The following is a 144179-nucleotide window of genomic DNA, read 5'->3' as shown; positions in this document are numbered from 1 at the left end:
CATTCTGTGATTCTGTGAGTTCTGCCTGGGCTGGAGACCCATGGCTTGAAGCTGTTTAATATTGTGACATAGCTGTAGCCTACGAGCCTCTGTTGAAAGTCAGGAGTCAACAACTCCATTAGAGCTGACATACAGATTCTTGGCTCATTGACAGGAGCTTTGAAATGGATTATCTTGGAGTAGCAGCAGCAAGCTAGTCTCAAGTTTTTTCTCTCCTGATGACAGCTATTTTTATTAAAAGCATACTAGAATTGTTTGTCTTGATAGGCATAGGTTCAAACTTGCTACTTTTGGTAGGATCATGGGTGATACTGACATATGGAGTGCCAGAGTATGTAGATAGCCCTACTAAGATCTTCCTCAAGTTCCTCAGGCACAGGAACAGGCTCCCCAGGGAACTGGTCATGGCACTGAGCCTGCTGGAGCTCAAGAAGCATTTGGACAATGCTCTCAGACATATGGTTTGATTTTTGTGTGGTCTTATGCAGAGTAAGGAGTTGGACTCGATGATCCTTGTGGATCCCTTCCAACTTGGGATATTCCGATTATGTGACTCTGTTATATGATTCTGAGATTTCTACACTGGTGTAGTTATTTTTGTAGTGGGAGCATCCCAACTATGACAGAGAGATCTCTAAACTTTCAAGTCATTCTGAGATTTTTTTTTCTGTCTAAAAAAAATTATGCTTCCTGTCTACCTTATTTTAGATCTGGAGAAAAATTATGAAAGCTTCTATTTATTAAACCTGGCCATGGTTCTATGACCTTTACTATTAAAAAACAAAAACATAATTGAAATACAATAGACACGGTGAATAGGAAATGACTTATTGTTTACCTACCCTTCCTAGCCTTTCCTGGTTGGCTACAATTCCACTAAATTTTAGTCCTTTTCCCTTAGAGACGTTATAACTTACCTCACATGAACAAACTTGTCTCATTTTGCCATTCAGAGAAACTGCAACTTCAGTAGGAATGGAATATAACAGTAACTTTTGTGTACAGAAAGTATATGGTTAAAAATACCAGCAGAAGTACAGAACTTCTGATTTCTGTCCCATGTATAAATCTTCACATGAATCTATTTTATCATTGCCTTCTAGTGAACACAGAAACATACCAGGCCATCTTGTAGAATGGTTTGTGGGATAGTTTAATAGGTTGTTGGGCTTGTGTTACTTCTTTAGAAAAATACCTCTACCAGATTTGAAAGGAAAGCTCTTGTGATACATCTACAAGAGCCAGCTGTGGGACTCTGTCCATATTTAAGATACCTTTACTTATACATCCAGATATGTATTACTCTTCTAAATTCCCATGACAGTTCCTGGAGACCTTGGCGTAGAGCTGATGGAGTTTATACAGAGAAAGAGTTGATAGTTGCTTGGTGTTTACTTCAGGGTGAGTTACTCTCCAGTGGTAAGAAGAGCTCATATCAGTAGAATACTAACAGTTATATACATGTACATATAAATTTAGATGTCTTAACCACTATGATGAATCCTACCCTGCACATCTACCTCCAGTACATGAGAGTGTGGAGTGTGACCTCTGAATTCAGAGGATATGGTAATGTTTGCAGTCTAGGTTCTGAACTGAAGCCTTCACTCCACCTGAGTATTTCCAGAAGTAAAGCACTAGACTGGGCACGGATCCCCAGCTCCAAAAGTAGCAGCAGTGAAGCCCAGTCTAATCCAGTTCAAGTACGATACATGTAGTGACTCAGGGAAACTCATGGCATTCTCTTGTTGAGGTGCTGTCATTGGGAATGTTTTTAAGGCAGTCTTGGCACCCTGGCTTGTCTGAGCAGAGCAGAGGTCAGTGGTGCACCAGAAAGAGAAAGACAGCTCACTGGGGGACAGAGAGAGGAAAAACTAGGAGACAGACAACACTTTCCCTAAATCCTCACAAATTCAGGCCCATCCTACTGAGCCGCTGATTTGTTTTCTAACCAGTCATGCACTCACAGGGTATTTTATTCTGTCATTCTCTCTGCAGTTTGGCATGTTTCTTTCCACTTAGGTATGAGCTGAACTCATGGCAATTCTATAGAGAAATGTAGGTGAAGGTTGGGGTATACCCTGACAGTTCTGATCCCTCTGTCTCTAGAAGAGTGGGAGCCACAGTGTGTTCCAAGAGGAGCTCCTTGCATCAGCACTGAGGGTGCACCATGAGGCACAGCAGTCTCACAGTGCGGGCAGTTTCCTTAAACTCACAGGCTGATGTCCGTTTGAATTCTGGAAATAATCTACTTCCATGAAACAATCATTGCCCTGCTGATGTGTATCACTCTCTTAGAACAGAGTAGTTTAAAATGTATGGTTGTACCTAATGATCTTGAAGGTCTTTTTGAACCTAGATGGTTCTGATTCTATGAAAATATCACCTGCCCTTCATGGATATATAGGTGATCAAATGCAAATGGATGAGTTTCCCTGGACACTGTAGTCAATGTCTTTAGCCCATCTTATGTTATCATTTCTCTTGGAGAAATTGCAGGTGATTATGTTTGTGACATCCATTACCTTACCAGCTATTGCCCTCCAAGGGTTAATATGGGCTTTAAGAGAAGCAGGACTTCTGATTTGAATCACTCTAATATGGGATGTTTGCATTAATCTGTCTGATTTCTTTTAAAGTATACCATAAATGCACTTTTCAAAACTTCACTTTTAGAATACATCTCTTGCATGAAGCAGTTTGTAGCAACTTTGGCTGTTGAAAACATTAGCCCTTGTTTCCAGCTCCATCACTGCTAACCTCCGTTCAGTAGAAGAATTAGTATTTCTATTTAGTTGTGTTGACCATAGACCTTAAAGCCCAGGATCCCTGGGTGTAGACTACTTGTGGGCACTACCCAGAGAAATGATTACATCTAGCATTCACAGACTGAGGATATTAATTTGGTATAAACTGGACAACATTTTTTTTGTTGTTGTTGTTAATATTTTGGGTAGTATTGCATAGTCAGAGTAGCACAAAAGTTCTTAGTCTTCTACCATTTCATCTTTTAAAGGTGTTTAAATACTTGAGAAACAGAGAGGCACTTACTGGAATTACAAGTTCCCAAGCATCTGACGTTCACTGAAATCATGTGGATATTCTGAAAGTTAGATGCTGTTCTGCTTCTGCTGGCAGCTGAGTACAAGGTACAGGTACTCATAGATGAAGTTTTCAGTGAACATTAGGTGCTTGAAGACTTATGTAAAACCTACTAGAAATTTATCTTCATTGGATACATAACAATACCTCCATAAATTAGATTCTAAATTACTACTGCCTTTGAAAGTATCAATTTTCAACTCAACAGAACAAGTTTAGCTCTATACAAACTACTCAGAAGTTACCCTATTTTAGAATTAAAAAGAGAATTTGCCTCAAGCTATCCAAAGATTGTGATCCTTGCCTTATTCCTCTTTATTTCATAGTTAAACAAATGAAAAATGAAACAATTAACATTGTGAATTCTTGGTATATATTTCCCTTGTGTTCAGTCTTAATTAGAAACAAAAATCTTGGATAAGTCCAATTTACTTTTCATATGAATTGAAGTAATTTCCTCCTGAAGTCCTGGTATAATCTTTTCATATTCCAGTAAGTTTAAATGGAATCCGTCATTATTTGAGAAATTCAGTCTCTGGACAGAACTTTTGGTCACACAATATACGTAGAACTAGTGTTTCCCTGATAGTACAAAATTGTTTGAACTCGGACAATCCAGCTTAAGTCCTACCCCTCTGATGCCTGTTCTATCAAGTACTCTATTTTATTTTCAAATAAATGACAGCTTTGGGAAATTTACAGGTAGAGCTCATACACAAAAGCAGAATTCTTACAAATCATGAAATATGTAGTGGTCCGCAGTTTCTCTCTCTAAATAACTGCTAAGAATGTATTTTTATTCCCTTCCCTTTAGAATATACAGAGAATATTTTGGAAGTTCAGTACTACATTTCTGCTACTAACATATCCTCTCCCTTCTCTGTTATTCCCCTTTGTCTGTGTATGAATCTTGTTTACGGAGTCATGTGGGTGTTGTTTTGTAGTCATGGATTCATACACTTTGATCTTACTTTTCTATGATTAATTTAGCATCTTAGTGCATTGAAGTATTACCTATAGTAAAAAGAATAATAATTGTTCCTTTGGATTAATGTTGGAAAGTCCATAAGAATGTAGACTGAAACTAAGATATCAATAAACCTTTTCTGGTACTTCTTCATCATACCTTAAGCAATTTAAGATTTATTTGTACAACTGTTCTCAAAGTTTAGGAATTACAGATTAGGGGGAAAGTAATCTTGACTTTTCATTTAAATTTTTAAATTTTCTTTAAATTAACAAATAAGACTTGGACAATTAGAATTTTAATGTTATTTAGATATACTATATTAATTAATACCTGATTAAGATGGCATGCTGTTAACTTAGAATTTACATGGAGCAGAAAAACAATACACTAATTATTCTGATTCAAGAACAAAAAGTGCGTATATAATCATAGGAAAAATCAGGTTGGAAGGAACCTTAGGAGACTGTCTCAAACAGGGTCAAACCACATTGTTCAAGACTTTATCCAGTCTAGGTTGAAAATCTCTTCTAATGAAACTGCACAAATCTCTCTGGGAAACCTCTTCCACTGCCTGTCTATCCTCATGGTGAAAAGGTTTGTCTTTATATCCAGTTGAAGTCTTTCTTATTTCAACATTTGATAGTAAACTGATTTTAGCCTTTGATAGATGGTAGCATTATACATAAACTATCACACTGGTATTTATTCATACTAAGTGACTTAAGGTACTACCTCAGCATAAGTAATTAAGCTGTGACAGATGTCATCAAGTTTTATTATGAAATGTGGGTTTCCAGCTCTAAATTGAATAACTTAGCAGAAACAGCAGCATCCAAAAATCTGTAAGTAGCTATAAGCATAGCCTACAGTACTGCTGAGCACATCTGCCATAACAAACCTGCCAAAAAATCAGGAAATCAATGGATCTGTCAAGAATAGAGAACTGCTTTTTGAACCCTTTATTTATAACAAAATTAGACATTTGACTTGATCCTGGTGGAATCTTCTGTCAGTTGAAAAAGACATGTAGCAGACCTTTAATAAGCCTCTGTTTAATAAGAAAAGTGTATCAGTTCAGTGATGTGCTAACAGAACTGGTCAAAGAAAAATGTTAGAACTTAAAGAAGTTTGTGTTTCTTAAGAGGTATCATAAAAAAAAAAAAAAAAGGGGTTTCCATCTGATATATTGACTTGTTATGCTATTCAATCAAACATTTATTTCCTACTTAACAATATGGATAGATACCGTCAAATACAGAGTATTTTGCAGAACTATTGAACATTCCTTCTTTAAATCATTATGCAGCTAGACTGAAAGAAAAAAATGGAAACTTGAACAGTTATAAGCTTTCCTGTATTCTGAAGTGCAGATTTCTGGTATTCATACAAGTGAAGAAAAAACTTTTCTATTTGTTCTCAGTACAAATATTACTTGCAGCTGATCCCTATTTATTTTTGTCAATTAATTTAGCCTGAGAGAAACTTTGGGAACATCTGTGAAAATATGAACTTTTTTATTCTATATATATATTAAATTTAAAGCATTCTCCAACTGTCCATAAAGAAAGGTGAAATCTGTTTGTGTCCTAATAATTCTTTCTTTTTTCTTTTCTTTTCTTTTCTTTTCTTTTCTTTTCTTTTCTTTTCTTTTCTTTTCTTTTCTTTCCTTTTCTTTGCTTTTCTTTCCTTTTCTTTCCTTTTCCTTTTCCTTTTCCTTTTCCTTTTACTTTTCATTTTGATTTTCCTTTCCTTTCCTTTCCTTTCCTTTCCTTTCCTTTTCTTTCCTTTTCTTTCCTTTTCTTTCCTTTTCTTTCCTTTTCTTTCCTTTTCTTTCCTTTTCTTTCCTTTTCTTTTCTTTTCTTTCCTTTCCTTTTCTTTTTTCTTTTCTTTTCTTTTCTTTTCTTTTCTTTTCTTTTCTTTTCTTTTCTTTTCTTTTCTTTTCTTTTCTTTTCTTTTCTTTTCCTTTCTTTTCCTTTCTTTTCTTTTCTTTTCTTTTCTTTTCTTTTCTTTTCTTTTCTTTTCTTTTCTTTTCTTTTCTTTTCTTTTCTTTTCTTTTCCTTTCTTTTCTTTTCTTTTCTTTTCTTTTCCTTTCTTTTCTCTATTCTCTTCTCTTCTCTTCTCTTCTCTTCTCTTCTCTTCTCTTCTCTTCTCTTCTCTTCCCTTCTCTTCTCTTCTCTTCTCTTCTCTTTTCCCTTCTCTTCTCTTCTCTTCTCTTCTCTTCTCTTCTCTTCTCTTCTCTTCTCTTCTCTTCTCTTCTCTTCTCTTCTCTTCTCTTCTCTTCTCTTCTCTTCTCTTCTCTTCTCTTCTCTTCCCTTTTCTTTTCTTTTCTTTTCTTTTCTTTTCTTTTCTTTTCTTTTCTTTTCTTTTCTTTTTCTTTTTCTTTTTTCTTTTTTCTTTTTTCTTTTTTCTTTTTTCTTTTTTCTTTTTTCTTTTTTCTTTTCTTTTTTCTTTTTTCTTTTTTCTTTTTTCTTTTTTCTTTTTTCTTTTTTCTTCCCTTCCCTTCCCTTCCCTTCCCTTCCCTTCCCTTCCCTTCCCTTCCCTTCCCTTCCCTTCCCTTCCCTCAGGAAGTGCTCCAGGCACAGAGCAGAAGTTCCCCTGCAGCCTGTGGAGAGGCCCCTGGTGGAGCAGGCTGTCCCCCTGCAGCCCACGGGTCCCACATGGAGCAGGTCTCCATGCTGCAGCTCGTGGAGGAGCCCCCGGTGGAGCAGGTGGATGTGGCCTGGAGGAGGCTCTGTCCCATGGAGAGCCCCCCGCAGGAGCAGGCCCCGGGCCGGAGCTGCAGCCCATGGAGAGGAGCCCACACAGGAGCTTGGGGCCTGGGGGGGGCTGCCGCCTGTGGGGGACCCGTGCTGGAGCACTGTGCTCCTGGGGGATGGACCCCATGGTGTGTACCCATGTTGGAGCAGTTCTTGAAGAGCTGCTGCCTGTGGGAAGCCCATGCAGGATCAGTTCAGGAAGGATGACATCCCGTGGGAGGGACCCCACGTGGAGCAGGGGTAGAGAGTGACCGTGGAGGAGCAGCAGAGACAAAGTGTTAGGGACTGACCGCAACCCCCATTCCCCTGTGCCATTCAGGGGAAGGAGGTGGAAGAGGGTGGATGGGAGGAAGGTATTTTTAGTTTTTCTTTGTTTGTCACTTCTCTATCTTGTTAGAAATAGGTAATAAATTCCACTAATCTAAATGTTGAGTCTGTTTTGCCCATGATGATAATTGGTAAGTGATCTCCGTGTCCTTATCTCAACACTTGAGCCTTTTTCATTGTATTTTCTCTCCATTTTGCTCTTAGGAAGAGGAGTGAGAGAGCAGTTCTGGTGGAGCTCAGCTGCCCAGCTGGGTAAAAACACCACATCAACAAGAAAAGATGCAAGTATTTTATCCACAGTCCTTTTAAGAATAATGGAAGAGATTAATCCGCTGTTCTCCTCTAGTCCTCTAACTGTATGATGATTTATGGAAACATTTTGTATCTGATGAAATTTTGATGACTCTTAGCCTTTAAATAAAGAAATAAAAAGTGAGCAGATGAAAAAGTAACTGAAATGAAGAATTTACCTATTTTGTTGAAGAAGGAACTGGTATTTAGTTTGAGGTGAAATTATAATGCATTTTTCATTCTGTGCACTTACTTAGGTGCTATAAAATGGTTGCAGGTATACGTGTCGGTTCTCATATGTGTAAATAAGCTTTTACAACCTTTTAAATAAATCAGAGATTTGCTCCAAAACAAAGTAAATTTGAACCATGTAAGACTTGGTTTTAAATTCAGACAAGCAACCCTCAAATAAATATTTCTCAGAGCTAGACAGGCATCCTCCTACCAATAAAAGTCAGCAACACATCGATTCCTTTAATTACAAGGGTGTTTTCCTTAGCTCTTATAGTTAAGATAGTCCTTTATAAGTAAATTATGAATGCTCTTCAAATTATGCAGGGGTAAACAAGAATCTAGAAGGCTGAAAAGGTAGAATGTGATACCCTCAATGTCTTATCACAAAAAAAGATATTAGAGAAAGTGAACTGAAGAGAGGACACTTTTCCTTTCTGCCCAAAACACCTTTATTTTTCCTTCTGGGAATCATAGACACAGAACCTTACATTTGTCAAGTTACATACTAGCCAAAACTATTTCCTAAAACATACCTTCTTCTCCTCCCCACCCCCAAGGCAGGATCCCAGGCCAAAACATCTTTTGTCATTTAGCACCTTGGTTAGATAGGATGAATGAACTTCTTCCTAGCCCTAGATTTTGTTGTGTGATCCTCTTTACCCACACCTCAGTTATTGCAGTTCTTTAGGGCTAGTACATATCATGTGCTTTAAAGTCCTTTAAATGACTGTTAAGAGGAAATGTGACTAAGCTGTATTGCTATGTAAATTTGGGGTTTAAAAGCTGTCATAAATTAACTGGCTTTGCATTCATGTACTCTTAGTTAAGAAAGAAAACTGTAGTGATTCCAAAATCATACCACAAGCCTCATGTAAAAATTCATTCTCGAAGTCAGTCCAGGCCAGGTTTACCCTCCCTAGATATCTGAATAGCTCAGTAAAAAACCTTTAGAGGAAGTCTCTTATTTGAACCAAATCCATGATAGACCAACCGTTTGGAAAGGATTAGTATTTGTCATCCAATTTGAGTTGTGTAAGCAACTGATTCTTCCTCCGGTCAAATGCAGCTAGATCAATTAAAGGAGATACACTTTTCACTTAGCCTTTCAGTTTGCCATATTAAGCATACCTTATTTCCCTGATAGAAGCTCTCAAATTAATCTGCAGAGTTCTACTTAGTTTCTCATAAATATATGAATTTAGTATTCATCATATACCCAGGGATGTTCAGAAATGATTCCAGAAACATTGTCACAGAAGACCTCTGGCATTCTCATTCTCTTTGTGAAATAAGGGCTATTAAATTCTTAATTTCAGGGTTGCATAATTACAGCTTGTGCTTTGAGCTGTGAATTGTCATAGACCATGAAAGTCAAACAGTGGACCAAACCCACAAATTTCAGCCTATGTGCCAGCATACTCAGCAAATTGCACATCACAGAGATATCCAGCTAGTGCAGAGCAGTCTCATTCAGGCAGTGCTAGAGAGTTGCACACATCTCCAGGAATTTCATGCAAGGAAATTATCTTGTCTGAGAAATGAAACATGGTGTCCAAGACAGATGACCACATTAGTATGACTATGCATTTCCTCTTTGTGACAATGTGTTTTTAGTTAGCTTAAATTTCTTCATATAGTTCTGTCTTGCAGTACTTAAGCATATCTTCTAATAAACAACTTTACAAATAATGTTTTTGCTTTGTGGAATTATTTTCAGGTGCTAACATGTCATCCTTTATATATCCTACATCTTAGGACTAGCATCTGCAAAACCCTGAAGGCAAATGAGATTGTGAATGTAAATATTAACACTTGCAATGATTCAGATAGATTTCTTAGAGGTTTCTTGCAAGTGGAAGCCTGTGTAGAGCTACTTTGTGCAGTGAGACACAGCTGCTGGATTGGCTAAAAATATCTGTATATTATAAAACAGACATCTGTGGGGTTTGCATAAGTATACAGGGAGCATACTGTAAGGTTTTTTTTTTGTTTTGTTTCGTTTTTTTCCCCCTGAGGAGACAAAATCTGCAAGAACTTTCGTGATATTGTTGTGATTTTCAGTTACCCTTTTGAGAATATAGCTGTAGATTTTTCAGAAAATGCCACCAAAATTAGTCCTCTAGGCACTAGTGACAGGGAGACTTCAGTGGTTAGTGTCTTCCTTAAGTATCTGTATGCAAACTTTAGTATATACTGCAGCATCTACAATCCCCAAGTCTCTATATAACGTGCTCGGAGAACTTCAGTTGCAGCAAGGAGCGCCAGCAATTGGCTTAGATAATAAATGTAATATAGTGGGATTCTTAAATCTGGATTTCACCTCTAACATCAAGGGCCTGATCCCATGAACCTCTTGCTTCACAATTATAACCATGCCTCAGGAGTAAGCTCCCAGATCAAATGAAACAAACAGAAATATATTTTGTTTCAATGATAATTAGACAATTCTTACATACTTGCTATTCCTGTGCAGGAAATCACTGTGATTTGAAGCACCCGAAGAACTGCATTTAGTGGCGTTTATTACAATTTCATAGACACTGGAGCTGCCTCCACACTATAGAGGCAGCTCTGGTCTTCCTATTAGCTATGTTCAGCTTTGAAAATTTGCATTGCACTGTGTGATCACCATTCAAGGTTAATTGCTTTTCCCATAGAAGGCGAAATGACTAGCCTGGTAGATGGGAGGAGAGCAGTGGGTATAGTCTGACTGGACTTCAGTAAGGCCTTTAACATAGTCTCCAATAGAATCCTCACAGAGAAGTTGTTGAAATATGGGCTGGATGAGCAGACGGATTGAAAACTGGATGGACAGGCCCAGAGAGTGGCAATCAGTAGCACAAAGTCTAGCCAGAGGCCAGTAATGAGCAGAGTACCACAGGGGTCAGTACTGGGTCCAGTCCTGGTTAACATCTTTGTTAATGATCTGGTCGATGGGGCAGGGTGTACCCTCACCAAGTTTGCAGATGGCTCAAAACTGTGAGGAGCAGCTGATAGACCAGAGGGTCCTTTTGCCATCCAGAGGGACCTGGACAGGCTGGACAAATGGGCTGAGAGGAACCTCATGAAGTTCAAGAAGTGCAAAACCTGAGGAGGAACAATCCCAGGTACCAGTAAAAGTGTCAGATGAATAGTAAAAGAATATATAGATACTGTAATCTAATTATATAAAAATCTGTGCACGTGGCTTTGTATCTGCATTTGTATAATAACTTCTAACTTGTTCACATTTATGAAATTACAATATGTTATTGGTAGACAGCTGTGTGATTCTGTTGAGGCTTGGTCGTGTACAGAAGGAGAGTTTACTCCATATGTTTTGTTTGGGTATTACTTAGTAATTAAAGATATTATTTTAAATCTTTATTCTGCCTAATTCCGTATTCCAGGAAAGTGAACTTTGGTACAACGGATTGAACTTCTCCCATTGAGGCTTGTTCTGTTTTGTATAAGAAACTGGATAATAGTAAGAAGAGAGAGAAATGAGCCCTTACTGCTCTGCTTATAGTATCTGCCAGGAATGTGATAGCATCAAGAGCAACAGTGAAATAACTTGTAAATCAGGGAGAGTGAGAATTTAAAAGTAGGTCTCATCTCTTCATTGTTGAAGCTCGTTTCACTGAGCTATTGGATGAAACAGAGTAGATTTTCCTCTCTTTCCCACATGGTAAAGAGTAAGATGGTTGAATCCAAACAGTATTATTGTCATGAAGTTCAGAGCGGAAGTGGGCATGGCTTTCCAGGCTGGTTTTAGGGTCACCAGCAACCTTTGAGAGAGAGAGACGACTTTGTTTTTGCTCAGTTTGCTCACTTACGTGAATTCCTTTTGTTGGCCAGCAATTTCCTCTGCATGGAGGAAATCAGAATTACTAAAAGTAAACACTTTTTAAGGATCTAGCCTGTGATGAAATACCTAGGAAAATAAACAGGGAATTTTTCTTTTTTATTTTTCTTTTTTACTTCCCAAGGAATAGGTGAAAAAGTAAGCCATAATATTATAAGATACTGTGTTTTCCCTGATTTCTATACAGGAAAAAAAATCTAATAAATAGTGTGACTTCAGCTAGTAGCAACAGGAGGCCTGAGTTCCATTTTTGACACTAACTCAAATAATGTTATGATTACACAGAAGTGTACTTTCTAGGACACATATATTTCAGATCATATCAGGCAGCTCTGCTTATTCACTTCATGTGTACCAGGGAAGAAGTGCACTCTAGGTTTCTTTTCTGGGAAAATGGGGGGAATAGTGAATATTCAGATTCTTCCCCATAAGAAGGGGGAAGGATGTAGCTGGGACATGCAACCATGAGCTTGGAGCTGTGAACCTATACAACATCCAACATTGATGGCACAACCCATCTAAAGTCTTTTAGAAGTCTGTATTTACCTGTTTGCACAACACCTGCATATCTGTGGCATATTAAAGAGTCCACTGGTTACTTTGTATTGAAATACACTGCATACGAAAAATCAGAAATAGATATTAAAGAAACGATTTCACTGAGGTCCAGATACAAATCCTGTTGAAATAAATGAAACTTCAATGTTTGCTGTATATATTACTTTAGTGTATTCATACGTCTCTTACTTGAGCAAAACCTAATGCAGAAATATCTCATCTTTAGTTTATTTTGGATATCAAGGATCAGTTGGCAACATGGACGGTATATTCAGGAAACAGGAAAACAAGTACAGCTGTCAGCACGAAAATGCTACAAAGTAAAACAGCAAGAATTTCTCCTACTTTAATATAGTCTATACTGAAAAAGTTAAAACAGCTTATCAGTTTTTATTTCTGCCATATCCTTTTATCATCACCTCTGAATACTACTCCAATTTTAAATCTCTACAGGGCTTACTTACTCTGAAGATACACTTTTGTCACTGGGAGTGCTCTTTGCACACTTCCTACTAACAAAGAAATGCTTTGATCCACACTGATGACAACAGTCTTTATTCTTCTCTTTCTTAAATCCAGTAAATTCCAAGTCTGCAAGCAGTCATAAATTATATGTACATTTTAGTGTTTATATAGGGAAGCTGTTGTGTTTAGAGAATGAGAATAACCAGAGTGGTCAAAGAAAACTCGGAATAACAAATGACACACTTCCAGTAAAGGTCTAAATCTTTTTGACAAAAAAATAATGGTCTGCCCAAAGCAGGGCTGTATTTTTCAAAAAGTAAGGTATAATATTGTTGCTGGGTTTTGTTTCTTTGTTTGTTTTTAAACATCAGACATATATCAGCTGCAAATTATCCTACTGAGCTAATTCTCACAGTAAATTCTCCCTCTGAAAGTTCACATTTTCCTTTGTACAAAGTACTCAAAATTTATAACTTCAGAAAGAATTCTGAAATATTTTACTATGGAAATAAATAACATGGCAATGCAGGCTTCTACTAAGTGGACTTATTAAGTAAAGTAGATCTGTATTTATGCACAACAGTAACATTTAGAAATATGAAACTTCACTGTAAAAGTCAGAATACATTAAAAGGGATCTTACGGTTTATAAAGCCTGGATGGTATTCTTAAGAGCTAAATATGAACTAAGATTTACTGAACCCCTGCTCTACTGAAAGAAAGATAACTTATTCTCACACTATTTATATAACAGCTTTCAGGAGCACAGAAGATCTAAAAGTAAATCTTTTGGGACATAAAAGCTGTTATCAAATATCCTCTCTCTGGAAGCATAAGATACAGGATGTTGATGTGAAAAGGAGAAAAGTTTTACTTGTATTGCAAATTCTTTTTCTTCTTTTCTTTTCCTCTTTTCTTTTCCTCTTTTCCTCTTTTCCTCTTTTCCTCTTTTCCTCTTTTCCTCTTTTCCTCTTTTCCTCTCTTCCTTTTCCTTTTCCTTTTCCTTTTCCTTTTCCTTTTCCTTTTCCTTTTCCTTTTCCTTTCCCTTTCCCTTTCCCTTTCCCTTTCCCTTTCCCTTTCCCTTTCCCTTTCCCTTTCCCTTTCCCTTTCCCTTTCCCTTTTTCTCCCCTCCCCCCCTCCATTATTTTTTTTTTGTGTGTGTGGTCTTAATGTTCATATTTCCTCTCCTTTTCTTTCTCTCTCCTGAAAACCTTTCCAGGCTGGCCCTTTGCTATTGCTCAAGTTACCAGAAATGTCTGCCATCTTTGTTACTGTTAAGGATGAGCCTTAGCCATCCTGTCACACTGGTATGGCCTCAGTTTCAATGAATTTACAGATTTCTATTAAACCTTACCTTTCAGGTTTTTGTCCTGCCTGCCACAAAAGCAAGAGAAGCTCTTGGCAGAATTTACTTCTCCCTGGCAAATTCTTTATTTATTTATTTAATTACTTCTCACCAAATGCTTTCCTGATACTTTCACTTTTATAGGTGAGTAGGTGGAGACCTTCTTGAGATTTTGAAGGCAAAATAGCTAGTCTACATGTGAGTTTGGAAGCCTTTTCTTTTCTCCTTTTGGCTGTCCTGTTAACTTTTCATTGAGTTTCTGTCTTTATAATGTGCAGAATTTGAGGAAATGACTCTTGGCGAGGCAGTTCCACTCTTTTCCTGAAGAAAGCCAAACCCCCAATTCAGTCAGAAAATGGTACCAAGTAGTCCAAAACAGGAGAATTTTTTCTATAAAGGCGTCAGCACTCCATGCTGCAGATAAATCTGATCAAAATGGTGTAAAAACTCTCCTGTGTATTTGTCCTGGTTTCAGTTAGGACAGAGTTAATTTTCCTCCTAGTAGCTGGCAGGGTGCTATGTTTTGGATTAGGATGAGAAAGGCGCTGATAACATGCTGATGTTTTAATTGTTGTAGAGCAGTGCTTACACCAAGCCAAGGACTTTTCAGCCTCTCTCTGTCCTGCTAGCGAGCAGGCTAGGGATGCAGCAGAAGCTGGGAGGGGACAGACCCAGGACAGCTGACCCAAACTGGCCAAAGGGGTATTCCATACCATCTGATGTCATGCTGAACAATATATAGGGGTGGCTAGCCGGGGTGGAGGGGTGGCCGGCTGCTCGGGGATAGGCTGGGCATCGGTCAACGGGTGGTGAGCAATTGCATTGTGCATCACTTATTTCGTACACATTATTACTATTAATACTATTATTATTATTATTGTTGTTGTTATTCTTTTCCCTGTCTTAATAAACTGTCTTTATCTCAACTCACAGGCTTCACTTTCCCGTTTCTCTCCCCCATCCCGGAGAGGGAGGGGGGAGGGTGAGCGAACGGCTGTGTGGTGTTTGACTGCCAGCCGGGTTAAACCACAACAGTATTTCAACTTAAGAAAGTTCAGAGAGCGGTAAAATCCTTCAAATACTTGCATTTATGAATTTATCAAAGTCTTTACGATGGTAAAATAGATAAATCTGCATAACCATTTCTCAGTTTATTATTTTTTTAGATAAATCTGCATAACTATTTATCAGTTTTAAATATATATATATATATATATATAACCACAAATAAGTGTGAACAGAAGATACCTGTGAACCTGATCATGGGTAAATAACAGTTGGAAGATGTGTAAAACTGAACAGTGCTGAGCCTTAGGAGAAGGCAAGCAAAGGAAGAATTATTATTTTATTATTATTTTTTTTTTTAAATTACCTCTCCCCGAATATGTTTTTGGGGGTATTTCTAGAATGTGTATTTTGCTTTTCTTAGCAATTAGGAAAAATCAGCTGCTTACAACATCTTAAGGGGTCTGACATTGATTTCTGGTGCTACCATTAGTTTGATTGCACTTCTGGCAACCTGACACAGTCAAGTGCAAACAGATGTTCCATGGCAGTGGGATCCAGTTCAAAACTGCTTGGACACCTCAGCATCAGTCTCTGCCAACCTAATTCACTCTGATGACAAAACTTCAGTATTTTATGAAAGTCACATGGCACTAGTATATCAAAACTGTCTTTTTGAAGGAATAAATTGATTGACATCATAAGCAAACAAAGTAAGAAAAAAAATTTATGAGTATCTGATCCATAAAATTTCAGTGCCTGGAAAGGCAAATGCCATGGGTCAGATACACAGACACAACTAAATACTCTGTTAAGTGTTAAGTGTACTTTTCCTTGCTTAACTTCTGAGTCCTCACTCAAGACAAAATCCATCTGGAGCAAAACATAACCATAAATGTAACCACAAGACCATAAATTACCCTGTGAATAAGTTGCTGTCACTTCTTTCTGTTACTTTCATTTTCTAATAATTATCAAATCAAAACAATTCAAAGGAATTCTAAGGAAATGGACATTTTGATTGCATGAAATTGTTTTCAATTTTGAAATATTTTAACTAAAAGTAACTAAGATATTTGACGTTGATAGGTGTGGTTGTATGCAGCTCTACTGCTGGGTATAAATCATGACACTCGCTGTCTTAGAAAATAGCACACATAAATAACAGAAATAATAGGCCAGAAGGAAATCTCTCTCGGACCAATTTCTATTCATCACTAACCTCTCCAGCCATATTTGCTGTTTTGTCTGTTGGATATTGTAATACATCAGTCTTAGGTGGTCTTCTCTCAGCCACACACCATCGCTCTGCTCAGATCCTCAAATCCTTTCAAATTCTGACATTTCTCCAGACTTCTGCAAGTAGACTTGGAAAGTTCTCTGATGATTTTCATAGTGTATGGCTGATAAACTCGGAAAGATCAATACTGACATTTTAAATACTCTATAAATCCTAGAATCATAGAATGGCTCAGGTTGGAAGGGACCTTCAAGATCATCTAGTTCCAAGCCCCCCACCATGGGCAGTTATGCCACCCACTAGATCTGGTTTTCCAGAGCCCATCCAACCTGGTCTTGAACACATTCAGGAATGGGGCATGCACAGCTTCTCTGGGCAACCTATGCCAGTGCCTCACCACCCTCTGAGTGAACAATTTCCCCCTAACCTCTAATCTAAATCTCCCCTCTTTTAGTTTAAAATCATCCCCCCTTGTCCTGTCATTATCTGACTGAGCAAAAAGTTTCTCTCCATCTTTTTTATAAGCCTGCTTTAGGTATTGAAAAGCTGCAATAAGGTCACCCCAGAGCCTTCTCCTTCAGGCTGAACATCCCCATCTCTCTCAGCCTCTCCTCATAGGAGAAGGGCTCCAGCCCTCTGACCACTTTCGTGGTCCTCCTCTGGACTCGCTCCACATCCTTCTTGTGCTGGGGGCCCCAGACCTGGACACAGTACTTCAAGTGGCAGTACTACAAGGGCAGAGCAGAAGGGGACAATCACCTCCCTCGGCCTGCTGGCCATTCCTCTGTTAATGCAGTCCAGGATGCAGTAGGTCTTCCAGGCTTCAAGCACACACTGCCGGCTCACGTCAAGCTTTTCATCCACCAGAACCCCAAGCCCTTCTCTGCAGGGCTGACCTCACTGACTTCTTCTCCCAGTCTGTACTCATGTCTGGGATTGCCCCAGCCCAGGTGTAGCACCTTGCACTTAGACTTGTTGAACCTCATTAGATTCATGTGGGCCCACTTCTCAAGCTTGTCCAGGTTCCTTTAGATGGCATCCCTTCCTTCTGTTGTATCAATTGTACCGCTCAGCTTACTGCCATCTGCAAACTTGCTGTGGGTGTACTTGACACCACTGTCTATGTCATTGATAAACATATTAAGCAGTACCAGTCCCAGGACAGACCCCTGAGGGACACCGCTTGTCACTGGCCTCCACCTGGACATAGAGCCATTGACCACCACTCTCTGGGTGTGACCTTCAAGCCAATTCCTTATCCACTGAATGGTCCGCCCTTCAAATCCAACTCTCTCCAATTTGGAGATCAGGATGTTGTGTGGGACCATGTCAAAGGCCTTACAGAAGTCCAAGTAGAGGACATCAGTCATTTGTCAACTGATGCAGTCACTTGCACTAAATACAGAAAAAAAATAATTGGCAACTTCTGAAGGTAGTGCTTGTAAACACAGGAGCACAGATGTTTGACAGTGACAAATCAGTGGTGATATGGGCATCAATGCAAAGGAGAATTTTAAAGAGGAATTTAAAGGGGACTGAGAAAGCAGTTTTGCACATGTGATACCAGGCTGGCCTTACTGTGCTGAATGAAGATAAAAATTGATCTTTTAATATTAAAGGAGACAAAATGAACGAAAGTGTATAGGTAGTCATGGTCTTGAAGTAAGCTGTTGTATTTTTATTTAAATAGCCACCTTTCATGAGAAAAAGGACAAGGTATAAGGATACAAACAAAGATGCGACAAGAACAGAGGAACAGACTAGGGGAAATATCTTTGAGTTAGCATATTTTTTCTTTCGTTTTGAGCAACACAAGACTGTGTCATGGTCAAAAACAGGTAATTGAGATGGCTAAAAATGGCATTCTTCACTCAAGTATATTTTCTGGGTGTATGCCCTTTTTCCTTAGGGTCATTAGCTAGGTTCCCACCATTATCTCCAGTATACATCTCCAGAAATACTCTGTTTGATACTCCTCAAAATAGGGCCTATGTAGAATAGGGTTAGCTCGATCACTTCTAGACCTCCTCTTAAGTAAACCTCCTCTTAAAATCACAGGATTAATCTTACAAAGACTTACAAAGAGTGTTAAAGGAGATTGTCAGAATCTGTAAAATATTTTAAATAAAATATTACTCTTTAAGTAGCATAAATTGGTATTTATCTTTCTCTGTTTTTGTAGATATAAAAATATAGGAAAGATAAATGCTTTCTTACCTCAGTTTTCTCAACAATACTGAGCATGCTTCAATGTTAATTCCTACTAAATATGTGATTTCTGAAGTAGAAACTTTCACTTGTATCTACATGCTTACAACTCAGTGGGTTTAACAAAGGATCTTTGTAGCAGTTTTCTTAGCTTTCCCATCCCCTTTGACATATGCAATATATATTTTTATATGAAATATTTTGTTATGTCATCAGATATTACAAAGGTATCTTCTCAAATTAGTCACTAATTTCACCTTTTGCATAACTCAGTTAGCTAGTCTTCCTGCCTTCCTAACAAAGCTTCATTCTGTTGCTGAGAGAAGTCAGTGTTTTGGGAGTTTTATTTTGTTCTATGTGGAAGACTTCCTAAGAAAACAAGATGTTATGTGTGGCATCTTCTGCAAATATTTTTCTTAACCATAATTTTTTAATATGAATGTGATAAACATTACACCTTTCAGACATAGCAAAAGTTGAATAATCTACCTACAAGGAGTAACAAAATTCACAACAGTTTGTATCTCACTGGTTAATTTCACAGCCAGCAGCAAGATCTTACAGGTTAAGTAGGATTTTACATTTACTCTAGAGATGTACTGTGTGGGAACTGAAGTAATCCATCGAGTTTACTCAAACAGTAGGCAGATATTTCAAATGCTTGAGATTGGGAAAGAGAAACTTCAGTTTCCGTTTGATTAGTGCTTCTGCAAAGCTACCTTTCCGTAGCCACTGAAGAAGAAAGAATGGTTACTTTTCCATACCTAACTGAATGGATCGAAGTGCATCCTTTAATTTACTTCCAGCTCTACTTTGGAAAGAGTCTAAGAGAAAGCACAGCATCACCACATAGTTTTTACTTTAGTATGGGAGTGTCTAATGGCATAAATACAGTCTTGATGAACATTGCTGATAAAAAAAAAAAAAAAAACTTATTGTGTGCAGCAGCTCATATGAAGAGTGGTTTGTGTTGACGTATACTAACTCCTGATGATACCAGTATTGACGATTACTTCAAGTAACAAACCTCATGGTAAATCAAATTGGTTCTTGATGCTGGAAAATCCGCTCTTTAATCTGATCAACAGTTGTCTAGATTTTGCCAGGTCTTGGTTCAAATTCTGCTAAATACCTTTAGCCTCTCCTGGCTTCAATGGAGTTGCACATTGTAACCTAGCTTTAATATGCTTTCCAATCATTGTCTTTTTATTTATTTATTTATTTATTTAGTGAAAGGGAAGGGTTTCTGGCACAACTTATATGGATCTAAGAGTATGCATATGACGACTTCATGATCAAAGGCATTTTATTAACAGATGTCACCTTGGGGATAATGTGAGAGATATCCATCAAAGTCAGGCCCACATGAAAAAAATTCTATCAATCAGATGATTTACATGATATATTAGGACCTGCTGCAGAGAAAGATAACTAGATGCTAGAAAACACAGTTGTTAATTTTGTATTTCCACTATTTACTTGTTGATCTTTTATTCTATACTGTGCTCTTTTTCTATTATTTTTACCTTGTTGGAAATAAGTATGGAGATAAAAGTGATATGCAAAGACACATATAATATCAACTTGAATACAGTGAGCTTTTTAAAAGTGCTTAGATGCTATAATGTCTGGTTCTTAAGCAATTATTATGATGTGAGTGTGTTAAGCAGATTCTTTTGATGGATTTATTAAAAAAAATAATTCTTTATTACATGATCCCCATATCATCACAGTTTCAAAGCTGATATATTTAACGCTACAAAGTACTATTAAGACTGAATGTGAAGAATTATTGGTAAACATTAAATTGTGTTACAGGTAATGAATTGGCTGAAATGTAAATGCAAATTTAAGTTAAAGATTCTTTTCTTGCATAGTCTTACGAAATTGAAAACCAATAAATAAATAAATAAAATCCCAGAAGACAGTAGAATTTCACTTTGATCACTGTTTGCTGCTACAGTGGCCAAAATTAAGTGCTTCTTCCCTGAAACTTAATTTTTTCCTAATGATTCTTTACAGCAAAAATTAATATCTATATTTCTTTAAAAATCACTTAATCAACAGTCAGTCAATATTTGCGTGTTTTATATCGACTTCGTCCTTTCAACTTTTGGCTAAATTAAACAGAATGAAAACATGATTTTCTAGACTTCAGGATAAAAATACACAATTTAATCAAATTCTAAGGGTTTGAGACCCTAGATATTGGTATAATGAGTCATATTTAATTTTTCTAAATAAATAATAGCTTTAGTGTCTTCATTAATGTACTGTTTTTGGATGGGATAAAATTAATTTTCTTCCTAGTAGTTGGTATAGTACTGTATTTTGGATTTAGAGTAAGAATCATGCTGAAAACACACCAATGTTTTAGTTGTTGCAAGCAGTGCTTACGCTAAGCCAAGAACTTTTCAGCTTCTCATACCACCTTGCCAGCAAGGAGGCTGGGGGTGCACAAGGAGCTGGGAGTGGACAGAACCAGGACAGCTGACCCATGCTGGCCAAAGGGGTATTCCATACCATATGTTGTCATGCTGAACAATAAAAATGGGGTGTTGCTGCTCAGATAGGGGCTGGGGATCATTTGGTGAGTTGTGAGAAATTGCATTGTGCATCACTTGTTTTATATGTATATATATATTATTATTATCATTTTTATTATTTTCCTTTCCTTTCCTTTTTTTTTTTTTTTTTTTTTTTTTTTAATTATTCTCTTCCCCATCTCACTGGGATGAGCAGAGTGAGGAAACAGCTTTGTGGTGCTTAGCTGCCTTCCAGGTTAAACCACAACAGTCCTTTTGGAGCCCAACATGGGGCTTGAAGGATTGAGATAATGACAGATCTGACCCGAATGTGTTAAAACAGGATTTGTAATAAGCAGTATACTAGTTTAATAGTTGCTGGTTGCAATGTTGATTTTTTTTTTTCATGCACAATGTTGTTTTACTTGTTTTCAAGATTGTTTTTCTTAATTACTTTGTTGTTGTTGTTGTTATCACCTCTGGTGGCTAGCCTAAGTCTGTTTATGGTTTTGCCAATTTGTATACAGCGTGTACTCATATTACACCAACCATGAACATAATCCAGTATTTGTACTTAGTATGGCCATCATTTTTGCACTTCAGGTACCTCGGTATGAAAACTATTAACAAGTACACACCTCCATGTGAGTTAAAATAATTTTTGAAAATTTTTAGTATTCTTGGGATGTTCAAACTGACATGATCCTATTGTTATGTCTCTTGCATGTGTTTCCAGTTTTGTCTATGTTTAGACAAATATTTAAAAATACCACCCAGGGATTTGCCCTGAGGCAGAGTGGCTATGAAAGTAGGAAGAAGAATGAATGGCTAAGAAGTGTGGGAGGATATGGGCAGGTATTTACTGTGGTTGTCACCTCTGATGGTTTTGGAATTTGCCCCTGCACAGATGCAGAATCCTAAAAAGCTGATAGAATGTTTTAAAAAGGTGTGTCCTGATCCTGGAAATGCCTTAGTTTTACTGATCACTGCACTGTGCCGGTCTGTGCCTATCAAAGGCTATCCAATACTATTCAGCACCTTCAAGAGGAAGAAAATGCCACTGGATCTGATCCAACCTTCATTTCAGGCCCTGCTGCTACTCCAACTCCTGCAACAGGCCTTGCAGCTGGGCCAGAGAACCAACACATGCTGGTATCAGTTGCCTCTATATGCAAGATGAAACAGTGGATGCAAAAGTCAGCTTGTTTAGTAAGGAAAGAAACTTACTGAGAAGGGAAAGAAGGAAGAAGAGGATGAGGCATGCTACTCTAAATCAGGGCTATCATAGGAACAGGAGGAGGAAGTTCCACACAGTTCCTTCTGGGTCTTCTCTTTCCTTTTGCTTCAGTCTTAACTTTGGACCTACTTCCTGCTTCACACAGGCCCCTTGCTCCCATTCTGCTCTATGTCCTTGGCTGCTTGCCCCACACCGCTGTCCAAGGGTTTCTATGCACATGAATATGATCAGCTGCTCTTAGGGAAAGAACAAACTCTCCTTCTCTCTCCCTTTCTGGAAGAAGTGGCACAAAAAGTGTAGCCAGGTCAGGGGGCCTCTCTCTCTCTGTTGCCCAGACAGTCTTGTAAAAAAACTCATAATTTACATTTATATGCTATGAGGTTGAAGCAGTTGTCACACATATTATCATGGAAGGGAAAGCACAGAAAGTGTATGCTAACTGATATTACTAAAGATGAATATACAAAGATATCTCAAACAAAAAGGAGTGAGTCAGAAAGTTCAAGGCTGAAAATTAAATAAAAATAACTAGAGGCATAAAGGATAAAATTGACTCAGAGAAGAAGGATGGTTCCTGAGGCAGGACAGAAAGCTATTATCCTGATTTTACAATGTTCTTAATGTCCTTTTTGCCCCCCCCCCCCCCCCCCCCCCCCCATAAATAAATAAATAAATAAAATCAGTTGTAGTCAGCCAATTAGTATAGGTGCACCAGAGAAAAAAATAATAATAAAAATAAATAAATAAAAGTGCTTACACTGCTTCAATAAAGAAAGAATGGATTATAGAATAGCTGGATAAATTGAAAATTATTTGAAGGCCAAACAGAGTCATCCAAGTGTATCTAATAAAACCAAGGAACTAGTGGTCTCCAGTTTACTCCATTTAATTTCAGTTCCAAAGAAAACAAAGAAACCTGTTGAAATTAAGAAAAAAGCACCTAATAATTTCTAAACAAAATAGAAGATAACAAAGATATTAGTAACAGTCAAGATGTATTTCTCTAAATATGATATTTAAGAAAAAAAATAGTCCTCCACTTTAACTAGGTAGAAAACATTATTGGCAAGTTAAAATTGGTAGATCTTATCTGTCTTGTTCAGCACTGCTTAGAAGGTACTGTCATGAGGAAGCCAAGGAAATCATGACTGGTTGAAGCAGTTGCACACTGACTGGATGCATACGTCCAGAGGAACAGTCATTCTTGTTTCACTGTCAGACTAGGAGCTGAATAAAGTAGGTTTCTATGTGAATCTCTCTTGTACGTATGAATGTTTGATGCTTCTGATAGTGACTTGAATGAATGCATATGATCCTTTAAGACAATTTTAGAATTTTTTTAAAGTTTGAAAAATAAAAGAAATGGTCTGAGAAAAACACTGCAATTCAATAGGATGAATGCAAAAATCTGTCTTCATACAGAAGTTTTGGGCTGTACAAATATAGCTTGAGGGAGAATGCATGAATACCACTGAGCAGAATACACAGTTATAGAAATAATGAGATGCACTGGTTTGGTGCACTGTTTTATATATATGTATATATATAAAAGCTACTTAGTAATAAATAAATAGAAGTATCTTCCACGAACTGCACAAGGTAGGTCTGTTCTATCTGGTGCTGTATGATTGGAGGTCTAGAAAAATGGTGTACACAGAATTCTTGAAAGAAATTTGTGTATTTAATTCAGGGGAGAGAAGGCTAAAGGAAGACATAATGTTCTTCAAATATGTAGAAGGAAGCAGTAAAAAAATATAAAATAAAATTAATGTAAACTACAGTAAGACTAAACATTAAGAAAAACTAATAATAATTAAAAAAATAGAAGTGAAAAAAAGTTTATATGAGCTTGTTAATTTTGCATAGCTGGAAGATATTAAACAAAGATTTGACAAATGTTTGGCATAGCTGATTTTGTCTTTGGCTGAGGAAGAAGACTTACATAAAGGTGAGGAATAAGCGGACAGAACTGCACTGTAAATATTTTATAATTCCCTTTTCCCACCCACTCTATTGAAAAAAAGTTGGGTTGGAAAAAAATGTTTGTAAATATCGTGCCTTCTCACTAATTGAATCTGCGTTGTGCAATAATATTGCAGCTGTTTTTTTTTTTTTTTTTTTTTTCTCTCCTGAGAGCTTATTTTGAAATACTCAGCACACACTTATTTTGAAGATTGAAAGAGGAAATGGTTCTCTAAGTATAAAGTATAATGTACTATCTGGAAGGGTTTATATACACAATAGGCTGTAATGTCTAATGACAAATTTGTGATACTTGATCTCAGAGCTCTGATTTAGTTACTTAAAAGATGTTCCTAGGTAAACAAGGACAACCTTCACATGAGACTTTCTCAACTCACTTGGCTCCAGCTAGCAAATAGTAATGCTGAACAAGCACACAATTTTATAATATTTTTAACTTCAAGGTAGTTTGTCAAATATCTGACTTTTGATTTTATAATACCGGTTGCTTTTAACACAATTTAGGAACAGTTAATTGTTAACTCGATAAGCACTTAGATTTCCAAATAGGTCAGCTGGGACTGCTCAACCAAAAAATTGCAAATGCAGTTCATATTTTTGACTTGATTCAAAACCCCACATGCTGTAAAACATCTAAAACTGAACAAAACCAAACAAAAATCTAGTAATGAAAAAGATATAATTTTATAGGTGGAAAATGATGAACATGTGTGAACAAGACTGGGTTTTAGAAAACCAGTTTTCTAGCATAAAAAGGGGAATTAAGGATGTATTTTTAGTGGCCATAAGTTCAAACCTGGTTCTCCTGTCTTAAAGAACCTTCCATTAATGAGTTTTTGCCATTCTAATAAATCTCTCTGTAATAAAAAAAAAAAAAAAAAAAATGTTGTCTGTTAAACAGGGGACCCATATTCCAGCAAGATTTCCATTTTATAATTTCACATTGAAACCCTTCACAGCCTATTAATTTGTTATTAATATTTATGTTTGTAAAAAAAAAATACTGGAGAAATATTTAATTAAGCCAATATGGCATAAGCTTCATTGTTTTATTGCTAATTATAAGTCTCTAGTGAATATCTTTTAATTACATCTTTTTCCTAAAAAAAGAATCAGTTTCATTCTAAAAATTCCCTCAGGTATTAATGATTGAACTTTAACTTCTTTAGTGTGTAATAAGAACTGAAAAAATGATATTTAACATAAACGTTGTAGAACAACTTGTAATATCACGGAAGCAATAAAAGAACACTGCTTACAAAGCAATCTATGTACCACTCTTCTACTTAAAAACCCACATGGGAATAATTAAATAATAATGTGTTTACTAGGTATTCATTATACTTGGAGTCCCAGTAGAGACAATTACTTTTCTGTTTCCAGCAGAAAGCAAAATTATTTGTTGTGGAGATGAGTCTTATGCCTTAGTTATATTCCCAAATCCAATACAATTTTGGAATAATTCAATTTGCAGCAAAAATTAGGAATAGTGGCTTTGCCATGACACTACAGTCACAGGTTGGGAAGCACAGCCTTCTAGACCTCCTTCGACTTGTGAGTAATCATGAACACTAACATAAACAGCTCCATAACATATCATTCCTTATTTTTCTGTTCTTTTACATCTTTCTTTCTCACTTTCTTTCTTCTTTTTTTTTTTTTTTAATCATTTTTTAAAGTAATATTTTTGATCAATCCCTATATTCTGTTTCTTGGAAATAGAAATAGGTAGGAATCTTATTTGACAGTATCTGTGATAACCAGGATACCTTGCAATCAGGATTCATTGGACACCACAGGCAAGAGACAAATTCTTCTGACCAATGGTTCATGCCCTTACTACCTGGAGCTTTATGCACTCTCTTTTACTGTTATGTGATTTTACGCTATGTGGCATGTGCACTCATAGTCACAGAACACAAGAGGAGCAGAGCAACAGAAACAACTGTCCACTTACTACATAAAGAGTGACAGTATGCTTTGGTTTCTCATCATCGTTAGGAAGTAATCTTGGCTGTGATTTTCTCAAATATATATGGGGAAGATGTTCAGCTTTGCAGGGTAATATTCATTTAACTAGATAACAAATAAGAAATATATATATATATATATTAGGTAAAGTGGAGCAGTTTAAATGGAGGAGAATGAGAAACCTAAGTCCTGAACATGTAATAAACACAGTGTAATAAACACCCAAGACGGCAGACACGATCTAAGCAAATGAGTTCTCTCAGAGATGGGTGTTCTGAAAGTTCAGAGGAACTAAATGTAAATTTTCATAATTCAATTAATGGAGCTGTGAGGAAGAGGAGTAGGAAGCAGCCCTTTGCAAGGCAGAGGAAAGCAAGGAAGCAGAGGGAGCCGCTCTGGCATGATAGCAGATGGAGCGCAGAATAACACGTGTTTTCTCATGTGATGCTTGGCTAAAAAATGCTTGAGAGTTGCTTGTCTGGGGTCTTCCTGGAAAATAGTGAATGACGTAACAGAAAGCAGCAGACTTCTAATCTCTTGCATCCTGAAAAACAGTGAAGTTACTCTGTGTACTTTCTTCCCTTTCATCTAATAGGGTGCAGTGTCCCTGCCTACAGGACACACAAGGCAGAAGACAAATATCTGGTCTCTGAATTCTGACTGGGCTCATATGTGGGGCAGATGTCCAACAGAAGGTGAAATGCATCATATCCAGAAGGTGCACTTAAGGTTTCTTACTAAGTTTTCTCCATATTTTTGTTTAGAATTGGGCACCAACTGGAAAGAAATTAGGAGGTTTTTGAATGAGGTGTTTACTTCCAACTTTCATCATTTACAGCTTTCAGGAATATAATCCTGGGGCTGCACTGTGAATATATTTTCCTTTGCTTCAGTTCATGAGAACCAACAGTTCTCTATGCCTGTAATATATTTTCAAGAGTAGCACCAAATGTGAACTTCTCTGAAACACTCTGCTCCTGAGGGTTTTTGATAAATGTCATTTAATTAACTATTTGTAAGACAAAAGTACAATAAAAGTGAAAAACATATCCAGCTTGCTATATATATATTTTGTTGTTGTTGGTGGTAGAAATTTCAGAAACTTGAAAGTCTTTAAAGAAACATTATTGTTATACCATAAAGGGACATACCACTTGCTTTAACACAGTTGTTCTGAGATATGCTGATTGTACTGATTACCAGCCACAGCATTTTGCATAGCTTTGGTAAGATGAACACCATTACTCCATACTGAAACTTTTTTTTCCTCCTCAAGAAGGGAAAACCTCCGCAAGAAGGGAAACCACTGAATAGCTAAACCATTCATATGAACTGTGTCATGGCCAAGTTTAATTCTCAGTCTAATTTAGAGGCAGAATTAACTCAGTCTAATTTAGAGGTAGAGCTTGAAGCTGGGTCTCCTTCAGACTGACAGACTGGCCTTGCCACTAGTTAATGAAGTTTTTTTATTTTGTGTATATGAAAGTTAGTCATGAAAGTGGAGCAGATCCAATTATCACTTTTAATTTGTAGAAAAAGCAGAGAGAGCACATGACCTAATGCAGGAGCTGATAGAATCCATACAGTTTCATGGTTATATGCTGAGCTGCTATAGTCCTTATAGGGCTGTTACAAGCCTGATACATTATAGCTGGACTAGTCATCAGCTCTCTCCCAGAACTGAGTAATATTGTAAAAATTTTGGCTCCAGTCAATCAGCATCTTTCAACAAAAATTATTTCACTGTAAAATCAATTTCCATTATGACAGGTATGGGCTGCTAAGTTGTGATACTTGTTTGGTTGACTATGTGTCAGTAAAAATAAGTCAGTATATTTGGTAGAGTTTCAAATTCTGTCCCTGATTATCTGTAGGATAATAAGCTACAGAATGTTTATGCAAGTTTGGGCAAAGTTTCATAAAGGTACAAGAAAAGGTAGGGAGGGTGGAGGGAAGACGGAAAGTTGGAAAGAGAGAAGGATGGAAGATAGGAAAGAGGGAAAGAAGGAAAGAGGGAAGGAAGAAAGGAAGGAAGGAAGGAAGGAAGGAAGGAAGGAAGGAAGGAAGGAAGGAAGGAAGGAAGGAAGGGAGGGAGGAAGGGAGGAAGGGAGGAAGGAAGACTTTATATCACTGGCATCAATTCTATAAGAATAGATTAGTAGGCTGAACTTTCATTTCCTAAGAGAGCTGACTAGAGTCACATCTACTTTCACTATGGATGGAATTTTTCAAGGAAGAATGTGATCAGATCCAAAGACTATTTATTTATTTATTTATTTATTTATTGTGGAATCTGCCAGTAGTAAATAGGGAGGTCCTTAGAAAGAATAGGAAGTTAATAGAATGAAGTTCTTTGAGATGACAGTTCAGAAGCTCTAAGATGTTGTTCTGAATTGCCTTCTGGAGTAGTTCATCTTATTCCATTAACTAGAGAAAGAATGTAGTGAGACTTGTATGAGACTAACCTCTGTGTACAGTCCTTCAGTGCTGCTGTTCAGTGCAGTAATACATACATTTGTATACTGTCTCTCTGACTTCTGGAACCCATCATACATTAAAAATGTTCCAAGGTTTTATAGGAAAAAGATGGTATTTACTTTATATTCACTTTCAAGGCCAAAAAGAACAGGAAAAAAAAAAAAAAAAAAAAAGCATTCTTCAGAAATACTTACAATGTCCTTCAAACAATATTGCCCTTCCAAAATATAATCAGAATTGCTTACAGATTGCCAAGATTGCAATTGCAGTCTCGGCTTGCTATGGCATCCCATGTAGGAAACATGCACAGTTTTCCAGCCTTTCTGTTGGAGCTCTGTAAGGATGACTGACCAGAAGCTAGTGGTCTAATGGAGAATCTGGCAGGTAAATGTCTCCCTCTGACATTCTTTTTCATTGGCTCATGGCTGCTGAAAGTGAGGAGATGGGTTTTTCAATTTAATGTTTTCACCTAGATAGCCAGCAAAAGCAAGCATAGATTTATCAAAATACTGCTAATGGAAATATAGCCTCCTTGATAGCATAGTGTAACATAAGATCTATGCTTTACCATGTGATGAGAATGAGAAAGGTTATCATTGCTGCACTACTATAACTCAGGAATAATACTCTTTTGGAAGCCTGGCATGTCTATGTACCAGTCTCTGAGAAAACAAAATTATATTCCTACAGAATACAACCCAGTAGCCAAACCTCATCCAGCTCTTTAAAGCTGAAGCCTAGCAGCATATCCCTTCTGTAGGTATAAGGTCTAGATAGTCTCAGCCAGAAGTAAGATGCTGTGACTTGGGACTGGTTTGTTGGACAGCTGACACAGCCTCCACTCATCTGTGCTAGCTCCTAGTGCTGGGTTGAGCCTAAAATACAGGCATTCCCCATTTCAATTCCCAGCTTCTGTGTTCCTTGTGAGCTTCTGGGAACTATTCCTCTCAGGAAATATCAGGAAGGCCTCAGGCATACTGAAGGCTTTCAAAATATTATGGAAGTCCTGAGTGCAGGACTTTCAAAGAAATAATAGGGATAATGGCTTTTCTAGTTGTGGACTCAAGACTGTTTTGTTTAAGATAGTCTCATATTTGTAGCATTGTTTATTGGTCCACACTCCCACGTGGTGTAAATCAACTATACCCTTTTGAAATCAGTGGAGCTGTGCCAAATTATATCAACAAAGATTCAGGTCCTTCACTTCATAAATACATTCATTAAACTCATTTATTAAAAACAAGACACCTTAGGATTCTGAGAATTCCCTGCCAGATCTGGCAGAAATATAACTTAACCTGTCTGGTATTAATCTGATTCACAGTCCAGTTAAGAAAGTGTGCCAAAGGAATCCCCAAACATAAAGGCTGTTTGGCTTTTCTCTCACAGCTAGAGATGTGTTCCTCCCTCCTGGTTCTTCTCAAATGGATGAGACATTCATCCCTGTCCCATCAAGTTTATTATCCATGTTGTAAAATGTGAAGCTTGGCTAGTATATTTTAAAATTACCCAGTGTATCGACACATTATTTCAGGAATGTAGCACTTCAGGAAGTAGCGAAATCATGGGGTGACAAAGTTGCCTTGACAAAGGCGACTGGTCAAATGTCTTCTGAAATGGGTTTCCAAAAACTGATTAGAAGGAACACAGTTATGGGTCAACCTATTAGGTGTGCACAATTAACGTGCTTTGTTAATCCGAGATTATTCTCAAAATAAGTATAGCAATTTCTTTTATTTCTTTCTCTTTCTTTCTTTCTTTCTTTGACCCCAAATTCCCCTTAGTTTTATCTTCAGTTTCTGGAAATTCTTTCTAATTTTTCAGGCTTTCAAGGAGGTCACGTGTTCAGCTATTAGTCTTAACAACTGTGAATTTTACATATAAGATAATATATTCTTCATAATTTTCATTGAAAACTCTTTGGTTAGTAGCTAAAATCATTGGATATGTAAGCAATTCTTTGTCTTTTAGCCTAGGTAATCAGGTACTGGGAAATCACAAAATACTTTTAGACAACGTTTTACCATGAACTATAAGTGAGTATTTCATTTTGGATAGCTTTTGTAAATATTAGTCACATAGATATTACTCGCCATTGCAAACAGCCTTTCTCAACAGGACACCCAATAGTTGTATTATGTATTGTTTTGGATAGGACTTCATGTGCTCAAGCTGACAGCTATCCATAAGATTATCTGCATAACCAGCCTACCAGGGACTAAAATGCTATATGATATTTTCATGACTTGGCTGGTCTATACAGAAGCAAAGTAGATGATTTTTTGCTAACACATTTTGGAAAGCAATATTCTTTAATGGGGTTTTAGAAGATTAGCCACATTTGTTTAGAGCTCAGTTAATTACTCCTATTACTTAAGTCAATCTCTTAAATCCTGCCTTCCATGCATCTAATAACAGCATAGATGTAACCATTCCATATAAAAAATACTCTTTAGACATAGTGATGCACTGAAAGACATGAAGGACTTTCAACTTCTCTTCACTGTATCTTACCCTATGGATTGAATTTATCTATAAATAATTTCTTTAATCTTCAAATTAAAACAACACAGTCATTTTATTTACCCCCCCCCCTCGATTTCAACAGTTAGACAGAAAACATTGGATGGCACACAGAGTCTACATGCAGCGTTCTGTAATGTATTATTCAAGAAGTCTGCCGTTAACTACAATATATATTGCAGTACCAGATGCTGTTGCAACATAAATAGGGAACTGCCACTTTTCCACTACGTGATCAGGAAAATGTGCTGGATCAGCTTACACATTGAAGAAAGGATCCAGCACTGAGCTTTCCTTGTTTCCTTCTGGCAGGACTGTTATGAGCTCAGAAATTCACTATGTGATACACTCAGCTGAAGTGTAAGGCCCTGATTTCTCCTGTGTTTCACTGTCATGCAAATCAAAGTGGCTCATGGAAGTGACATGAAAAAAAAGGTGAGAGAGATGACAGATGCTGCCAGCATGAGAATCATGCTACCACATCAATTTTGTCAGGTGAATAGTTAGGACGAATGGGAAGGCTGCAGACTTCTAAACCCTTGACAGTAGCATCATATTTTTCTACTATGTTTTACAAAATAAATCAGCCACAAGTGGCTTGTGCTACATTGTTTGTACAGTGTCAACATGGTCACCCTGAAGACTAAACTCCTTGTCCATTCCTACTTCCTGACTCTTGGAATGCCTTTAAAAACATGTTGAAGACTAAAATATCACTTGGTAAAATATTGAGATTACTTTGCTATTGTGCCATCCGTGGTATGTTTAGAATCAGTTTGAATGATTGTTACATAGTTTTGAATGACTACTTAGATCTATTAGCAGTCATCTCAAATGGCCACATGGCATACTCTGAATATTCAATGAGGCATATATGTTCCTTCACATGGAAGGGAAAGATATAAATGTCTTGTTTTTTACAGCTATTTACACCTCTGATTAGATATTTAACTGTATTATATGAGAATAGGAGGAGATCACTGGTGGATGAAGGTGAAAACACTTTTGCAGCAAGATCAAAGATGAGGACAGCTACTTGGAGGTCAAGAGAGAGCAGAGACAGGGAGAGAACAGAGAAAAGGAAACTCTTACGTCTCAAACAGGACATGGTCCAGTAGACCTATAGCAGGACTCCTGAGGGCAAAAGGCCCATAGAAGGGAGGTCTGTGACAATGCATGTAAGCTCCCAAGGAGTTTGGGAAGACAAAAGAAATCCAGTTTCATTGCAAAGAGGAAAGGATGGGGCTAGAGGTTATCATTTAAATTTCTGAATCTTATGTGGAAAAGGACAGTATCCATAGGCTGCATATTTTCATCACAGCAAACCAAATGATATGTCCTCCAGCCTGAGTAGAATCACCATCCAAACCCAGCAAGATGTCACTTCCCAAAGGTATATAACTTGGAATCCTCCCAGCAGCATTTATTTATCGCTGGGACATGACAAAAACATACCACAGAATGTAGTGAAAGAATGACAACCTTGTCTCATATTGCCTCCAAAGAGCTCTAGGGATGGAATTCAGAAAATTCAGATCTCCACAGGTTGCCAGTATTTGGTAATCTAGCCAGAGCCCAACAGCTCTCCTGCCTATTCTAAACATGCAAGAGACATCTTCACAGATCCGCTAATTGGGTAACTCCATAGATGCCCTTGTCAGCATGGGCTTTGGCCTGCAGTCACAATGGCAGTAATGCTGGCAGAGGCATCCTGACCTAAAGAAATGGCTATTGCAAGAGACAGGAAGAGACAAGGGAATGGATCCTGGCAGGATAGTTCTACAGCACAATAGGGCTCTCCAGGTTTTTCCATTCTTTCCCAATTGACAATTTTCTTGACTTGTTTTCATAGAAGACCCCACTGCCCACTATTATAACTCAAAATTATAATTCATTATTTTGAAGGCAGAGGAGAAACAACATTTATTTTTATTAACTGTTCTTTGGTCAAAGGTTATTGCTGTAGGTGAAACTTTATTCCTCAACTGCCTTGAAAGGCCAAGCAGGAACCTTGCCTCTATGTGTATGCCATGACTTCCTCTGAGCAATCTGCCCAGACTATAGCCTGAAGAGGGCCTCAAGGCACATAAATCTCAAAGGCTTTGAGAAAGGCCAGATGGCCTCAGTAGGAAAGGGCATCTTTTCTCGATATATTCTCATTGCATTTTGACTAATGTGCCCTGGCCAATAAGAAGGCCTGGCCTAGATGTAAATATTCTCTCTTTTGTTTTCTGTTAGTTTTCCAAGAGGGCAGGCAGTCCTTGAAGTGCTGTTAAGTATGGAGTGGTTTTCAGGCCCCAAACCATTTGCACTTGCCAAAGGAAAAATATTTTCATATTTGACAATAAGAAAATATATCTGCACTGTAAAACATTGTGTCTGTTCTCTTGACTTCAGAGAGTCCTTTAACTTCCTACCTTCCCCCTCTCTCCCCACTGTTGGTGGAGTGCATGAACCACTGTCTTCTGCCTTGATCTGGGCAAGGAGGAGCTCTGCTCCATCTGGGAACATTTCATATGACCCTCAAGTCATGTACTTAGGAGAACAAGGACAGAGCACAGATACATGAGTCTCTGGACAGTTAGAGCTGAGGGACAGAAGGCTAGCCAGCCCCCACAAGTTTTCAGTACCATGGCAACCAAATAGTAAAAAATACAGAAGAAAGTGAGTGGGATGTTATATTTTAGTCACTTACAAACAAGAGATGCTTTTTGATAGAAAAGAACAGGGAAGACCTGTGTGGGCTGAGCAGCCTTAAGAAATTGTGATGGCAACAGAGGGAAAGCCTCCATAGGCAAATGAGGCAGAGAAGGGAAAGGAAAAACTGTGTCAGAATGAGAAAGTGGAGCTGTCTGGGAGGTGTGTGGAAGATTATGGTCCTTGTGCACCCAGGAAGGGCTGGGATGAGTGCTGTTTGGTGCCATACTGGTGGTAATCCCATGAAGGGCACAGGGTGGGTCATGGAGCTGGCTGAAGGGAGCTTGCAGGTCTGCTGGGCTGCAGGAAGGGAACAGCAGCTCATGCGAGTGATCAAAGAGAGCAGCTCAGGTGTGGGCATACTAAGGAAGGGACACTTGTAATTCTGTGCATTGGATAAAATGCAAAGCTTTATTTCATATTTCTTTGTTTATTTTTGATCACCCATCTGAGAAAGTAACTAAATATGTCACATGAAAGCTATGCTATTTCATGATTAAAAAGCCTGTCTTAAGCTAGCACTAGAAGTGTTTTAATGTGGAGACAGTCAGATGTTTGCTTCAGAGCTATCTAGTTATCTGTATCTAGGATCTTTTTATATTTTCAGAGTGTATACCAGGATGTACATTTACATATACATCTTTTATAGCAAGGGTGATATACAAATTTTATGTCAAATAAATTAACCAAGTTTTAATTTTAAAGATGCCAGTTTGCATAGATTTATTTTAATTTATATATTGGATTGACTATTAAAATATGTATTTCATTTTTGTGACACTGATGTGACATCTTTTTTTCAGCCATAATACTTTGTAAATCTTTTTAAAAAGTTATGGGACAATCATCTTCAGTTAAGGATAGAGATCTTTGGCATGTGATTATTTCCCTTCTGGCCAGGTGCTCTGTGCCAGTCTGTGCCTGTTTTTTCCTGTTTGATCAAAAACAAAATTATTAAAAGAATAAACACACACACACACAAAACAACAAAAACACACAACAGGTTTCATGTGTGTCCTGTTCTTACAAGCTCTTTAAACATATTTCTAAAGTACTGTTTTTATCTCAGTATTTATGGGCCAGCAGGGATGATAACAAGAATCTCTTCCATAGGACCATTGTCACTGAAGAGCATTCCCACAGTAGCTTTGATATAAAGTATATTAATTCAGAAAGCAACCTCCTAAACTTACTATATTATATTAAACATTTCTTTGTAAAATGAGAATTAATAGGTTGTTTCTGGTGATGAAAATTACATTAATACCAGTTATGGTTTTCTTCACCCATCTATAATGGAAGTAAAAATATGGGTATTGTATTAATTCCATTTATAGTAATAAAAATATGGGATAGTGAAGGATGCAAGCAATCAAGGAAAAATGAAAATAAATATAGCATAAATACCACTGATGGCACTTGTATTATATTGCATTGACAGACTAACTTGCATTGATACGCTAAAACTGCACTCAGTAATATTTGTGTCCATCACAATGAAACTGAGATGAAATTTAGAGAAGAAATTATCTTTCCACAGATATCGAATTATATTACAGCCTCACCAGAAGATTTTTATTTTTTTTTGGTCTGTTTTCCTCAGACATCTACATTAGGGGCTTTAAAATCAGCTTCTTCAGCAATAAATATAAGCAAGCTTTAAGCACATTTGTGTCTTCTGATGAAATGTATGGGGGAAATGAAAGTCGTCAACGTGGACCAGGATCTGCTTTTAAGCTCTCCCTACCACTAAGCATGAAATGCTCTCAGGTCAGACAACACACGTAAATCACCTTTTATGTCAAGCCAGGCTACACATAAACAAACAAAAGTACTTTTTATTTACAAAATATAAATAAATGTACTGCACTATTTGCAAAAGTTGTTCAAGAATAAAAAGAAAGAACATATATCTATCTGGTATTTTTGCTTCCAAGGTCCATTCCACCCTCCTGAAGTCAGCTAGGAAGCTGACAGATGCTTCAGCCTTCCTGTCTAAAGCCTGTTTTGCATGCAACCTGATTTTGTTCAATTGCATTCATGGAAGTAGATCCTGGATTTGCTGTTTCTGCTTCACAAATATCATAATTCTCCTGCTGAGATTTAACAGATTGAAAATTCCCTCTGCAAGACTCATGATTTTGGGCAAAATTTCAACATTCCTGCCACCAGAAAAGTGTCTGTTTTATCTAATCTGGAAAAGTTAATGTCTCTTGGGTATGATCCAGGGCTAATCTTATTTTTCCATGCAGCTAATGAAGGATTATTTTCATGGTGATCTGAGCCTGTAGCAAAGTCATTCACTGTAGGGCAAAAACATTTCCTACTTGTCAAGTCAATGAATTATATCTCTTCTCATTGACCCTGATTTTTCCTAGAAACATAGGACTGGACAAACATACATTATACTAACATTCATTGTACTAACACTACAGCTTTTTTTTTTTTTTTCTGGCTTTTGATAGAGAGATATTTTCAACAGACATGACATTAATGGATCACTTTCAGAACCTGTAGATTCAGAATGGATATCTTTGAGCAATAGTGTGATATCTGAATACACTATACACAGTGACAAGTTATGTTAATAAAATGAGTTTCTACTGAAATTTAATTTGTGCCTCGTTATTCTCTTTTGGTTATCTGTATGGAACTTTCTAAAGTAATTCCATACGGCTTGATTGTCTTTGCAGGCTATGGGAGACACTTTTTTAACATTATCAGTATATTTTTAAAAGAGGTGTCAATAAAGTATTGTGATTACAGTCCTGTAGTTTAGTAGCAAATAAAAAACAGCAAACAACATTAGCATAGCTTATACTATGCCTGTCTGAATAAGAAAGGACTGTAACACATGAACAGGTAATGTTTATAAACATTTTGGTTATGAAAAAAAAAAAAAAGGTGACAATCTGTTTAACTGAAAAGTATCAGCTTGGGTTAGAACCCTTTCTGCCTTCACAAACAATTGATCTCCACATCCATCACAGTGTGTCTGAATACTTGGCTACAACCCTGGGCTTAGCAGCTTATGCATAAATATGTTCCACAGAAATGAGAAGTGGCACCCTATGCAAAACTTGCATCTACTTTTCCATCTGCTTTTCTTCTATTTTGTGCTTTTTCCCTCCCTTACAAGGTCCTAGCAGATTCTGCAGAACTTCAGGCAGAAAGCAATTTGCATATGCAAGTGCAAACAGAATGACACTGGAGAGGGAGAGCTGCAATTCAATTCTCTCTTAGTTAAACGCTGAGAAAATCTGTGATCTGTGGGGATTACTCAGAATGTCTTAGGAGGCTGTAAAAACCTTACACTGATGAAAGTCACTTTGAATATATCATCTAACCTTCCTGTGTGAAAAGAGCTTTTCTCTTCCCATCCCCCTGTTGAATTCTGGCAAGCTCTTCACATTATCTAAAGCCACTAGCATTTCTGCAGCTTCAGGAGACGATCTACAGAATCCTGAGGAATCTACATTAGCATCTCTGGGGTTTGGCTAGGTTTTGTGTTCCTTGCAGGCTGCTCTGGGGATTGTATACACTTCATGCCAGTGTGTTGATGGATGTTTTGTGATGCTATATAAATATTTTCTCTACTTTTTTTTTTTTTTTATTAATACATTAAACTTTACAGGTGGAGAATGGGTATTCTATATCTCAGAAAGGGTGACTGTGAGAGACCTTATCAGAACAGCCAAGTTAAAATAACTGCTTATATTTTAAAATTCACTTCCATTTAAGACACTTAGAAATGCTGAGAACACCACATCTACTTGTTTATCCATTTTGTGGCTGTGCCACTTTCCCTCAATATTCCTTTATAAAAGCAAATGGATCTACTCAGAGAAACTGGTATCACATTGCGGGACACAGCTTTCTTCTAACTCATTTGCAGTAAGGTGCCTGGCGTAATAATTTTCAAGTTAAAAAAGGCACTACATTCTATTTCTGTAGGGCAACAAGAAAAGGATTTCATAGAAGGCTATTCCCAAGGGCAGGCCTGTGGGAAAAACTGCAATAAACTGGCTCCCACCATTGTATTGTCCAGCAGACCAAAAAAAGCAAACAAATAAGTCTCTTCCTTTCTGTTTAAAGAAACACATATAATTATAATTCTGTTGTATGTATCATTATAATACTGTTGTTTAATTTCTGTGAACTATGAGTAATATCCATGAATAAAAGCATCCAAACCTGGTTGCTGGCAGTTACAGCAAGAGATTGATTTCTCCAAAGACAAGTTCTGAAATGATACAACACTGCCCCAATTCATTGTGAAGAGGCCAACAACCTCTGTCCCTTTAAAAATCTTGTTAAGTGGCCTTCCATTTTTATTTAACTTCCAGCTTTGTTTAATAAAAAGTTCTAATGCAAGATGCTCACTTGAACACATCGTTCAAAGTTAGTAATATTTTGTCTTGTAGAATTTTTCATGTCAGGATCATGAATTAGCTTACAAGTACTTGCTTAAGCCAACTGAAATATTGTATATTTAACAGATGTGGGTGGAAGTACAGAAAAAGGGATGTTAAAAGAGGTCCTCCAACTCATGGATTTTCCTACATTCTGGTTGTGATTATTATGGCTGGTGAGAAGAAAATTGTTTTTTATAGGTTTTAGATTATTTCAGAATACATATCAAAGGTCTTCCAGAAATGCAGATTGCCTCATTTACTAAGTTGTCATTCACAAAAATAAAAAATGTTTTTTGTTTTTTTTTTCACAGACTACGTAACTTTTTTTTTTTTTTCCTAATAAATGGTGTAAAAACACAACCAGAGTCCATGCAGCTGCCAAACCTAAAGAGACCTAATGCTTCCTCTTGAGAACTGCTCTCACTGGGAAAAATGCTGACTTACCAAAAAAGCACCAAAAGTGCAGTCTGTGCTGGGGAAAACAGAAAACTTGGCTCAAAAAGAGGCAAGGTTGATCCCCTAGAAGAAACAACAGTTCATCCCCATGGAGCAGGCACAGAACTCCACAGAGGTGGGGTGTGGATCAGGGGGACATGAATTACGTAGCCAAGAGCTCTGGAGACTGAGCAGGAGCCAGTGTTGTATCCATTTTACCACTATCTAAGGGCTCGTGCAAATAGGAAAGATCCTGCCTAGCCTCAAATGCTGACAATCTGAGCATTTACAAGAAGGACTGATCTGAGATCAAAGGAAATTTGGAGGATTTCAGGGGCCTGGGCACAACATCACCCCTGCTTTATGCAAGGATTGAGATAAGAAATCTAACTCCAGAAATATGATTTAGGGACCCAAGCTATAAACAACGCCAGCACTCTTCTGACAGCCAGTTGGCTCAGGAGCCTTTGGCTCACTGACAGAAGCCTTCAGAAGGCTCCAAGCCAGATTGTCATATGGATGATGGTGGCTTTTCACATCCCCTTTTTTTGCCCAAATCCTCTTGGATAGTTTTACTCCCTTGCTTTGTCAGACCTCTAGAAGTAAAACATGCCATAGCTAAATAAGACTAAACTGAGTTGACAAAAACCTTCTTTTTCATTATCTAGGTCTTCCCCGCAATTATCAATTAAAATCAGTTTTCCCATTTAAAGGGAAGAGTGGTTTCATATTATCTGTGGGAAATCTCAGAAGACTATTCTTTGTGAAAGATTCTGGGCTGTGGGCAGGCCTCAGGGTGTTGGGCAGGGCAGGGCTGTCCTGAGAGGGAGCGGATTTGGGTAGCAGGGTTGAGCTTGCTGTGATGCCGCCTCGCTTCTCAGTGTGTGGTTCTGCAGGCTCTGGTTAGCATGTTGGTTTGATACGTAGTTGTGCTTTTCTGCAGCTGGTTTCCCTTATAAACATATGGCTTTGGATGGGAGGTGAAAATGTAATTGATCCTGGCCTGGAGCATGCCATGATCATTGCTTGAAGCAATGTCCACATCTTCTCCCACGCAGCTCATTTCTCCCAAAACAGCTTTTCCTTTGTCCATAAGTTTACTAGAGTTTTGCACAAAGATCGTAACTCCTTTAATTTCGTTCTGCAATTCTCTAACCATTTTGTCTTCCAGTGATTTCTAAGCCAAGAAACATCCCCGATCTGAACCCCCCCAGCTCCTTAATTTAACTAGTGCTGCCACAGCTGCTTGAGCTGTTCTCTCTCCCATTCCTTCAAAAATTCAAATACATATTTTCATACATCTCAGAGTGCAAGTGTTTACACATTCATACCCATCCTGAGGGTCAGCCCCTGTTTGAAGACCCCGACATGGAATCATCTGATTACCCCGACTGTCATGCTTTATCTTATAAACAGTTATTAGTTCTGCGTACTCGATTAACAGCGCTCACCCAGAGGATGCTACATGACAGTCCAGTTCCTCTGAGGTTCTTACCACTTGTACTTTGCCCTCTTCTTTACACTTTTATCTCAGCTCTGACACTGCAGTCCCTTTCTATTGATATTCCTACTATTGCCGTCTTTACTGCCTGTCCTGCTGCTTCCCACCTCTCTGCCTTCAGGGCACATCTGCCTGTGCACTCCGTTGTCCGCCTCCTCCTCTCCCAGCTTACAGAAGTCACTTGAAGTATCCCACCCCCTATTGCTTCATTTGGTGCTGACCAAACAATTGCAATTTGCTGTAACTGGTTCCAAATAGTGTACAATCTCCAGATTACAATTTATTAACATCCCTCAAAGCATTGGGCTTGCTGTTTGACCAGAAGTTGAGGGAAGTCACCAGTTTCAGTTGCGCAACCGGTTGGCCAAGCCACAGCTCAAGGACTCCCCTTTGATGCAGCCCTACCCAGCAGGTCAGGGTTTCAGTTTGATGGAGTGAAAGCTGTCACGGATGGCCAACAAAATCTAATAAACTCCTCCGTGTATTTAACAGACATTCAACTATACATTTTTATTTTTTGTTTGTTTGTTGTGTATTTGGCTGGGATAGTACTTTCAATTTATTTTTCCTTGCATTAAATGGATTCCTTTTCATGCGTTCTTCTGCACTTTAGAAACCCAGCATTATTTTTCTCAGAAATTTTAGACAGCAGTGAATGTGAATAAATGTTTAAATTTTCTTAAAACAAGTAAAATAAAATTAAAAAAATAATTTTAAAATTTATTTTATTTTTATTTATTTTTTATTTATATTTATATTTATATTAAAATAAAATTTAAAATTTAAAAAATTAAAAATTTAGCACAATTTAATTAAAAATTGGTGTGTATCTACTTTATTTTCTACCTTTACCAGGATGTGTCAGAACAAAAAGAAAACCAACCTGGAAGACCAGGAAATTGTGGAAAGACCATCAACTCCTTTTAATGCTGTGTTCAAATATGATGGTTGGACCAGATGATCTTGAGGGTCTTTTCCAACCTTAGTGATTCTATGATTCCCTCAAGCAAAGGAAAACTGTGGTCAACAGAAGCCCTTCTGCAAAGCTTTAAACTTGTTTATAGATCAAGTGTGAAAAGTGGAAACATTAAAAGGGATTGTGACAGGTGATGCAGATTGTGTTACACAATGCCAGTGTTTTGGCAAGGTGAGAAAGATGTTCACAAATCCTCTTTGGATCTTAGACATGCTATCTCCATCTCAGAAGAAGCAGACAGCAGTCAGTTAAGGCGAACTGACAGTAACTTCATTCTCTGTTTTCTTCTCAGGTCCCATCTTCTGTAATACATAATAAGTATGTTAGTTTATGTAATGTATATGTATATGTAATTCTTGATTGGGACAAATTAGTTAATTCGGCTAAGTAGCTCAAAAAGTGCTTTGCTCCAGTAATGATTTCTCAAAGCTGCTGTGGACAAAATCTGAGTCTCTATGCTCTACACTGCCTTTAACACTACCCCAGCAGTCTCTGGGTCATCAGCTACTTCTCCTCAACCTTACTTCCTATCTCAATGTATGCAATGCCTGTCATTAACATTCTCCTATAGAAACACCACTCTTTTGTGCTCTACCAAGTCCTCTGTATTATTTCATGCACTTTCAACAAAAAACTCACAGCAAAATGATACTTAACATCTTTCATGGTACAGATGGGTACCACATGAGATTCAGAGGACATTCAGAGAAGGGTTTCAGGCCAAGTGTTATTCAGTGCACACAGCTTATGTAGTTCAAGAAGCATCACCATCTACAGTAAGAACATGACCCAGGCTGTGCAGCTTGGCCTGGACTTCAGGGAATGCTTCTTGTGGGCAGTGTCACTGGCGGTGCAGAAGTAGTTACAATCTAATAGAGTAATGCATGCTTTCAGTGAAAATTGCTGCTTAACAAGTTGGGTGCTCTTTTGTGGGCAACTTCAGGATCTAGGTTGCCAAGGGTTGGGACAACATGCACATTATAGCATAGCTCAAAATGTCAAAGTCACAGGTTACAGAAGCCAGCTGCTACAATGGAGAATAACCCCTGTGCCTCAAATGTGAGCCCAGATCTTTGAAGACTGAGCTTAGGAAGGCTAATTTTTATGACCACCTAACCCCTCATCAGCACAAAGCCTGTAGTAATTGTAGCTGGATTCATTGAGTCAAAGCAGAAAATTCTCAAAAAACACCCTATTTTTCTACAAAATTGATGAACTGAGGTAAATAAAGGCATGAGAGAGAGATTTTTATTATTTTTTTTTTTTTTTCTGTGAATGTTGTGGTTTAGCCCGGCTGGCAGTCAAACACCACACAGCCGTTCGCTCACCCTCCCCCCTCCCTCTCCAGGATGGGGGAGAGAAACGGGAAAGTGAAGTCTGTGAGTTGAGATAAAGACAGTTTATTAAGACAGGGAAAAGAATAACAACAATAATAATAATAATAATAGTATTAATAGTAATAATGTGTACGAAATAAGTGATGCACAATGCAATTGCTCACCACCCGTTGACCGATGCCCAGCCTATCCCCGAGCAGCCGGCCACCCCCTCCACCCCGGCTAGCCACCCCTATATATTGTTCAGCATGACGTCAGATGGTATGGAATACCCCTTTGGCCAGTTTGGGTCAGCTGTCCTGGGTCTGTCCCCTCCCAGCTCCTGCTGCATCCCTAGCCTGCTCGCTAGCAGGACAGAGAGAGGCTGAAAAGTCCTTGGCTTGGTGTAAGCACTGCTCTACAACAATTAAAACATCAGCATGTTATCAGCGCTCTTCTCATTCTAATCCAAAACATAGCACCCTGCCAGCTACTAGGAGGAAAATTAACTCTGTCCTAACTGAAACCAGGACAGTGAAACACTTCCCATAAACTAAGGTGAAAAACTGTGTTTAATACTCCATTCTCCAGGTACTAAAGGAATGCATTTGGGCCAGCCTATTCTCTCTCTCCTTCTCTCTCATTTTTGATACCACTGATGTGAAATTTTATGTTATAAAACTTTGCAGGTCTATTCCTTCAATTTAACTCAATTTTAAATGTATGGAAATATACAGTGGGGCTTATGAGTTTTCCTAAGGTTATGAGGGAATTATATCCATTTGGCGTCTTCAAAATGATTGCCAATATACTTTATCAGGAAGCACATTTTATATTTCATATTTAGAATTACTGAAGTGATAAGTGAAGTGCTGCTATCTTTATAGGCTGAGTTTATATCAAATGCTGCTTCTGTATGCTTCAATGTCAGGATTCATTTAGTGAAAGAAGGTGGCTTCTTTAGTCAGTAGTATGTAGAAAAGAAATTTAATCACATAAGACCCTGTGAAAATTAAGAGCTTCAACACAACCCTTGTATTCCTTCTTGTGAAAAGGAGATAATCTAGGTTGTTCGTATGTAATGTTTGAATAATAATAATAATAATAATAAGTTCCTTATGTTTGAGAACTATCTGTTTAATCTAGTCATTTACACTATAGTCTAAGTTTATTCATCCACTCAAGAGAAGTTTTTACAGGTTTTTCTGAAGGAGATAGGAATGGGAGGGTGGGAATAGTGTAGTAGTATTTCCTTAGTCATTTGTGGATTGCCTTTCCTACTGAATAAGATATTTAAACATTCTATCTGTAGTTGTCAGTTTAATGCATTATGGATTCATAAAACAAATTTGTTCATTTGAGGAGGATCAGATTATGAAAACAGGAAAAAATCACAGTCCTTTCTATAAATAAAAATACATTTACTTTTTTGACATACCTAATTCTTGAGCTGAGTAAGGGTAAAAAGAGTTAACAAACTAAATATATCTGAAGTGACTACTGTTAGCAGTTCCTCACAATATTCTAGAAAAGTTCCATATGGAAGGAAGCAGATCTGATACATTTTTCAAGAGGGAACTAAAAATAAAAGGATGAAAATAGACAAAGACTCTTCTGTCGTAACTAGAAGAAATTGGTCCCTTGGGTCTGAGAACTAAAGTTTGCCAGGAGAAAAAGAGTACGTTTCCTAGGGACAACAACAGAGAGGAAATAGAAATCACAATAATACTGTCAGACTCAGTTATGAGAAAAGATCAACTGTCAGAATGCTAAAAGTGTAAAATCAGTCTCTGAGACTAAGATTTTTGAAGAACAAATACTATTGTATTAATATTGTATATATGGGGGAGGGGTTATTATTTGCATTTCAGCTTTTTTTTTTTTTTTTTTTTGGTAGCATTTCTCCACTAGAAGGATGGAAATGTGATTTTCATATATAGAGTTTGTTAAGAACCAAATAACTCCACATCATATCTTAATCTAGTATAAATTCCATTACAAAAATATTTGCTTTTGATTTTGAAAAGAAAGTTGTGTCTCAGTCAATGGGCTCGGATGTTCCTCTTCCACTTAGCCAGCCATGGCTCTTTTTCTCTACCATTTTTTTTTTTTCCTGCTTGACTTGACAGTGTTACACAGTTCTTGCAGTATATAGGAAGTCCTGTAAAAACCTGCACTCCTGCATCAACCTAGGCTGCAGCTTGCAGGCAGCTGAGTGGATCTAACAATCTGTCAGAGTGAAAGGAGGTTGGCTTCTGTCTTTGCCAACCCTTTTCCTTCCTTGCTCCTTTCAACAAGGCCTGCCTGGGAAGGGCCTTGTACTGATGCCTCTGAGGCTTGCTTTTCTCTTGATATTTCTGTGTTACCTCACTAAGTAGATTGCCAGTTTGTAGATTCCCTGGTGTACAAGCTTTTTCTCATGGAAATATACTTTTTAATATACTTTTTTTTTTTTTTTTTTTTTTTTTTTTCAGAGCCTGCTGTCCTTCAGTGCTTATGTGGTTTCTAGCAATAGGCAATCAACAGATATTTTTTATATCAGTCAAAATACGATGACTTCTTGCCTAAAATATTTCAGACTTTAAGTGACTTAAATGCTTACAAGTGTTTACAAATAAATTGCAATATGAATAGAGGTAGTTAAGGTAAGCAGCTCAAAATCTCTAGTTTCTGCTTTGTTTCAGGATCTGCTTTTCAGAAGTTATGGAGAGGAACAGTATCTGTGGTCTTCAGTGTGTATTTTTGATGCTCAGTAAGTGAGGTTTTAAATACCTTAAGGATGGGTTCTTGTGTTCCAGTCTGGTAATTAGGATGTGGCAAGTTAGTCACGTTTTAAATCAGATATTATCATTTCCTACATCTATATCTATAGACAAGCTGCATCTATAATTATGCTTCTAGTTCATTTCAGTAAAAAATAAAAAAGCTTATCTTTTGCAAAATAATGTTGCACCTGAAAACTTTACTGAAAGATCAATACTAAAAATGAATTAATCTTACTAAAATATGTTAAAATTATTAACATACTAACTTGTTTGGGCCTTGTTACTTTGTTTCATTTAAGATGAAGAGTTTATTACATGAACCATCTATGTTTTTCATAAAATGTTTTTTCACAATACAAATACATTGTCTAATCATCTACCTAAGAAGAGAAAAACAAACAAGCAAACAAAACAGCAAGCAAGTACTTTTCTTTCTCAGAAATCCTCAGGAATGTTACCTAAGTAAGCTTCTTGCCAAAAAAGCTCTGGCTTCTTTCCTTCTTCCTACAGTCATGCTTAACTTTATCTGCTGCACTGCTCTCTCTGAAACCCACAGCTGGTGCTGATACCATCGCCCCTACAGTAGCTCCTAGATTAGATTTGGAGAAAGCTCTTAAGCAGATGCTTGAACAGTAGGCCTCTTTATCTGCAGCTTATTTTATTCTTGGCTTGTGCTGTCATGATGGAATACCAAACTAGATGGAGACTTATGAACATACTCATCTGAGAGTTAATGCCTGACATCTCAGTGCTCTGGAATTTCCTTCCAAATTAGATGTTTTTTTAATATCCTCAAGAGCTTAGCTTGTCTTCTGTTGAGACTGATGATGTATGCCTGGGAAACTCACTGGCTGTACCACTTGTTCATCTTGGTTCAAGACTAGTGTCTTGAAAGTCTTGGGTCAAGACTTTGCAGCTGTTTGCTGCAAAGTAAGCTGTTGTAAATAAATGTAGATTTAGAAATGCTATTTTCTATCTTGTGTAACACGGGAAAAATTGATCAGAATATAAATTTCATGATGAGCTCTTACATCTGTCCTCAAGCTGTCCTCAAGTGGATTTCTATATAGACACTCTCTTCAGGTATTGGAAATTCCAATAGTTTCCACTGAGGAGACAGGACAACCACTGTTATATGAAATATATAGAATTGCTGGTAAAGAAAAGATCGTTGTCCAATGATTATTTTACAAAAATTCCAGATTGTATAAAATATACATTTTATCATTTTTTCTTCATTACAGACCACTCAGCCTATGCAATTTGAGTCCTTCTAGCTACTTAGAAATCAGCAAACTATTTCACTTAGCTTTTCCTTTTTCTTCCACATCATGTTATTGTATTTGTTTGGAATTTCTTTCCTTCCTTCCTTCCTCCCTTCCTTCCTTCCTTCCTTCCTTCCTTCCTTCCTTCCTTCCTTCCTTCCTTCTTTCATCCCTCCCTCCTCCCTCCTTTCCTTCCTTTTTCCATGGTCTCACTGTCCAGTAGCTAATATATTTTTGCTGCAAGGATACTGTTAAACTTTTCTATGCTTTCCATGGTGTGATAGGTCACAAAGGAACACTTGCTCCTTGGCAAAATTGATGTAGTGTCTGGAAAAAATACAAGCTCTCCAGGCTCTTATTTCTGGTTCATTGTTTGTCAACGGATTGGTCATATATGCAGAACACTTTGCCAGAATAATGTATTTATTAACCCTCTCAAAAAATTGAAGGGCCTTTCTTTTCTCACTCTCCCCAGTAAATTACAGAAAAATATTTTATGTCTCAGTGCTTGTGCAAAAGAGAAAACCCAAACACCACCGAAAGCTGACTTCAGGGTAAAGCAGATTGTGCATTGGTTCTGAGCTTTCCAGCCATTCCTCTGAAGAACGAAGCAAAGGAATTTATTTAGGACATCATATTTTGACAAATTCCCTATTAAACTTGAGAAACGTAAGCATTAAGAGTATTTCAACACACTAAGAAGAGCACAAGGCCACAGAATATGAGACAAAGAGCAACAGGTCCTAAAGAAAAGACATAGGGTGGATACTGTACCTTTCATAAAGCATTAATATTTTTCTCCTGTATTTTTCCTACATCTCATTCTATTTCCAGCTTATTTTCTCAATTTTGTTTATCATTTGTTCTTTTTCCCGTCATTGAGCTGTGCCTTGTCCTTATAGTTATCAGGCTATATAATGAATGTTATACCCCTAAAACTCCCACTTCCCATACGAAAAAGGACTCTAAGCTTCTCTGAAAGATTATGATACCTTCTGTCACTTTGGTGATGGAGCTGTTAAATGCCAGTGGAGTTTGGACTAGACAACCTCTAGGCATCCTTTCCAACATATTTTATGTTTTTGATTTGATTCTGTGGTTTAAGCATGGACAAGGGGGAATATACCTACCAATTCACCTTTTATGGATCAGCTACAGGCTCTGGTTTTATATGTGTGGCAACACATGCCTGAGAAAATTGATGTTCACTTGCTTCCCTGCTAATCTTTTGGCTTTTCTAATGTGCTACAGGGGAAAAAAAAATCAAAACCAAAATAATCCACATCCCCCAAACATTCTGCATTGTCTCCGCCAATAATGGAGAGCTTGTTCTTTCATCCTCCCCTAAAACTCTTTACATGAGACACTCAGCTCTGCTTTTTCTCGCCTTCTGTTGAGACCAGTTCATTGTGTCCAGCCATTGCAAGCTGGCATCTGCACAAGAATGTTTTATGGGTCTGTGCATGTTCAGATGAAATATGCTCCAATGTATTCTGCTGTGTTTGTGTGCTTGGGTGAATGTGTGCCAGGGAAGGAGAGGGGCAGACCACTCAAAAAGGGCAAGATGGTGCTTACCTAACACTTTCTGAATTTTGAATGCTGGGTGGTATGCATATGTAGCTGTGGGTATAGCTTTAAGCTTGAGTTTGGCTTTGGACGCGATGGCAACCTAGAGACTACAAATTAGTGATGGATATTCAACACCGCCCTCCTTCCTCTGCTGTCATTCGACCCTGCACTTGCTTGTTCTGTATCTCCTCTCTGCACTGAAGCTAACAACAGCTTCCCAAATAATCTCTGGTGCAACAAGAGAAAGCCCTATGGTTTTAGGGATTGTATTCTCCGACAAAAAATAAAAATAAAAATAAGGAAGTCAGAAAGACATGCTCTGAATCAGACTACAGTCCTAAGAAAGAACCTCATTAAAGGTTCTTGCTGCCAAATGCTGTTTCACTTGCCTTCAAAACTGTCTGCATTAATGACTACCTCCACTTGGAAGTTATTTACATAAAGTATTGTTCTCATGTCACTGCTACAGATACCAGCTCCTTGCTAGGTGAGAGAGAAAAAAGAGCAAGTTGCAAATTAATTCAGAGAAAGTTAGTTTTAACACGTGGTGGGAGGGATGAAGTATTCATCCTGTAACGCCCCCTCTTGCACAAGGGGGTATGGCATCTCATAAGAACCTCACATTGGCAGTGAAGGTTCAGGTCTGTGTTACCATAGTTTGTGCTTCACAAACTATGTGCCTCACTTTACATAGTTTGTGCCCCCATTAGTGCCCCCATTATTTGACATTTTCACTTGTTTACCGTGGGCCCATGGGAAACAAACAAAACAAAACAAAAGAGGTGATCCAGACATCTGAGGAGAAATCATAGGAAAAAGGAAATTTATCTGCTCAGTTTCTAGGCTGGGAAGCATTTTTCCATACTCTCTGAGGGGAAGGTGTGGTGTCTAGCCCTTGTGACAAGAAGTGAAGCACATAAAGCGACAGAGGTCACCTGTCTGTCTGTCAAGTCCCCTGTTGCCACATTGCTTCTACCCCTACCCCCATTCTGGGTCAGCTTCATGTGGCTGGTGATGGGTAAGCAAATGCAAAATAGTCTGAAACACTGCAGGTCCTCTTCCTTAACTAGCTTCTATCCCCCCGCCCCGAGAACATTTAAATATTGTATAACACCACTTAAGTGTGTTTTAAATTCTGCTCAGAAGAAGTGGAAAGAATAAAATAATTCTTTTCTGCTTTTGGCCTGTGATACAGAATTGGCTAGAGAGATTGTATCTGAAGAGCAAACCTTATCATATGCAAATCCATTTGATAGCATGTGAATCTTCACCTAAGCAGGAGAGAAAGGAGTACAGAGCCTTTGAGTATGTCTTAAAACATAGGTTACACTGCAAATGCTTGCTGCTGAAATGCCATCACTTGTTTCTGTTTGTTTGTTTCTAAAATTTAAAAATTGATTACTTAAAATAGTTATAATGACTGGAATCCAAAAGTTACTGGCATTTTTACTTAAATAAATGGATATTTAGAGATATAATTGCTATATAACTCATAATGTCCATTTATTGAAGATAAAGGAATAATATATACTAATATTTTGACGAAATCTGGTAATACCTTTACATTATGCAAATATATTAAAAGTTGAGTAAATAATTCTTTCTCAGATAATATTTATTTTCCAGCTTTGCAAAACACATTTGTCTAACAGGTTTTGATGCTCTTCCATTGCTGGTTTTTATATTACACCAGAAATATATTTGGGCCGGTGACGTTTTTATCAGCAAAGTTAATTTCTATTAAAACAAGGTTTAAATTAAAGCAGAAAATCTTTCCTCATTATCTCTATTATGCAGTTATTTTTTACTTAGTGTTGGACATTCTAATTAAAAATAAGACTGTTTGTACCAAATTAATTTAATCCCTTTTGATATGAGTTAACTTCTTTGGAAGTAGACAGCATTAGTTCAGGTTTAGAAGGTCCATTCCTGAATTTAGTCAGGAGTAGCTATTCTGGAGCAATGCCCATGTGGGCAAATTTCCCTCAGAGTCAGAGCTGGAATTTCCTTCTTTAGTGGAATGCTACACTGTTGAAAAATGCTTGTATTTTGAAGTCAGATTCAACTACCATTTTTTCAGAAAATTTAAGAAGGAAAAAGTGTGGTGAACATTTCTGTTCAATACGTATGATGACTTCTTAAAAGAAAACTTCAGTAGCAGTTCAGCTATTGAATGTTTGGATAAACTTCTGTATGGCTGCTGAGGCTGACAGTGACTTCGTAGCTAAAAAAAAAAAAAATTTGGAATTAGAGGGAAAAAAGCTATTGATCTCTCACAAGCTGAAATACCTGAAAACTATGAGGTTTATTTATTTTTTGTATCTTTCTTGTGATACCTACTTAATAGAGTGAGATTTTTCTGGACACACATTAACATGTTAAACCTGAAATAGATCCCAATAAGATTAAATACAAGGTCTTTGCAAAAAAAAAAAAAAATAAAAAAAAAAAATATATATAAACAGTTGTTAGTTGTTGATGCTTTTTTTTTTTTTTTTTTTCCCTCTGAAAACACTATTATTTTTGTAAATCTTACGTTTCACAAAATGTTCCAATTTATTATTTTTAGAGGTAGGCATGAAAAGTCAAACAAGTTGTGGAGAGAAATAACCAGAAGTGACTTAAGCTTAAGAGAAAAAGATTGCAAAAGATTGGGAAGTTTCAATATTTTTTTTTTTTAAAAAGGATATTAATGATACTCTCCTTGGAATAAACAATGCAGATAACATGCTTGGCTGAACCCTAAAAGGAAAAAAATCTGTAGACACTAATCAATTTTGTATATTGCAAAGTGATTATACCCAATGGCCAAATAAAGTGCAGTTTATGTTATTTTTCTAGGGTAAAATAAATAAATAAATAAATAAACACAAACTGAATTTGTTTCCTCAAGGTTACAGTTGGAAATAAATTCTGTACTTTAGTACTTGCAGGAAAAAATAAAAAAAAAGAGAAAAATGACTCACACGCTTTTAGGAGCCTGGAAAAGTAACTCTTTTAGAAAGAACACTTCAAAACTTCTTTCTATTCCATTTCTGTTTCCAGCAGCAGCACCCAGTGGATTTGGTTGTATTTGCCCCACTGGTGCTCTGAGGTCCTGACTGTCACTGAGAAACATTGCCTGGAATGACTGAGGAACAAAGTATGCCTCAAATAACTGGAAATTAAGCAAGAAGGGAGTGTTCCATCTTACTAATTATTGTAAATCTAGTTTCTAGGGAATAGCTTCAGAACTGGAGCTTGTGCTTTGATGTTTCTGGAGATCATATGGTACGACCAAGTATCAAACTTTGTGTTGCAATGCTCAGTCAACATGCTTGTTCTTTGGATGGGTGATTTGCCAGTTCATTCCATTGGCATGTTTTCTTGTTTCTTCTTAATAGCAAACTGCAGCAAGATGATTGACATAGGCTATGAAGTGATTTTTCACATATTCAGGTGTACGTTATTAGTCCTTTGCTGGAGGTAGTATCTCACTCTCAAGATGGCAGAACATATGATGAGAGAGGTCCTCAGTTCTTGGAGGGCTGTTTCACCTACCTCAGCTTCATTTCATTAAACATATTTTTTAAAGTGTTTCACATTGATCTGGTGATTTTATATCTCAACAAGTGAGAAATTCTCCTGAGCTCTTCTGCCAGCTTTGCTCCGAAAGCAGCAACCTCAGGCAAAGAATTTGTAATAAATGGTGGGAAACTGTAGCACACACAACCTCTAGAGAGTTCTCTGCAGTTAATATTTATTTATTTATTTTTACTAGAACTGTAGCTTTGGTTGATTTCCAGAAATGCAAAGTTCCAAAATGTGCTGAAACAGAAAGAAACTTGTAATGAGACTGGAAACAATTAATGAAGTCATGAATGAAGTTCAGTTCAGATATGTATTTGGTAGCTTTGAAAGCAAGTTAAATACCTTACTGATAGAGCAGAGAACTATTTAAAGACAGTGAAATGGTTGTGATCAGATTAAGTGTAAAATTATTATAAAGGATATCATATGCTCTTCAAAGAACAACTTGTGTTTTCTTGTTTTGCTGTTTCCTCTTCAAACAGATTTCTACTTTTCTAAGAGGTGTAACGTCAAGTAGATGGCATGTTCTGATATTTCAAATGCTTTATTTAATTGCCAGAACCGTATGATAGCTGCCTCTGTCTCCTGCAGTTGAACCTTATTAGAGCACTGTTATCACTTTACAGAACCACACAGGAGAGTTTGATGTGGAAATTGGATGAATTGATTAGATGAATTGATGAATTGTGAAAATTAGATGAATTGATGTGGAAATTAGATGAATTTAAAAAATAATGTTAGATAAAACTATCAATAGTTTACTGCATAGTAAATTTGCTTTCATATCTCTTTCAGTTGAGATTAGATGGATATTTGCAATGCACAGGGTCCACTATAAATGTGCAGATTAAATTCAGGAATTCCTGTGTGAAATTCTATGATTTAAATGCAAGAGTTTCATGTAATTAACTAGTTAATCTGACTAAATATTTTTTCTATTTTACCCTCTTCTTTTATGCTTTTTATGTCCTTCAAAGAAACATAGAATTCCAGGACCTGGAAATAAATATTTCTGATTGACATAATTTTGTACTGTTTTTCCCTCTTAGGAGATACAGAAATACAGTGCCTAAAAATCACAGATTAATTTAGCGGGCCAGTTCAACCATCAGGAGGTGCATATAGGTTGAGGGCTGATGTGTTCTGCACAGGAGGATTCAGGGGGCTGAGCAATCCCTTCTTTGCCAGGGCACCACAGCGTGCTCCACCTTGTTGTGGGCCACCTGCAGTTTACCTGCTCCACCTTCCAAGCTTGAAAGGGCCAGCTCCATACTGCACAATCCCTGCCTTGCCTCCATGAGGAAAGATCAGGCTTCCCATCACCACACACAAGGAGGATGGGGCTAAGTCCTCCTCTCACTCAATAGATTAATCATTAAACTGTTTGCCATCATTAAAGTTGGTAAGGAGGACAAGTGAAATTAAAATTACTTCTCAAATTTCTACTCATGAGGATGGGAGCAAGCCCACGCTCTTACCTGCCTCTTTGGATCAGGGTTGCTGTGCAAAATACAATGCAAGCATTCTGGGACCAGAGCCCAGGGAAGCTGAAGACAGGCACCACTTAGCATGCCCTCCAAGGCCATTGGTGTCCCTCTTGGTATATGACTTGCTGGGGCACACAAATCTGGCTACTGGATGGTCATAAGAAGGTGCATGTGCTGCTGGGTCAGGTGTGCTGCATGTTTTGGTTCAGGATACACACACTGCTCCTCAGCCTTAGACAGCACAAAGAGGCTGGGTAATGGACATGGAGGTAAGGGATGGGAATCACATGGGGTTGAGTAGACTCATGGCTGGAGAAGTGACGTCACAGGAGGTGGTGGGGATGCAGCAAGATGAAGCCCAACAAAATGAGTGGAGGCTATGATTAGTTTGACCAAGACCAGTGAGAGATTCACCACAAGGAGAGGTTAAACTTCAGGCAGTCTCTTCAGGCAGTTTTATCAACAGGAACTGTATGAGAACTGATTACAAAAAACAAGCAGATGATTAACTTGACCAGCTGTTGTTATCTTAAATCTGATAGGCAGGCATGTTTAGGAGAAAACAGGGTGAAATACCTATGCAGCATGACTTTTTTTTTTTTTTTTTCCTCTGAGGACACACTTGCAGTGGTTTTCTGTGCTCACAGGCAGCATGTGTATAACTGTTCAGTACGCCTTGAAGTCAGACTATCAGTGCCCCAGTTATAGCTGTGCCATGTCCACTTCTGGTTGTCATGGTGACCTCACACTTCTTCCAAGTTACAAAGATAACAACTTTTGAGATTAAGCCATCTGGGACAATTTCAGAAGTCTAATCTTTATCTAAACAGTTTGAAGCTTTTCCTTCCTTAACAGCAACTCAAACATTTACTGCCTACATAAAAGAGCTTAGCAAGGCCTCTAAGCTCAACTGGGCTACATGAAGTTTTAATTGAAGAATATGACCCAAAAGGAGGCTGAAGTAGATTCAGGATAGTTGCAGGATGTGCAAGATATATGCACGCAAGGAAGGAAACCCGAGGCTCGGGGAATTTTCAGATGTTGTCCATGCTGAAATGCAGGTCTGTTTGAGTCATGTAACTCAGAGCCAGATTTTGAATCTCAGTGATAAACTTGGTGGCCTACGTGGAGATACAGATTAATTCATTTTAGATGCCCCCAGGGACATGGTAGACACATGTGGTTCTGGCACGTGCAGTCACGGAGAGGTAATGGTGCTGAGCTGCAGATGGCTAAAGAGCCCAACTCAGGGTGGGGCACCCACAGAGCCTTTTCATCAGTGCATGGGATTTGGCAATCCTGAGGCTTGCTCTTGCCAAGAACTGGATCTGTGAAGAGATTCTGTTACACGCAGCCTTCCTCCAGGATATATGACTGAAATTCATGGTAGTTACCTGTAAAGTTTCCTGAATCCAAACACTGCCTCCTGCTTCCCCCCAACACCCCTCCATCCCACACTCGTGTATGCACCACATTACAGGTACATTACTGAAAGTGTTGCTCTGTATCAGCAATTCTGTTTGAAGTGTAATAAATACCCAGCTGCAGCTTGTAACAATACTATTCATTTTCACAACTGTTTTTTTTTTTGTTTGTTTGTTTGTTTTTGATGGAAAGTGTAAAGCATTTAGAACAAAATCAAGAAAATACAAGGCTAAGGTAATAGGATTGTTCTAGAATAATATGAAACAATAACAAACTGCCAAGCAGTACAGCAATGTCTATAGGTTACTTTTTTTCTCAATTTCTTGCAAAGGAGTAATTGCCCCAAGGAACTCATTGCATTATATCCATGGATGCAATTCAAAAGATTTAGATGCTATATCTCTCCCTTCACTGATGCTGTTAATTGGTTTTGAGACACATCCCCATTTTGTCATTTCTGAAGGTGAAGGCTGTTCTGTGTTTTGTTAATGATGACAGCATTGCTGAGAAAAAGGAAGGTCTAAAATATTTAACTTAAAGAACATGACAGATAAAATAACCTGTGGGGTCCTAATAATCATCAATCACAATGTAAGAGATGACAAAGTGAAATTTCTAAGATGACATTTTGTCACTTAGGGTAGTCACTTAAACTGACAAAAGCTATACATTCTGCTCTGCAGCTTCTTTACTCTAATTGGGCCAATTTTACTATCATGCTGTTATCTTGCACAGCAGAACTGGTGACAAAGAGGCTTTTGTGATCTCGGTTGAATATTTTTCCATGAGCTCAAGAAAATATCTTCATTGCCAAAAATGAATGAAAATTGTCCCTGTATTTTGTGACTGGCCAGAAGCCCAGGGCTCTTGTCTGCCTGGAAAACAAGCCTAATCTGTATTTTAGTTCCTGCTTGCTCATCATGGGATCATGCAGAAAGGGCCACAAGTCAGGGGAACTATAATTGCATTAGGGATTTCTCCTGTTATGTGTTGAAATAACTTTCCTCAGGATATGATGGAGGAAAAAGAGGGATAAACTTCCATTCCCTCACTCTTCATGATTTTGGCAGTCTGCTTTAATTTTGCCTTATTTTCTATTATGCAGTAGCACATAAAAATTCCCTTTAAGCATATACCAACACGAAACTTGATTGCGTTAGCACATGCTTCAGTGTGGTTATTGGGAAACTTAATCTCTTTTAGAAAGTTTGAACTTTGGAAGAAAAATTAACACCAATGGCTACATGAGAACATTAAGGTGAAAGATCTGTAAGTTGTTAATGTAGTATTACATTAGAAAACACTTATGTTTTAACATTCAGAAACTTTGTGCAAAAAATGTAGTAATGCACAGTTGTTAATATGGAATAAAATTACACTGGAGTCACTGGGCATATATCCAGCTGATGTAAAGTATTGTAATTTCACAGAAGTGTTAAGTTGTTCAAATGTACTGCTACCGAAGAACAGTAGGTTATTATAATAAGTATTGTTTTTTTTTTCTGATTGACAGAAGTAGGAAAATGTTATTATTAATGCTTTCCATGCCTTGGATAAAGATTTCATTTGTTTTCATCCACTAAACAAAATGCTTGTATTCATTGCTTTGGAGACACTGAAACTGGAAAACTGAGGGTAAATACTTCCCTCAATCCTTTAGCACATTTAACTCTCCAGAGTTCAGATTAAGAGGTGGTGGACAGTAGTTAGTCATAAACATGCATAAGGCATCAAAAAATCATAAGTCAGACTACCAAAAACATTATGTTGGTGTCTCTTTGGCTGAGGTTATGTCTGCTTTCTCAGTATTTAATTATTATCCATTTCCCCATCTGTGTACATTACAATTACCACGATCCTGACATCAGTGAGAGCTGTTTTGTTAGCTGAGAGCTCTCACACCTCATTGCCACATACCCTGCTGTTAATCCTGCCTTCCCAAACTTCCAGGCCAAGTTTCTCTCCTTTATGTTACATTGATGCTGTTTTCAACATAAAATATGGTAGTCTCCAAACTCTGCAGCTACTTGGTGCTCATTTAGCTCTACCTGAACCAAGTGCCCATTGTATTGTACCTCCATCCCACCTATGCCACCGCTGTTGCTCCTCAGGTTATGACTTCTGATACACCATCAACTCAGAGCCTTGCTGCTCTGTGGCCTCCTTCAAGCCCATCACAGAATCACAGAGTCACAGAATGGCTGTGGTTGGATGGGACTTCTGGAGGTTTCAGGGTCCAACTCCCCTGCTCAAGCAGGGTCACCTACAGCAGGTAGCCCAGGACCATGTCCAGACATCTTTTGAAGATCTCTACAACTTTTGTGGGCAGCCTGTGCCAGTGCTCCATTACCCCCATAGTGAAGTGCTTCCTGATATTCAGACAGAACCTTTTGCATTCCACTTTGTGCTCATTGCCTCTTGCCTCGTCACTGGGCACTAAAAAGAGCCAGGCTCTATCCCCTTTTACCCTTCTTTCCGGTATTTATAGACATTCATGAGATTCCGCCAAGCCTTCTCATTTTCAGGCTGAACAGTCTCATCCCTCTCAGCCTTTTCTCACAGGAGAGGTGCTCCAGTCCCTTCATCATCAGTTCCATCATTTCTGCCCTTTTTTCTGTACCGAGACAAGCAACCACAGCTCTTGTTCTTGTCCATGCCCTAAATTCTGCCATCCCCAAATCCTGTTCCGCTGTCTCCCAGCCCATTAACCCTGCTCTCTGCTCCTTCTCATCAGTCCTGTCTGTACCTCACTCCTATTTGTAAGCCTCACACAGCTTTGGTTCTCTTTCAAAGCTCATCACATCTCTTTTAGAGGTAGGTTGAAAGCTTCAGCAGGTTTATATCTCCCTCTTAGGCTGGAGCAATTTCCTTCAGTCTCAGCAGGGGAGAGGTGCCAGAGCTCCCTGAGCAGCTCAGTTTTAATTCCTATCCCCACCCCTTGTCCTGGGCTTTTTACTGAAAAGACAGAACAAATTGCTGAAACCTGAAAGACATGGTGCCATCCTTATGGGATAAAATCTGGTCTCAGCTAAAACAGCTGAGTTCTTAAATGCCACTTACTGAAAAAGAAGTGCATCAACAACATTCAGAATTTTTAGTGGCAAATTATATCAAAATCCTAGTATTTGGCTAATAGCAAGAATGGGATGAAAAGGTTGCCTAAAGCAGGCACAGACAAATTTAAGCTCATTAAGGAGCTACAAGAAACTTTCAATTCTGAAGTTGGAATACTTTGCATAATCAAAGATACACTATAGATTGTAACTGGAGGCTAATAATGAGGACATATGCTTTAATGGCACAAAACTTTAAAATGCATGATTAAGAAATGAAATGTATTATGAAAGATTCTGTGTGTAGTAGCATATATTATGGCAGAAAATTCTACAAGGAGAAGGCAGGACTTTAAAAAGGTTTTAAACAATAGTGACACAAAGTAATATACTCATTATTTGGCAGTGCATTATATCTTTATTTAGAACAATAAAGTATATGTATATAATGTAAATTCCAAATTTGAACTGGTATAAAAAAGGATCAGGGATAACATCTGTCTTTAAGAGGACACATATATACACACATCACATTATATAAATTTTGTTGATTACCATCAGTCAGAATATAACTATGCAAGACTGTGCTGACATTTACATCAAAATAAATGAATTTGCCCATGATACAACCAGCAAACATCTGTGTCTCTATCACTAAAGAGTCTGAAGTTTCCGCGTTCCACCACTTTGATAACATAATAGCAACATGCCACCATTATTGTAGATCTGCATTCAACAGACAGTTGAATCAGATTCCTGAACAGAAGAATCTTGGATAATTCTTAAATGTAAATCTAACTCAAAATATCTGTATTTTATGTGTATGGTTAGCTTTTCAATTTAATAGTTGTACTATGTGTACTGAACAGTTTCAGTGTATTACAAAGAGAGAGCAACAGAGAAAACAGAGCTGGTGAAGACCAGAATCTAAAAGCTGTGCAGGTTGTACACATACTCCATAGTATAGCACATTAGTTGTTCATAAGCTTACTTATACAATGACCTTGTGATGAAATAAGTACCATTAATTTATTCAAGTAAACACACATCTAAAATAGCACATTGAGTTACTCAGTATATCACTATCTGCTTTTTATTCTCACAAGGCCACTATTAATTGCATGCAAAGTTCAACTACTCCAAAGGAAACCTAAAAATTTTAGTTTCTCACAAAACCACAGATATCTGAAACCCAAACTTTTAACTTTCATATAAAAAAAAATACAACACTCACTTCTCCCCAACTTAATTTTAAGAGAAAGGGCATTCATTTCTAACTGAGTTAATAATGCACAGGCTATGTCTACCCAAAAACAAGATTGAAGAACTGATCACTCTTCAGAAGTCAGATAGGTTACAGCTGGATAAAGAAGCAACTAAGGGACTATTTCTGCCACCACTATTCCCACAGAATAGTAACTCATCCTACTTCCATTGATTTCAAAGATGACTCATAAGTCAGTAGTTTTTCAAAATTTAACTACATAACTACATCTGAAGTAATAGCCTCCTTGATGGGTACACAAAATGGGCACAGAAGCACTCAAATAATTTCATGCTCACATTTTCAAGTGCCATGACATCCATTGTCTTCACAAATGTCTAGAACTGTTCTTCTACCTTGCAAAATGACTGAGACCACCTAATATTTTGTACAAATTTCTCAAAAGTGGGTAGGAATAACAGGGAAAACATGAGCTCTAACAACAGTTCTGCTAGTCTGTGTTGTACTATGCTCAGTGTATGTACAAAATAAAAACAGGTTGTGATGTCAAGTTGGAAGGTATATACATGAACTTTCTTTCAGTTCACACGTAGCCTTAAATTTGCCTTGATCTGCAGCAGAGATTAAAGTACATGACATTATCTAAAAGTGACATAGCTACTATTTTAAGATGTTACTCTTAGAACGTGAACATTTTGCTACTGTCTATCTGGGTTTAATGTATGCTTCAATTTAAAGCTGATATTTTGTCTTTTACTATTGAACAGGTAGAATGTATATTAAGGAGTCTAAACCATGACACATTTTGAATGTCAAACTATAATTTAAGGCACCCCAATGTGCAGTGTTACTGTGTTTTTGATTTTCTGGAAAATATGTATTTAGGAAAACTAACATTCTTATAAACAAGGAACATTAATACCTTTTTTGTTTGTTTGTTTGAATGAATCATTGAAAAATACTGTAAAACTTCAAATGTATAAACTTGCTTTGAGAACATATAGTATAGCAACATGAAATATTGAAGTTTTTTTGTAAAATGTGTAAGGATAATTGCTTCCACTTGATGTGGATACTTTTCATTTTTTTCAAAACCTACCTGAAGTTATTCTCCCCCTTACCATCAATTAGGTCATGCTGACATTTCTTTCAAGGTAACTCTTAAATAAGTTTTGAGGCCTAGTGAGTAAATAACTACACATTGTCAAGTGAGACGGAACTACTGATGGAGAATTCTGACTGATTTTTGCAGAGCTAAAATTTGCTAAGTGCTCATTTTGTAGAAGTGGTGGGCAACCCTTCTCACAATTATTTCTTGTTAAATGGTGAGTGCTCCAGCATCTTCTGAATAAAAATGAAGGCCTAATTCTCATACTGAGCTTCTTTAGAACAGAAGTTCCTGAGATGATGCAAACCCCAAAGCTCTGTTAACATTAATGCAACTGTGTTAATTTGTACCAGTTGAGCAGGACTGGAGGGCACTTTTCTGACACTCAGTCAGGGCAAAAGGGCCTTTGTATAAATGATAATGATCCACATGATAATAAATAATGATCCATATGATACCTTGGTATCAATGAATTCAAGAGAAATTTCACCATTGATCTCAGTAGTGTAAAAATGTCGTGCAGGGTGTCTACATGCATCTGAGTTAATTTTTTTCCCTTGGTGGGTATGAAAGCCAAATCAATTTTACCAATAATACAGTTGTGCAAACACACACTTATGTTATATGCAGGTTATATACTTCTTGTGCATGGTTCTCGGAAAATTTAGCAGATGATTAAAAATTCCACAAGAATTCTTTAAAAATTAAGTCTGTCAGTGTACAAGCAGCATTTGGACAATGCTCTTAGTTATGGTTTAACTCTCAAGTTGCCCTGAGTAAAATCAGGACTTGATTCTACAGGGTCCTTTCTAGCTCAGGATATTTTATGAATCCACAGCTAAGTTATACTATACTTTAAAGAGAACTACAACTTTCTCCAAAACAGGGTGTTTTTTTGTTTGTTTGTTTGTTTTTTAGAGTTTTTTCAAGTAACTCAAACTAAAACTCTTATTGACCTTGCCTATTTGAAGTGAGCTACCCTTACTTTCTAAACTGAAACCCCTAATACAGATAAATGATTCATATCCGTTATCTGGAAAGAGCCAGGATGAAAATATGCACAACTGCACTGGTAAATTTTACCATTGTATTTTTAGGATTTACTTGAAAATGCGCATGTGTACATCAATCCTGTACAGATTCCACGGATGCTATAGCAGCAATAGATGTAGAAGACAAGTGAGAAATAAAGCCTTTCTCTTTTGCTTTAGGAGAATTAACCTTAAGAGTGGAGAATGCCAAGATATTAAAGCTTAATAATCATTCAAAAAACAATGCAAATATTAATTACAGCTGATGTAAGTAAAAGCTAAATACACTCTCGGGATCTTTCATATTTTCTATGCTATACATTTAAAAACAAGATATCAATGGCATGCATCTTCAGCATTTAAAATGCATTTCATAGGTTTGTCTTTATTCTGATGTTTGAACGCAGTTCAGACTCTTTACTTTCTCTTCCCTTGGCATGGCTGGAAATTTCACCAGTGTTCATGTGTCCAGCAGTTACTCCTAATGCTTCAAAGCTCCATGATGTACTATCACCTCCTGTTTACTTTGTCTTCACCCAGTATTTGCGTCTTCTGAGCAGACACTGCCAAAGCTGATGAATTCTTGAGGCTTTCTGGGGCAGGCATACAGGCACCTGGCATCCAGCAGAGACCACATGTTTCTGTACACATGACCTTTGCCAGGCATAAACCCAGTTCCTTATAAGTAAAAAGCTAGTACACTGGTCCATGGCATGACTTTACTTTCAAGTTTTGTGTACAGTATTGAAGGGTATGTTATCTGTATCCATTTCTGTGTTTTCTGTCAGTTCAGAGAACTCCATTTGAAGACACCAAGGTAAGGTAGAGGACACAGAACTTAAATTAAGGATGCAAATGTATTTATGTCTTTCAGTGATTACAGATAGTTGGGGGCATTTGAAAGATGCTTTTTTTTCAGGACATGTACTTTGTTTGCCAGAGTCAGCTGCAAGTATTAATGCAATTTAAAATCCCCAAATGCCATTGAAGGTAGATATTCACATAAGATACAGTCCTGCTAAGTGCACACTCTTCTTGTCGTTGTTCAATTCAGTGTTGGTTTCACAGTAAGAAACACAAATTGTCCTCATACTATGTCATGTCTATGGAGTCATGGGCAGCAACAACAGATGCAGACTCAGTCTGTCACTCCAGAAGGAATATGAATGTGCTTAAAGCTGCTTCATTTATGAAGCGAACATGTAACTGTTACCTACCTGAAGAGAAAAATGGAAATTACAGTTTTGCTGATTAGTATCTCTGTTTTGCCAAACAGTAGAGCTTTTCACAGATATATAACACAGACATTTTTTCTTACAGTTTTGGAAATAGATATATTCCATGACACTTGCATGGCATTCATTTATTCAGAAACAAAAAATATTGTTAATGAGATGTATTTTCAATTTCATGCCAACTCCTGTCCAAGAACACACTTGCCAGCTAAAGCCATTAATATCTAGTTGACAGTGACAAGATAACTTTCATGGTTTTACAGAACAGTTACATTTGTGCAGGGCTTTAAGGTGTTCTGGACAAGCCAATATCAAATGAACTTACCATTTTTTGAAAAATAAATGACTTGTCCAATGCAGTGATGATTTCCCTTTTTAGTGAGCAGATGTTAGAATAAATTAGCTAGGGAGACTGAAAATGGCTATGAAGATAACTACAAACAGTTTGGAGTGGACCTGAGGGTGCCTGCTGCAGGGTACACTGGAAAGCCTGGACTGCCAGTTGTACTCTGATGCTTGCTCCTTCCACTCTGACATAAAATGAAGCATTCAGCACTGCCTGAATCTTCCAGACCTTTGCCGGAGAGGCCATCCACAGGCTAAGTACAGCAGTAGTCCTGCAGAAGAAGCCCCTTGCCAGAGGTGTGCTCCTATATGTAGAGGACTGCTGGGACTGAGAAAGCTCACTCGTGTTTGCTGCTCACTCTTATATACAAACACAGGAATGATGGATCTGATAAGGCTATGGAGACCGCAAACTGTGTTGAGTAAACAACTGAAAGAAGCTCAGCTCTATCTTGCTATTTTAAGGATTTTGTTTATTAGGTCATACTGCTTTGAAACAGCTGTAGGAGAAGAATTCTCTGTATTGGCTGTCAAAACCAAAAGAGAAGCAGTAGCTGAATTTTGGAATTCTGTAATTTTTCATTTTGTAATATTTACATTAACAGTCAAATACCTAACTTATTGATTCAGGATTAGGAGCTAAAGACCTTCAGGTGCAAACAAAGCCCACTGATAACAAGTTTTATTTTTATTTATTTATTTATTCCCAAAGTGGACTCAAAATTATACCACATTTCAACAGACAAAAGTTAAGCTTGTGTTATGACTTTCAACCATACGAACTTACCAGTACATGAAACAGTAACAGTGTTGAGGGAGAAAAAGCAATGGCTACACTTGTAGATGTTCTTTTTCTTTTTGCTGCAACATCCTGAAATAAAAAATAAGTACTTTGTTACTACAGTGCTAGTACTATAGGTACTATTACTATACTTTCAAGGAATTAGAATGGAAGGTTTTATCGGTCAGTTACAATAAAAACATTTACATATAACAAAAAGGATGTTTGTAATTTAACCCAAACTATTAGAACTTATGTTTGCTAATAGGTTCTTCCTACTTATAGATGAATTTTCAAAATTTCCTCAGGGAAGAGGGAGCAAAAAATGTTTGTTATATATGTAAGAAGTCTACATGTGTAAAATGTAACCTGTTTAAATTTTCCTCTTACGACAATGTCCTGCACTTAACTAATTGTTCAATTTTCCTCTTTTGTCTTTTCCTCCTATAAAGCAATGCTTTATATTTCCGGTGAAGTCAGAAGGAAGATTCATGTTCAATTTCATGAGTTTTAATACCTGTGAGGATGAGGTGCAGGATGAGTTATTCTGAGCAACTAATATACTTGGTAAATATGCAGTCTTCCTTTCTGTGAACTGTTCATGAAGAAAAAATATTTTAAGTATGTGTGATTCTAGAAAGTTTAAACTCACTTTTTCTGTTAAACATTGAAACTTGCAGCACAAGTGACCAAAAGTGCTAGATCAGAACCTTCTCCATTCCTGCCTTCATCTATAGGCAGCATGAGGCATTTCACACAATATGAGAAGCCTACAGTATAAGATGTGTTCTTCCACACATTAGATCCTTTTCTTAATCCCTCACAGTTAAAATTTGACTAAAGACTCAGAAATATGATATTAAATAATACTCCCAAAACATTTTATTATGAACTATAGTAACTTGAACTATTCTAACTTAAACTATCCCTATGTCCTTTTCTGAATTGAACAGACTTCTCCCCCTCTGCTCTGCTCTTCTGAGACCCCACTTGGAGCACTGTGTTCAGCTCTGGGGCCTGTAACAAAAGAAGGACATGGACCTGTTAGAACAAGTCCAGAGGATGGCCATGAGGATGATCAGAGGGCTGGAGCCTCCTATGAAGACAGGCTTAGAAAATTGGGGTTGTTCAGCCTGGAGAAGAGAAGGTTCTTCGGAGACCAGCCTTCCAGTGCCTAAAGGGGGCCTACAGGAAAGCTGGGGAGGGACTCTTTGTGAGGAAATGTAGCAATAGGACAAGCAGTAATGGCTTTAAACTAAAAGAGGGTACATTTGGATTAGATATTAGGAAGAAATTCTTCACTCAGAGGGTGGTGAGGCCCTGGAATAGGTTTCCCAGAGAACCTGTAGATGCCCCATCCCTGCAAGTGTTCAAGGCCAGGCTGGATGGAGCTTTGAGCAACCTGGTGTAGAGTGAGGTGTCCCTGCCCATGGCGGTGGAGGGAGAGTGTTGGAACTAGATAACCTTTGAGGTCCCTTCCATCCTAAACCATTCTATGATGTCTTGACCCAAGTCATGTTCAAGCAACTTTGAATGTCTTCCATTGTTATTTCTGGGTATATTTAATTGACTGAGTTATACAGAATTATTTCAGCTTAAAATTAGATAAAGCTGTGTTGAAGTATGAATAGAGCAGCAAATCATTTCAGTATGACCTTATGAAGTTATTAGGAATATAATCTCAATGGTTTTCTATGAAAGTTTAAAACAAACAAACAAACAAACAAAAAAAACAACAACTAGAAAACAGTATAACATACCAAGGGGAGGGTCAAAAAAAGAACATGAAAAATGTTAATGCAAGACATTTAAAAGGATTTAGAAGCACAACTAAGAAGATGCTGTTTTCTTTTTGTTTGCTTAATATCAACCTAGTTTTACACCTTACAACAAATAACAAATTCACTTCTCTTTGTCATTTCTTTTACAGGTCTCAGCCTTCCTGGGTTTACTTCATTCCTCCCAAGTAAGATACTCCTTTGAACCTGCTGCTTTTCATCACTATTCCTTACTCATGGTGGGAATAAGGACAGATAAAGGAAAGGTAATGCCTCATTAATAAAATGAGGTATACAAAAATATCCTCCATATCAATTCTTACATTTCAAATAGGAGCTCCTTCAAAGGACACACCCTAAGCACACATTTTGACTCTATAGCAAAACACTTGATAATGTGGTTTGGTTTTGTGTGTATGTTTGTCATTCTGAGAGCTAGAGAGGAACCTTCAGGAAGCATCTCTCAAAGACAAACTTACATTTGTATATATGTGTGTAAAGTGAAACATTATACCTTATCTCATTTTCCTCTTGACAGCCATGACACTCTGTAGTTTCATCACTTTCTGGTCTGGATTTGGGATGTGTTTTCTAGAAGAAAAAAAAATGCATTAAATGTAAAAATTCTAAAGCTTCATTAAAAACTCACAAAACAATTGTTGTATGTTTCAGTTTGCTTCAGATTTTCAATATCAAAATCATCTTGCAAAACATAGGCCAAATCTTATGTAGTCCACATCTCCTACTCCAACAATTTTACAATTAAAGCCTTTGTATTGTAGGTAAGACACAGTGGCTAAAAGTGAAAGAATCCTTCTCGTGATATAATAGAAGAACTGAGAAATTGGGTGAATCCCATTTTCAATTTCCAGTTAGAGGGCTAGCATGCTGCTAAGACAAGGTTTACAGTTTGGTGATGGAACTGAAGTATTTCACAACAGAGATTTACATTTGCATGTCACACAGTTCAGTGAAGATCAAAAGAGATGTCTCTTGCTTTCACATGCAGAATTGTTCTGTCCTTCCTGCCTCTGTATAACTATGAAATATGCTATGTAAACAATTAAATGTAATATTTCTTACCTTCCAATATACGGCTCCCAAAATAAAGCCAGTAAGAAGAGACAGTAATGATGTCAATGCTATACTGATCCCTTGAAGGCTGGAGCTGCTAATGAAGCCAAGTGCCTCTTCTGTAATTACAGATGTTCTCGTTAGTGAAGACGGATTTATGGCAGAAAACTATCTTCAGGGCAACACTGTTAGTAAGAGCACTTTTACGCACCACCTACATAACAGCATCTTAAATAGCAGAACAGATACTTCAAAGTGCTGTGTAAAAGAGATGCATTTCATACAAAATCTCACAGGAACTTTTTTGACCACAAAGATGCTCCTCCCATTTCTGCAATTGCTCTGTTTAATAGTTCCAAGACTAACTATCCTTTTGTCATTTGTAGAGCATTTTCTCTTTCCTTTACTTAAAAGTTTTGGATTTATCAGTTTTTAACAGTCTTATTTTGTAACACAAAGTAATTTTTTTGAAGAGAAAATATCTGCCACTTCTAAACACTCACTTCATGTATTTACTTAAGTTCCATAAGACACATCCTACTGACTGCAGGTAGACATTCTGCCTTGCCACTAATGAACCATCAACATGAGGCCTCTCAAGGGAGGTTATTTTAACAAAATAAACCTGAATTCACTTCTAATGTCTGCCTGGAAAGGCCCTGCTGACTTCATTAAGATCAAACCCTTGTAAGTTGAAGTCTAGCTGTGTGCTATTTTGTTGCTACCATTTTTGAGAGCTTTTTACATCTCATATGGAAGAGCCCCAATCCTAGTCTTTTATGTACACAAGCAATTCCATTCCCCTCACAGAGAGCTGTATGCCTGCCGAGACTAAAATGAGGCTATCCAGTTATTTAATCAAGAGCAGGATGTGAAAAGTCCTATGGATTCACCCTGGGATCCACCTTCTGAAATGCAAAGTGAGAAGCAGGAGACTGCCAGTTTAAACACCATCCACACAGTTTTAGTTTATATCAAGAGCTGGAGTCTGCAGCTCAAATGGTGGGCGTATTGTCAGCTTATAGGAAAAGAACTAAACTAAGCACAGGGAAAGTGTAGGTGATTAGATATAGAAATGAAAATGGACTGATAGCACTAGAAATTTTTGTGACTCATACAAACAGCAAACTTCTAAGCACGTATGGTATGATATACTGGGTCAATCGATGTGCATTTAGTACATTATTAAACAGCCACTAAGTAAACACTTTAGAAAGGAGCATTCTCATAATATCTGGAAACCTATTTTCAACTCTCTGAGTTTTTCTGCAAGTCACATTAGAAGCTTTTACACAAACACTCTTTTTAAATCCATCTGTGTTTACAGAGTTACCACAGGGAGAACTAAAAAATAAGAAAACAGAAAGTCTGCACCCCATTATTATGCACCGTTTACAAGGCTCTAAATTCCTATGATAGAGGCTTCAATTTTACTTACATCCAGTAGGCTTGTCACACTAAAAGGCAACTTCGGTCAAGCAGAATAGATAATAGTTTGCTGTGAAAGAAATCTGTCTACAGAGGAGAAATGAAACAAAGTTCTACAGAGATGAATGCCAGTTGAAAAGAGGCTATTAATTAGTCTGCTTCTGTCTGCTCAGACATTAAAACCAAGAGCAGAAATTAATGGGAGGGGCATATCTTTTATCAAAGTCTGTCCTGGGTCAGGTATAGAGGAGGTTGGCTTGCAGAACTGAATCTGGCAAAGTTAAGTAGTGTAGAGAGAGCATGAATAGATTAAAAAATATATATATACTGTCATTATTTTATGAGAGTTGTGTTCTCAGAAGAAAATTCCTACATTGTTCTTGTGTTCTAGTCAAGAAAAATTAAATGCTGCTTTGCCTGATCACATTAGTCATTCTTCCCAGTGTGAGACTGATCAGATATACAACTGAACTTATGGTGATGGTCATGTTTCCTGGATTCTGCCTAAAGTTCAGAACAAAAGGAAAAGTGAGATAAAGACCAGAGGAAAAACACTGCAGGTCACAAGAAGCATAAGCCATTTTGATAAGTTGTTATAGCAGAGCATAGAACCTCAAAAAACATCTGACTGCTCTGCAATGCCAGCCAGCATGCTATAGCAAGCTTGCTGATTTTCATGTAAACTTCTTGAGAAATTGTGTGCATTCAGGGAGATCATTGTTAGTCTGGCATGCTGATTTTTACAAATTCTCAAAAAATTTAGTTTGTCTTAAACAACAGAAGAGCTTTCTTTACAATGAGGCATCTGAAAGTGGAACAATGATTTTGAGAAGACATCTTCAATGCAGATGCTTTCTTCAGCATCTATGGAAAGGAATCATAGAATCATAGAAACATGGAATGATTTGGGTGGAAGGGACCTTAACGATGATCTAGTTCCAACCTCCTTGCCATGGGCTGGGACATTTCCCACTAGACCGGGTTGCTCAAAGCCCTATCCAGTCTGGCCTTGAACACTTGCAGGGATGGGGCATCCACAGCTTCTCTGGGAAACCTGAGCCACAGCCTCACCTCCCTCTGAGTGAAAAATTTCTTCCTAATACCTAATCCAAACCTACCCTCTTTTAGTTTAAAGCCATTACCCCTTGTCCTATCACTACACCCCCTGACAATGAGTCCTTCCCCAGCTTTCCTGTAGGCCCCCTTTAGGTACTGGAAGGCCACTTTGAGGTCTCTCCAGAGCCTTCTCTTCTCCAGGCTGAACAACCCCAACTACCTCAGCCTGTCTTCATAGGAGAGGTGCTCCAGCCCTCTGATCAGCCTCGTGGCCCTCCTCTGGACTCGTTCTAATACTTCCATGTCCTTCTTATATTGGGGGCCCCAGAACCGAATGCAGTGCTCCAGGTGGGGTCTCACAGGAGCAGAGCAGAGGTGACAATCACCTCCCTCGCCCTGCTGGCCATGCTGCTTTTGATGGAGCCCAGGATACAGTTGGATTTCTGGGCTGCAGGCGCACATTGCCAGCTCATGTTGAGCTTCTCATCAACCAACACTCCCAGGTCCTTCTCCTCAGGGCTGCTTTCAATCTATTCTCCACCCAGCCTGTATTTGTGCTTGGGATTGCCCCAGTCCAGATGAAGAACCTTGCACTTGTCCTTGTTGAATGTCATAAGATTTGCACAGGCCCACCTCTCAAGCCTGTCCAGGTCCCTTTGGATGGCATCCCTTCCCTCCAGCGTGTCGACCACACCACTCAGCTTAGTGTCATTGACAAACTTGCTGAGGGTGCACTCAATCCCACTGTCCATGTCACCGACAAAGACGATAAACATAAATATAATTTATATACATAACATATAACATATAATATAATTATATAATATAATTAGCTTTCCAAATCTACCTTTAAAAAGTAAATAACAAAAACTTATTTAGATTTACTTTCAAGTCTGGAAAAAAAAGTCTCTTGGAAGATCTGGAGAGAATGAAATGAGTCATGGTAGATTTTGTCATGTGCCTTTTTTAGGAGCATCTAAAACAGAACCAGTAGGGAAACTTTCAGTCTGGAGAACCTCTGAGAGATCTGCATCCTAATGAAGAAAGAGGAAATAAGAAAAGCAAGCTGGCTGCCAATAGTTTTATTATAATTATTATTCTTTCAGTAGAGACCTTTCCCTCTGTTAGAAAATTGAACTAAAACAGCTCTACACTAAAAACATTCCAACTCCCAATGGTTGTGAAGGCAGAGCAGGATAAGGAACTGGAGGAACCAAATGGTTTGGTAACTGTGAATTTCTTGGGCAATGCCAGAGAAGCTGCTGGCTCTGCAGTTGGTACATTATTCACTTGAAATAGACCCTATCCTGCAAGGTGTTGAAGGGGAGCGGAAGCAGGCCAGCACCCCTCCAAGCTCTCACTTCACACCTTGTGGAAGAATCCTTTAGGAAGTGAGCTCATTTGAAGTAGATTCATTTATAATCTTCATGGACAACAGGATGTTAAGCTGTGATTGAAATGCATTTACATTGAAAGCCACTGAGCTACACAATGAAGTTATTGAGCTGCTTTCCACCTTGAGCCATGTGTGTAGGTTTAGCAAGCAATTATGATTGCAACCACCAGCTAGATTTTATTACCATTTATGTCTCAAAGGAATTTTCACTTTACCTCTGCTTAGCTCCAACACAATTACCACAAGATCTTGTCTACAAAAATGTAGAACAGCTCTCACCTGTTCATTAGGGTTTGCCATTAACTGTAAAGGTGGAAAAAAGGAACAAAGGCACAGAATGCAACACCAATTGCATTAAGCCATGGGTAATATTTTCAAATTGTTGTGCAATTACTGAATTAAACTACAGTATTCTTTGCTTAATTATAAAAATTGACATTCTCTCTAAAAACATTTCTAGAGGTCTCTGTGTTTACAGAGCACACGTTATTTGAGCTGTTCAGTACAGAATAATAAAGCTTAATTATTGTGAGGAAATTATAGGCAAAAAATGGAAGAAAGCAACACTGAACCTTCCATAAAAATATAAATTGTGCTATAGAAACAAGGTGCTAAGGTGAGAAGTGTTAGTAACAGCTAGCAAATTCAAGTTTAAGCTGGGAAATGTGAGATTCATTTGGTGGGGTGAAAAAAAAGAATACAACTACTGCTTGATTCAAGCACTGAAAGAAGAGATGAAGTTCAAGACCTTTTATCCTGACATTTGTTCTTTACATAGGAACCACCTCATCTGAATTCTCTAGACTATGCATGGGATAACGATCCAAAGAACACCAATGGGATTGGGACTTAAACAGTTACACAGAATTTAAATTGGATTACAGTTATGTAGAACCAAGAGAAGAAAACATAAATATCCATTTTACGTTTAGTTGGCATAAGATTTTTGGTGTAGATCTTGTCAGGGCTCACCTCTATTACGGTAGTTCAATTCTATCATTGCGTAATAACGATGAAGTAATGAGATATGACTTGCACTAAATGTAGCAGAAACATGAGAAAAATGTAATTTAGCTAATTTATATTATATGCAATTCCTATGATAATTCTTTCACAAATGATTTTATTAGATCATTTACTTCAGGTTTGCCTAAGTTGAATTTAGAATCAAGAGCAATTCAAGTCATCTGGCTCTCTAGGCAGACTTTCTTAATAGATTCAATTTTTATTATTCATCTGGAAGGATTCTTTTGTAAACAGTGAATGCTTCTCAATAGCCTAGAAACCACTAATTTTAAATAGATCATTTTAAAACTGTTTAATAGTAAAGAGGGTTATTACAAAAACAAACAAACAAACAAAAACATAGTTTTGTGTCTAGGGATGCTTTTTTCAGGTTTTCTCTCTTCTCCAAATGTATGCCTTTCTGAACTTTGAATCTAGTGGTATTGTTCTGAGAACAGACCTGCAGCTGGCAGACTGGGTCCCCTGTGCTGAGGATTCTCCTTGTGGAAAGTAATAAGGCTTATTCATTTTTGTCCTTCTAGGAAGGCAGGGATTAATTAAAAAAGAGAACTAACTCAACAGTAAAGCCAAAACAAACCTAAAATTGGTGCCAAAGACCATTCTCTGGCAGTAAGAGAGAGATGCCAATAAAGATGTCACAGGTCTTTCACCCCAAAAGCTTCAAACTAATGACAAAAGTGTAACCAGTCAGCATCCAATCTCCAAGTTAATGTAATCTGATTATGCGTTCAAACTGTCCCCAGCCCTAGACATTCAGTCTTTGTCATTTCTACATAAGGCTGTTAACTGCTATCCAATTTTCAAATAAATTGCTTAAGAGAATGTTAATCGGTTAGAATACACCTTACAGCATATGGCCAGACAAGCAATCAAGCAATTTCTTTGATTTACTGCATTACTTTAATTAGGCTTTTTTTTTTTTTTTTCCTACTTGATTATCAGTTCCAGTTATAAAGCAAGATCAATAAGCCTGTTTCTGTACTCCTGTTCACAGTACAGACGCAGATGCCAATTCAGAGGTTGGAGCCCTGGCCTCTGCCCGGTGTCCCTTCTGTTACTCTGATGGGTCAAAACTCCTTTCATCTGAACTGCTCCTGTAATCTCTCTCTGTCTTTCTTTGGCTCCTTGATCCATTCTCGTTGCTTCAGGCTGCATTTGAATATTCTTCCTCTCATAGTTACATCAAAAATTATCACATGTTCAGACCTGAGAGATACAGTTATGCACTTTTTAGCCCACTCTTCGTGCCTCACAATTGGCTCTGGGCTCATAAGGTTATTTGCAGCCAGCTCTGTGACCTCTTGGATATGAATTTATGGCAGTGACATTTCTCTTTTCCAGAGAGGCAAGCTGGCAGACAGGAGTTGAAGGCAGATTTCATTCCAACCTTCTTCTCAGAGGATTGGGGAGTGATAACTTAAGACCTTGTCTTAATTAGAAAGCAACCAGAAGGGCTTTCAACCTGAAAACATCTGTAAGCCAACTAAGAGGTAGCATATATGGTTATGAAAACCCAGAGAATAACTAGATTACACATTTGCAAGTGAAGGAGGAAGAGAAGAAATCTATTCTTAGCAGTATCTGTCCCACAGTCAGGAGCTTCCATTGTGCCTACCAGGCTACAACAGGCTGCCTCCTTGGCTATGCTTTCTTCAGCACAAGGACTGCCAGCCACACACTTCAACATCACACATTCAGATAACATGGGTGTTTGTGAAATGAGAGAGGGAAATAGTAAATAGGGATGTACACCGTCACCCTGATGTGCCTGGGAAAAAGGAACAAGGGAAACAACAACATGTATGATAAGATTTATGCACCATTTCAAGAACCTCTAAGGAAAACCCCCTCCTTTTGTTTACATGGAAAGTTCCAGAGAGTATTCACATTATTGTACATTATGTCACTAAAGTCCCCTGAAAATCTTTTATTCCTCTTCACCTAAGGTTCCTGTATCCTTTCTGACCGGTGATGGGTAATGCTGAGGTTCTTACGGCAATAACTCCAGGCTGTCTGACCTGTCAGTGACCAGTCATGTAATACACTGATCAAGACAGATGAGAAACACGGAGATGGCCATGCCAGACAAAAGATTAAACCCTCAAAAAAAAGTGTAGTAACTATGTTCTTGATCTCAACTGAAAGCACACTGAGTGTGGAGCTGGCCTTTTTGGAATTACAAAAAGTAAACAGCAGTTTTCAGGTTTGGTGTCAAGTTTGTCATCGGGAGCGCTCTCAAAATACAACATACAGACAAATTTTTCACTCAAGTGAGTATCCTGAGCCCAATTCAGGACTGCTGTTCTATTATTTGGTGAACCTTCCTCTTCTGAGAGTTAAAATGAGGTATCTGGAATAACCAAGTTTGCTGAGGTCATATGACTAGTGAGACCTCATGACAGCAGCGAGCCAAAATGAGGAGACCTGCCCTCTCCAAGTGCATGAGAGCTGTCACAGCATTGTAACTTTATACCATTTCTAAATTTTGATTAGACAGGTTCATTGCGTTTTACTATTGCAGCTGAGAAACACATGGTACACCATCAGGCACAAAAAACTTCCTATTAATTTGTACAATTAAGACATTCTTTTCCTCTCAGCTCTCATAACAACCAGCCACCAGAACAAAATGGAGACACATATATTAATTCAATCACTTGTACTTACTGTTACTGCTAGTGTTACTGCCAATGCTGTCATTCCTAAGGGAGCTGGCAGCAACAGGAGGAAACAAAATTGTTTTTGTGACAGCGACTCTGGAATCTAAATAGAAAACGAGTGTGTCAGCATTATGTAACTTAAAATACAGTTCCTCTATATAAGATGATTGGCTATAGGACTACTCTGATTTGGCTACAGGGCTGTTCTAAAAATTTATTTACAGGGCTTTTTTCTTAATAAGACAAAAAAAAAGGCAGCCTTATTAAGAGACAGATGTGTCCACACACTGAGCTGCTGCTGAATAGCTATTCTGGAAAAGCAATCACTTTAAATTTGTTCTTAGGCTGTAGCACTGATCTACTTCTAGTTACTACTGGTGTAATTGGGCAACTAGATACATTGCCCTAATTAAAACAGCTAATAGCTGTCACTAGAGAAAGGAAAAGAAAAGAGAATACAAAACCTCCATTTACTGGAAGGATGAGAATGAACTGCAAGAGCTTCACCCAAGTTAAATCTTTTAAATCAAGCAAACATGACCCTTTTCGGGAGTGGGATGGCTGTGAAGACGACTTGATACTCCAGTTTACAACTTGTCCTAGCTTCCTATCCTTTAAGTAGTGCAATCTTGGGCTCCATTACTACATTATAAAAATTAAATAGATCATCAATAGAAAATAAGATGAAGAACAAGAACAATGTAAAAAGCCAATCCAGGATGTATTTGGGATGAAAAGAAACAGCAGAGTATTGTGCAGTTATTTGGATTATATTAAGGAATTATGTCATTAGAAATGATGGCATTAGCTTTACTGCCTGATATAACTCTACTTAGAACAGAAATACAAGCTTTGGTGCTGGTTGTAATTTTAACTTGCAGTAAAAAGAGACATGGAGATACAGACTCAGATTCTCAGCATCTCTGAAATTAAAGGAAAATCACCCATTTCTATCTACTTAGATTCTGTTCCCCAAAACAAGAGCCATCTTACCTAAGTTCTCTGGTGTTTCTACTGTTGAAGGCAGAATGCAGTCATTCTTATCCAATGTGTCTGCAAACTCTTTGTAGACCTCAATGGTACTATTAAAGACCTCAAAAAACTGCTCAGGAAAGAAGCGACGTTCTTCATAAAGGTGACCATTTTCTTTTATAAAATCCTAGGGTAAAATACAGAATTCATCTTGAAAGAGGGTCAAGTGAGACTCTCATTTTATACTCAACAGATGATTAAAGTATCCAAAGATGACATAAAATAGCTTAAATTTTTAACCTGCAGAAGACCAAATCTGCTGTATACAACCTTAACAAAACAAACAAGCCCTCTGATATGAGGATTTCAAATTAACCTTGCAAACAGAAATAAAATATTAATCCATGGTTGTAGAAATGCCAAGGAATGAAAAGCAATCTCCCATCTTGTGCTGAAAATGAAGAGGTTTTTCTTTTTTCTTTTCTTTTCTCTCTCTCTCTCTCTCTTTTTTTTTTTTTTTTTTAAATTTGAGATCACTCATTAAACAAACAAATAAACAAAACCTTGATTTCACATTACTTTGTTATGTTCTGCATGATCCTTTTAATCTGAATTCAGGAACACAACACAATCATAGCTATTGTCATAAGAGTACAGGGAACAGAATACAATAGCTAGGATACACTGTGGCTTAGAAGCAGGCTGAGATCTCTGATAATGTACCTAAAAATAAGAACAGGACTATAAACAAGGAAGCCCAATCACTTTGAGGTCTAACAGACAAGTTTGTTATGCCAGACTAAACAAAAATATTGAGGTCCATGTTAAGATTATTTATGGTTGTTTTCTTTTTTTTTCTTTCTACCTGACCCTGGCTTTCACAACAGCTGTTTCTTATGCCAGGAGTTCAAATTTGATCTGGGGTTGCTACTCTTTACTCCTAATAGGAATGATAAGAACATGGGATAAATGTGTACCAAGGGAAATTTCCTAGTTCTTGGTTCCAAAATTGTTTCCTCTTTAATGCTGAATTTCTGTGAATTATAGGGTATTTACTTCTTTTTGCATTCTGCAAAATAAATTTCCCCTTCCCCAACCATATTCCAGTTGAGGGTCCTGAATCATAATGACAAGAATACAGAAAAAAAAAAAAAAAAGACATAAATTGGAGATTGGACAGAATTCGATTTGGAATGGAAAGATAGGGAACATCTAATTACAGAATAAGTTCTCAGAAATATAATGGCAATATATGAAAAGGTTACAAGCTTATACCACATCAAATGACATTGGTATTTTTGTGCACTTAATTCATTCTGAATGTAAAAAAAAAAAAAAAAAAAAAAAAAAAGAAGAAGCAATTGCAACAGCTGAGGACTTCCTGGACAAAAATAAATGTAATGTATAGGGAAGATGAAATCCTAGTCCTATAAAACATGATGAATTTGGGCCATTATTTTTCAGTGAGACAATACCTTTGACTACAGAACTTTTAATTACTGACAGACTGGTTAGAGCTGGGTAAGAGATTAGAAAATTAAGTTTTCCCTATCAATTTCATCCTAGAGAATCAGACATCTCATACGTCTGATCCATCAGATATCCAGAGATTCATGGAATCCTCCCAGCTGCTGCTGGCTTACAGAAACATATGGAAATGGAGCAATATCCTCTGGTCTTTGCTGCACCTTTGTATAAAAAGTTACATTAAATCATGGTGAAGCTTTCTGAGCCTCACAAACTATGATACGCACTTTAAGAGTATATTAATAGTTTCAACCACATGATTTTTACATTACGTTAAGATCACTAGGAAAATATGTAATTTAAGCTGGATATACAAGGAAAATTTCTGCTTGTTGGAAACAGACATGAATGAATTAATTATCTTAAGGATGGTAATTTCACTACTTATATAACTGTATAAAGGTCTTTGCATATACTGTAATTTCATGTAAGTCATTTTTCTTTGAAACAGGAGATGACAACTATCCAACATTAGCACAATGTACTCAGTGCATCTCTAAACAAAGCAGGATTTCAGACATACAGCAATAGAAATGAAAACAAATTTTAAAAAATTAAGTAAAAGTACCCAACATAAAAGTATAAAATTTGCATTAGATTACCTTATTTTTATCAAAAGCTAGACATGCCATAAGATCATTAATTATCCTTGTGAGATTATTGATGATTGAATAGTTGCTTAAAACATCAGACATATCGGAAATATCAGAAAATTTCTGGAGAAGACTATGTAGACTCCTTGAAAATTCAGGCACCATCAAATGCAACCAACAATGATTAGGCTGTCAGGGGATAAAAAGAAAGACAGAGAGGTAGATTAAATGTCAGACTTTTCCAAAAACTGGTTATGCAACTCAATGTGCAAAAGATTAAATTGTTCTTTCCAATTTAAATTATCTTGAATGTCTAAATTAAAAATCTCCTTCTTTTGTGTCAGCCAACTTTTTCTTCAGTCCTTTTGGTAAAATTTCTATTCTCACTGATACTGACATATTTATGGTTGTCTGTTTGATGCCATGCTTTCATTAAATTCTTAATGAATGCTAAGCATCAGTCTGTTGAGAATTTGAACCTTAGGACATGCTACTATGAACCCTCTTCCATGCTTTCATTAACATTTTTTTTTTATTATTATTTTTAATAGCTACTGCTTTGACAATTCTCTCCAGACTTTTTTTTTTTAAACCATACTCAATTTTCATTGTATCATTGTTACCCTACATGACTCAGTTAACTCCAAAGATTCTTGATTTAAATCTCTTCTGAAGAATAATTCCATAGATGTTTTGCTATGGAAATCCATGTGTGCCTTTACCCACCTCTGAACTAGTTAGCTTAGTTAACTTCTCTTAGTGCTTTCACTAAATGCCATTCCTAAGAATAGGTTCTATACCTAAAAGTCTTTCTTTTCCTGTGTTCTTGACAACAAAAGAGTTTAACACAATCTGTCATGGTATCTGCCACATCCGTGCCACTGGAATAGAGTTCAAACACTTTAACTGATTCCTGTGCAGCTAGATTGCAGATAAAGTTTATACATCTGTTCACATGATTAGAACCTGGTCATTCATTTTGCCACCTTACAGGGAGTCTTTAACTTCTTTTACTTGGATTTATGTAACAATAGTTAAGTAAATAAAAAAAGCCACCCAGTTCCACTCTCCCCAGAAAAACAAAAACAAGAACCAAAACCAAAACCAAAACAACAAAGAAAATAAAGAAACCACCCTAACCCAGTATGGTCAGTAGAAATGCAGGTTATGTGTTAGTCACATCGCAACATGTATATGGAAATCTCTTCCCAATAAATATTGCATTATTCACAGTAAATGTTATGGAAATTTATTCCATATATGGAGCTATTTGTTCAACTGGAGAAAATGTCAAATGATCATTCAGGCCTGCCAGCTATGAAGATTTTGGCTTAGCAACCCCTAAGGAAGATGTACCCTCAGTATTACTAAAATTGTTTTGAGTGTTCTGTGATTTCACAGAATCACAGAATCACAGAATGTTAGGGATTGGAAGGGACCTTGAAAGATCATCTAGTCCAATCCCCCTGCCGGAGCAGGAACACCTAAGTCATGTCACACAGGAACGCGTCCAGGCATGTTTTGAATGTCTCCAGAGAAGGAGACTCCACAACCCTCCTGGGCAGCATCCAATGAGACCATTCATTCCTCCTCCTGCAGCACAAGGGAAAATTCTGTCACTGTACCTGCTTAATCTCATTTGGGTCAATTTCTGCAATAAATCTGCATGCATATTCTTTATTCTAAAAAATGTATTTACTACTATCAATATCATTACCTGGAGACAAATGACTTTCTAAGTAACAGAGCTGTTCTGCCATGATCTGTATATGTCTTTGATGAGGAAGAAACGTCCATACTTTCAAAGACCAACCAGATCACTAGGCTTCCATGCTTAGAGAACTGAAAGGAAACACACTGTTTAGCTCCACCTCAGGTTTCTTTTTTGTGTACAACTTTCTCACACACTACTAACAAGTTTTCTGTAGTTATATCAGCAGCTTAAAAGGAATGAAACAAAATGTGCAATGGATAGTGTTTGGCTTGATTCTCTGCTTCCCTTTTCTCCTTCAAGCACTACAACAGGAGGAGAGAGGCAGAATCAAAAATCAGAGACGGTTTGTTGAAATGTACTCCATTCAAGCAGCATGCATTGTGCCATCTCCCATTAGGAGGCAGAAAACAAGTTTTCTTTTGCTTTGGTGTAGCTACTCTGAGCTGCAAACCTGGAAACTTTATCTGAGGTTTTGTGGATATAAATTCTACTGTGGCAGAGATGAGTAAAAGCTAATTGCTTCTAGTGTGCAAGAGGAGCATGTAGCGATTTCAGGAAGGATCCTGTTTTGCTGCTCCTGTGGTTTAGCAAGTTCATGGGAATCTCTGGCTGAACTGTTTTGACCTACAAAGCTGTATTTTACGGGAGCTTTAAGTTTTCTTTTCAGTAATATCAAGACATGCATTCTCGTGCTTTCTCAATAGCTACCAAACACAGGGATGAAACTGTTAAAACTGACAAACCTGACATTGTTTGTCAAGGAGAAACAGAGGTTTGACTCTGCTCTTTTTATGTGTGTGTAAATTTGGACTAGGAATTATATCTTGGAGTACTTACAAACCTGACTTCCTCTGTATTTGCAGGTACTCATCATTTAGTTTTTTCCTTCTACATTTATCTAAAAGTTTGGAGTTTATCTCTCCTTTTGAATTTAGCCCCTGCTGCTGTCATCTTTGCCTTTTAACCTTCAGGTTAGACTACACACTTCGCTCTATTTGAGACTACTTTTAACACCACTCAAGTGCCTTGAGCTAGTGCATAATGCAACAACAATTCTGTTTAATGGATCAGGTCAGTCTGTTCCTGTTACATGCACTACACTGGCTTTCCATCTGCTTTGCATTCACTCTGCCTTCCTACCTTTAGTCATTTACATTCTAGATTTGCTACCTTGGGTACATTTCTCACTTTGTGCACACATTTAAGATTGAAATCTATTGAAAAAAAAAAAAACCTGCAAAGTGCTGTTTCAGTTTTTTCAAAGCTGAACAAAAGGTGTTTGCCTTATGCAAAGCCCTAGGTTTCTCAGCTTGCAGGGACCTTTTAGATCCCAGAGCAAAACCTACGTATTCAGCCAGCCCTTGCTGTGGTATGTGCTGTGGTACACAACCTGAAATCCCCAGAGAGGAATTTGGCAGAGCAGGACGTGAATACCGCTGAATACTTCCTCCTGGGAAGGCATGCAGCCAAGAGCTGCACCTTCCCTCACCACTACTGAATGCGGTGTACAAGCAGAGTGAATATGGAAATCCCGGCTCTAAACTTCTCTTCTTCCTATTTAATTCTTGGCTACACATCATAAATGTAAACTGGATCTAGGTTTCTGGATGTGATGCAGCAAGATGACATGACGTTTAAACTATAGAAGAAGAAACTGCTTACTGGCAGCCAAAACTGAACCATGGAGGGAGGTAAGAGTTAAGCAGTGAGAACAACCGGGAGTCCACTGCTCAAGCTGGCTCCCTGGTCTTCTTCATCCACAACATAAACACTTCCCAAGAGAGCAGCAGAGAGAACACAGCCCAGCCCACACCAGGCAGCTGCAGTGCTTGTCCCTGAGTGGGGAGCAGAACCCAGGCTACGGCTGCTCTCCACCAATGCTCATCACAGCAGGCATTGAAATGGTTGAATTGCAAAATGCACTGCAAACAGGGGATGGTGGCAGCCGGTCTTACTGGGTAATGGCTATTTTGAGCAATTAATTATTTTTTCATTAGTTTTAATTGTATTATATAGGACCTACTGTACATGACTTCCATAGAATTTGTTCTGCTGAATTTTCCTGCCAAAGGAGTAAAGTTTAAGGAATATGCATTCAGCAGAATTTCTATGTTCAACTTCTTTTTTTTCTTCTCTCCACTTTTTTTCCACTGCATGCAACAACCAAGAGAGCATTTTCAACCCATCCTTTTAATAAATATTTCAAAAATTAGGGAAAAATTACTTAGTAGAACAAGCAATAAGATAGTATGAAAAAGTTTTTAATACAAAAGGCTATAAAATTTTAAAGAAGGCAGAAGGTGTTTACTTAAAAGCATCATTATGTATTAAATATGGAGTTATATAGAAAGAACAATACATAGCATGTTTGAATGAAATAACCTCCTCACTTTTTGTCTGTTCGTTTAGTTACTGACTCTGTTATGTGCTGAACTTGGGCTTCTCTTCATTGTCTAGTCCATTTGCTGTACTTTAACACAATTTCTACAAGCTTAAACTAGAATGATATTTTAGGATATATTCCAAAGCACAATTCATAAGAAACTACTTGTTTAAGAAAAAAAAAATAATTCAATTGGCATAATGAAATAATACCATAGTTAGGTGTATTTATTTTTTTTTCCAGAGAAAATGATAAAAAATGGAATATGAAGAAATATTTTTGCAGGATTCTTGTAATTAACAAGGTTTTAAGTGACTTCAGGAACCACTATATATTCCTGTCTTTTAAATGAATACTTGCAAAAGTGGAACAACCATCCTTCAACTGTAACTTATTAAACCATAGGAGTAGCTAAAAATATTATCACCACCACGGGTTCTAGTGGGCTGTTTTATTGGAATTATCATGAAGTGATTGTACTTACCAAGCTATCCATCTTCGGGACATATTTAAGGGTTATCATATAATCATTTGGCAGATTTCCAACCTACAATAAATAGATAATAAAAATGTTATTACCAACTACAGAAATTAAGACATTTTCCATCACATTCCATTGTTTTGTATTCAACAGAATCCATCAAATATTCAACACAGATTTGTGTAACCTACAAGCTGTAAAAACTTGCATACTGTTTCCTATAGAACTGCTACTAAATCTTATTTGCTCAGGAGAGAAGTATCTTCCCACACCTCCCTAACTTTCCCAGATCCAATCTGATCACGTTCAACACTGCCCAGAAGAATTAAAATCACTAATGCGGTGAGAAGTGATGGTCTGAGGTTATTCACTACTGCAGAAATTCCAGTGCATTTACATCTTTTAATGGTATGTCTTCAACTGTTGGGAAAATTTGTGTGGAAATTTGTATGTAACCTGAACTTCTACAAGCAGGTATGCCCAGTAGTCTTTGACTAAGCCCTTTTCCTTCGAGTAACTTTTGACTCAAGCAGGCATTTGAACCTAACAAAATACCTGCCTACCTTATGCTCACAGAAAAACACTTAAGCACAAATTTAACTTTGAAGCTGTGCCTCTTACTAACAGTGAGCAATATAATCATATCACAGAAATGTCCTGGGGCAAAGGAAGGCTTCTGCACACATCAACTGAGCACAACTCTACCACTGTGGGCAAGTATGGGGTGCTCTGAAGCAAGGACAAGGAGTGGAGGAAGAAGTCTTACTGAACTATAAAATTCAGTCTCCTACAGATGGGATCCAACACTACTCTGAGATATGCTTGATAAGCTATCATATGAGGAATGTGCTGACTGGGGATATGCTGCCACGATCCACAATCTCTTGAAAAACCTTGTCCAAAAGGTCTACCAGTACTATGATACTTAGTGATACAGCAAATCTATTCTCATTTGTATTGGTTAAAGATTCAATGGATACTTCTCATCCTTATTTGAAATCCATTTAGACAAAAGATGTCAAGCATATACATAATTCCCTTCTTGAAGTAGAATGTACACTTTGTTCAGCAAAGCATTTCTGCTTCTTTGGGTTAAAGATCAATCTGTCATGTCTGTTTCTGCTTCTGCTGCTATAGCAACCAGCAAAGTGATTTTTTTCTTTTTGTGTAGTTTTTAGGTAATATTTTGTTTGACACAACAGAATTTTTTATTGTTAATTAAAATTTAGTTTCAATTAAAAATTGAAACAACAATTTCAAAATGTTCAGGTTCAAGAAATGATCAAGGACAATACTTATGTCAGTCACTAGCAACTTCCAAGCATTTTTTATTTTTTTTTACACCATGGGCTGAAACACAGTCCCTCAGTTCAATGACCTCTAGCTTTCTCCCACAGCAATAAAAAAAACAGGTTTTATACAAATAACCATCATGAATTCGTTTCCATAGATCAATTTTATTATTTTTTTTTTAATTTTAATAACCACACATTCCCAAAGCAGCAGCTACAGAAGTGCAACTGAAAAATCTCTATATCAAATTCTGTTTACCTGGAGTTTTGAGGAATTGATTCAAGATACTAAAAATAGTGAAAATTATTGCAATGCATTTGTTCTTTCTTTAGAGCATCTTGAAACTCTCTGATTTATTCTAAATTCTTATCCACATTTTTTTTTCTTGCTCTAAAACCACCCTGACGTTATAACACATTAATAGATAATGCAGTTTCTTTCCAGCTTCCTTTGCTTGCCTAGAGAGGTAGGATTAGCAGCACTTCAACCAGCAAAGATAATGAAGATGCTACTCTATGTGCAAAGTTTCCCCTACTCACTCTAGTGGGATTCAGTACTTAGCAATGTCAGCAAAACTACTGTTCTTTAAGAAAGGTCACTGGAAGATTAAATTTGTTCCAAATCAATGAACACTACAAGAATTGATATGCATTATGTATACAATCTACTTTACTGGCATCAGAGCCTGTCAAGCACTTTTTCGTGCACAGCTAAAAAATGTAACTGCCCAAGAGCTCTTACAGCTCCTCAAACAAAGCTGGAGAATACAGCTCAGTCTCAGATATTTTTTTCCTTGACAGACCGTGAATCAGAAAAGATATTTTTGAACTTATTATTAAAAATGAAGATCAGTGAGGGGGGAAGGTGTCAAACACAAAGTACATGCCCTGCCTCAAGACATAACAACTTGTTAAAGTTTTATTGATTGAACTCCACATGCCGGATGCTCTGCTGATGGTAAAAGATGAGAGCTTAGTCAAAGTGAGGGAGATAAATTTGTGTACCAGTTTGACTTCCCAATTCACTCACAGCAAACAGAGTAGAGCCCCTGATGTAAGAGTGAAGAACATGTATGAACTAAAGCTGTGCATTTCAGCTGTCTTGCTTTCCTGAAATGAATCTTGATATTTTGTTGAAGGCCAACCACCAATCCAAAACTAACCACTTGCTTTTTAACTGCGGAATTATCCTTATGAAGGAATGACAGTATGGCCAAAAAAGGGTCAAACACGGCTGTACACATGTTTTGCACCTGTGCACAAAGCCAGAAAGTATTCTGCATACCAGCTCTGAGCAAGGTGGCTGGCTGCTGCAGTTCCCAACAAGGAACAGCACAATGGACAAAAGGGCTGTGAGCTGCCTGAGCAAAGGAGGATGAAACATGACTGTCCTTGAAACTTCCTGAGTTCTGGAACAGCCTTTCAGTTCCCTTACACAAGGCCTAAAGTACAGTGACAAATCTGGGGTGTAACAAAACACCTGCCTGCATAATCTTCCTTGTTTTATAAAAGAGTAACATTTTTTATGATAGTCTTGGAAAGTAACATGTACAACAAAAGTAACCCTACACTGGAATTAAATTGCCCCCCAAATTTCTCTGATTTAGTGGTTGGTATAGGTGTAGAAATTTTATCAGGCTCTGAGAACAAAATATTCTTTCCAGACATGAAGAACAGGGAACTTTTAAATTCATATAAAAGCAATATTAAGTTCTATATTCCTAGGTGTAACAAAATCTCAAACTGGGGAATGTAAGATTCCTTTTGACATACAGAGGTTTGAATATTTAATACAGCACTGTTAACATTGCATAACCCAAATATACTTTTTGAAATACGCTCATGATAACATATGGGGAGATAAAAAGAGATGTAAAAGTGGTTTCAGTTCCATAAATTACTCTTTCACCACAACAGCAGAACAGAGGAGAGGTAACCTATGTCTGCAGTCAAGCGCTTTGATATGAGGGTTACTGCTCTTGGAAATTTTATGGAAACAAGCTTAAATATCACTATTTTTTATATGGAGATCAACGATAAAGTAAGTCTACAGTAAATATTACCATTTGCTGTTGTAAATGATTTCTTCTTTATTCAGAGGCACATGATGGAAAAACTTACTTTCTTTTTCCGTTTCTAACTCATTTCTCTCATCATCATTCCCATTTTTTTTCCCATCTTGAATACATCTGCTTCTTCCCTCTTTGCATCCTCAGCTTTTCTTTTTCTGCAGGAGCTTCCACTTTCTGTCCATCATCTCTGCAATCTACTTTACCTCATCTACTAATGAAGCAGTTAATTAAATCTTTATCATTTGGCTTAAGACAACATGTTAATGATTTCCGTTCACACTTCTTACATCCATAGCGGCAGATTATCTGCACAGGATAAAAACACTGGATCCCTTTTTTTTTTCTTTCTTTTTTTTTTTTTTTTTTTTAACCCCTTCACTCAGTAGAGTTGGATCTATTTAAAAATAAATGTTGCAGAGAGTGTAAAGTACACATTTCCAGCAAAGATGCAATGTGAAAGCAAGGTGTTTGAAACAACATCTTGAACAGTCAGGTTAGTTAATGCTGAGTATTGTTTGGGCTGTCAAAATTCAGAAGAAAAAGAAAATATTTTAGAGAAGTAGATCACAGAAGAAGAGGTGAATACTTTAAATATTGTTAATGAATGAACCCATAATACGTAGGTACGCTGTATATGCGCTCCATAGCTCAGTAAAAATTCTACTTATATTTAGGCTTGATATTCATATTTAACAAACTTATACACTATACACTGAACAAATGCTTAATTCTTATGCAAAATCAAAGCCACAATTACAGTAATGTAGTACCATAGCTTTATGCTGACTTACTATGCTGAAAAGAACAATGGGGACAGGCTTTACCGACAGGTGCTGCAATTACAGTTTTATAATACGGAACATTTGTTCATCAAGTAATGTGTTTTTGTCCAGACACCTTCATTAAAAAAGAGGCAGCAGTTCAAATGATTAGCGATGCAGAATGAATACTCTCTAAATACCTTAATTCTCTATATGTATGAAATTATGTTCTTTTAAAGTTCTTTCTATTTAAAAATAAAAAGATTGTTGAATTGTTCTTTTCTTCTTAAAATGACTTTATTTAGGACACCTTCTACATACTACAAAATTACATTATAAAGATTTCAATAAATGTAATCTTACAGAAAATACTACAAGCAATTTTTGTATTAATAGTCTGTTTTGGTCTTAAGTTTGTTAATACTCAGAAACCTTAATTTTATCAAATCTCTTCCTCCTTTCTGATTATAGCTTGTGCTAAGAGTCTAGTATGATGCTAGTGAAAATACAGTTTAACACCACTGAAAGCAAGTTACACCATACATCTGTCCTCAGTTTCTTATTCAACATAAAGTTGATTAAGCTAATGAACCACATTTTCAGGCACTGCACAGTGTGTCTTATTTATTCTCCACCAGCATAGGCTTAGTAGACATGCCTGATTTATATTCACAGAAAGTGTTGACTGGGGAATGTTCTTCTCATGTTCCTGGAATACGATAGTTTAACGGAACACAGCCACAAGAAACCAGGAAATATTTAGGAGATGCTACAAGTGTGATAAGCCAGAATGTGTTACAACTTCACAGGCAGTGTAAATAGTGCCTTTGAAGACAAACCAAGAAGCTTGCCATTGATCATAAAACAAAAGATAAACAGCTTGAGGGAAATAAGTAGAAGATATATTGTCAGAACAGCACGATGAACAGACAGAAGGGCAAAATTATAGAGGCTGAAGCCAGAAAAAGACTTTTCAGTAGACTGGATTTTAATTCACCAAGAATCTGGAAGAAAGATGTTTTTGTATATACAGAAAGCTACATAAACAATTTTTTCCTTTTATGACGGGGGAAAAAAAAAAAAGGCATTAGAAGTGAACTTAATAACCATTTGAGAAGTGGCAAGAGCCAAAATGGACACCTTTATTATAGACCTGAATAGCTGGGGAGATAGAGTGTTATTACTTTACAGTGAGAAGAAAAAGGCCCAGGAAAGGATAACATTTGGGGGAGATGAAGAGCTCATAACCCTCCCATGTGGAAGATTCAGTCCATACAGAATCTAAGCTGATGTCTGAATGTCTGTGAGGAAGAGAGGCCAACATCCTAAGATAAATGATGGTACCTGAGTATTACTGCTGAACAGTAAGTTACCTCACACAGATACTGAACTAGACACATGACTTTGAACAAAAGAGTCTAAAGAACATGCCAGTGTGGCCAAGAATAAAGCCTGTAGAAATGACTGCCATATTGCTCTCAGCAAGCATGATAAAGATCTACTAAAAGCCTTTGTGTAATAACATCACAATAACTGTGGGCAATAACAGTACATACAATAATATTAGCTTCTGTGAAATCCCCAGCTCCTTCTGGGAAGTCCTACAGTTTGTTCTCAGTGTGAAAGGGGAAGAAAGTGATTAAAGACACAATATTCTACTGGCATAAACTCTTTGGATCAGTGAAGAAATAGATCTATAAAGACCTATAAAGAACTCAGTCACATATGGAGGCTATGTCTAACGCTGAAGACTTAAATCTTCAGAATATAATTTCTCAATTCAATCAGCATATTTTGTTTCAAAATGCAGACGTGGTACAAAATATTTATAGTAATTTACAAGAGTCATAGGCCCTGCCTGAACTAAATTTTTAAGCAAACATGTTGGAGTCCATATTGTATATACTAAGGATATACTCCATATAACATTAAAAAAATCATAAATACAAAACAAATACTTCTTGAAAACCTGTTTCCAAATCTATTGCTATCCATCCATTCTGAAAACAATGTTTCTCTTTAATTAATCCAGATATGCTAATATAGTAAAATACAGTGCTATGCAGAAATGCTACAATTGTCAGTGGTCTGCTCCAGGTATTAGAAGAACTACAGACGTTTACCCATACCAAATATACACAGCCATGTTGAGAACGCTAGCACCTAGGTTAGAATTTTTTTTTTTTAAAAGTGGTTCAGGAACCATTCCACAGTGCGCACACAGTAGTTTATGTAGACACTTCCTAAGACTAATAGAAGTGGGATGGGAAGAAAAGATCATTTAGGAGTTCAGGTAGACATTGTTGCTTTCAGTGATGAAAGCTTCATGATGCAGCCATGATTTTCTGTCAAAAATTTGATAACAAATGTATACCAAATATAGTTTTAACAGTATTAGGAATAACAGTGTGCTTTTCAGCTAGATAATACGGTTAGTCAGCATTCTCTGTGAGTTTCTGCTTCTCTTATAAAACTAGTCAGTCTAATTAAAACCAAGAGTTCTTGTACTAAATTTAAGATCCTACAGTTATTTCCACATTATCTCTTCAGTTCAGGCTTTATAGAAATGATTTCTGAAAAAAAAAAAAAAATCTATGCAAATATTAATATACACAGACAAAACAGGGAAACAGAGTCTCATCAAAACATTTTCAAACACAAGTTTAAAACAAAAAGAACTCAGGTGTCTGGTGTTCAGCCTTGGCATTCTCTGCATCTGTCTGTTATTTCTCACACCCAAAATACCTTTGAAGCTTTTAGCTAACTTCGCCGAAATTTTGCATTCTATGAAAGGCATATAGGTAAGTCAGGAGAACAACAGTACAGCATCTTCACTGAGGAGTGGCAGAGGAGGTCAGCCCAGCTGCATTCTGATCAGTCTTGGCAGCATCAGAAGGGCAGTGCAAGTCAGACAGTAGGCAGGGTTTTTCTTCCAGGACAAGCAGTGCACATGCACCAAAACATTTGCCATGTGAACTCCTTCCTTTCAGCCAGCAGCCCAAGTAAAAGGGGATATGAACCTGGTAGGAGCTCAGAACATTGCTCAGGTAAGCCTCATGCCCAGGGGCCATGGGAGGGAACTAGCAATAAGGTTGTATATGGAGAGAGGCAAGGAGGTGCGAAGGAGGGTGGGGGTATGGAAACATAGCACTGCAGGGGTATTTGCAAGAACTGCAGTTGCTGGACTAGACAGGAGGAAGATGCAGGAATATGATATGGAAAAATCACAGTCAAAACAAAAAAAAAACCTTGATTTTTGTAGTATTAGGTGTATGTCATAATATATCATAAAAGGAAAGTGTGATTGCTCAAGCTGCACACAAATTTTTGTTATCTGTATTTATACATACTTGAAGCTTAAATTGTACTAAAGGGAAAGTCAAATCATGTGTTCTAAGGATATATAATTGACAAAAAGTTATTGCTAACCTTGTCCCAGACAATTTCATCAGCCCTCACAGGATTTTTGTTGTTCTGTCATGCTTTCAACAGTTTTAAATCAAAGCTTAATACTCTTTCAAGAGATGAAATATTATCTTGAAAAATATGCCAATACTTCAGACTTATGCCTAAAGGGACTAATGTGAAGCAGTAAGCATTTGAGAAGGACTATAGAGGACCCCCAGAGATTTGCGCTATGTGCCAATGCATATAACAACGCCCAAAGAAAACAAGTTAAGAACATTGCACTGGCAGCAAATGCAAGGGACCCCAAATTAAGTGTCTGATAGCATAAACTCCAGTCTTGCAACTGTTTCTCCACAACACAGCCATAATTTTCAGCTGAAGACAATATGTAAGTGCAGGTATGCTTTTCAAATGTTCAGTACATAATATTTCTTAAAAACACTGGTGCTAGATCCTGTGGTACTGTAAGTCAACATAATCAATGACTTCAGTGGAGTTAAACACCAACTGACTTCACACATGAAGATGCAGTTTTTCAGGTGAATGCAGTGTTCAGCTAAGTAACAGTTAAAATGTACTTAAGTTGATTTACAGAGGCAGCTGTCAATCCTTCAGATTTAAACTTCTTGGTATGACAACGCAAGTGGAAACAGAAATATAGAATATTCTTTGTAGCCTACTCACACCTAAGATTATAAGAGTTGTTCAGTCATTATTGCTTTGATTGCCACAAAGATATTTAATATTACATTATTTTTTATATATGGTACAAGTTTCCCATAAAACTAAGGTAAAGACTTGCGTTTCATTTTCATTTTGTTTGTCATCAGTCTACTCCCTACATGTCAACAACACAAAGGCAGCAGTCTTTCATCTACATGGGAAACAGTCTGTTCCCAGAGAATGTTTGAGGAATCAAAACTTTTGACAGTTTTTATGGAAGTTTGGAGACAACAAAACACATACATATATATACTCTAAATTGGTCAAAGAAATCACCTGTTATACACACTGAAACTATTTTCCATTCTCTGCAATAAAGGTTATGGTTTTGATCAACTGACAGATGTTAATGGATATTTTTTTTAAGTATTCCTCTAGTTCTAATCTAGATTTGTTAACTTTCCTTAAAAATGTAAGGCCATTATCCAGTGATTATTGTTTAACATAAAGAATAATTTAAAATAAAAGCTACTTACCAATTTCGCAATGTCATTTACATCATCTGTCACTGGATTCCCGCAGGAACTCTGGGCTTTGACAAGAGGATTAAGTAGGAGTAGTTGAAGACAAAAGCAAGTGATAATCCAAGTCTATATTTAATAAAAAAATAAAAAATAAAAAAGTGAGCAATCTCCAAACATGAAGTAATAAGAGACTGTAGTAATGCTTTTCATATATGAAGTCAAGATGCAACAATACTTTTCATCTTTCATGAGCATGTACTCATACTGCTGTAGTATGGCAGGGGTCCACAGAAATGCACTTAATTGATCTTTTCTGGAAGAAAGCATCTTTAGAGTAATAATGGAAAACTTCTTATGGAGCCATCAGATTGCTTGCGCAGAATCCTGTTGGACTTAATTGCCTAGGTAAGATTCTGCAAAGTTAACAGATACCAAAGAAGAGAAAAAATCACTATATTCTTCATCATCAACATAAAACTAACTAAATGCTTGTCTATCATCTGATAAAGTATTCAATAAACCTGTGTCTCTAATGTGATAATGGATGACAAGGAACAAAATGGTAACAGACCACAGCAAGATAAAAGGCAAAAGTTTTTATCACAGCCATTACATTTACAAACTTAAACTGTAAGCAAAACCATAACTGGACTCTGCCCAAATACTGAGGTCTCAAACAGCAATACCATACTTTTTTTTTCTAAATGACATACCCTGGCCTATCGGGAGCAGTAGCTTGGCTTTGAAACTACCTTTCTCACTAAATCCTATTGGAAGAACAATGTAATGTACTTAAACAGGCTTGTGAGATTCGGACAGAACAGATAACTAGAACTAGCTGTGATGCACCTGGGTGTCTCCTTGGCTACATTGCCTGAACTTCCATCACCTTCTGCTGTTCCTTTGCTTTGCTGGTTTTCCACGGAGATCTGTGCCAAGTTTAAGCTGTAGATCTTTATTTCCAGAATGTTAAAGCATCTAAGTTATGGATAATCAAAAGTTGCCTCTGGTTATAAAGCTTCTTGTGCCAGCTGGCTGAAGCTGTCAGCAAGAGTCAATGATGTGTACATATACTGCAAGTATGAAATTTGCCTGTGCAGGCTCCCAAGCTTCCAAAAGGGCAGGACTGAGACCAGCATTTGCTTCTGCACGAATTGTGACACATCTCAGGCCCATCTGTTCTCTGCATCAAGTAGAAGGCTCACACCTTCAGCCTGGACTTCTTCACCCCTCAGTTTAAAACCAAAGCAAACCAAACAGCAGGGATGAAGTTCTCTACAAAAGCAGAGAGATAAAATTACAGATTTAAAGTACTGAATATCATTAGAGTAACCTAGAAAGGCTAAGGAAGCATAAAAATTAAGATTGCTTGGGAGGTACATTATTAACATGAGGAAACAGTGCCAGGCACTTTACCCAGAATTGTTAATCAACAAGTAAATTTCTCTCTTCTCTATCTTAAATCTTACATATATCTTATATCTCAAGTAAAACTTGTCAATTGCTTTCTTAGACTATGGCTTTCTGACTTATTTGGGCAAAACTTCAGTGTGGGCTGCAGCTGAAAAGGATAGTCTGGCCTCTTGCCTTCTCTTCTCCCACGCTGTCACTAGTGAGATGGCTGAGTAAGCTGTAACAAGCAGTCAACTTCCATTCTTGTTACTCTGCACTCTCCTTCAAGCAGGCTAGCTTTCTGATACAGCTAACTACGAAACCATGGAAGAGTGAGTACCCATACACAGAGACAGCAGAAATGCCTGGTTATATTTGTACAAATAATCACTGGGAGAAAATAGTAGAAGTAGTGTGAAGTGAGGTACCTAACACTCTTTAAAAAATAATAATAATAAAAAAAATACACTATACAAGGCTTTGAAATTGTGCAAACAGAAACAATCCAAGCTCTTGGGAGATGAAGCTCTCAGGCTCGGAGTGACGTTAGAGACACAAAAGACAACAACTCTGTGTCTATTTCTGGCTTTCTGATGAAAGGGTAGTGAGACTTGGAATGTGGGGGCCTGGTTCGCTGATTTTCCTCCTCTTGAGTAATTTGGCCTTCCTCATTGTGTTTGTTCCTCTGCTCTCTATTTTGCATATAGAAGTGACCAGGATGCTGTCAGTCTCTGAAAGGACCTCTCCTTGCAAAATTCGTGTGTATGAGCTCAAAGCTTAGAAAGAGAACTAGTTTTAAGTGGTCAGAGAAACATCTTCCCCTCTTCACATAAGTTGCAGAATTGAAGAGGAAACCAAAGGGGACCTCAGTTAAGAGACTACTTTCCCACTGCAATTTTTTTGAACAAAATTGTAGAAAAGACAATAAATTTGGATAATAAAATGGACTAGCTATACTGTTTTCAAGTAATATACATATACATAATATATATGTAATAAGTATGTATATTATATATATATGTATTGTTTTATCTTCAGAGTTAAACAGTCACTAACAATTACACTTCCCGAGGATCAGGGACGTTTTGCTGATTTGTTCTTTGGAGATGGAGTCCACGCCAGAAGTCACTGATTTCTTTATTTGGTTCTTCAGAATTGAGGAAGATAGAAGTAAGTAAAGGAAGATGTAATTTGTTCTCTGACTTGTGTCAGCATCATAGCACAGAATTTGACCTAACAATCTAAAAATCAGAAAAGTAACAAAATTCATTCATTGGAAATAGTGTGTTGTTTGTTTGTTTGTTTGTTTTCCAGATCAACTCAGTAATATGAAAACAAACAGCAGAACATTCTAAATAAAACTAGAGCTCTGATGCATCTTGTCAATTTTCATACTTTGTGATGCAAAAGGACAATCCATAGATGAAGTTTAAAAATCTCTACTTATTTCGTAATTATGCAAATCAATAAGAATGCAACGTTTTTTGGCCCAGGGAAGTAATGGGATTTAAAAGCACAGTCATTTTTATAACTGCTATTAAAAACAAATGTGTTGTCAATTTTGAGATGATTTGAGGTTTTTATTGCTTATTTGTCTTATGTCATCCAACAGGAACTGAAAGTCTGAAAAATACTGCTAGTTTCAACATGCCTATCATCCAAAATCTTTTAATTATTTGCACTTACAAAATATTTATATTACACATGCCTATAGGCACATTGTTCGTAAAGACTGAAGAGATCAAAGAGCGATGCTATTTCTGTGTTATTTACTAATGACCAAACCTGCTGTTTGAGCAAAACTTGAATAGACTGAATTAAATCAAAGGCAGAACAAAAGGGAAGCTTAAACAACAGCTTTATAAATAGAGATTCCAGTTTTACACTTTACTAAGCATAAATGAGAGTTACCTACACAGCAGTCATGACAGATTTCCATTTATAATTACTTCTCAGCTAAAATGGTATTTTCAAAGCTGGCCACAAGATTTAATCACACATCATCACATTACCTATCATAAGCACCCCTATACCACAGGGTCTTGTTCTATATTAGTTTCAAAAAAGTCAGTGTTATTCAATAGTTTTCACATTCTGAAATCTCTTAAATGCTGAATTTAAGAGATTTCCAAAAGTTGCTTTTGGAAAGGGGAAAGAAAAAATGTAATGATTAGACTAGCAAGGATAATTCAAATTAAAAATTTGTATTATTCATGTTTGATCATTCTGCAAAAGATTTTTATCATTGCCACAATCTATAATTTCAATTAACAGCTTTTTAGAGGCCTAGCTAGCAATCCAGTGTGTTGAAGGCTGTCCTTTCAGTTGTAAATCAACAACTTTTTCATTCAGGCTGTTCGCTTATGATCTGGAGTGTTGACAAAGGCTGATGAATGAATGTCTTCGCAACTTTTTCACAGTTTGATATCAAAGATATTCAATTACCCTGGTTAATGTACAGCTAGATTCTTAAGTGAAAAAGCAGAAAGGGGAAAACCACATTGCTAAATAAGTAAAACATTGGCAAGTCTGGATATTTCCAAATATGTAGTTCATACTGAAAACAATTTTAATTATAACTAGGAAGAAATCATCAAAACCAAATGGAAATAATAAAATGAAAAAATAATTAAGTACAGGGAGAGATAACAACTGCACAGATGAACAGGTTCTACATTTTACAATTTCTTGCATTCAGAGCAAGTTAGCCACAGAACTTTTCACTCCAGTTTCTTGAGTAAACCAATTAAGCACAAATAAGACACAGCTGAAGCAGGGTTAGCTGACAATGTAGAACAGAATTCACCCTGAGCCAACCTTTCCAAATGTGTTTGTTTGTTTGTTTGTTTTACTTCTAATGCTGGGGTAGGAACATCTTTCAATATTGGCTCCTCAGGCTGCTTTGTTCATGCTGCTTTGCTGAGGCACAGCTTGTGAACCTCTGCTATAGACAGTGTCGGTTTGTCAGTCATGGATAGCTAACTTAATGCTTGTACCTAAAAAATGGATAGCTAACTTAATGTTCATATCTTAAAAAGCCTTTTGTAATAAGATACAAACAGAAAATGAAAATAGGAAGAAAAGATCTTTCTTGCCTTTTTTTTTTTTTTCACAAAAAAAGTATCCAGAAGCATAAAAGTACAATAAATATTTGATATGCCTACTAATGTATGTAGTTATTTAGCTATGTTAGAGACAATTAAAGACGTGGAAAAACTGTTTTTAACCAACTAATTTTGGCAAGTAAGTTTTGAACTGGAAAATTTTCTACATACTCTCAGGTACCTAGGAGATAACTTCAGTGTAGTTAGAGGAGCCATTGCATGAATGCTGAATAATGCATAGCACTAAGTCCAGTATGCAACCTTTACTGTCCTTCAGAAGGCTGGTACTAGTCTCACAGAGTATAATAGCCTATAGATTAAGGTGGTCACTAATGAGTGGCAGATCTAGGTTAAATTTCCTCCAACCACAGTAATTTCAGCTCACAGGAACTGGGATCTGTTTGTATGGTATCTACCTCCTAATTACCAAAGAAGGTACTTTTCCACCTGTGACATCTTCCCCATTAGAAGGAGAAAAATGGGGATACATAAGTATTTCTGACTGCTTCCCCCTCTCTCCCCCCCTCCCTCCCTTTTTTTTTTTTTCAGAAAAAATGTGCATTTTACACTGGAAAATTGTTATGTAGAGGAGGGGGAAAAAAAAACAAAAACACACACACACATTCACTGCACAGGCATCAGAACGTTTACGTGTATCCTCGTCTTGCACATGCTACTCCATCTGGGCACCCTGACTTCTGGGAAGCTCCCCAGTCAACATGAGAGTTTTCTTGAACAACCTTTTGGCAGTCCATTGAACAAAATGGAGCCTATCTCCAGCTAAGTGAGTCACCCTGCTGGGATGAGATAACTAGGAATCTCTGGATCATGCCCTAAATGCTTTGTTATGATTACAAAAAGCAGACGCATACTTTTCTAGTGACTGATATTATTCTTCATTTTTTCAACATTGATGTAATAGAGAGAATGATGATAAAAGTAAACAAGATTCGTTAGAGAGCATCAATGCGACTTATTTGGATTCTGATTTAAACAGAGGCTACAGAAAGACCAGTTACTCTTGCTGAGTAAGCTGTGACGTTCTTTAGACATTGGATATTGGAACATATATCCAGTTAGTTAAAAAATGCAGAAAACTTTTCTACCTAATTCTGCATATACTATCCAAAATACATGATACAAATGTACTATAGGGGCTAAAGAGGAAGGAAATTAATGAGTTATTGTTACAAACATAAGTAGGGAAAGGTACTCTTGCCCCTTACGTTCAGATGAATTGAGCAGGCAACCTGCTTTCATAGCTGTTTCACTTATGTGTAACATCCTATATTTGACTTTCCATAAAGTTCCCAACCATAAAAACTCTTCCCTCTAACCTTTGCAGATTCATTTATTTTCCAGTGGATGACTTCAGGAATGCCTAATGACAACTGATAAAACCAGTATTTTTCAGCTAATTGTCCATTTGATGCAGAATGCCAAAGTGGCACTTGCTGGACTCCACCAGTTGCATGTGAAAAGGAAAAGCCAGTTGCTGTATCCAGATGCTTATAAACCTTGTTTCCTTCCAAGCTACACTGTCAATGAATCAGAAATCACTCTGTTTGAGTCAAGGGATAAAAATATCCTAAACCTGCTAAATGCTAATATAGAACTACCTTTTCTTCACTATGTTCTTCAGTCAGAAGGAGAAAACATTCCCTAGTTCTGCAAAGATATGAACATCTTCTTCCTGAGATAGACAACTTTAGGATACAAGGTCTTATTGTGCTGAGAAAATGACGAATCTCACTATTCTTTCCCACAATCCAGATCTTGGGAAACCTAGGAAGCTCCTCAGACAATGTGTCAACTTTGTTTCATGCAAACTCAGGCCTATTGCTATCATCATTTATCCTTTCTAGCTCTTCTTGACAGATGCAAAAGCAGCAGGCTGCTCCAGCCAATATGCTATTTTTGCACTTAGTAAGGCACTATCCTGCTGTGCTTGGTTTTGTGTTTCAACCAGAAGCGAGATGGACATTATAAGCAAGAGGAAGTGTAGACTGATAGAGAGTTTGCCTTGCAAATCAATGCGACACTGGTATTTTTTAATTGCATTTGGTAGACTACAAAATAGTGTTTTTAATGTATAAATTATTAATTTTCTACCCCTGCAAGGATACCTATGTAAAATATTTGGCTATCCTAAAAATGTTGGCTTTGGCTCTTCAAAAATGTTATCTGTTCCATAACAAATTTTGTCCACTATTTAATCCCACTTGACAATCAGGGATTCAGGCAGTTTCCTTGCAACCTAAATCTGTCCTGGATGACAGCCAGTTTGTTTGGTTCCCAAATACTGGGAAGTGAAGTTACCAAGAGACAGGTAATAATATATGGATGTTGCCTCTGGAGCTTATGCTAACAGTGTCCATATAAATATTTACTGATTTTCATCCATCAGATGGCATTCTAATTCTGCCAAAAAACAAGAGTTCTATGGACAGAAACATTTAAATAGGAAGAAATGCTAAAACTAATAATAATAACAAAAGATGTATTTTGGAAGAAATCTTCCTGTTAAGTCAAAATCAGAGATTATGAGGACTTCATAGGCCCTGTATATAGCATAGCTTTTTTAGGCCATAAGTACCAGCAAGAGATTTTTTTTTTCTTCCTTGTAAAGTTCCATTACAGTCATCACTGATCAGTACTGAAATTTTACATTATTCTTTCCCAGTGAAGTGCAATAGAAAACAATATTTATTTCTTATTTTAAGGGAGACACGGAGATCCAAAATACCTGCAAAATTCAAATAGTAATAGCAGAAGACCAGACTTCAGTTGACTCAATAAAACCTCCCACAAACTCCAAAGAGGAAGTAGTCTTTTTTTTTTTTTTTTTTTTTTTTTTTTTCCTGGGAACTTACAAAAGAATTTTCTAGCATAAATCCAAAGACATTATTAAGTAATTGAAAGCGGAAGGCAAAGTAAAATAAAAGATTATCTTGGCAGGGAGAAGAAGATTCTCACATTGTATGGAGGTGGATGATCTGACTTCCTCAGGGAATGAAAACACATTCTCTTAAATAAAATGCTTAATTAAAGATTTTTTTTAAAGATCTATTTAAGATGTTTTGTTTGTTTGCCAAGTTTCTGAAAAAAAAAATCACTTTCTTGAATATTCGTTGGAGTTATAATGAAAATGTATACATGACTACCCCTTTTAACCTTAAAATTTCAAGCTCCAATAAAGGAAATGGAAGAATAGTTGTTACAGAAGTTCTGTGTAGGATCTTTAATTCTTACCATCTGCTACAAAGTGCAATGAATTTGGATTAGAAGAACTTCTACATTGACAAAATTAAAAAACAAACAAGCAAACAAACAAAAAAAAAAAAACAGTGAAATTATGCAAGCATTGATGATTTTGGTACTTGGCATAAAATGAAACTCATGCACATGATGAAAATGTCTCTGTCTTCCCTAGTAGCTCATTATTAGTATTACCTAAAACAGATTAAGTGTGTTTCATGGCTACAGACTTTGCTAGAAAGTTAGCTGCACTAGAAATCTGAAGAGTTTCAGTTCACATTTGAACTTGTGAAAAGAGAAAAACAGGAACAAAAAATATTCTTGCACAAAATTAAAAGGGTACTAGTTTTTTTTTTTCTTTTTTTTTTTTTTTTTTCTTTTCTTTCTGACATTTTATACGCTTGTGGAAGTAGAGGATAATTTTAAAATAAATATGACAGATTTGCCAATTTGGCCTAAACCAAAGGCATGTCTCAGAAATACACTATTTTGTTTCTGAACTCTGAACAACTTTGATGACTTCTCTGACAGACCCTGTATCTTTCTAGGGATATAAATTTGGAACTAACTTCTCTGACCCTCTCAATAAGAAATCTTAGTCAGAGACCTCATTATAAAAGGATAATTGCTCAACTTAGACTAAAACTAGTTGTCAATGCAGTTGAGATTGTGTGTTTCACCCAGCTACCTTAATTGTATTACTTTTAAAGAACACTGTTTGGATATCTCGGATCTGCCCGTACCAAAATAAGCTTTCACAGCTCTGAAGAACAATATTTTGTCACATCGATATTGTACTACATATTGTGAGACTATTAGCTTCCTGACATTTTACAGCTGATGTCTGCACTGGTGGCCTACAAGAGCACTTGGAATAAGGTGAGGAACAGTGGCTGCAAATGATACGGTCTACATCATGCTAAATAGTATGGATTTGAATTCCAGCAGCTTTCCTCAGTCATTCTGCCATTGTGAAGATCTCATGAACAACATCAGGCAAATGTGTTAGTCTGCAGTCCATCTTAGAAAGCACTTGCCTCTGTTGTTACTGAAGCAAATGATATCTATAAGTAACCTGTATTCCAACATACAGGGATAGGTCTAGGCTGTCCTTCCAAACAGACAACCAAACAATTTAGGCTCCTGGCACCTAAATCTCTTGACCAATTTTATTTGCCCAACCCCACAACAGGTGTCAGCTGTCAAAGTCACTGTGTGCTTCTGGTAACTCCTGGGATAAGTACTGACCTGGTACAGTGCTGTGATAACCCACTCCTTTGATACTGCAGAGAGTTTACATTTGTAATAGGACAGGATAATATCAAATGGAAGGAATGCAGGAGTGAAGTGGGAGTGGAGGGAATGATAAAACTGTCTTGGGAATTTGTTCCAGATCTTCACTGTTCTCATGGTTCTTACACTGTCCAATTTGGGTGTACTGATGGCAGTTTATATCACTGTGTTCTCATGGCAACAGTGCTCCTTTGCTTATGTAGTTATACCTCCATCTTTTCAGTTTGTTCCCTTGATATATTTCTTCATATCAACCCTATCTGAGTCTTCATTATGCCTTATTAACAAGCCTGTATGACTTCCAGTACTAGATTACATGGAGGCAATATAAAAAAATAAAAATAAAAATAAAAAAAGACTCATGGAAAACAAACCAACCATTCACTTCCTCTTACCTTCTACCAGATCTCAAATTTTATTGATTTACTCTGTATAGTGCCTTAGTTTCACAGGATTTCCCCTCCAGCAAATGTAAATAGAGAATTGCCCTACGTCTCACAGAGCATTGTTACTGCAATTACAGTGGATGCAGTATCCAGCCAGGTGGTTGCTTATGATTTGAAGAAAAGCTAACAACTTAAAATCAACACTTTATGTCACGCAACTTTTAAATGGGATTGCCTCTCATTAGTCAGAGCTTTTTCTCCCATTGATAAATAACAGCTGACATGAAATGTATTCCTAATTTACTCACACAAAAGCTAGTTTCTTTGGATATATTCCAGGCAGTAGCACCTGCAACAACTTAAAAAGGCCTGGAACAGGAAATTTTTGTGCACCAGAGCTGAGTTTTCACTTTGATCCCCCAAAGACTCAGTTGATAACTTCAAATTATGACGTAACATGCATTTTTCTCTTGTAAAATGTTGGTGAGGAAACTGATCTTGCATTTAGAAGAGTTTTTTTTTTTTTTTTTTTTTTTTTTTAAGTAAACAAATCAGATATTTGGACAAACCTGTAGTTACATTTTTCAACAGTAATTACATCATTGACAAAAGAAGGTTATTCAGGTTTTCAGCTGCTTTAAATCCTGGAACTTTGGGGGAATACTTAAGGGTTATTTTAGGTTTCCTTCCATCATCAGTAGTGATACTTGAACCTTTGAACGTAAGTAAGTAATAAAAGCTGTTATCTACTCTTTCAGAATTCAAAAGATACTTTTTTAAATACTGTCCCAAACCCACATAATTACCTTGGAGTGTGTCACAATGCTGAAAAGTATCTATGTAATATTTTACCACACGATGAAGGACTGCCATTACAAATCTCAGGTGCAGGAATTGGGCCAGGTCGTGTTCTTCCACGGTGGAATTTCAGTTTCTACTCCCCACAATTTATTTATTTATTTTCACCAATAAGTTTGCCTTTTGGACATCATGTCCATTTATGGCCTATATACTGTTCATGATTCAGAAATGTGGGTTTACAGATTTAACACAGACTTTTACAATCTTCTTGTGTACAAAACACTATGCAAAGTCAATAAAAGACCTAGTATGTTCCATATGTGCATATTAGAGGAAAATCTAACACAGCACTGCATAGTTTGTTAGAAACAGTGTGAGTTTTAAAGCCAATAAATAACTTTCCACAATGTTCTGTTTGCAAGAAACTACTTCTTAGGAAATGAAGTAGGCTTCCTGCCCCCAAAACAGCCACTGCATACATTTCAACAGTAATCTATAGTCATTTTTTTACAAAAACTGCAGGAATTTTCTGGAAGATAATTTTTCAGTTGGAAAAAAATCAAAGCCCCTACAGGCAAGCCATTTAAAAGCCAGCATACTAAAAAATCAACAAAAGTAAAAAATGAAAGCTGCATCGTTTGGCTTTGTTTCTAAGTTATCAAAACTATCAGAAGAGGCAGAAAAAAAAAAAAAAAAGAGGACTTTGAACGTTGAACTTATTTGTCACTATAAAAAATACTATTTTTTTTTGTTTTGCTGGTTTTTTTTTTTTTTTTTTTTTTTCATTTACATTGTGTTTTTTGATATAGTAGGTAGCTAACCAGAAGGTCTGTCATTATACCACCTTGGGAAAAGTCTGTTTAAACTTTATCATTCAAAAACATGGAACAAATGACTCACATTTGTCAAAAATCAAATGTAGTTTCAATGAGCCCAGCAGAAATGACACTGATAGGCTTATATTCTTCCGGGACCTATTTAGCAAGATTCCAGTAGGTTTTGACTTTTTGCTTCTTCCTGTAACTGCACCTGGCAAACTGAGATGCATTCATTAGGAATGCTTCAAGAAATTGTTTATGAGATTCATGCAAGTTTATCTCAGTTATTTCCAAATAAAACTGAGTAAAACAAAGCCAGATTTGAAGTTGTTTCCTGGCTGGGAAAAACAACAACAACAACAACACTTTTCAAATTTAAAATCTTGATTTCAACTCAATTCTCTCATACTTATTTATGAAAGCAACCTGGTAAACAATTCTACTTCCAAAAAATACTCTAAGCTCTTAGACAGCTTTTTAGTTCCTGCATAATTTGAATCAGATGCTTTCCTATACATAATCAAAACCATAGCGAACAATTTAGCTTTAAGGTAATGATCTGTGAAAGAATAACACAACCTTACATTCACACCGCTATTAGAATATAAGGACATTAAGAACTAACCTATATCTTTTGTGAAAAGGTTTATCTGAAGTGATACACTGATGGATGAGATTAATCTCAAATGCCTTGAAGTTACAGTTTGACTGCAGACAACTGACACATCAAATTGGAAACTAATCTTCAAAAGATTTAAGTATGCTTATAAGACAACATAAGAGCTGAGAAGGCAATAAGCCATTTACCTCAGCAAGCTGGAATTACAAATACATTACGCCCTGTCCTAAAGCTAATAACTTGGACATTAGTAAGATCAACTACACTTTTTTTTTCTTTTTTTTTTTTTAACTTTTCACTCTAAATTGAAAACACTTCCATATGTCAAAAATATCTAAATGATTATTATTTCAACAGCGGATCTTCTTACCACAGAAAATGAACATCAACTCACTTTTCATCGTATACTAAAATATATCTTGCCATTATTAATTTTAAAAGTTCTTCCTGAAATTATTTTCATGAGATATATTTATGTTTTACAGAAAGTAAATTGCCAAAACAGCCATTTTAGGAATTTGAAGCACTGTATAAAGTCACTCCAGGACAATGTAAATTGAAAATGGCAAAAAGTAATGGGATAGGATGGGACTGATCAAAATGTTTTCTGGAACATAAAAAGCCAGTGACTGCATCAAAAACTTCAAGTATATTTTGAATTCCTATTCAATCCCACAATGGGAAATAAATATTTTTAAATGCCTTTTCCTGCTGATGTTGAAGTACATGAATATCTTTCAGGGTTGCTCCATGGAAACTCCACCATCTTTCAGTGGCTAGATCTACATGTGTCAGCACTGCATAAAATTTTACGACTTCTAACCATTCATACTCACACGCTGAAAGAAAGATCTTTCAGCATAAATGTCTCAGCTGTCATTACTTCAGTAAGTAATTGGAGTTCAGATACAATATATTTCAAAGGGTTTTCCTTTTCTCAAAACTACAGACTGAATTGTTACAGATGGTAATTTTGGCAGATGGTTGTATATGAAACTGAGTTTATAATTAGTCCAAATCTCACTCATGCAATTAAAGCAATGAATATTTGAAAAATAAGAAGTGTCAGGTCTGTACATGATGAGTCTGGTAGCCAATGAAAAGAAAAAAGAGCAAAGATCATTCACACTTGCAGAATATATTGCCTATATGATATATTTCTTTCTAATTCCATGAATTAGAAGACAAGCAAGCTTTCATGGTCACAGTGTAAACTAAAGTAACCATGTCTTTTAACCTATTTAGGCATATAATCCTTTTTTCTTCAGGGAAGGATAATGAGATGGGCTGAAGCAATCTAACAGCTCCCTGCTGCTGAAAGAGAGCTCTCAGCACCTCCTTCTCTGTAGATTCCATTGCTCTGACATTCATCCGACCCTTCACCACGTCAGTAAATTCAGAGACAGTGACTAGCTAATTCAACTCAGAGACACAAAACTAATCCCTGAGGAATGACTGGAGGAGGAAAAGAGATGTGCAAGGATGAGAAGACTGGAACTACTCTTCACTAGTGACCTCTTGGGCTGACTGACATTTATCAAGCTGCACTTCAAGCGACATTATACCCAGTGTCAAAAAGTTTTCCAGACTAGTAATTGTGTGTGAAGGTAGCACTGTCTGTTTTAGCATCTTCTGACTTTCAACTGTGTTGAATATTTTTTTGCTCCTGTAATAATGAAAAGATCAGTAAAGTCCCGTAATCATTCTCTCCACTACTTGTATACCACTCTTCCTAGACATCTCACTTAGTAGTTTCTTTCCTTCAGCTTTCAGTCTACCTTCATACGCAAATTGTTTCCATACAATGCTTTTGTCTATTTGGGGATTACTATTTCTGTTATATTCCTTTTTCTGATGGAGCAACAGGGACTTTGTTCAAGGTGGCTGACTATCACCATCATAAAAAACATTACACTTTTTATGTTTCTCTTTCTGCTTCCTCTACATTCCAGTATCTTGGTTAATTTGTTCTACCACAGGTACAATACACAGATTTTTCATCCATTTTTCTTGACCATGTATAGACACAAGAAAATTAAAAAAGAGCTTGGAAGTATTTTTCAACCGATGTAAACTACTGTTTTTTATGTAGTTACAATTAGTTCAAAATACTCCTTCCAAAATGCATCCCCTTGCATTTCTACACAATGAACTCCATTTGCCATCATGCCATCTGTTCTCCTGTCTTCTCTAAACCTTTAAAAAGTTCCTTAGAATCTCCTTTAGTTTCAATTAACCTGAGTAATTTATGTCGCCTGCACATGTTGTCATTAATCTGTAAACCCTCCTTCCAGATTGAACTATATGAGGTTGCTGACAATTAAAGAACATCACCACTTAGGCTTTGCTATGTTACAAATTAACAACTTATTCCTACACTTTGCTTTCTGTCCCGATACCATTTTTCCTCAGACTGTTATGATAAGGAAGGTACAATATGGGGCTACTTAGTTTTCTTCTTAGACCATTTTAGGGGAGAAAATCTAAGCAGGTCACGGCATCACTTTCCCTTTATTCACCCATTTTGAAACACAAAGAATCTTACTACATTAAAACATTTCTTTTACAGGAGCTGGGATTTTCTATTCCTTTTATTGAGCTCTTAATATAGAGTTCCCACCTTCCTCCTATTGAGTGATTTAAATACAGATCTACTGACAACACAACAATAGAGTCAAGCTGTTAAGAAAAAATCTTTTTTAAACTCTGGACATATTCATTAACTCTGAAGACATGAATTAAGAGTAAATGTGTTTAAGAGTTACTGCATATTTAAGAAAATGAAGGGAACGCCATGATCACTGATTTTTTCCAAGTTATGAACACCCTGCCTTTACTGTAAAATTAATCTGAGTTGTAAACTATATCCTGCCCAAAACTCTAGACCCTTCCACACAAACTGTAACTCTAATACCCAGGTGATTTGTGTGTGGGTTTGAGGTGTTTTTGTTGTTGTTGTTTTTTGTTTGTTTGTTTTGATTGTTTGCTTTTGTGTGCGTGTGTGTGTGTGTGTGTGTGTAGTGGTGGTGCAGGGGATTAATTACATGCTGTACAGTCTAACAACTGCTAGCTCCACAAATCCCCTATGTTTTCAGGAAGACCGCGCACATTCCTCTGATATATATCAACATGCAAGCACAGTCTTTCAATTCTTTACAATTTTGGAGAAATATAATGCCTTTCACATATAATTTTTAAGACACCAGTGATACAGTACTTTTAATTTAGTAAGTAACTGATAAAATGTAGATATTTTCACAACATTCGCAATGATGAAACAAAACAAAACCCTTTGAAAGAAACTGCAATTTTACTTTGATTTTAGTGATGATTTTCATGGGGGTTACTTATGAAAAAATGCAGTTGTAAATTGCGTGTAGTAAGTTTAATTCTTATAGAGCTTTACTTTTGGTCAAACGATTTTGTGGGAATTAGAAAGAACTATAGTTATCAGTAGTGAAACAATTGTGATGCATGTTCAACTGCACCCTTGCTACAGACGTGCTGATAGGAAAACTCATGTAAACTCATGATCTAATATGATTCTTAGATGACTTATACAGCTAGTTCTCCAGAGTTTCCTAGAATTGCTCTTTTAAAAGAACATTAAGTTGCCTGGCCTATCACAAATTTTTTTTGACTTCTGAAATGAATCCTACAGAAAATATATCCCATCACTGAGATTAGTGCAAATCTCCTCAAAAGTATACATTTTTCAATGTCTATATTCTAAAATTCCAGTAAGATTTGAGTTAGTGCATCATAAGTGATGCAGTTCCTTATCAAGTTTATTCAAGTGATACTTGTCAGTTTGCACAAGAAATAAATTCTTCTTACTGCTGGAATTGTGCCATTTAATCTGAAATAAGTAATGGAACATGTAGGTTAAGAAGATGAACCAATCATAGCAGATAAAGCCAAAAAGCACATCACAGTTGGACAACTACCACTTCAAACAGGTAAAATTCAACAGCAACTGAAGTAATGTTTTTGGGTGCAAAACATGAGGGATTTGTTGCAATAGAAATAAACCAGTAGGCTAAAATCAGATTAACTTTACGTATGTCTCAGACCATTTGTAGAGGTCGACAACATTCTGTTGCAGCGTGAAATGACCAAAAGTGCTGCAGACAATCTATTAGTGGCAGATATCTAGTTGATCACTAAAACCTGCATGTGAGATTAAAAAAAAAAAAAATGCTGATGAGAAAGAAAGTGAAGAAAAAACAAGAAATTCACCCCATTTGGTTTAAAGGACAAATGAAAACACTGAATTAGATATTTCTAATATAGTTACATAATAAAGCTAAGAGATACAGCAGAAAGCAGCAACAATTACTTATACAAGAATTTCCTTTGATCTCATTAAGTATCTGACTCTTCCAAAAAAAGCACAAATTTCATTAATATGTTAAGGAGGAAGAAGTAGTGTCACTTCCAGAGTGGCAGACCAATATTTCAGAGGGCTCTTCAGTTAGATTATGTGTTGTGATCACATAAATTAAGATATTCCACAGAACAGGAGATTCATTCTAATCCCAAGATGCTTAATTTTTTACAGACAAGATGAAATGCAGTAAACAGAGGTTATTCAAGAGATTAATTTTTGAAGTGGGTCTCAAAAAGTTGATAGGAAATAAAAATGGCCACTCAACAGACTACTAAGAACCTGTAGAAAACACTCACCAGAGATGAAGCTTTGAATGAGTGGAAAGAAACAGAGCAGTGAAAGAGAAACCTTCCAGATTTTGGTTTTCAGAAGCGCAGAACTTTCATTTTAAAGTGACTTAAATGCAGCTGAGGCCAGGAAAGGTGCATGAAGAAATTAGTGTAGCACTGTTTTCTGTCTAAATGGGGAGAGAAAAGATGGAGAAATGCACAATCATTTTTAGATGTGTGCTTGAGATGTGACAATAGAAAATGAATTCCACAAATTTTGGTCACATACTTCGGAAGGGACAAAATCTTCCTCCATCTGCAGTAGAAGAGAATTTATGGGGGATTACGAACACTGCTTGGGAATGGAGTCCAGTCTTCACCAAATTCTAAAAAACAAGATTTTCACTGATTTTACTAGTCTGAAAAGAGGGCTCTCACCATCCATCTTTACACTACTAAAGGAACAAACACTGAAGAAATTTAACAAAACAGTTTGAGGCAGACTATGCTTATGGCCAGAATTTTAAAAGGACACGGATTTAGAGACTGCATGGCACATCTAGGGCACATTCTTTGCCAGGGATTATAATACAGAAGATCAAAGCAGCTTCAGTGACAGTATTTAAACTTACAGTTTACAAATAAATTTCATATTTCCTTGAAAATAAAGAATATAATACACATCAGAACCATTTAAACTTGTGTCAAGTACAGCACTGATAGTTTTTGCTATTAGAATGGAAATGCAATCCACACACTGTGGAGCCATAGTAATTTCAAAAAGACAGCAATTATGAATATTGGAGATCTTTTTACCTTTTTTAAATAACTACCAAAAAGATCTGTTTATTCAAGAACTTTTTTTTTTTTTTTTTAAATCCAAATGAAAGAGGGTGCCAAGCAGTGTTATACAAGCTTCCTAACTTCATTTGGCTGACGAATGTTCCTATTCCCGCATGCTTCAAAGTTGTAAAAGAAAAACAAATTTCAAGAAGATCTGACGTGTAGATCTATATCAGTTTAAAGACATAATGCATAATGTTGTCTGGTGTCATTTTCTGCAAAAGACAAATTTTGCTGACTTCACTTAATAACTAGCAAATGGAGGCTGGAAATTAGAGGTCTGGAGCATAGGACTTCTTTATAAAAAAATGTTAGGATGTCTAAATTTCAACCTCCCTAAATTTCTAGGCACTTATTTTCATTTGTGAATTGTTTTGCATATATGCAGCATATTATTAATTTAAATGTATCAATCCTGAGTCCTCGCTGAGTCCTCACTGCCTTATTTCAGTCCATTATTTCAGTTTGAGCACAAAAGTCAGCAGCTCGGTATCCTACTCCCATTTTATACACAATTATGAAATCTCCATAAACAGAGGAATTTTTTGGATCAACATGAAACAAAGGAACACAATTGACTGAATCCCTGAACACCCTAAAACCTCCATGTTTACAGGCATATTTCAAAATAATGAGCCTTGTACATCAGTGCATTACTCTGAGATTTCAGTATGTGCTGAACACACCGTAAGCTCATTCTTTTGTCCAGGAGCAACTCTTACAAAGAGAGTTGCTGTGTGATTTGCACAGGGTTTATTCTCTATTTTAAATGGAAATAAATTGTCAGGACATGCACAGATTAGTTTCACAGTCTGGCTAATATAGCCAGGATAACCTTTTTTCAAAAGTAATTAAAGGTCACGTGTTACCAAACAGACCTATGAATCCACCAGAGATGATACACCATACATAAACAGAATGCATATATTGGTTTGCTGCTACCTAGCAAGTACAATGTAGCAAAGAAAATTTTGTATTTTTTCCCTCTGACTTCCATATTCAAACAAAATGTATTTATTTTTTCAGATATCATCATAAGGCCTCTTTCAGAAAGGAAAAAAAAAAAAAAAAAAAGGATCACTAAGTTCTTCCTCAGAAAATGAGGAATTAACTTTACCTGTCACTGAATTCTATGTTTCACAAAGAACAAAAACACACAAAGAAAAAGCTATAGATCCAGTTGACAAAATGGTTTAATATTATCCAGCGTAGGACTCAGATAAAGTTTTATTCTGAGTTAGTTCTATTGTGTTAAAGTACTCATTTATCCTCTGCCTTACTTCTTTTGCTGTAAAGCACAGTTAGAATTCACACACAGATTATGTCTCTGCTGTAAAGGAAATACACACAGTTGGCACGTATTTCTGCACGCGTGTTATTCTAGGCTGAACCTGGACATTCCCAGGGTTCAGCTATTCCCATGTTACACACAGACTTCCAAACCTCTTGGGCAGAAGGCTTGCACACCACTTTTAGACCTAAACTGCATATAAGTTTGTGCACAAGCATAAGCTGACATACAGACAAAGAATACTTAATATGTATCACTGTTTTTGCATGGTGTGTGCTCCTCTGTATATATGTGTACATGGGTTAAATGGGATGAGATATATGGACTCCTTCCCAACTTTCAGTAGTTGCAAGGAAAAAAAAATAAATAAATAAAAGAAGGAAGTGTCATTCATATATGAAGAAAGACACTACAAGAGTATCAGTACATGTGATCCTGCCCACATCAAGTACAGAGATCCCAGCCAAAGCAAATGTAGAACTCAGTTTCTATCACACAATAAATAAATAGACTTCATATACTTAAGGTATTTCCAAAGCAATACTTAGGATGCTTCTAAACTTGTTAAGATATTTCTTATGAAGAGATGGTAGAACAGACTGGACTAAACTTATACATGGCCTTAACTGTCAGTAAATTAAAGTCCTTGGAGCTTGGCAGCAAAACAAATGAAAGGCAGCAGACCAGCTGAAGACACTAGATGAGAATTTATTTTCACTGAGACAGTTAACGTGATTGTATTGAAGCTAGGTTCAGTCATATGGATGACCACACTTGGAAATACCAAGTTACACAAAGAGGTAGGACTGGATGACTGATTTTTACAGACTTTGATTTGCAGACTCCTAAATCTTTCTGGAGGTTCAAAGGCTGGCATAATTCACAAACTGTGATTTTGGCCTTATGGCCTGAAAGGTAATCCCCCCTACATTCCTAGTTCATGTGTCAGCCCACTTTGAGATTGAACAAATAAACCTAGCAGCTTACTTAATTTGGTCTTAAAGTGTGACTTAACCCAGAAGAGTTAAAATCTTCATATGCATGGACCCAGTTCAGATTTGGAGCCACACTAAAGTTATGCTTTTTTAATTTGTTTTTTCCTCTGGCACAATGCATAATTACTTATACAAAGTAGAACAGATTCAACAAAATGGAGTGGATGATTAGACCCTCCTTAGAGACTTGAGTTCCCCTCAGAGAAAAGATTAGAATCTGGGTCTGTCTCACTCCAGTGAGTGTACTCAAGTAAATTATTTTAGATTAGCCTTTTTCTCCATGAACTGAATCAAGGCAAATCCACAATTAATCTCTATAGACCACACACTCATCCTCTTGTGATGGTCCAGCCTAGACCTGGTAGTATTGGTCTGAGCTGGTCTGCAATCCAGCTGTGCTCCAGCCCCATGGCTGCCAGCACACACTCCCCATCTCTACAGCCCAAAACTAGTGGGAAGTCAATATGGGTGGAGGGAATACCAAGATACTCAGCCTGATTCCTGGAAAGTCTTCACTGGAACATTAAGAAACACCATGTGAATGGCTGTTAAACAGGCACCAAATCATAGATGTGAGAAGAGGCAGCTCTTAAGGCTTGGGCTAAATAGGACCTTGAAGGTCATTCCTGTACCTGATCTTCTCCATTCAGTAAGATTTGAAGCACTAAAGAAGAAAATGAAAACAAACAAACAAAACAACAAATACTGCTGTTCCCACATATTTACAAGTGCTGTTTAACAGCAGTGAAGGTTTAGGCCTAGCAGGCGTCTGAAAGCAGGGTCTGCAGTAGACCTGGTTGAGAGACCCCTCCAGGAGCTCCCTGAAGAACTGACCACCATCAGTGCACAGCACTGGGCCTGCAGGGGAGAACCCGCACGCCTCAGCCTGCACCACCTTGTCTCATGTCTAGCATCACTTCAGGTGTTGATCTGTAGGCTCAGGACTTGACCACTTTGCAAAGCACGGCACTAGCAGTGAATACCACATGGGCCTCCCTTAGGGAATACCGGTAGTGACTTAAACTTGATGCTATTTTTGCCTTGCACCCAAACTTAAATCTGCTCCACATACCAACAACAGCACAAGAACATGCATAAAGCAGAAAATTCCTAATTGGATTTAAAACGGTTATCCCACCCATCTACCTTGTGTAATTTAAACACTGTTTAAACAGGAAAAGCAACGAGTCCTTCACTCAGTGATTATCAGATAACAATAGGAAATTAGGGGATAATTTATTTCCTGCGTTATTTTGATCCAAAGTGTTCATTAATCTAAACTCCTTAACTGGTTTTTATTTAGACTTACAGTAGAAATAATGTCTTCATTAGTGTATCGACTTTCATTAACCACAGTTATTATGCATGCTACCAGTTTTAATCAAATAAAACACCTAACACTATTTTTTTGTTTGTTTGGAATGTATTTTTAATTTTCATTCTCATACTAATATAAATACCTGATACTTTTGCCAATAATTAAAAACATCTAGCAAAGAAATCTATATTTTACAGCCTCCTAACAGTTATTTCAGTTATTTCAGTATCAATAATACTTCTGAATGTTGGTTTTGCAGATTTCCACAGGACTCAATACACAATGCAAACAACAACCGATCTACCAAAATAACGAGGAACACTAATCCCTCTCGACTCACCTTACATTGGTCCATCTCCTTTTTCCGCAAGTGCACAGGAAAAAGAAACAAGCATTTGCAGTGTGTTTAAAAGGCTGATGAGCCTCAGGGTTGGCATACCGAAGACCAGGGAAAGAACAAACGCTTTCATTTTCCTCTGTCAGCTCCCACACCACTCAAATGGAATTGCGTAGGGAGATTTTTCCTGCCTTGCTTCAAATAAATGGGTGTTGTGTTTACATACTGCATACTGAGCATTGCCCAATCTAAGCCAAGGGCTGTGTCTTGCCAACTCTTAACTCGTGTACAATATGGCGATTACATGAGCCAGCATACCATTAAGTCACATAACAAAACTCGGAGAATGGCACTGTCAGCTTGCAGAGCTGTACCTGAACAGCTGAAATGTCTTGCACAGAAGGAGAAACTACACTTTTGTGCAATGGCAGAACAAGGTCAGAAAGTAGACTGGGTCAGAAGACTCAGTCTAAACAATAAAGCCAACTGTAATGTTGTTCACGGAGATAAAAACTAACAGACACATAATGCAAGGTGGGGGGGGGGGGGCGGGGGGAGGAGAAACCCTTACAAAATACTCCCCTACCCTAAAGTCTTCCAGGTTATCTGCTGTGTATTCTCCATATGACAATTTATGAAGAACAAACTGTCCAGGATGTCCTCCCCAGCTGCCACTTTCACAAACTGACCTCCCATTAGCAGAATCAAAACTCAAGAAAAGAGGAAAGAGACCTTATCCCATTACTCAAAGTGAATAGCGCAACATCCTCCAGGCTCCAGCAAGTTCTCTTTGTCTATCTGATAACCAGATCTCTTTATCTATCTGATGAGCAGCAGGTCTATGCTCACCATGAGCTCCAAGTACCTTCTAGTGCTTCACGTTCATTTTCTTGCAGAATGGGCAAGATAGATTGAAGATCAGAACTTACAAATAACGGCTCTGCAAGCTCACACAAATGTATCAAATATCTCCTTTGTATTTCTGTTTTAGCCCACCAATATAAGCCAGGAACAGGCAATTTGCATGCTAACTCTTTTTTTCAGGTAATTTTTTTCCATCATAATGCCTACAGAAGCTCCCACATCAGTGACACAAACATACTCTGGACAGGACAACATAAGGAGATCATTTAACTACTAGCAATAATACGTGCATTTAGAGGTAAAAAGCCAAGCTCGGATCTAAGACCCTTCTAGTACTGAGGTTTCTAAGAAGTTGTGCATCTAACCCACAGCTGAAGATCAAGTGCACAACCCAAATACCGGACAGTCCGTAACATCAGAAGCCTTCTGAGTTAGCCTCAAGCATGACCTCTCCTTGTAGCATATTTCTCAGTAACTTAATCCTATTTAGATTGTCTTCAAATCCAACATAGAACAAGGAAATCAGAAACCTGCTACGTGTTTTTGTAAGATTGTATCACACACTAGGTTCAGTCATCCTATTTTCAAAATGTAAAAAGCTGTCCAGACATCAGCGGTATTCTTGTGTTATAATATTGGCATGCAAAATTACATAAAATCGCTTCCAATAATAGTCTTAATTACTAAGTATGCAACCCTGCAAATCCTCTCATACAAGCGATCCTTCAGTAAGATTAATTCATGGGAAAAGTCCCATTGAAAAAAGACTTGTATGACTGGACCCTAAAAGTTTAATCATATTTCTAAAGGCATTACCACTTTAATATATATATATATATATAAACTTATATATATATATATAAAACTTATATATATAAAAACTTATATATATATATATAAACTTTATATATATATATAAAGGAGGGGTTGGTATATTTAAAACAAGGGTTTATATAACTATCAGACTCTACAGTTTCAGAAAAAAATCCTGTTAGGACTGACACTGTTGGGGAACATGCTTCTACGGTTCCCCCTGTCTGTCAGGTTAAGACTGAAGTAAATAAACTGACCAAGCTATTCACTTCTAGCCTAGCATTCAGCACTCCTCCTTTCTTTCAGCACTTCATTTGAACCGATGTATGACTCAGATGCTCCTTCAGCTACACTGCTTATATGTTTTCCCCATGAAATATTACCTTAAACGTCAAAATCCCTGATTTATTTCAAGCACTACCCAGGTATTACTAAATGTTTCCAGGTACAGTGAGGTAGAGGTTCTCACTTTCTGTAGTAAGTCTACTGCAGAATTTATATTAAGAAATCTTATTTTCTAGCTTTCCAATCCTGATCTCTTCTCTAGGCCAGATATTGGTCGAGACAATAGGAAAAGTAGCCACAGGAGAGCATGAAGATTCATTTTAACATGCTGAGTGGCACAATGTGCTTAAGTCCTCCTTCTTGTATCCACATCACTTGCTCTCTTTTTGTACAAGGATCTTCATGTTTTCGGCTGAAAGTCTTCCTTGAAGTATCTCCTGCTCTGATCTCCCTGGAATGATTAATGGTTTGCTAATTTTGCATTTGTTTGCTAATCCTTAAAATGAAAGAAACAATCTTTTGGAAAGCTAGGAGTCTGTCACTGTCTCCAAAAAGCAGGAAGCGTAACTGCTTGAAGGCTGACAGATGCTTCACCACCATGACAAGAAGCTGTTCCACGGGCTACAGCTCCTGAGCCCCTGAGTCAAGCCATATGGTACTGAATGTCAGGACTGCCTGTCTTTCCCAGTTTAGCTGGAGAGAGGGATTATTCCTGCTTTGCTCTGAATTTGCAAAAGTACTCTGTTGGTTTTTGAAGTTTACGGTTCATAGGAAATGAAACGCTTGACTGCTTGCACTTGTAAATCTTCATTTGCCCGCTGAGCAGTTTTTTGTTCTCTGAAGAAACAGCCCAGCACACGTTTCCGTGGGCTAGGATAACATCTTACAACTTCACTGCTTCCACTCCAATATCAAGCGAATGCATAAAACTCAGCACACAAATATAGCTCCTACAGCTTAATGAGACCCTTCCCGAGTAATAACCTATTCAGCACATTTGACCAAGTTTGTGTATAAGGTCTGAAACAATAGTTTGGAGGTGCAAGGCATCTTTAGTCACCTAAAGGGAACAGCAGCAATGGATGTACACTGTTAGAATTCAGAGCCGATCATTTAGGGCAATACCTCGCTGCAATTCAGCATCGCAAAAGTTAACAGTCAGCAATTAATACCTCCTTAAGCATGGGTGCATTCTCCAGTGCTTTGGCCAGCTGAGGTTTATATGTTTCAAAAAGCAAGTGTTTCTAATTCCTGTCATCTCTTGAAAAAGTATTTAACTGCCCCAAAGACCTTAGTAAGGTGCTTCCCATTTTCTTAATTTTTATGTCTTTTCCAATGACCGTATGGTGATGTCTTCAGGCTGCCAGTGTGTGGGGGACCCAGCAGCTGCCGTGAGACAAGGGAAGGCAAAAAGTATCTTGCTTCTTGAGAAGAAGGAAAGGGGAAGGCGAAAGCCCCCAGTGCAGGATCCGCAGTGCGTGTCTGCGCAGTTCTCTCTGGGAGCTCAGCCTCGGCTCCGAGCAGCCCTGACTCTCACGGAGGTCAGCCAGGATGGAGGGTAGCGGCACCTCGCAGAGTCAAGCCTTAAACTTTTCTCTTTAGAGTTTCCCTGAGCTGCTTCTTGTTACGAGATGAATTTTCCACTTTTCTCTACTTTTGCCTGCCCCTAGCCTTCCTCTGAAAATACGCACAGCGTGGCAATTGTAATCTGTACAGAACTTGAAGAAATAAGGGCACATACCCCCACAAGGGTACAGAGCAATTCTTTACGGCGGGGTGAGGGAGGGCGAGGGGAGGAATGCCAAGGGGCTAGCTACAGCACCGACCCGGTGCGGCACGCCGAAGCGGCTTGAATGGAACCACTGAGAATAGCAGCCACAGCACTGCTGCCTCAAATTATTTCATGTTTTCGCACTCGGTTCGTGTAGCCCACGTGCAGCAGCGTAACACAGGCAACTGATTTATTACGGCAATTTTTTTTCCAAGTGCCTTCCGAGGTTTCTTACGGCTAGGCAGCCGATCCGGCCCGCTCGCTGGAACTTTTCCACGGGCTGCGGGCGCCGAGAACAAGACCTGGCGGTAAATTTTGTTTTGTTTTCCTTTTGAAAATCCGTCCCCCCCCGCCCCCCCCTCCCCCGCCCCAGCTTCCAAACCGCTCCTGGGCGGCGGCGGTTCCCACCCGCGGCGCCCCTCACCTGGCGGGCCGGCGGCCGGGCACCCGACGGCAGCCGCCTCCCGCCGCCCCGACGTGCACGCCAGCAGCCGCCAGAGTCCTGCCCGCTCCTGGGGAGCCCTTCTCGGCCGGGAAGCTGCCCTCGGGCCCCTGCCAACAGGCAGGCAGGCAGGTATCTCCCGCGGCATCCCCCCCGCCGCCCCCCCGGCCGCACTCACTTGTGCCTTCTTCATAAGGAACGGCAGCGCTGCAGTCCAGCCCAGCCGGCCGTGTGCAATCTCCCTTCAGCTGAACTGTAGCTCCAGCATAATGCAGCAGCGGATAGTCCACGCATTGGGGTTGCCCACGGCGAGCCCCGCGCTGCCTGCCGCCTTCCTCCACCTCCTCCTCCTCCTCCTCCTCCTCCTCCTCTTCCCCCTCCCCGCCGCCGCCCTGCGCGCCCCGCTGCGCCCCTCTCGCCGCGGCGTGAGCGCAGGCACAGAGTGGAGCCGCAGCCGGAGCCCGGCCAGCTCTTTTATATATCCCCGATCTGCCTAAGGCAGCAGCGGCGGCGGCAGCCCCGGCAAGACACGCCTTTCCCCTCCCTCCCGCTCCTCCCGGAGGACGCGGAGCCGAGGCGGATCCCGCGGGGAGGGGGGGAAACCCGAGCAAACTTGGGGGAAGTTGGAGGCAGGAACCAGCCCGGCCTGTCCCTTCCCACCGCGGGAGGGCAGCGAGCAGCGGGCAGGGCTGCTGGCGGCGCCGCCGGGACTCGCCTGACGCCCACAGGCGCCCCGACGGGGCGGGGGGCTCCCGGGGCCGGCCCGGGCGGGCCGGGGGCTCGTACTACCCCGCTGCCCGTCTTTGCATCGGGGCGCGGCTGCTGGAGAAGCCGGGTGCCCTCGGGGAATCGGTGCCGGCCGGGACGAGCCGTCGGTCCCCGACGGGAAGAGGAACGCAGGACCGGGCACCCCGCGCCCGTCGCCGCCTCGCCCCGGCTGGCGGCCCCCGTGGCGGTGCTGCCTTCGCATGGGCGGCAGGCACGGGCTGCGCGCCCCAGCGAGCTTGCAGAAAGCTGCTTACCTGCTCCAGCCGCAGAAAAGTTGTTGAGCAGTGCCTCCTAATGCTTGCGTGAAGGGCATCCTGCAGGTGTTGCTCCGTGCTGCGAGCATTTGCATGCTGTGTAAATGATACAGCGGGGTGGGGAGAAGCGCTGGGGTTTTGCCGTGCGGCGTCCTGCTGGCAAACCCATCCCGCGGCAGCGGCAGGATTTGAGACCTCATCTGAGTAGACAGCTGTCAGGTTCCTGCAGACGAAACCTCCGGCATGCATTAGGTGGAAAGAGGAGCGGGTTATGGATCTGCCATTTCCTGAGACAGCAATCTTTAGTGATGATTAAAGAGCACGTTAGCGATGAATGAAGAGAGAATAGTCTGCTCAAGTCAGTGGTCATTTCCCAAGGGAGATTAGATGTGCTACCACAGAGTGCACAGTAAGGCATTCCACTTGGAAAAGTTTGTCTAGCTTTAGCCTAGAATTAATGATAAATTTTCAAAAGTCTAGAGTTCTGGCCAAAGTAAAAATGAGCTTTTAAGGCACAGGAAAAAAAAAAAAATCGAATGCATCCTCAGCTCCACTGAGAATTTGGGTTTCAGTGCAGGACAGACAAACATCTAATTTCATTGTGCCTCTACTTCCAATACAGAAAAGTCAGATAATGATATTCTTTTACAGCATCAGGATACTGCTGAATTCAATTTTTTTTCTTCATTTCTTGATTGCTACCATGCTGAATTACCTTGCAGTTCCTGTGTTACCTTCTTATCAGACTGTTTTGTATGTCCTTCTGCCTCTAAACGGCAGTGATTCAAGCACTAGACAAGCAGTGAAAGAGAGGAAGCCTGTTAGAAAAAAAAAAAAAAAAAAAAAGGAAGGAAGAATACACCTGCTGAAAGGATATTTTCTATATCACCTAGCAGTGATTAACCCTTACTGCTTTCACTGTATACACATTTAGTAAATAGGGCCAGGAAATTAAAATGTTGCAGCATATTTCCTCCTTTGAACAGATGACAGGTTTAGTCTCCTGGAGAGAAGCACTGGAAAGTGTGAAAGAGCAGTCTGTCATAGCAGTTACCTACCTTATGGGAAACACTTCTGGTCTTTCTCTGGTTTGAGCTCTGTCACAGTCCAACATTAGTCATCACAGGAAAGCTTAAATGGATGCCCTGCATAACCCTGTCAATGCAGAGAGGATAAGACTTGGGACCCTAATAGGTTTCTTTACCACCCAGACATCCTCCATCTTTTCTGTCCATCCCTTATCCGAGTCCTTGAACTTGCCTTTGCGTTCAACCAAGCCCAGCTATAATGGATTAATGCCCTTTTCATCTCTTCCTTCACGCAGACAATTCACATGCATATTACTGTTGTCCTTGGCCTCAGTACAGTTTGGAAATTCTTTTCTCTGAAACTCAGAGTTTAATAGTTTAAACACATTAATTACTTATGTCCGAAACCCATAAGAAAACATGTTTTTATTAGTCTTGCACATTTCCAGCACAGAAGTGACTGTTGACTTACCAAGTAAGCACAGGTTAGCCATGGACTGTTAGAGCATTGTGTGGTAGGTTTCCAAACCACAACTGCAAACCACATTCAGTCTTTTATGGTTTACCTCATTTGCAGTTCTAAATGCCCGAGGGTGAACACAGGCTCCTCTCACAGTTCTGTGAAAACCTGTTTCTTCACAGGGAAGCTATGGAAATAGTGCTGTTCATCCCACGTCTTCATAGGATTTGGTTCCACCCACTGAAAAGGATTGTCCTTCACCAGGAGTGCTGTTCTATGTATATGGAAATAGCAACAAATGAAGCATAAAGGAAGCCTTTCCAGTCTACTATGAATGTTGGAGTCTCACCATCTTCTGCAGGTGAGAAATGGCTGCTAAATGCTGTTTATTCTAGAACTTTGTGGAATATCTGCTGTGCTTTATATAACTCCAACCGTAAGAATGAGCTGGAGCTCATGAGAGTGAGCTTACCACTATGAATGAGCCCACTTGGTGCATCAGTAGCTTGGCTTCTTGTTGGAGCAGCCAGAATCAAAGAGTATGCAAAATCAGATCTAGCTTCAGCAGCTGATGTTGCAGAGTTAAAAAATGCTCCACGACAGTCTGGAAAATTCAAAAAGATTCTCCTATGAAACCATCTAAATTGTGAGGGCAAACAACAGCAAGTAGATAGAAGGATAACACACTAGTCCCATCTCATCTGTTACAGACTGTGAGTGCATGGGGGCCTTTGCTGGCACAGAGACCGTCTGCAGCATTTGCCCACTTTCATATCGTGGAGCAAAGTTTCATCTGAATTTCTAATTGAGACTTCTTCTTATGCTTAACAGTCTCCAAAGTGACTTTATTTATTTATTTATTTATTTATTTATTTATTTTTAAAGCACCATAAGTCCTTTGTGCTTTATATAAATGTCAGGGACAACTTCTGTGGTAGTACTGATCAGTAAGTAAGGGAATGACTCAATCAAGACTTACATCCGTGGGGGCACCTACATCACTATGAAGCCAGTTTTATTTCAGTGCACACTGTAAGAGCACAGGATGCAGCTGTGTTTTTTGCTTCATGTGATCTAGTTCTAAAGATTAATTTGAGGGACGCAGTTTTCACATAAGCATTTCATTCACCACAATGTATTAGTATGGACTGGGATTTTGGAGATGATATAATTTTAAGGTAAAATCACTAGTCAATTCATTTGGCAAACTAGAATAGAGATATCTCCAAACTAAAAAACAAACAAACAAACAAACAAAAAACAGTCAATAAAATTATTTGTTGAACTGACAGTAGCTCAGTAGCTCATTAAGCTCTTTCTTAAAAAAAAAAAAAAAAAAAAAGAACTCTACTATCCAAAAGCCATGCAGATACAGGAAAAAGAAGAAGAAGGTAGTGCAGCATAAGAACGGAGCCAGGTGGCTTCAGAGCATTGGAAACCTGATTGAGAAGTGCCACTGAAGGAGGCTGCAGTTGTAGAGTAGTGTGTGAGATTCCTTTGCCCAGAAGCAGCTTTGAAAGTAAGCAGGTAGACAAACCTAGAGTGCAGTCTTTGTTTTCACTGGAAGGAAAGTTGACTTTGTTCATCTTACTACTCTCCTGGACTAGTGGAAAGAAGGAATGACAGACTTTTACTGAAAAACTAAAATTATTTTTGTACGTTGCTCTCTTTGCTGTTTTACTTCACAGTAAAATGACAGTTTTATTTCCATTAGGATTTTACAGTAGGATAATTAGCATGCCAAAGATACTGTTTTAATAAGAAATGGTTTTTTTGCAACTCATAAAGGCCAGAATAGGAAGTTGCACTGACATTATTAGAACTCGATCAGAGCCTGTAATAAATACAATTGAAGCTACTGAAAAATAAATGACCATTTCCTGACTTACATGAAAGCTTCTTTCTTCTATTCCTTCAATATACAAAGGTTCTAAAGCAGTATTAAATGAGCATCCAAAGACCTCACTGGCATGAGGGAATTCTCAACTAGAAAAAAGGGCACATGGAGAACATAAATTGGGAAAAACTGGTGCAGCCAGAGTTCTGTGATCTTTGGCAGAAGCCCTTTGGCTTCTGATGGCCCTTCAGATGTTTATAGACATTAACAGAAATCTGAGGCTTCTTGAAACTCTTTTAACATTTTGCAGCCACTAGGGTTCCAAGATCAGAGCATAGCAGCAATTGAAAGATTTTTTATTTTTTTCAGTCTTAACTCACATGCTTTTTCATATCTGTTCTAAGAGGGGTCTGATTCATCTGGGATCACATTCAAAAACACTACGTTTACTTTTGAGGAACTAGTTACATGTGTGATCTTGAAAGTTACTCAGTTGTCCAGATCAGGGAGACCTGCTGGAGCGCACTGTGGTTACTCTGATGACACGCCTCTGTTTCTTTCACGTTAACAGAGGTTGCAGGGATAAATGGTGCCCATCCAGCACTGGTCTTCATGTTCAGTCAGAAAGAGGACAGAGTTTGTATCAGGACTGATGAACTGGCTGTTTTCCAAGCCTTGAGGTGGCAAGTAACTTCAGTATACCATGCAGTGATAGCTGCTAGTGGGTATGTGTTCTGCACTGTTCAGCAAGACCTTAGTTACCAGGGTCCAAACATCTTTATCTTGTTTCTGCAATGGTGGAATACCCAACCTGCAAGGGCAATTTACTTTTCTTTGCAAAGAAATTGAGTTTGATTAGAAGATTGGAGAGCAATGCTCAATTCTCTGTTCAACAGGTGCAGTTAGTCCTAATTCTGGAGTACTCTCTTCCTGCAGTTTGTCAGCTGTCTACTTTGGAGTGTCCCCTGACATGCTGGATGAAAAGAAGAGCAGTCATTTATCCAACACATACTGATTTCTTCAAGATGCTGCTGTTGGTCTGACTTCTAGGGATGAAATTCTATCCCTGTATTTACAGTAGGTGGAATTCTAGTGTCCACAGGCTTTTAGTTAGGTAGGAACAAGAAATTTTGTCACTGCTTCTTAAACAGGAATACCAGAGGCATGATTATTCAAAAGTCCTGGAGCTCATGCTTCCAAGGACCATATTCACAAACAGTGTAATGCACACTGCCTACATCATTACAAAGAATTGTAGTTACTATATTAAACAATAATTATTTTCCCAATATTCATATGATTTTTAATTTACCTCCCATTTTGCCCTATTTTCTACCTTGGAAGAAAAAGAAAACAATTATGCTGTACGGTCACCAAGGCAGGCAATGTTGGAGCTAGGCAGACTCAAGCTGATACATCATCTTGGACATCTACAGTGAACTAGATGTTTATTACAGTATGAGACAACCACTGCTTATTATCTTTAAAATTCAGTTGTTTCTCTGTCAGTTTGTACGACCTATTGCATTAATTATAGTTATACAATCTCAAAAAAAAAGCATGTTATTTTGTGTGTACAATTCCATTTCCAAACAAAATAAAATAACAGTTTGGCATTTGTGCCGTGCTTAAGTAGTTCCTTGATATATTCCTATTTTGATTCCAGTAATTTAGAGGTGATAAATGTATGGGAAATGCATATATCTGATCCCAGTTTTCTTTTTCCTACATCTCTTGATTTGCATTAGTCTATGTCATCCTATTCACAGTAATTACAACCCTAGGGAGTTTCATGGTAAAATGGGTTCATTTGAAAACAAAAAGCTGTGTAAGCTGTATTGGATATAAATATTCACTGTTTACAGGGAAAACTGAGACTATTCCTGTTCAATGAAAAAAATATATATATATATTATTTTATTTTATTTTTTTTGAATAGTGCATTCCCTCTGAAGAAAGGGAAAGATACATTACATTATCAGGTACAGTGACTTCAGAGCCATATTATGTCATCACTTTTTGGTTGATGAAGTCAGATTGCATTAGGAATGTGGGAAGGATTAAAATGTATGCAGAAACAAAATGATATACTAGGTTGAATTCCCTTGCCATCAAGAGAAACTATATGGCTCAGCCCTTTCAAAGGTTTACCCATTTTCAGCATAAAATGAGTTAAGTTTCTTGCCCCTGCTGGTTTATGGGAACGATGTTTTAGAATTTGACTCATCTCATAGTTGGAAACCTACTTTTAATTTGAAGCCTAACATATTCATGCTTAATTTATACATGTTTGTTCTTGGGCCAACGTTGTCCTTTACCATAAATAGCTCTTTTCTTTCCCTACTGCTTTTTGATCCTCCTGCCCAACCTACTGGCAATATGTACACTAATAAACAAAACAGAGACTAAGTACGGGCTCAAGTACTGGCATGCAATGGTCTGTGGTGTTTAGTTTTTAGCACTCTGTTTGGCACAGTTCTGGTCCATCCAATGTTCTCCAAGCCTGAGCTCAGTCAGAGGAATATTGTAAGCCAAGAACTGCTTCCAACAGGCAGTTCCCCCTGTTCTGGTGGAGGAAGAGAGTTTGGCTGCATGGACACAAACCATCCTATGCCACTTACCCTAGGGCCAGAGAATGGGTCCATGCCCAAAGTTGTGGTTTGGATTACCTCTTTTTACACTAAAAATAGTATTTGCAAATTATATTTAAAAAAAAAAAATTAGTAAAACAGGTGTTCAGGAAATGCCCAACCACAGCACCTGTGCAGTAAGTCAACCTTAATTCTGGAATTTCCTCTCTTTTGAGGTTTGGAATTGCAATCAAAGCAGTCTATAACATGAAGAAGAAAAAAAAATAAAAGAAAAAGAGAAAATGCAGAATTACTTCATAGTGAAGCTTTATCTTCTTCATTTGAAGGTCCTCTAGTATTGGAGCTCACCAAGTAAGATTTCACTGTCAACAAGAGGTTATTGTACAGTGACAAAAATTGCCTACTCTTGTTATCCCTTAGTATTCCTATAGGGAAACAAACAGCTAAAGCTTTTCAACTGCTGAAGAAGAGACGACAGGGAGAACAGACACTGAGACCAGACCCTTTCTGGGAGACCACGAATTTGCTTTAGATATATATCTCTTTAAAGATAATAGTTAGAGAGAGGGAAAGGTTGGAAGTTAATGATTTTTCCCTATTTTAAAGGATTCTGTGTGACTGTGTGTTTTGAGTACAGCTGTGGAAGGAGGCCTCATTCAGAAGAGGAGATATCTTATCCAGTTAGATTGATGAGAAATATTTGAAATTAGCTTTGCCTAATAGTTTAAATCCTGCAAATTGACTCTTTACTTGACTATGGGTTTAATTGCATAAGAAAATACAGAATTAAACTACTTTGCTTTGATTGTCAATTTCATTAAGATGGCAGTACTGACCTACTCACCAGCCCTGAGCTCTGACAGGATAGAGAATCAAGAAATATGAAGATGAGATGTATATTTTTTCCCACACAGTTTTGGAAATAATCCAAAATGGAGGGCTGCAACACAAACGTAAGATTTTTTAAATGGTAATAATTTTCATGTAATATATCCAATCTATTAAGTCATTTGCTAATTTTAAAGAGTGGTTATAAAAAGGAAATGTACTTCAGTCTGCCTTCCTTTATGAAGTAATATGAATTTAATGTATCGTTTTCAGAAGGACAGATTTGTGTGACAACTCTTTCCCTAGAGTTTCCAGCTCTGGGGGACTATGTTTAACGATTTTCATTTTCTTTCTCTCTCTCTGTGTCATGCAATACTGTCTAACAGTCATCATTTTCAGCAGCTTGAGAAGGGTGATTTGCCATATTTTCTCCCTTAGTCCTTCCTAGGTTAAGTGAATGGATTATTTCAGAAAGTATTAGGATAGCGAATGAGAGAGAGATAAAGAGAAAAAAAATAATGTGGATATTTTTGTTCTCCATTTAATTCCAGTCTTATATACATTTTCTTAAGTTATTCTTTAATCATATTGTGATTAATTGCATAAGCTTTGTATCTTGTAAAATACAATTACTTTTTTATTCTAAACAATCTGTCTTTAAATATCATTTAGTTCCTTTGTGTTCTTTAATTTTTGCAGAATTTACACAAGAGCAATTAATATACTTCTGGTAATTTATTATTTTTCTTATATCTAACAGATCTCTGCTTTTCTCTAAGCCAATAATTTAACATTTTTAATGCCTTTTTATAGGAAAATCATACTATGATTTTGATAAATTCCATTCTCTTTCCTTTATCATAGCCTACCCTGTTAAAACAAGGCTTACAGAATTCATGTTTATTCTGACAGACAGGAGCTGAGCTTATCTAGAGATGAGGACTGAACACTTCAGGCCTGTACTGGAAATTATTTAGTTAAATTTGACAGGAGCCAGCTGCTAAAAATTGCCATCAAAAAATCCTGCTGCCCCTAATGGCATTCTTTCCCCAGGAGCTTTGGCACTCTGTACGTGAATGGTCCTTCCTCCTCCTCTCTAAGACAGAGACCCAGTCGTCTCTCCTTCCCTGTACCTCTGCTTTTGTGTACAGGGGAAGGAGGAGAATTTCCTTGCCAACTTCTTGCCTTCTGGCCCTGGCCCTGAAATTGGTTGCTGTTCCCTTGGCAGCACATGATCCTGGAGCTTTACAGCTGTACACTGCAGCTAGTGACAAATAGACAGCTTCAAGCTGCCTACTTCATCTTCTGCAGCACATTTACTTTCTTAACACATTCATCTTTATTGCAAAATAAAATATTAAATACAGTTCTAGAAGGCAGAAATCACAAATGTGGAAAACAGTGATTTTCTCTACGGTTTGAAATACCACTTTTTCAGTGACAAGAAGCTTTGTAAATAAAATAAAGCAGGATTAGCTGTATTCTTATATTTCAGAGACACTGGTAGCTGTGGAAAAGGCAGATATGCTAGCTGGCCCACCATACACCCTGAAACAATAGAGATGTGTTGAGGCATGAGGCCCTCATAAGATCTCTTATAATATAATATGAAAAGATCTGTTAACTCTTGCTTAAAAGGTTATTCTAAATTCTGATCATGAGTAAAGAAGGCTTATTTAGGAGAATGAACAGTCTGTTTTGTGGAAATAGAAAAAGATCTTTGATCACTTGGTTTGGTAGGCAAAAAGCTAAGATTCTGTGTTTCTGTGGAGGCCAAGGAAATATATAGGTAAAGCAGAAACAAGAAGCTAGTTGTATTTATACAAGGATAGGTGTGGCTAATAATCAGTCTAAGCTGGAAACAAGCAAACTACACAGGACCGATATTCTGAAACTGCCTTCCAAAAGGAGCAGTGGGAAGCAATAATTCCTAAATGGAGTTTAATCAGCATATGACAAAGATGTTAAATTCTGCTTGTAGAAGAGAATAGCAGGTGACAGGAGTGTGAGGCCAAGGCAGTCTCTTGCTGTCCTGTCAGCAGAGGGATAATGGAAGGAATGTAAGTGCATAAATTTATTTAATCTTTCTTTGTCCCAATGAATGAATATCCAGTATTCCCCTATAGACAGGTATGTGATGCTTCTCTGCAATGATGAGAAGCATTTCTGTCTCAAGTACTGTCATGGATGTCCTTTACAATCTCCTGTTTGTCTTTCATCAATAGAATTTGCTGGCACAATTTTTATAGAAGTAGTAGATGATACAGTGGAGATAAGGGCAAAGACAGCTTTCTCTAACCTATGCAAGGTTGTAGTGCATCTCTTCATTGCTGTAAGGATCAGAAGGTGTGTTAAGGACTTCACAAATCACATGTTACCATGCCAGGATTAAGGGAAAAGACCTAATTACATGGTGAAGGTAAGCTAGAAATTGAATAAATTATGTTGGAGAAAACTGGGAATGTATTAACATTGTCTTTTACAGCAGAATAATGCTGGCAACAAGTGCTTTTCAAAACGTGTGTGAACGTGTCCATCCTTTTATAATAACAGAAACTGATCCTTCGCTTGTGTTGTGGCATAGACTAGATCTTCAGAAATCTAAAACCTTTTCTGTCCATGTTTTCCTTTTGTCTTGGGATGAAATGACATGTTTGAGACTTTGGATGCTTCAGACTTATATTCAGATATCCTTATGAAGGTCTGCCTGCTTCAGTGCCCTGAGTGGATGTAAGGGGACTAGAAACAGAAGAACTAAGAATGGTGTTAGAAACTGATTCTTTCCTTGACTCAGGGGGAAATGTTATGGGACAGAGTTAGTCTCTGTTAACTTTATATAACCTGCATGAACTGTAGGTCAAGGGGATTAAAAAAGTCTGCAGTCAGTTTTAAGAAACCTGTTTTCACAATTGCCAGTTTTCCTGAGGTAAGTGGAGTAGCCAAAAAGGTTGCAAAACTGATGGTTTAAAGCAAAATGTATTCTCCCTATTGAAAATTCCTTTAGTAAACTGAAGATCTTGTTTCAAGCAGTTTAAGCTTCATATTGGATTTTATTGCTCAGTAAAGTAATGAAAAATCCCATTGTATCCTTGATCTTTTCCCATTTGCTTTTTAAGAGAAATCCAAACATACAAAGGTACAATATTATATATTCTATCCTTTGTATGTGTGTCTGTGTATTTATTTATAATCACTGTTTCAGTGGGTGCTACAATAACAAATTTTGTTTTTAACCATCTATTCCAGCAATTTCATTTTACTTGGTGGAAATGATCTTGATTTATATACATAGTCACATGATCAAAATTTGACCTTCTGTTTGGCTCTTTGTTATGCTGTATGTACAATAACAATATAATGAACTTGTGCTATTTCAATAGCTACAGTGACATTAACAAATGGTCCTGGAACACAGCAGAGATTCTTCTGCAAGATAAGATACCATAAATTTAGTTACTGGAGCATTGCAAGTGACGATGCTGAGGTTTGATTTTTAAACAGAATAGCTGCGTTAATCCCATCTCCATTGAATGCACAAAGAAAGAATTCATGGTAATTAGGAAGAGACAAATGGCAGCATTCACTTGTGGAATTCTGGGCCCACATATGCATCTACTAACCACTTTAGGTCTTTAGGTTTCTTGCTTGGCAGAAAAGAAATTATATACAAGGGGAACTTGCATACTGGAATGAGGCTCCGCTCTGTCTCCAGACATAAAGAACATCTACAGGGTGAGTGGAAGCAGGTTTATAGTAATTGTACAGGGAGCTGGAAACAGCCTGGTTGCCTAATATATTCCATTTTCATTTTACGTTTTTTCTTGTATCTGTATTAAATGTTCTAATACCTCCTTTAAGGCTGTTACAAATAAACAATTTAGGCTAGAAAACTGTGTTTTCCTTTGTCTCATGAAAGCCGCTTTGAATTTGTCTAAAACAGAAATTGCAAAAAAATGCAATTTATTCTCCGTGACTTGAATTCCCCAGGAAAACTTGAGCAGTCTGCTAAAATACTAGCTGAGCATGAGCAACCTGAGACTGAATCTGTCTGTTCTGTAGAGGTACGTGCAGAACTGTGAATGCCCCAAAACTTTCAGAGCAATGATAGTGATAGTGGAAGTGAAAATTGAAGGAAAAAAATGGGCATATTGTCTCTGTTTAACAGACTCAGCCACACAAAGTTTCTAATGATGGGAAAGAAAAGGAAGCAGGATGGACTTGGCTTTCTGGAATGGTGGTGATGGTGGTGGCACATGTTCTGCTGAGGAATGGAAGCCAGCCTTAGCTGCTAGCTATTCAAATGTGATTGGCAGCTCAAGTTAAGTTGTGTATGCTGAAGAGCTAAATTTAGGGGAGTTTCCCTAGATGTCATTTAATTTATAAATAGGGAAATTCACCCCTCTCCTTTCTAAAAAAGTAGGGAATTCTCTAAAGAAAATCTGTTCATTATACCATTAGACCATACTATATGAATGTTCCAGAATTTAATAAGTGGTTCATATACTGTCTGTTGAAATCACATTTATGTGTCTGATGAATTAATTATATAGAATGTCTAATTATATGTCCATCTACTTTTCCCCTTTCATTTAATGTGTGTGACAGATACACAAAGAGATAAAATGTCTTGAATTACCAATGCACAACTAACCATTAATTTGGCATTTCCTCAAATTCTTAGTCCTTACTTTTGCCTCCTAAAAATGTTTTCATAAAACCAAGATAGCATTGGTTTTAGTATAGGCTGAAGAATGCATGCCAGAAGAGCCGTAATCTTTGCATGTGGTTTAAAAAGATAACTCAAGCTTTGTAATACTGGAGGTTCCTTATATAGTGATACTGCATATTAGTGTTTCTTAAGGGAACATAGATAACAGAGATGCTTCACTCAGAACATAGTTGCCCTCCTTGTGTGTATATTTATAATATTTATTCCAATCTCTAAGTATGTATTACTCCATACAAACAAAAAGTAATAGTATGTTAATTAACACATTGATTTATTAGTGGTTTTGAACAGAGTAAAAACAGAGGAGAAGAGGAAAATAGTCGGCTTATAAGGGGAATCTCCAGGAAGCAAAGCTAAATCCCATCATATAAGTTTTGAAAAAAGCAGCATTTTTACCACACTGTGTTGTGGAGTTGAAGGTGACAATGTAAATGTACCAAAAGGGAGCAACTGCCTTGTGTGCTAAAAGCAGTTTGAAACACCTCCTAAGCATGGATCTTTTTGCAAAAGATCACAAAACCAATGCATTTTAAATCTTGACTGTGTGTTGATATTTTTGTATTTGTTTTTGAACACCATATTTTGCTCCTTGTGTAGAAACTACTTGAATTAAATAAAAAATAATAATTTTAAAAAGCAGCATAATAAAAACTTCCATATTTAAGAATTCTATTGTAAGCTTATATTTAGGTGGCCTAAATCCCAGTACCCACCCCTTGTGACTCATGCTTCAGAGTCCTTATCCACTAGGAAAGACTAGTTATATGTGGGGTATAGACCATCTTAGTTTGGGGCCCTTCTTGATGTTAAATGTGGAATTAGCATCCTCTTGGGCAACCAGATTTCCAGCATGGGTATTCGTCCCTATATTTTGCAACTTTAATTCATTAGGAGTAATCCTTATGTAACTATAACTCAGTTAAGAGTACTCACATAAGCGTGTATTTTGTCGAATCCTTGAATTATGTTTACAATACAGTTCTGCTATAGAAGTTTATAGAAGCTTTTTATGACCTAGCTGTTATTTGCGTGCACTGAAATGGAAAAGTAAAGGTGAAGGAAAACGTTACTTGTGACTTAAGCCTGTAATACCTGACCTGCTGAGAAGGATCGTGTCTTTTCAGAATTTCACTCTGAAAAATAACCATCCAAACACACCAGTTGTGCATATTTAGAAAATAAAGTGTTCTCACATGAATATGCTCTTTAAACTCTGCAGTGATTACAGAACAGGAGTGGAGAAGAAAAGACGGATTCAGAAAGCCTCCTGGATCTGCAAATATGTTTTTGTGAAACACTGGGAAAATGATTGAGCCTGATTTTAATAACAAAATTTTATAATAAGGAGCTACTCATATTGTTCATATCAGGCCTTTCAAGGTGCTTTACTTATGAGGAATTTTAAATTAAAAAGCAACTACTGAAATCACTAAAAAGCTATTCAGTTAAGGAGTAACAAGAAACCTAAGTGTTTGATGCTGTTCCCACTGAAAATTTACTTCCTCGACTTCTATGGAAGTAGGATGAGGTTGATAATACTGATTTTGTTTCCTCAAGTGGTCATGTCTCCCACGTGCCTGGTGACAGGACGATGGGGAATGGGCTAAAGTTGTGCCAGGGGAGGTTTAGGTTGGATATTACAAAAAACTTCTTTACTGAAAGGGTTGTTAGGCATTGGAATGGGCTGCCCAGGGAAGTGGTTGAGTCACCATCCCTGGAGGTCTTTAAGAGACGTTTAGATGTTGAGCTTAGTGATATAGTTTAGTGGAGGACTTGTTAGTGTTAGGTCAGAGGTTGGACTAGGTGATCTTGGAGGTCTCTTCCAACCTAGACGATTCTGTGATTCTGTGATATGTATATCATTGTTTTGACAGTCCTTTGGATCAGGTTTTAATCAGCCTTCAGATCTGCACTAGCTGCAGCTCTGGAAGGGAGCTCTGCAATACCACTCTGTTCTTTTTCATCACCATGGCAAGAAACAGCACCAAAAATAAATAAATAAATAAATAAAATAAAAAATAAAAAATTCAGAGGTGAGTTATAACTTCTTTTAAAAATTCACAAACCTCTTCTCTGATATCTCAGAAGAAACACTCTGTACACTTCAATTAAAGTAATTACTGTCATGTTCTAAAGTTAGCCTTTGGAAACTCCTGATTTAGTTCTCAAGAGCTCCAAGCTGCTGTCTGACTTCTGTCCAAGGGACACCAATAAGACTTCTAAAAATCTTTTGAGAGAACTATCATGTGAGGGGCATGAATGATTTTTTTTTTTTTTCTAATGACTGTTATGTCGCTTCTTTGAATTAATGGAATAACATCCTGAACCTATGGTGCTCTTTTTGTTTCTCTAGAGAACCCCCAACCAGATGCACACACAGCCTCACTTTCTATTGCAAAACTAAAGAAACAGCATACTTTGCCATCACAAGAACTGGACTTTAACTGCCTGTTTTCATTGTCTTGATTTATGGTACTTATGAGTTCATTCCCTCTGGCAGAGACTCGGACAGGGAAATCTGCATCTTTCTTTCAGGATATATTTCTTTAAAAACACTGTAATCTTTTCCTTGGAATTTTACAAAACAGCAGCAAGAACCTCATCCAGTGTAAATTTGCCTGCTGTATTGACTATGATAGAGCTCTGCTAATTTACATTAGCTGATTATCTGGCCTATGTTTTTTAACTTTCGAAAAATGCAAAGGGCTGTTTCAAGAACCGAAAAAGCTGTGCTTGACCTTTAAAATTACTTACACACAAGGGAGACAAGAAATGTGTGTGTTTGTTCTTGATCTCTTACTGCTTTAAAATTTAAACAAGTGCTTTAAAAATAGTTTAGACCAATGTTAAGCACTTTGACAGGATTAATAGCATTCTCTTTCTCTCTCTCTCTTTTTTTTTTTTTTTCTGAGACCTTCTCCAATTTCATTTTAGCCAAGGTTAGACCTGTAAGTGCTAAGCTAACTTTGCACTGGGAAATAGAGGAAGTCAAATACTGAGTAAGAAATATCAGTGTTTGTCTTAGTACTGGCTAAATAAGGCTGTGAATGAAAAACACTAGAACAGCTGACCTGCAAAAAGATGCACAGATAAGTTGTAAGTTTATCTAATCATTTTATGCAACCTGAGAAACACAACTGCTCCACCACCATGCTGGCTTTCCTTTCCCTCATTTTCCTTCCATCAAGTTACAATCATTTTTTCACACAGCTTGATTTTAGCACCCACCTGTCTTTCTTGACAATGGCAGTGATATGTGCCCGATAATTTTTATTGTCCATTAACACAAATTGAGTTTCATGACTTGGAGAAGTGGGGCTTTCGCCTCTTTACCTTGTACATTATTTCAATTGTTCTGCCAGTTTCCAAGTCAACCCTGGTTGCAGAGGAGCAGTTGTGCCCATTAATTCTTCCTGTGCTTTGTTTCCACGGCACAGGCAACTCTCTGCAAGTTGACTTCTGCAGTCCAAGAAGCACACAATTATTTTTCACAGTAGGCTAAGGAGAACAGGAAACGCCCTTCCAGTTGTTTTAGCCATAGATGCCTAGAGTTAATAGGAGCAAAATAATGTCTTGCTACAGCTGAGTAATTCTCCAGACATTGTCCTCCTTAAACAGGACTGAGCGACTTTTCTTGTTCCATTAACAAGCAGGCATAGCCCTGCTGCTTGAAGGGATGATCCTGCACTTGTCTGATTACTCACTTCTACTCTATCCGCTCTTGCTGGAGGGGAGGCCGGACAAACAGTGGGTAGCTCCAGCAGTGGAAGGAGGAACAAAGAGCACAGAAAGCTAGGTGGCTCCTGGCCATAAACCCTCTCCCCTTGTCTCTCCTGCAGATGGTTGCATTGCAAGCACATCAGGATTTTCAGCAGGGCTTTGCCTCCACCCTCCAGAAGTGCAGTGTCTATGGAATATGTCCATTGCTCTGTGAAGGCAAATTTTACTTCTGTGAAGATGAAGGTGGAATTCAATTTTGCTTGCACAACTGAGGTTCTGAGCTAGGATTTTACCAACAGAAATTTTACATTGTGCCTAGACAGCTGAAAAGACCACTGCCACTGCTGTATTGGATGTAGGACACGTGTGCATGAGTGTGTTGATGCAGTGCAGTAGTGCAGTTTTCAAACTGCACTCAGTCATTGCCACTGAAGGCACATTGCCTTGGTTTATAGAGCAGGTTTTGTGCATGTGTATTAGTTTCCATCTGGTTGAAACTAAACCAGAAGCTTTTCTCCAGGAATGTACAGATGTACACAACCCTTAGTGGGGGTTCCAAACCATTGACCACTCCTTTGAGTAGCTGAGTCTTGTTCATGATGGGAATGTCCCGTTCAAGGCATCAGACCAGATCTAGTCTGAGAGAAGACCCCTGAGACATAAATAATGCAGATGTAGGGGCAGCAGCAGCTTTAGTCTTCCAATCTGCTTTTATTTGCTGAGTTATTTGTTAATGTAGATGTAGCCTTACCTGCCTGAAGAGATATTTATAGGCTGTTAAGACTTTCCATGGAACTAGCCCAGAGCTAGAAGTTGGAAAGGCTGAATGGTCTGTGGTAGATAATGTCTATGGGAACACCTAGAGGCTTATATTTTATACAGTTGCTTGCTGGGAATGCATTCTTCATGCCATCATTTCCTGGGAAGCATAAAGCACTCCACAAAACATGCATTTTTAGATACTCTTCCTTCACTGCACGATTGGAGCTCTAACTTTGATCAGTTCTTGAACTTGCCAGTGGTCATAAAAGCTCAGAGGCAGAGGCACCATGTACCTTTTTAATCTTGTTTATTGGTTCAGCTCACAGTGATGAAAGTGAAGAAATCCATGTCACAGAATATAGAAAACAAGATGTCACAGAATATAGAAAACAAGAAGTCCTAAGACAATATTTTTATTGACTGGATAATTAGTCTCTGCTGCTTGTTTCCTGAACAGTTCTGGTGATTCTCTCCTGAGTAGTTATAAGAATAATTATTTCTGTCTTTATATAGAAAGCAATTATATTTAGAGTATATTTAAGAATATATTTGAGAAACTTTTAACTTTTTAACTTTCATTTCTTGTTTTTCTTCTTATCTGTTTTGATTTTCTGTTGTATCCAGTGAATGAATTCCAGATGTTTTCAGTCTTCCCACTTACTTCTCATGCTATGCTACGTATTTAATTAGGAAACGTTTGCTGTATTTAACAGTTTTTCTCCATGTGGATCTGTTTTATATAATTCTTATGATTAAATATATCATGTTACATATTAAATATTACATATTTTATGTTGTTTTATGTCATATCTTATAGATTGTTATATGTATTTTATATATATTTTTATAATTTTAATTATTACAGTCTACACATAGTGAGAAGAGAACAGCATAGCATTGTGTATCACAAATGGCATAAAATTTCAACATGTGACATGATTATAGCCCAGCAAACTGTGTTTCCTTTAAATGGATCTTTTGCATAACAACTATGTGGATAATTGAAAATCAGAGAATCATCTATTTCAATGAAAAAATTTCACCATGTTCCTAGAACAGTCAGTCATTTGGGTGAAAAGATTCTGTATTTGTGTATGCTTCATAGTGTTTGGTTTAGCAGCTTGTGTTTTTTTGTAAAATGAATATGAGAATATGAATGCTATCTATTAACACTTAACTCACTGAAAGCAAGCAATCTGTGTTTCAGTGGATTATTGCTTTCTGTTTTGAACATTAGTGGGGCTGATTTATCCAAAGCAATATAATTCTTCAATTTATGAAGAAGCTGATGAATTTACTGCTAATGTTCTCCATCACTTGACTAGTCACTGCAAGAGTAAAACTCACGTACAAATTTCTTACCGATAAGTCTTCATTTTAGGTCACAGTGAATGTTTTCCTTTTGTTTTGAGTTCCACAGATGCTGCCGATGTGCATATATTTGAAAAAGTGAATTTGGTATCTCCCAGAGCAAGATAAGCAGTCATTATAGTCACGTTAACCATGCAGGTGAAACTGCTGGAGTACTACATGTTACACACTTTCAATCTCGATAAAGTTCTAGCTGAGAGCTAAGACAAGTCTTTTCTAATTCTTAAATCATCACTTGACTAATAGAAAGACTGAAGAGAAATTGCATTATAGAACTACAATAGAAGAATTATAGAAAGTACTATATAGCTTCTAAATTCTAGTTAGAATATCTTAATACTTTATCTATTTTTCTTTTAAATAGAATTGCATTTCATAGGAACTCAGATACTCAGAACTTGATAGATTTTGTAAAAGGTTCTTGTTTTTAAAAGAGCATTTAAGCAAGATAATTACTCCTAATTAGCACCAAGAAAACGGGGAAGTGACTATAAATTTGGGATATAAATGTTGGCCAATGTTTCCGACAAGGTGCTGATTCCTGCATTTTTAAATGTCATTAAAGAGCTTAGAAAGGGCAAGGAATAATAGTGTTGTGTCTGCCTGATGCTGACAAGACCAGAAACCTCTTCTCTTCCTAAACAAGTGTATCACAGTTGTTTACAGTACTATATGTTTTACATTTATGTGAGACCTGGAAGGAAGAATAATGACTTTACAGAATACGTTAATATTCTGCAGTTTGAAACATTTTAACAGCTAGCTTTGTATGTATTATGAAGGTAGTTAAGATTTCAGCAAACACTAAAATTAAACATAAAAAAACAAATATAAAAAAAAAAAAAAAAAAGACTTCTGTGTGCCTGGGAAGTAAGTTATGTATCACTGAATCATATTCATGCATATGAATATATATACATAAAAAAAAAAAGTCCAATAATTAATAGTACTAAAGGTACAAACAAAATAAACACCATTGTATTTTAATTGAGTCATTGTATCAGGCCTGCCTCCTCAATCCAACACTGGGCTGAAATAACTCTGGATGCAATACTGCATTTGCAACTCTGTTGTGTGGCATTCCAGTAGAAGCCATGCAAGTGTCCAGAAATGTCTGCTTTCAGTTGTGATGTGGCATATGTTACCATACGTTTTTCACAACTCCATTGAAAAGCACATCATAGCCCTTACCACCATGGCCCTTACCTCAGGCCCTTACCACCTAAAATATGCTGTTGTTACTCCTGAGAGTGGTATGAACGCAGTGTGACCATCTCCTGATGGTTCTGGCCTTCAATTAGGAAAGGTCCCAAAACCAAAATTAGTATTCCTTTAATTTCTTGCTGCTTTGTCTTTCAGCGCTCCTGCTAACTCATTTCTGTTCTCATCCAACTCTCCTCACCTGCAACTTCTTAATGTCTTAACAGTAGCTTTTGATTTACTCCATGTACTTCTGCTGTTCCTTTATATTAAGTCTTTTGATGTCTTTTGCCGTGTTATGTTTTTTATTTGTATGATTCTTTTTTTTTCTTCAGTTGCACTTAATGAAGCAAAATCCATTCCTTCTCTCTCTCCTTTTTTTTTTTTTTTTTTTTTTTTTTGTGTGTCTCAGACTAATTGTGTGTTCGATAAGGTTTATTTCAGTAAGTACTTACTTTGCTACTTTACTTTTCTCCTTATTACACCTTCCCAAGAGATCAAAGCCACATGCTCCTGAGATAAATTTTATAATATGTTTTATTGTTATTATTTGGTTGCTTTCACTCCTCCCCTTTTTTGCTCTTTTCAGATTTGTACTCCATCATTTTCCGATCAGTTCATATAAATAATTGTCCATTTGCATATCCTCAGACACTTCCTCTATCTGTTAGTCTCCTCTAAAGCAACAGTCCCCTTATAATTTCCTCTAACTCTAATATTAAAAAGTTGGCCTTAGTGTACTGCAATATCTCACTCAGAATAAAAACTTTCTTTCAAATTAAAGTAACAATACTACAATAGACAATGTACCTATTCTTTTTTCTACTTTACTTTCATTTCTGGACATTCTTCCATTTGGCTTCTTGGTTATTCCTGTATATCAGATAATATATTTGATACATATAACATTTTGTACATCTTTACATCATATAGCAGTCATAATTTAGAGTAGAATGTCTTGTCCCATTTTTCCTTGCTTGTTCTTCCTGAACATGTCACATTTTTGTTAGCAATATGTCAGTCCTGTGACTTCTAAATTGCCAATTAAACTGCAGCCTTCATTGTTTACAAAAATGATATATATTGAGTTTATAAATGAATTTATTTTTGATATTAAGTTTCTCATAAAATCTTCAGACACAATAAATTATATGATTTGCGAGGACTTCAATTTTTTTTTATTTTGAAAGCATGAAGGTAGATCTCAGAAAGTCAATTTTATTTCTTGAATCTTCACATATAAGTGACTCTTTCCTTAATTCGCCTTGCAATGATAGTGAGTTTTTACATGACCTTGAGTTTGAGCTTGAATTTCTAACTGTGTGTTCTAATGTCAACATGTATATAAGATGAGATTTGGTGTACTGGATCAGACAAAAGCACAGCTAGCTTAGTAGCCTGTCTCCAACAGTGCCAAAGCTTAGTGAATCACAATAATTCACTTTGGAAGGGACCTCAGGAGATCTCTAGTCCACCCTCTATCTTCTCAGTAGCCTCTTCACAGATATTGGAAGACTGCTATTAGGTTCCCCCTTCTTTACTCCAGTCTAACAAACACAGAAAGAGCCTACAGTATCACTTCCCCAGAATACCCTCCTGGCTTCCATCAATTTTTGGCTCAGTGACTAAATTTTTGTGTCAGTGATGATGATTTTTTTTTTTTAATAGCCCTTAATCACTTTGTCTTTCACTAACTCTTTAAGAATTTTGTGGCAAGAAGTCTTATAGCTCAGCTACATTACATTTGGGTTCTTTTGACCCAACCAATCACTAGTTTTGTTTGATGACTCCTATTTCTACTGGAAGAAAGTGTGTAGAGTTTATTCAGTGGCCTAATGATACTCTCTGGTTCTGTATTCCTTTTTTGCTACTTTTCAACAGTGTGTTTGCTTTCCTATAGTAACTGAGTGCTGAGCATAGAAACGTCTATTATAATCACAGAATCACAGAATCATCTAGGTTGGAAGAGACCTCCAAGATCACCTAGTCCAACCTCTGACCTAGCACTACCAAGTCCTCCACTAAACTATATCACTAAGCTCTACATCTAAACGTCTTTTAAAGACCTCCAGGGATGGTGACTCAACCACTTCCCTGGGCAGCCCATTCCACTGCCTAACAACCCTTTCAGTAAAGAAGTTCTTCCTAATATCCGACCTAAACCTCCCCTGGCGCAACTTTAGCCCATTCCCCCTCATCCTATCACCGGGCACGTGGAAGAATAGACCAATCCGCACCTCGCTACAGACTCTTTTAAGGTACCTATAGAGAGCAATAAGGTCGCCCCTGAGCCTCCTCTTTTCCAGACTGAACAATCCCAGCTCCCTCAGCCGCTCCTCATAAGACTTGTTCTCCAGACCCCCCACCAGCTTTGTTGCCCTTCTCTGGACTCGCTCGAGCAGCTCGATGTCCTTATTGTAGTGAGGGGCCCAAAACTGAACACAGTACTCGAGGTGTCCTTGATCTCTTTCCTCTGGGGTACTGGTCAGAGTCCATTAGCACTTTTGTCTTCTTTTGTGCAGCATTTACATTAATCTTCACTGAAACTTATCTATCATTTTAACATCCAGTCATGATATCTCATGCTTTCTGTCTATGCTTCTATGCTGATGCTAAACTTTTCTATCCTTAACAAATGCAATAGTTACAGGAAACTCACTATTTTATAAAATTTTGAATGACATTGTCCCAGTATTAGTACCTGTAAACCTGGTTTTTGGTTTTGTTTTTAATGGCCCTATCTTCCCTGAGTGCTCCTTTTATCCTCTGAATATCTCCTGGCTCTTTGGACTCCCTGACAGACTTCCTGTGCCTGATATATTTAAAAAAAATATTTATTGTTGTTTTTTGCAAACTTTCCTCAAGTGGTCTTCTGGTTTGCCTTACTGCATTTTCATGTTTAACCTGCCAAAGTTTCATCCTCTCTAGTTTCCATACTTGGATACCACTTCAACATTTTCAAACATGCCTTCTTGCCTTTAATAATCTTTCTTAGCGCTGTTGTTTAGCCATGCTGGCTTCCTTTTGCTTTTCTCAAATCTTTCATGACAGGAAGTATGCATATCCTTTGTACCTTCAGTATAGTCTCTAAATTGTACTTTTGCTGCTGGCGGATTTAACTCCTTTTTTTCACCTTTTTATGGTCTTTTAGCTATCTCTCATAGTATATTTTAACAGGCTTCATTATTCCTAGCTAATCATTCTTTTGGTGATTGAGCACAATTTTTTTTTTTTTTCTGTTGCTGCTGCCAATTTTTTCAAGCGTATTGTGGTCACTTTTACAGCATTGTTCTTTCTCAGTAAATCATGAGGACAGCTGAATTGAATTAAAGTAGAACATATCTCCAGAGAGTAAAAACACAACATTTCTGTCCAGTTTCTAAAGCACTATTATTTACCCTAAAAGCTTTCCTAGAATTCTTCATTTTGGAAGCCAGCTTCCTTCCAAACTCCAGACTGGAGAGAGGTTAAATGATGCTATGTAGGGAAATCTTCTGCATCACAGTGTCTATCTGTTTAAGAGTGTGAGTGAAGCATACGGGCAATTATTTCAAAAATGCTTTAGTATATCTGGTTAGACTCTGTTACAGAAGCATCCTGCCTATGTCTTGGCACAGTCATATGCTAATAAATGTCAGAAGAGCAGAATAAAACAGTCTGCTTGGACCCTAGGGATTCACCTAACCCAAAGAAATCTTCATATGACGCTTTAAAATACAATTATATCTCTTTTGTCTCATTGCATTCAATCTGACTAATAATTTTTTAGCAAAATACATAAAATAGAGTATACATTTTCAAATGCATTGCTTCTACCTCTACTCTCTCTTTATAATTGTTCTCTTTATCCCATAATCGACTTGGTGATATAACCTGCTGAATTTACTCTAGGAAGAACTGTAATATCCACCAAAACAGCAATTTTTACCATTGTCTCTAATTAACCAGGGAATAGTTGTGTTGGCCATATCTGACTATTTTTATTAACATGGGATATGATTTACTGGTGACTGAATTTAGGGTACAGAGTACATCAGCTTGTTTCACTTGATGTTTCTTACAGAATTAGTAATCTGTTTCACAAATATGTTCCAAATGCATAACACAGAAAAAAATAATTCCACTTAGGTAAGTCAATACTCTCCTAGCACTATTGCTCTAAAAAGTTTCATCTCCAGCTAATCATAAGACGACTGCACATTTTTAACATATCTTCTTCAGCCCAGCTGGAGCACTTACTTAGATAGCAATATATAGCCTCAGAAAGGGACAGGAATAGAATGTTTAGTCTAACTTAAGCTGTTTTAGACATTTCATACAGACTACTTCAAGAAGGAGTATAAAGCTGCAACACCACTTTTAAGCTAATCTGTACTGGCATTGCCAGAATACTACCATTTGTCCACTCCAGCTCCATATGCCACACCTCTCATGTCAGCATTTGAAGTGATCTGAATCTGAAAAAAGAGTCAGTTCAAATGCTCAAATATCTACACTGAAAAAATAACATTTCACTTAAAAAAAAAAAAAAAAGAAGAAAAAGGAATTAATTTTCTGCTGAACTGGCTCTGAGATCACTATGTGGCTAGAAAAGAATAGGAACTGGTGGTAAGGGCAGAGGAGGAAACACCAAAAGCAGAAGTTTCTGTAGCTGTATCAGACATGTAGACTCTGTCTTCACCATCAGCTAGATCTTTGTAAGAATGGACATTAGTAATATACCTTTGAGATTGCTTACTGCCACTTTAAAGCTGCCATCTTTAATGGCAGTTGCTACAAAGGAAGAGATCTTGAAATAACAAAAAGTAGTTGGGATAAATAGGAAAAATATTTGCTCCAGTGACTGCAGTAGTAAATTATTTTCTGAAGGATGTATAAAAAGCAGGCTTTCCTTGCAAAAAGGGGAGAGGAGTAAGCAAGATTTTCCAAAAGTACCTTGCCTTCAGTTATGGTTTCAACTATTGTACCTGCATAATAAAATCAGAAATTTTCCCAATTTCTACATTCTCACACAGCCTCGCTAGAACTGATTAGATTACTGAGACTCGACAGTTATTTTCCCTGTAACTGCAGTTGGCAGAAGACATTTTTGCATGAATCTGGGTGAAGGGATTGGCACTACAATGGTTTACACTGTATTATTATATTTTTAGGAAAGAAAAAATAAAAACATTTTCTTTCAATGAAATGGCAAGCTATGAGAAAACCACAAGAAGTTGTGCAATTCTGATGATTATGAAATCTTCACATTTTTTTTTTTGCCTAGGATTTGAAGTATCTAGCTGCCAAGTCTGAAATCCATGTCTTTTTGTATCACAGTAGGCTAACTCCCTACTTTCCACAGACATTATCCCACAACTTACTACAGAAAATGGAGCCAAAACAACATTGTATGGTCTACAAAGACTGTTAGCTAAGATATTAATCTAGTAAATACCAAATCTCTGCTATTTCCCTTTATATATGATCTTCGTAATTGCGTAACACAATTCTTTTTTTTTTTTCTTTTTTTTTTTGAGTTTTGCTTCAACTCACTGCCTATCGAATCCGTTCCTTCTCTTTTTAGAAAAAAAAAAAAGTTATTTTTTTTATGTTCCCAATTTTAATGTCTGGACCGCACTGGATCAGAGCCTACTGCAGCTGCAACTACTTACAACAGAGTGGTGTTTGAGGGAAAAGTTTACCAAAACTTCCTTTTTCCCACTATTCCCTCACGAGGGTCAGCACTTAAGCAGTAATTGTGCATGTTTCCCCTGATCTTAGTGGAGTTTTCTTTCTTGATGAATGGGACTTCAGGAGAAGAGCACTCAAGTGACTGCAGAAAAGAACGTAAGCTGATTACACTCAAAATTGGCTGTTCGGTGTCCATAGCTAAAGAATGGTGCCATTACATAATAAGCCTATGTACAAGTTCATCAAGCCGCTGTTTTGTGGAGTGTGCATGTGAATGACTGCTGTTTGAGTTTGGCTGCTCTCACGCCCAAACATTATGGACAGATCTCTGGCTCCACTAGTGTCACCCTTCCCTCTCTTCTTTCTGTATTGGGCTTACATGGCAAGGGTTTGGTAGCAGGGGGGCTGCAGAGCTGGCATCTGTGAGCAGAGCCCAGCAGCTGCCCCATGTCAGATCAGAGCCAGATCCAGCCGGCTCCAAAAGGGACCCGCTGCTGGCCAGAGCCAAGCCAGTGAGCAACATTAGTTGAGTCTCTGTGAGAAAAGATTTAAGAAAGGGAAAAAACTGCACTGTGACAGCAGCTGGGAGAGATGAGTGAGAAGCAGCCCTGCAGACCCCAAGGTCAGTGCAGAAGGAGGGCAGGAGGTGCTCCAGGCACGCAGCAGCAGCTCCCCTGCGGCCTGTGGAGAGGCCCCTGGTGGAGCAGGCTGTCCCCCTGCAGCCCATGGGTCCCACATGGAGCAGATCTCCACGCTGCAGCCCGTGGAGGAGCCCCCGGTGGAGCAGGTGGATGTGTCCTGGAGGAAGCTGCGGCCCATGGAGAGCCCCTGCAGGAACAGGCCCCAGGCCAGAGCTGCAGCCTTTGGAGAGGAGCCTGCGCAGGAGCAGGGGGCCTGGGGGGAGCTGCCGCCTGTGGGGAACTAGTGTTGGATCAGTTTGCTCCTGACGGATGGACCCCGTGGTACAGAGCCATGTTGGAGCAGTTCTTGAAGAGCTGCTGCCTGTGGGAAGCCCCCGCAGGATCAGTTCAGGAAGGATGGTATCCTGTGGGAGGGACCCCACGGGGAGCAGGGGCAGAGAGTGACCATGAAAGAGCAGCAGAGATGAAGTGTTAGGGGCTGACTGCAACCCCCATTCCCTGTTCCCCTGCGCTGCTCTGGGGGAGGAGGTAGAAGAGGGTGGATGGGGGGGAAAGATGTTTTTAGTTTGCTTTTAGTTTCTCACTGTGCTAGTCTGCTAGTGATAGGCAATACATTACATTAATCTCCCTATGCTGAATCTGCTTTGCTGGAGACGATAATTGTTGAGAGATCTCCCTGTCCTTACCTCAACCCTTGAGCCTTTTCCATTGTATTTTCTCCTCCTTTCCTCCTTTTACTTTGAGGAGTGGGAGTGAGAGAGCGGTTATGGGCAAGTTCAGTTGCCCAGCAGGGTAAAACCACCACAGTAATAAAACAGCCTCTTGCTTTAAGGTAAATTCACACAAGAGACCAGTTTGTTGACAAATCTATGAGAAACATTTAAAGCATTTTAATTTGATTATCTTGATTGCTTTCCCCAGATAAACTGTAATGTTCTACAACTTTAGTTTACAGTGTGGTGCCAGAAATGAAAGGTTTTTAGCCTTCAGCTAGCAGTTCTTTTCTGGTATTTCTGTAATGACTGCAGTGCAAGGAGTATGGAGGTGTTAAATGAAGGAAGCTGATGGGAACATGCATTTAAAAGCTTTTCAAAATACACAAAGGACTTCTGAATTCTCACGGCCACTAAGTTTTCTTAAATATCAATCAATTACAAGAGGACTAATCTATTTTTTTTTATTTTTTTTTATTTTTTTTTTTTTGTCATGGACTCAGTAGTGGTCACTTTTCTCATATGTTCTTGAGTTAATAATGACCTGCAGAGCATGTAACATCACAAGGAATTTCTTCTTCTCACTGCTTGGACAAGAAAGAAATGGTTTGGTGTGCTGCCCTTCCCTGGCCTGTCCCTCAGCAACCCCACTTGTCAGCAGGTGGTAGATGTGGGGCTGTTCTCCTCAGTGACTTAAGAAGTCCTTGTCTTCTGCCACTGTGAAGTTTACGAGTGGTTTCAGAGCTTTAATTGGGTAACTTTGCTGGAGGTGAGGACAAGTGAAGACCTTCCTAGGCAGGGTGAGTGGGATATATGTGGCAAAGCAGGAGGAATCTGGGAGGCAGCATGGCCATTTTGAGGAAACGGCATGAAAGGAAGGGAGCTGCAGTGCTAATGGCTTGGGGCAGATGTGGGAGATAAGAACCTCGTGTATTAGAGGGGTGACTCCTAACATTGTGGGGAGTGAAAAGGGTGTGAAACAGAGAATGTAGTTCTTGTGAGAAACATTTTTGCAGCCAGCTAATTGTGGGACCAATCTGGCTAGTGAGCTGCAGTTGGGTTTTAGTTTGATGATGTCATAGATAGAGACCCCTCTCTACCATTGATGATGTGACATCATAGCACAGATAGACAGCACTGAGAATTTAATTAATAAGGAATTGTTCTGTGAACATAATTAATGATTAAAAATTGATTCTTGTGGATTTTTTTTTCTCATTAAGCTAAAAATCTTATCCTTTAAATTTCAGTTCTGGATTTCCTAATATTATGGTAGAATTACACTGACATTAGCTAGGTTCATTTGCATATTCATGTTTAAAATATTGGTAATCATTCATATTATTGTTTTGTGTAACTTAGGGAAATATAGAGGCCTGGAGTGTGTTGTTGGAGTGATTTACAATTAAAATTTGTCTGTAAAAATGGCACACTTGCTCCATGCATCAGATCTCTGTATATTGGGAATATGGTTATTTTACTGAGAAGCACTTTTTTTTTTTACATGTTTTATAACATTTGCTGTGCAAAAGAAGCATCCAGATAGTAAATTCAGTGATGGAAATTTGAGGATAAAATCTAATGTATTAATATATTTTTTTGTTTCCTCTGCCCTTCGCGTGTACTTTTCCTATGATTATAGGCACTTTTGCACAGGAGCTACAGATTGCATTACACCCTGGGCTGAAGTGCTATGTGAAGACAACCAAGACAGCTCTAAAGAAAACCAGCAACAATCTTGGCATGGTACTCAGGACAGTTAACTCTCTGACATACAAATTACAGCGCTTTACACTAGGCCTTGTGACTGTGGTTAGCTATGTTCTGATTCTTGTTTATGGCTAGATCTTGTACCACCTCAATACGCTGCCATCTGCATTTTTTTTGTGTTTATTCTGGATACTTGGAGAGCTTGTGGAGATCTAACTGGATCCTAAGGGGACACACACACACATTCAATATAGGTCTTGTGCATCATGACAAATAATAATAATTCCTGTTCAACTGTGAAATTCTGGTGTCATTTAAACCTGTACACCCCACTCAAAACAACAGGATTTGGATGTAAATTTTATCATTGGAATCTTTAGGTCTAGTCTTAAGCCTGTTGGATATATTTTAGTGGATATATTTCCACAAAGTTCAAAAGGTGCTTGTGGCAATTCTTAGACATATATGTGAGAAAACACGTGAATAAGCAAGGCTGGCACAAATATGAGAACATTTATTATCTGTAAACTGAACAG

At 37.7% G+C, this 144179-nt stretch overlaps 1 protein-coding gene and 1 long non-coding RNA gene across 7 annotated transcripts; one reads left to right on the top strand and one right to left on the bottom strand.

Moving 5' to 3' along the window:
• Positions 1-57934: 57934 nt before the first annotated feature.
• KITLG (KIT ligand) lies at positions 57935-115833 on the bottom strand. 4 transcript variants are annotated; one of them, XM_040557954.1, is made up of 10 exons: positions 115537-115833; positions 90082-90195; positions 81353-81415; positions 76781-76960; positions 74673-74838; positions 73687-73782; positions 66123-66232; positions 65554-65630; positions 63268-63351; positions 57935-62117 (listed from the first exon to the last, which is right to left on the bottom strand). In XM_040557954.1, exons 1-9 carry the CDS (start codon positions 115549-115551, stop codon positions 63312-63314), a joined length of 861 nt encoding a protein of 286 aa, XP_040413888.1. In that variant the 5' UTR covers positions 115552-115833; the 3' UTR covers positions 57935-62117; positions 63268-63311. The 4 variants fall into 4 exon arrangements, with proteins under 4 accessions (XP_040413888.1, XP_040413907.1, XP_040413896.1 ...); XM_040557973.1 differs by having other exon boundaries at positions 73687-73784; positions 74678-74838; positions 115537-115816; XM_040557962.1 differs by lacking the exon at positions 115537-115833 and adding an exon at positions 111187-111647.
• Positions 115834-115905: 72 nt separating this feature from the next.
• LOC121070607 lies at positions 115906-120760 on the top strand. Of its 3 annotated transcripts, none has more exons than XR_005820156.1 (3): positions 115906-116632; positions 118051-118229; positions 120642-120760. It is a non-coding gene; the product is annotated as an uncharacterized LOC121070607 (long non-coding RNA). The 3 variants fall into 3 exon arrangements; XR_005820154.1 differs by having other exon boundaries at positions 115906-116446; positions 120602-120752; XR_005820153.1 differs by having other exon boundaries at positions 120602-120752.
• The last annotated feature ends 23419 nt before the right edge of the window (positions 120761-144179 follow it).

The sequence above is a fragment of the Cygnus olor genome, chromosome 1 (genome assembly GCF_009769625.2).
Source record: "Cygnus olor isolate bCygOlo1 chromosome 1, bCygOlo1.pri.v2, whole genome shotgun sequence".
NCBI classification, from domain to species: Eukaryota; Metazoa; Chordata; class Aves; order Anseriformes; family Anatidae; genus Cygnus; species Cygnus olor.
Note: the sequence above shows the minus strand (reverse complement) of the source record. Positions and strands in the feature narration are given on the sequence as shown.

What these genes read in the sequence shown, in the direction of transcription:
- KITLG (XM_040557954.1), bottom strand. An exon ending in TAAATGACATTGCGAAATTG is followed by an intron (nt 81,416 to 90,081) that starts GTAAGTAGCTTT and finishes TATTTATTGTAG; the next exon opens with GTTGGAAATCTGCCAAATGA. An exon ending in TAGCTTTTGATAAAAATAAG is followed by an intron (nt 74,839 to 76,780) that starts GTAATCTAATGC and finishes ATTTTACCCTAG; the next exon opens with GATTTTATAAAAGAAAATGG.